The sequence below is a fragment of the Aplidium turbinatum genome, chromosome 7 (assembly GCF_918807975.1).
Source record: "Aplidium turbinatum chromosome 7, kaAplTurb1.1, whole genome shotgun sequence".
Lineage (NCBI taxonomy): Eukaryota > Metazoa > Chordata > Ascidiacea > Aplousobranchia > Polyclinidae > Aplidium > Aplidium turbinatum.
Window position 1 is genome coordinate 12,420,267 of NC_137478.1, and position 144,179 is coordinate 12,564,445.

General features: G+C 39.9%; 3 protein-coding genes across 4 annotated transcripts; all 3 read right to left on the reverse strand.

The window, feature by feature from the left end:
* Positions 1-9,667: 9,667 nt before the first annotated feature.
* On the reverse strand, positions 9,668-78,709 carry LOC145774400 (uncharacterized). Of its 2 annotated transcripts, XM_082585647.1 has the most exons (5): positions 77,692-78,709; positions 76,197-76,396; positions 56,022-56,187; positions 30,705-30,954; positions 9,668-15,898 (listed from the first exon to the last, which is right to left on the reverse strand). In XM_082585647.1, exons 1-5 carry the CDS (start codon positions 78,533-78,535, stop codon positions 15,736-15,738), a joined length of 1,623 nt encoding a protein of 540 aa, XP_082441773.1. In that variant the 5' UTR covers positions 78,536-78,709; the 3' UTR covers positions 9,668-15,735. The 2 variants fall into 2 exon arrangements, with proteins under 2 accessions (XP_082441773.1, XP_082441774.1); XM_082585648.1 differs by lacking the exons at positions 9,668-15,898; positions 30,705-30,954 and adding an exon at positions 52,424-52,681 and having other exon boundaries at positions 77,692-78,708.
* LOC145774413 (uncharacterized) lies at positions 50,680-51,225 on the reverse strand. Its single transcript, XM_082585666.1, has one exon. The coding sequence runs from the start codon at positions 51,223-51,225 to the stop codon at positions 50,680-50,682; it is 546 nt and encodes a 181-aa protein (XP_082441792.1).
* A 54,485-nt stretch (positions 78,710-133,194) lies between the features above and the next one.
* Positions 133,195-133,745, reverse strand: LOC145774021 (uncharacterized). The gene is made up of 2 exons (XM_082585155.1): positions 133,445-133,745; positions 133,195-133,364 (listed from the first exon to the last, which is right to left on the reverse strand). The coding sequence occupies exons 1-2, from the start codon at positions 133,743-133,745 to the stop codon at positions 133,195-133,197; spliced, it is 471 nt and encodes a 156-aa protein (XP_082441281.1).
* Between the last annotated feature and the right edge of the window lie 10,434 nt (positions 133,746-144,179).

Sequence of the window (144,179 nt, forward strand, 5' to 3'; positions counted from 1 at the left end):
TTATTGTCATTACACTGTTTTGTCGGCCATCTTGAAAATGACAACTTTCCGGTGCTCTGATTCTCCTAGATTTTTAATATATTATTCTTGATGATAGCCTAAATAGGCCTACTAGAAAAAACCTTTTGGAAAACCTTTTGTAGAAAATTTTTTTTGTTTTTAAATTTTTGTTTGAAAAGTTTGTTTATCGGCCAGTTTGAGAAAAAAATTGGCGGATTTTCAAAAAAAGCGGATAACTTTTTTTCACCAAAAGATTTTCACGGGGATTTTTTTTTGGTCAATGTACATAATCAACAGAAGCAATGTGCAAAGTTTCAGCTTTACACCAATTAAGTCAAGGTTCGACCCTTTTTTTCGCTTCAACGACTGGACTAGATTTTTCCTGAAACCAAATTGATTGTTACAGAAAAATTTATGTATAATTAAAAACGAGTATAATCTGTTGTACATGATTCTTTCTAATATCTTTGAAAAAACAGGTTGTAGGCTGACTGGTCTGTAGTTGTTTGAATCTTTGCAGCTACCCTTTTTAAAGATAGGTATCACCTTCCCCAATTTAAATGAATTTATGAATTTTCCACTCGTTAAAGATAAGCTGAATGTTACCTGCTTGTTACATGAGTAATAGATTAGTTTTTTTCCACTAATTGCTGAAAATATGAATCTTTTTCTCAACAGCCAAGTCCTGTTTGTCTTCTCTTGAGAATAATGAGAAGTAAAATGACAAGAAGCCACCAAAACAAATGATTTTCAGAATGAACTGTTCTTACATATGTTATACGTTATAATTGTGTATATACAACAAAAAGTATGAAAAAAACAAGTTTTAAAATTACAACATGACAATCGAAAAAAGTTCAAACCCTGTAGCCTACACAGGGATATCTAGAGAAGGGGATATGAAGGCTCGCAGCAATTGCCTTATTCTCATGACACTACCAGGGCGGTTGTTTGTAGTGCTTTAAACATGTGGTTCTTTTTAAAGTTGTAGAAAGTTTTGTAGTGCAGCTGGTACAATGAGCTACAGGAGACAGTTAGCAAATGTTACTTAGAGTATATTTAAAGAATACTTGTTTACAAAGACAGTTGTAAAGTTACCAGTAAGCTGTTTTTTATAACAAAGCCTTTGCAGGAGGCTGGATGTAAAGCAAGTATATGGGTGTGTTCACGAAATTATGGCCAAGTTATCTGTCTCCGTATTGTGACATGGATTGTCACGCAATTGTGACGTCATCATTGCGATGCACTGTCACGCTTGAGCGACAATCTCTCGTCATTCTTTTTCTAATTTTCTAACTTGTGTTTTCCAAACGTGCTTCGTCTTCCTTTTACGATGTGTGAACCTAACGGACGGACGTAATTAAGAGTGTGAAGTGACTATTCCACATCACAATTGAACCAGTCTCTTTTGACAATATACCATCTTAACTCAACACATGTAGAAGTAGTGGAACTTGAGTAAAAGGTTAGAAAGAAGACAGGTTGGGTAACAGTTAATGCATAGCTGTTACCAGAAAGAAAGAACATCTTCAATTGTGTGGCTCTGGTCATTTCAATCGTGAGTCTGTAGAAGCAGATCTTTAACACTTTGCTCCTCAAAGGGAGGCCGGATTTGGCCCCCCCCTCATATTTCCTTTAATTATTTGAAGCACAGTAACGCCATGCACTTGGTTTTTCTTGACTTTTCCTAAAATTGCCAGGCGGATCTGATGATATTAAATTTGATGCTAAAAGTTGTGTAGTTTTCTTGTAAATTCAAGATTTTGGTGAATTTTTGCTATTTCTAGCTAACTTCCAGCAAAGCGTGAAATGGATTACATTGCGATGACAAGCCATAAGCTCATAATTGCTTCGTGCATCGATATGCGCGAGCAGAGAGAAGCATTCTCTTGCTTTCTTTTGTTTGGTTTGACCTCAATAATACAAAGCGCGTTATTTCTTATGCTACAAAGAAAAGCCAGTGATCGCAAAGCTGTTAATTAGAAACAATAATAGCAAACGTTTTTTGCGTTATCAGCTCTACAAAGAAGAATAGCAATCCACGATCAAAATAGTAGACTATGGAGGCCACAAACTATTCAAAACAGTTGTTTCAAGCAGATAATATTCATTGACGAATAAAAAACGTTACAATAAGAAATCTTCTCTTGGATAAAGACACGAAAACTTGGTTTCGAAATAAACGTTCTATGGAAATGCTCTCATTGACAAAACTTGCAATTGAGGAAATGTATCACTGCAAATGCTTTTGGGAGAAGCCGGAGAAATAGCGTTTTTGCAAACAGTAATTGTGAGATACTCAAAATTATGAGATAGGCTTCATTTACACGTAGCAGCTAACTCGATGGCGTCCCTTCACTGATTTATGTCGCCTACTTGTTGTTATGTCCTGTATTTTTGTTTCACAGTGCACTGTGTTTTGTTCCAAAGAGCGCAAAATAAAGATGATAATGCTTCATCTACATTACAAAATATTTTGTAATGTAGGCCTACAAACAAAATGTACAATGTACACAATGTACATTACAAAATATTTTGTACTGTAGACGAGGCATAAAGTTAGGCGTCACATAAGACAAACAACAAATCAGCTTTCTTCATCATTGATTCAACATCTGAATACGTTGCGCCAATGTATAAGAGGCCGGCTATTGTGAAGACCCGCCATTTAGGCTATAAACGATCCGATTATACCAAAAGTGGGACAAACTAGTGGATCAAAGAATGAATAAACAATGCTGAGAAAACTAAATCTAAGTGACGAACAATACCGATGTCTTCATTTATCTTGGAAAAATGCTGCCCAAACTTATCAACAAAAAATACCGTAAATAACGGCAAGGATCCCGAAAGCAGAATTTGCTCAACTTTGGCATGAATTTAGTCAGACATCTACAGTAATAATTCCACACATACAATAACGGGCTCTCAACTGCTGTAAGATAACACGATGGTTCTGGTTCTGGGCGATTTGTGTAACAGTTTAGGGGAAGACACTACTTGAAATGATGCACCACACAAAAGATTTTCAATGAAGACTGAGTCTAAAAACCGATGTGGATTGTGCTGCACAATGACTTCAAGTTCAGGACAGACAAGGCACAAAAATATCACGATAAAAATAAAGACCTTGTGGGAGATTTTCGAGAATCATAACACGATGCAAATACCAAAAACGCATGGTTTGCATGCTGCTCTAAGCTGGCCGGCAACCACAAAGGTAGACAATACAGGCAGTTTATAATTCGATAACAGCGCAATAAACATTATAAATACGTAAACCGACAATTTTCTTTTACAAACGTTTTACGTCTAATAGTAAATTTTCCCTCAACAATTTTTTGTGAAGCACTTGCAAACCACGGTTTTATAAAATAATTCATCATTATTATTTTTTACTTCTCGGATATTGTAAAACGTCATCAGCAAAATCACAAAAAAAATTTCATTACTTCAATGTAGTAGGCCTAAGAATTTCTTATAGAATTGTAGCCACGTTGTTTCAACAAAGAAGCCATTTTTTAGCAATATAGAGTTATAGAAAATAATTTGCAATCATGCAAATGGTTGGAAAGAATCTAGGAAGTCTTCTCACAATCTGGCACAAAATGATTATGTTTATTGTATCTCTGTAAAATGTTTTACGACAAACTTTGAAGCTTCGTTATAATCATTTTTATCTTTGAAGTCAAAAGTTATTTTTTTTTTTTTGGCCAGAAACATAATCACTGCCTTGCTGATGTTGTCGATATTACGCGTATTTTTAGTGCTTCAAACAATAAGGACCCAGTCAGCAATCCAGTCCTTTTACATTGATTCAACATTTGTAAACGTTAAATTTATGTAGATTTGCTGACTGTGGGTTATTTCACATTTCCTTTGTTTACGCACGTTCCTCAATTCGCTGTTGCATTATTTCGACGCTGGCGGCAATTCGCTGTTGCATTATTTCGAATTGATTGACACAATCTTCAATAAAAAGTGAGCTTCGAACTTAGCTTTGTTGATATAAATGCTGTATTTTTTGTGGATGTAATTTATGAGTCATGTTTATAAACACCCGTAAGCGAAATGACTTATGATGTGGCCTGCATGATATTTGTGATGCGACTTGACACAAATCCACAATTTCAAAAGCACCTAATTTGAACTTAGAAATTTCAGATAATTTCAACAACTTGTTCAACTGTCTTCTCTCTACTAAAAATATTCATACTACAAACTCAATTGTAGACCTAAATACACAAACGAAGATGTAAACAGCTATTCAAGCAGGCTAAGGTGTTACTTATGAGAAATTTGGTTCCATAAAACTAGAAGCTAGCCATGAGTTTGGGAATGCATTAGTTTAGGATAAAAATGTAAGACAACAAACGCAGTTTTGTTTTTTTTTCAAATTCGTGTAACAATGTTACTTTGATTGTAACTATTTTAGAATCAGTGAGTAGCTTACAATAAGATTTGCTCGCAAGTCGTAAATTCTAATCAATGCAATGATTCGGCACACCGCACACACACTTCGTGCGTTCGATCGAGCTCTTTGTTATTCAGAAGTTTGCATGAAATCGGATTAGCACGGTAATTAAATAGCGGCAAGTTAAATCAAAATTGTCGTTTTTGGGTACCTTTGCAAAAATTGAAATATCAAGTTTAACATATAAAATTTTAAAATAATGACTTTTCAAACTTATATACAAATGATTTGCTTTCACACCAGTGCAACTTCTGTTCAAATAGCATCAGCGGATAACACGTAACAGCTGATTGAATTTGATCCAAAAACGGCCCCCCCTTGAGCAGTTAACTTCCAAAAAAACGTTGAAAAGCAAAGGGTTAATTGTGTTACGCTGGTCACTTCAATAGTGAAGCTACAAGAATTGTTTTTTGCTGGTGTTGTAAAATGCATATTGCTGGCCAACCGAAGCGGCCAAAGAACAGCAATCGAAAAGCGAAACCAGATCTCCAGCTAGAGAAGTCACTAATTCTGCTGTGGGGTAGTATAAGCACGGTTACTTTATACTGCCTGAAGCGGCTGGGGAACGGTCACCAGACCAACAATCCTTCAACGATCGAACTGTCCGAGGAGAGCAAGAAACTGTGATATTCCACCGACCACAAGACGAAGCGCGCGACGCCATTTTGAAACTGGACCACGTGGACAAAGGGTGCGACGCTTCTCGTAAGGGCAGTGGTGCGAGGACTATTTCCTGCCTCTGGTCAGTGTGCTACTTAATTTGATTGTGTATGTTATCAAGCTTTTATAGCAAATTTGTGTAGGCTACCGGTACTGATATTTAGTAGTGAGGGATTAATTTGTTGATTACCGTACATTAATCTATTTACTAATTACTGAAATAACTATGAGTGCCGCTTCCCTTGAGGACTGTCTGTGGGTCTCGGGCGGGCTGGGGAGTGTACAGGGGCCGGTCCGCCGCTCTTTGGTGGGGCGGGGTGGATCTGTCGCGGAGAGTGGGGCCACCGTAGCGCGGCCTCCGGTGAGTGGACCAGTAGTACAATCACAACTGCCCTCAGAGGTCGGTAGAGAGGAGGTTCACCAAGAAGTGTTAGGGCTACAAAATGACAGGGAAGCCCGTCAACGAAGGCGTCAGCTACTTAATGACATCAGTGCGGCCACGAGACAGCTTGGGGAACTAAGAAGCAGAGACGAAGTCATAGAATTTGAATCACAACATATCAAAGCTCTAAATTGGAGGGTTAGAGACTTTTGTGCCATGACGCAGAAGGAGGATTCCGAACCTCGAGTCGCCCCCGAGTTTGAGATGTTGGTGAGGAGATGTAAGAAACGATGGGAGGAGCTAACAGACTCGCTCCCAGTTAATTCAGCTTCCCTGCCAAACATAACCATTGGGGTTCCTCCCTCATCTGCAGGGAAAAGCAGAAGGTCTGCGCATATTCTAGCTCAGATTGATCTAGAAACTCAATTAGAACAGATTCAAATTGAGAACCGCTTAGATGAGGCGCGAGAGACAAGGAAATTGAAGGAGGCCCGAGAACAGGAAGCCCGAGAAGAGCGTAAGCTGGCCAGAGAGCTTAAGGAGGCCCGGGAACAGGAAGCCCGAGAAGAGCGTAAGCTGGCCAGAGAGCTTAGGGAGTTACAAGTACGTGCTAGCTTGCAGAAGCAGATGGCCATGTCGGAATGCTATACAGAGAAGACACATAGCTTGAGGAGTTATCGCACGCGGGATTCCAAGACGAGCGCCCAGGTGAAAGATGGTCCCCATCTCAAGGAAAGCGAGAAACCAAAAAAAGCCCCTCACTCAGTGTTGTCTAAATTCTGTGCCCATATGGAGGCTGCTAACGAAGCAGACGAGTTAATGGCCCCTAGCTTAAATGTACCTGTCTATGAGAGACCTATTAGACCTCCGCCAGGATTTACTGATACTACTAGGTATATCCCTAAGGGTAGTGTAGTCCATGATGGGTATCATGGCTTACCCCTGCATGAAAGTGACGTGATGGCAAGGAGAGAACAGAAACCGCCCCTAGCCTACGACGGAGCGTGCGAAAAGGCGTCAAGGAAGGACTATCTTGACATGGCCTCGCTTATAAAATATGACGGGTTTTCTATGCCCTTTATTGTTTTTAGAAACGAGATAAATGCTTTGTTAGAAAAATGCCCGTATGAGGATATGAAACTGAGCTTGATTAGAGCAGCGTGTATTAAAACTGCTGCGCAAGACATAAGCTTGGTGATCAGTAGCACCCCGGGTTACAACGAAGCAATGCGTGCTAATATGGCATTGGAGCGTCTGTCTTTAAGATTTTCTGTTCGCGGCGGTTTTAATTCTGAGGCTTGTGTTAAAAGTATCCGATTTGGACCGCGTGTGTCGGGGGCTGACATTACTGGTTGGCGCAAGTTTCGGGCAGAATTACTAGATTGCCAAATATATGCGGCAGCATACAAGCGGTTGGACTACCTTGAAGGGAAATTTGTCTGTGATCTAGCTAAACGTTTGCCCGTTTATGCGCGTCAACGCTTCATTGATTTCTTAGGTGATAAATTTGGTTGTACGGCGGACCCTTCCTTTGATAGTTTGTTGCAGTTTGTTATTGCGGAAGAAAATGCGAAATCAACCGACTTTGGCGTTTGGTTAATGAGTGAGGACCATAAGTCGAGCAATAACCATTCTTTTGGTAAGTCGGAGAGTAAAAGGGACGCGGGTGCATTGCAAGTGAAACATACGGCGGCCAAGGTTGACGGCTATGGTAATATAAATTCCGCAACGTCAAAAACGAGTGTCTCGTTGTGTGAGTGTTGCCTTTCGTTTGGTGTGAATGTGGATCATGGTTTGGAGGTATGTCATCGTTTGCAGGGTATGACTGTGGCAAAGCGTGAAGAGTTTTTCTACAAACATTGGCTCTGTTATAATTGTGGAGGAAAGCATCGGGCTAGAGATTGTCGCTGTGCCATGAACTGTGATCAGTGTCAGGACGCTAACTACAAAACGCCAAAGCATTTCGCTATGTTGCATGAATGGGTCGTTAATGATAGGCCAGCAAACAAACCAGTTCCAAAGAAGGTACGCGAGTCCGCTGTGGACAAAGTTGACAAGTCTGCGGTTAATAAAACTGGAGTTCAAGGTAGAGAAAAATCAGTCTCTTTGAGAAATGTGACAGTGACACCTTGTAAAGTTTTAAACCGAACAGTTGCTGTGAAGGTCATAAACCCGGCAACTGGCTTAGAAAAGTTGGTGTACTGTCAGCTTGATTATGGATCCCAGATAACGCTGGTATCAAAATCATTGTGTGCAGAGTTGGGTTTACAGCCCTATGAAAACATTTCCTTTACCATGAAAACATTAAACGGTGATGCGAAAGTTGATGCTGGTTTGGTCAAATTTGTGGTAAAATCGTTGTCGACTGGTGAGAGTTTTAATATAGATAATGTTGTTTGTTCGACGCCATGGAGCGATGACATTGAAACCTTGCCTCATAAGCAAGAATTGAGTGGTTACAGACATTTTGATGACATTAGTGTGTTTGAATTAGAAAATCGTCAGACTGTGGACATTTTGATAGGCGACGACTGTCCATTCTTGTTAACTGTGCTTGAAGAGCGAGTTGGTAAAACGTTGTATGAGCCGCACGCGATCAACACACCGTTGGGATGGCTAGCCGGTGGGGGGCGGTCTCCTCTTTGTTCGGACAGTCGTGCCACAGTCAGGAAAGTACAGGTTTGCAATGATCTTGAGAACGTGAACTGGTTGAAACGTGAAAATTTGACGCGCGACTGCATGGTAGATGAATTAAGGCAGGAGTTAAAAGAGGCCACGCTGGCAGATTCGCGGCAGAGCATGTCACTTGCTGATAAGTTTTGGGGTCACTGGACAGATTTCTGTCTACCTAAGTTGCGGGGTCGAAGAAAATGGAGAGACATCTGTCGCAATTTAGAACCCGGAGACTTGGTCCTGGTATGGGATATGAATGATCGGCCTAAACGAGGGGACTACCGAATCGGCAGAGTGGTTGAAATTTTACCGCAGCATCGAAAGAGAAAAGAGTTTGTGAGAAGGGTGAGGGTGGCTGTGGTAGCATGGGACACTAACACAAAGAAGTCGCACGTTGAAACCGTGCTTCGTGATATTTCTTGCGTTGCTCCGGTGGAGGGCGCGCGGGCACGCACTGCTGTGCTCGCTCCAGTTGGTTCGGGCCCCCCAGATGGACGTTAAGGGACGTCACTCATAGAAAATGTGTTCACTTTTTTTTATTAATGTGTAATTGCTTATGACTTGTGTGATGTATGATGCTTATGTTGGCTGTTTACAAATTAAATAGATACAGTCTGGCTGGAACCGTATGTATTTATCAAGTACATATTGTCACTTTGAGTTACGCCAATATCGCTTACAGCAAATTTGCTTGTGATACCTGTGACTAAGCGGAGCATCTTATTCATTCTTTCACATTTAATTTAGTATCTTCATATGACAACTTTGTTTTGTATAACTTTAGGTGTATGGTGTGTTAGTACTGTAATGTCGTGTGAGCATGGTCCGTTTTAAATACCTTCAGACAGCAGTATGGGACTACAGGTTCATCTACATGACTATGTATGTTATTTATACGACAATATTATGCGGTATTGCTATTATGTTTAATGCGTGTTAGGTATGGCCAATGATGAGTAATTTCGTTTAGGCAAAAATAATCTTCTGGAAGATGGATATTGTAATATTCATCTTGGAGGCTGCTATGTTCACGAAATTATGGCCAAGTTATCTGTCTCCGTATTGTGACATGGATTGTCACGCAATCGTGACGTCATCATTGCGATGCACTGTCACGCTTGAGCGACAATCTCTCGTCATTCTTTTTCTAATTTTCTAACTTGTGTTTTCCAAACGTGCTTCGTCTTCCTTTTACGATGTGTGAACCTAACGGACGGACGTAATTAAGAGTGTGAAGTGACTATTCCACATCACAATTGAACCAGTCTCTTTTGACAATATACCATCTTAACTCAACACATGTAGAAGTAGTGGAACTTGAGTAAAAGGTTAGAAAGAAGACAGGTTGGGTAACAGTTAATGCATAGCTGTTACCAGAAAGAAAGAACAGGGTGGTTGAATTAACAAGCAACCACGAGCATGCTGTGAATATCCAGGCCTGATGTTAATAGAGCAATGCAAGTGATCATAACAAGATTTATTAAACTGCTATCGGTGCCAATTGTCACTTTATGATAAACACAGATTATTTACGATAAACAATAGCCCTTCTATTGTCAGACGTAATAAAAGCCTTCGTATCCCCTTCTTTAGATATCCCTGCTTGTACAACTATCTTTTAAAACTATAGCAATCCATATGCACAGGCCTTGCCAAAATGCGAAGTGGAGACCGGACTGAAGGCCAATGTAATTTCGATTTTGAACTCTAAGCTAAATTCATTTTATATCCCTTTGAATAACAGTTTTGAGAATCCAAATAGCTAAAGTGTGATCATTGAATCTCAAATCACTGCAAAACTCCTAATATTACGTTAAAAAATGACAAATCCTTCCTTATTACCAGTGTTGCCAGACGTCTTTTCGACTTTCAGCGCAAGTGCCAAAATGGAGTCCATTATTTGTATGATAACCATAGCACAAGGTAGCAAGACTGTTGTTTTCCAAAAAATAAAAATAAATTGAATTGCAAGTAATAGCCAGTCTATATTGGACGCAAAAGCGTGTATTCAGATGGAAGGTGGTTTATCTGGTGCAATTGATATAAAACGTGGAGTTTACCAGGGATGTAAACTATCTCCATGTATTTTCAACCTGTATACAGATATGATTTCAGACAGGTTGATTGAATTAAGGGTATTTGTATAGGAGGTATGATTGTATCTAAATTGCGGTATGCAGATGATACTGCCTTGTTGGCTGAATCAGCAGAAGCTCTTCAAACAATTATAGAAAAAGTAAACAATACTGGAAAGGAATATAACAACAAAGTAACACAAAATGACAAAAACGATGATTCTTACAAGAAAACAAAATGCTCAAAGTTTAAATGTTACTATTGGCGGAATGCTGGTCGAAAAGGTCAAAACCTTTATTTATCTGGGACACACAATAACTGAAAATGGCAGATACAATACGGGAATATTGAATAGAAATAGCAAGAAACAATTTGTAAAAATGAAAAAGACATTGACAACACGCAAAATTAACATCCACACTCGAAAACGAATCATGAAATACATAAATACAGTATCTATAATACACAGTGGCGGCTCGTGGTCTCAAAACATGGGGGGGCTGCATCAACCAGTAGGCTAACCTAATATAAATAATTATAAACCTGTACCGGACTGAGTTATAAATGCACTGAGTTAGGGTTAGTAACACAGTAACATGTTCTTTTAATTGGCTGTCGTTTAATGTTTTTATCATTTAAAGTAAACTTTTGATAATGGCTTGAATTTGGTCAAGTTTAGATGGTCACCAGATGGAGCTAGTACTATTTTGGGACTTGGTATTAACTTAGTTGGTTAGATCTATGCTTGTGCTTTCCAACGATAGCAAATTTGTTGAAATTGAATAACAAATGAATAAATGGGAGAAAATTTCCTTCAGGTGTTTTTTAGTGTATTTCCACCCCGTACTTCTTTCTTTATAATAGTCCATTCCAACCTGTGTGACGTTTCATGACGCCATCATCCCAAAAGGACGAATTGTGAATTACAGTAAATAATTACAGTAATTGGCTTTACTTCACATCAAAACTAGTCTGTCTCAGTGACTTCTCAAAACACAGGTCAAGTAAAGTAACCTATGATCCCTTCACCTAATCACCGATAGCTTCCACACGCTTAGGCCTACCCTAAAGATTTACGAGAACCAAAGTTGGAATCCCTGACCAGTGACCAAGGATGCCAGCGACAAATTTCCAATAAACTTAGATTGTGTGCTAAAAAAAACCTAGATGAGGCAAAAAACCCAGGTCCAGAAAATATGTAGTAAAGCGGTTAAAAAAACCTGCGTGTGCTGTTAGCACCATTTTAAATCATTACACAGAAGCCTCAGAAAGCTGCAAATAGTAACACGTGTATATAATTATACAATATACATGTTTATCTTAATATGGTACGGTAGTTAATATATATATATGGAATATAACTATATACAAAAACAAGAGCTTGGTAGGCCTATAAGGGCTCACAGCAAAGATTTTTGATAAAGCGTCTGGCTAGCAAGGTTCAGTGTGTGTTTAACCAAAATTTCTAAAACTGACTAGATGTATGAGTGTATAGGCTAGCCATTAAAGCTAGTTTTGACTTTTGAACTAAACTTTTGCTGTGTGAGTTGTAGACTGTGGCTGAGGAGAATCATAATGCCTGCTTACAGTTTGGTGTACAACTAAATTGGTTCTTAGCAATTGACCCTGCTTAGCCTTTTTTATTTGAACATAACGTTGAAAAGAATAACTCAAATTCACAATAAATAAATGTTCAGTAACACAAACAGCTGTACTACTCCAATTTTTAGTCATCCACATTTTCATAAAGTTGGATCATTTCTTCAGCATCCTGTACCTCACTAACTGCAGTAGCTGATGCAAAAAACATTACCGGTACCTTATCATTTTTGTGTTGCAGTGTGGACCATTTATCGAGGATCGTGCAAGCTCTGTACTAAGTTAAAAACCTAGATTTACCTAAATTTGAAAAAAATTTTAAATTTTAAAACCCAGATGTGGTCAAAAAAACCCAGATCTAGGTGGAAAAACCAAGCTCTGGCATCCTTGCCAGTGACCAGGGTCTGCTCTATTTTCAGTCCCTACAGCGCTTGTTCATTGTCGCTAGAAAGCTTTTTCTGAAAAACCTACGTCATAAAAAAAAAGAACAAGCAACACCGGACCTGCAGAATTTGCAGACCCAGAGTTGCCAATTAATTTTTGTAACACAAATTTCTTTTTTATTACAAAAAAAAATTAATATTAAGAGTTTTTTTAATCCTTCAAGCGAAATAAATTAAAAAGACATGGCAAAACTATCTATATGTAATATAATTTACATATGCACAAAAATGTTGGGGGGGGGCTGCAGTCCCGCAGTCCCTTATGACGAGCCGCCACTGACAATACAGTATCTGGACTACATTACTTTACAACGCTGAAACATGACCACTGCCATCACAAATGGTAAAACGACTTGAGGCATTTGAAATGTGGATTTTAGAAAAATGCTTAAAATTTTATGGAATAAAAAAATCACAAACAAAGATGTACTGTTTATAATGAAAACCAACATGGAAATTCTACCAACTATTAAAACAAAAAAAGTGAAATATTTTGGCCTCATGATTCGCAATAATTCTATGTAAGACAAGACAACTTACTAGAAGGAAAAATGAATGGAAAACAAAATAGGCGCAGACAAGAACAGATAAGAACAACAATTTGGACTACTGATATTAAAGACTGGTCAGAACTTGATTACAAAACTGCAGTGGAAATATCTCACAGCAGAGAAACTTGGCACTTAATTGCCTCTAACCCTCGACGAAAGAAAGGAACTTACTGATGATGAACAATAGCACAAAAGTGGCTCAAACTTAACTTACATGTATAGCCTACTAGCCATTTTGATTACCAACAGATGCGCCTCTAGTCAAAACTTTAAACTGCATATTGACAATCTGTGCATAGCCTATAGGCAGTGATGGGCATTATCGGCGATAATTCATCGGCGATGATTATCGGCGATAAATTTTTATCGCTTGTCGTTATCGCTCAATTATTTTTTCAGTTATCGTTTATCGTTATCGCCAAAGGCAATATTTGTTTATCGCCGATAATTAATCGCCGATAAATTTTATTTCGGATCAATACAAGTGGAAAGACCATGAAAAGTAATATTTTTACTAGCCACCTAGTTAATAAAACTAAAATTAAAACCAGTTCTTCTTCAGTGCCTGAAGTGTGTGTCCACAGGTCGTTATCAGGGGAGGGGGCACGCCCCCCTGCAGCGACGGCCCTGACAACACAATAATTTTTAGAGTTGCAAATTGCAATGCAATGAAATGCATGCAACAAGTCACTTGTTGTTTTGCTGCAATGGGCAATCGCGAGTGAATTTTACAATTAAAATGTAAGCGCACAGGTGATTCCTTTGAAGCGAAAGAAACTGGCAAGTGGTTTGTGAAAGTGTCGCAATACGAGGCCGCTTTTACATCGGAAACATGGTCTTTCGCGCCACCTCACGATCAACAATTTTATTCTTGTGTTTTCTTTTTTCGTTGGAAGTGTTAGTTTTTAGTAATTGTCGTAAAAAAATAAAATCTCTTTTGTCAAAACATGAAACTTACTGTTTTTTTTTGGTTTTTTTATTATCTTTATTCTGCATTGCGGGAAAGCGGACTTGAGCGCTATGCATCGGTGTACGCCTTCCGACGTACACCTGACCCACGCTGCAGCCGACGGCAACGTCTGTTTCCGGTTGTCTACTCTACTTATGACTTAAATTTGGTACTACCCATTACTCGAAATCGATCACTGGGTAGAGGCAATTATCGTAAAGTTTCTTGCCCAGAGAAACAACAGCAAGTGCGGGTGGCTGGAGTCGAACATGCAGGCTCTCGACTGCGAGCCCAACGCGCAACTAAAATTGCAAGAACTTGCCTTGAGACGTGCGGTTACGTCACAAACTCAGATTAAAAGACAAAATTCACACACAATAACAACACAAGATCGGTTGTAGACTGTAAGATCGATTTTTTTCTAGCTTGGCGATATAACTTTAATCCAAAAATAATAACCAAATGCATAAGTGCCATTTAACTCAAAAAGTTAACTCATTTGTGCCGAAAGTGAAAGTACTTAAAAAAGTTTTCGGAAAATTTAAAATTGCATAATTATGACCTAAAAAACATATCACAATTATTTTTTTCCTAATTGTGTTTGTACTTTTTGAGAAAAAAGCCGTCCTATATATAAGACGCTAGGCAAATCAGTTATCAAATTTCACAAGTTTCTTGTGCGTAATGCTTAAGCGTTATTACATTTTACTTATCGCTCAAAGTGATAAACGGGAAATGTCTTGTTCATGTATTGTTATGTCATTATTGTCATCGAGCATTTTATTGAAATGAAAGTTCAAAAAATATGAAGATGAAAATTAGCAAAGTAACACAATATCACTGAAAAAAGTCATTGCGGAATATGATATTGCTTGAAGCATTTGACATGCAGACCGACATCACATGTTTTGCATCTTGTAGTAGCTTTTGCATGACAATAGGCGCATCGAGTTGCGTGGTAAAATTATGCTAAATACAGTAGGCTATAACCTTTCTCATTTACTGTACCTATGCGACATAGCCTACCTCAATCAAATATTTTTATTCCCACTAATACAGTGCCTACAATACATTGTAATTCTTATCTCAACAACTCAGCGTTCTGCCAATCCTTTAATGATGGTGTTCACAAAGAAAACAAAAAAAATTATCTGAAATTATCAGTAAATTACGATAATTATGTTATTGTTCTGAAGCAAACACGACTAATTTGACAAGCTTGATGGATTTCACAGTATGCACATTTTTACTACCAATAACGCTTAAGATTACTGATAAATTTTCAAGCATATTGCGTTTTTGGGAATTTTTTCAATTATTGCTGACTTTGTTGTAAACAGCCCTTTAAGCAGAGAGCAAAATACAAAGTTTGGAATTTTTTATGGTATTTTTATTTGATTTAATTATTTTGCCTACTGCACGTAAGCGGCAGTGTAACTCAATTGATAAAAGCATCCAACTGGTATTTGAAGGTATAATTATAAGCACGGCGGTTACCTCAGTGGTTTGATTCTGGATCAAGAGGTTGAAGATTCGATACCCGTTGCAGCTATTGCGATTCTATTTATGCATAACTTACAAAAAGTTTTGTCCCTTTACAGTATATTATGTTCGATTTTTCGTCATGTTAATGAAAACAGTTCGTGCTGTATGGGATGGGGCAGCGCTAATCAAGAAAAAAAATTTATCGTCATCGGACAATATCGGCGATAATTTATCGTTTATCGTTATCGCTTAACTTTTTTTGATTTATCGTTTATCGTTATCGCTTTAGGCATTTTTCGTTTATCGATTATCGTTATCGCTTAACTGAAAAATGAGTTATCGCGCCCAACACTGCCTATAGGTCACTGTGTTTCAGACCATTAAGATTTGCTTGATGGTTAAACTTAGGCAAATAACTATTAGATTAAAATGTATTTCTTGGCTTAATTTTCATGGTCCATCAAAAGAAGCTCAGCAGCTCTTTTTCTCTTGTCCTGGTCTCCATATCCGCTAATAGCGTTCTGAATTTCCAGCCTCACATCATTGCTCACATCAGCCTTTCTCGCGAGCAAACTTTCCAAATCGTCAGTTGAAGATATTTCATTTCTGCAAAAAAAAATTAGTTAACCACTTTACAAAGATATAATCAATCTTAGTTAGTCTGTTAGTGTAACGATATAGGCTACTACTTCTAGCTTTTGACAATGTACTGCAGGATTATATGTCTGCAATAGTAAACTCAAGTTCAGTGGCTATTGTGTATGAGTGCAATTTCAAGTACATAAGAACAGCAACACTTTAATATAATGTACAGTGTAGAGTTGAGTGGAAAAATATTGTCATTTATAAACAGCATACAATGAATCACCAACATACAAGAACTAACAGAATCCATAAAGTTTCCTCTCAAATTGACTTCAATCACCAAGTGGTTAAAAAATCTTAAATGCCAGCAGTTCAAGTCATTCAAATCATTTCGTCAAAATTTTTCTGTGTTGTGCCATTTTGCTGCTGAACAGGTAGTTTTACCTGGTTTAGCATCCTTGATGAAGTCAATCGTTCTGACTGACGAAATGTCGGAAATAAAGCTGGTTGTCATTCTCAACATCATGTGGTAGCCAATCTTGCGGTCACCAGGAGAACGAAAAATATTATTTTATGTCTGCCTGTGTTTATTTTTGCTAAGATCAACAAGTAAGGCATCTGCAGCTAATAAGGCCCGGCCAGTAATAAGGCCCACCCCCTGGATCTCCGTTGTTACAAATCTTTTAAACAAAATTGGAAGCTCTGATTGCTGCTATGGTGAATTGAGACTAACTGGTAAAGTTTCACAGCCCAAAGTTGAGAACTTTTTGAGTTACGGAAAGTTGAAGTTTGAGGGGACTGAAATTGAGTGGTTTTATTAATTTTCACATATTTTAGACTGTTCTGCAGTTAACAAACCGCTTTGACTTCCGTTTTCTTGCATTTTATGTGAAAGATATGTGCATGCTGATGCAGTAAAACCAATAAATTTGACCTTTTTTTCTAATTAAAGCAAGACTGATAATGATGATCAGACTAGGCTAATTTTAGTAATGAGGCCCATGGGCCCCTGAGATAACGTTGTGCACCCCTGGTTAAGAAAGTGAGGGTTAAAGACTTGAGTGACCTAAACAATTCTTGTTACACCATTAATCCAATTTGTTATTGCAATGGAAATATCATAATTTCAGAATCAAAATACTTTATCATCCCTACCATATCTAAAAACACCATGTCGCTTTTTAAAAAATGGAGCATGGAGCGGGGGAGGGAATAATTGTCTCTGTGTATTTAATTATTAGTTATGTGCCTGTGTTGTCGATTAGAATTTGTTTTGTGGTGTTGTTATAGTGAAAATACACCTTTTCCATCACTTTTGGTGCTAATTCAAACCGGACCTTATTCACAACACGTGCATCTAATAAGGCCCGCTTGAGATTTTTTTAATATTTTACAACCCCTTTTACTTAGAAACTTGTTTCATAGATATGTTGTTTAGATAGACCCAAAGTATCGTCATTCCAAGTTTCTTACTTCACAGTGTAGATTCAAACGATCTGTTATAGCCTGATGCTGCGGGTTCTTTTTGGCAATATCAAATTACACTAGCTTTCGGAACACAGTTCCCTAGTCATGTGCTATGACGAATGGTGTTAAAGTCATTCAACTACATTCCAAGTTTCGTTCAAAATTATGCAGTATTTAGAAAAATATTGAGGTTTGAAAATTAGCGGGCCTTATTAGCTGCAGGTGCCTTACTGGTCACAGCGGTAAACCATAATCTCTTCGTGGGAAAATTGTAACGTAAGATTCCCAAATCCGTTCGTCTGCATGCAATGACCCAAAAATAAACACACTTTCGAAACGTCTATTCAAAGTGTATTCCAGTAAAATTAGCCCGCGGCTATCGAAATGACTGGTGCAACGCCGTACACCTAAAACTGTCACTACAATACAGATTACTTGGATAAAAGACGGAGAATTTGTCCAGCTAGCAAGCACCAAATAAACCAGTTAAATGTGCGACCGACTTCCAACACACGACTTCAAGAATGAATCAGAAAAATTTGTGATAACTCAAAGGCACGCCAGCAGTTCGTGACGCAGCATTTCATGTCCAAACAGGCCTCAAACTGAAACAGGTTTAAACCAGTCTGACACGAGTCTTACGGACGATGGTGCAATTTTGGCTCATGTTTTAGGAATTTCCATGACGTAATATTCAGTAGACCCGAACGGTTTCTACATGACGTTTGACCAGGCGAACAACCGTCTGTAACATAGCGGCCCCTAGTTATGACAGTCTGACATGGCATAACTAAAAAAGAATTGACGACAATTGTGAGCCAATGAATAAAAACACATGATACACAAATTGTTTGAATCACTCACGTTTAAGTTAATACGCAAATACAAAGGGCATGCAAAGAATGAACAGCAATAAGAATAAACACGACGATACATGAAATTGGTACCATAGGTAGTAGGTACACGCAAAAAATGACGCTATATACCATGGTTGCGATAATAACCGACTGTTCTGGGCTCAGACAAGTGTCGGCCACCGCAGACAAAACCAGGCTCAAACCCTAACACTTAGGTGTTCTTTACGGGGGCGAGGCACGAAATATCCCTCAACACATAGTCTACTTTCACTTTCCCCGTACTCTCATCATAGTTGCAGACGGCAACTTTAGCTCTACGAACCACAGGCTTCCCTTTCCTAATTTGTGGAACTACCTCATGCACCCTCCCAAGTTGATACTTCCCACGTTTACCAATGTCCTGGAGAGAACCTACCACTACAAGTTGACCAGGCTCCAAATTCTCGGCCATTTTTAGCCATTTTTTCCGGCCCTGAAGACCTGGCAAGTAAAAATCGATCCATTTACTCCAAAACTGCTGAGAAAGTGACAAATTGAACCGATAATCCCTTCTTAATTGGTCATGATCATGTGGTTGCCCAACAGCACAGTATGGGTCTAAGTATGGGGTCAAAAGTGAGGCAGGGGTGATGACAGTAAAATCCCTAGGGTCGTCACTCAAAGGTACCAAAGGGCGTTCGTTCACGATCCGAACGGCACTACTGGTGTACGTAAGCAGTTCAATAAAACTGGGCTTACGAATTGAAGAGTCCAAAATGTGAAAAAATGCGATTTTAAATTGTTTAACCATTGCCTCCCAGGCGCCACCTTGCGCCGGAGCATACGGAGGTATAAATTCCCAGTTTATCTCTCTCTGTCTCAGGGCATTGTGAAATTCAGCTGATTCTATCAACTCGGGTAACTTTTTAGATGCTGCCTGAAAGGTGCTTCCATTGTCGGAATAGATAGCATTAACCTGCCCACGTAAATCTGTAAACCTTGTAAAGGCAAGTAAAAAATCACTCAGCGACAATGACGTAACCAGCTCAACATGAATAGCGCGAGATGCCATACATGTGAATAAGAGTCCCCAAGCTTTTTTGTGACTCCTACCTTCAACAAAGGTCAATGGTCCAAGATAGTCCAAGCCGCAATCAAAAAAGGGTTTCCTATGGGCAGTTGTGCGAGACAAAGGTAAATCAGACATGAGCTGCCTTATAGGCCGAGCTTTCTCAATCGCACATACACCACAATCATTAAGATACCTCTTCACGGAAGCATTACCATTAGCGATCCAAAACTTCTGTCGCGTAGACAACAAAGTGTGCTGTACTCCACAGTGCGCATTTCCATTATGATGCGACAGTACAACAAGCCTAGTGAAGGGGTGCTTCGAAGGCAAAACAATCGGATGCTTTGCTTCAAGAGAGATCTCGGGAGAATTACTTAAGCGCCCTTCAATGCGGATTACACCAGCGTCATCTACACAAGGTCTGTACTTTTTAAGTGAACGTAATTCTTTCAACCGTTCCTTCTCACGTTGCGAAGCGCCAACACTACCTCGCTTTATCACTTCCTCAAGGGCATCCGGCGATCGTTTGGTCATTAAATGTACCACATCGCCATACACGCTCTTCTGAACAAACTTCACAGCCAACTCTGAAGCACTGTTAAGATAAGATGCATCCAGTTTTGGCTTCACAAAGCTACGCTTTCTCGTTTTACAGCACAAAAATTCAACAAAAGCAACCAAATAAGCGATTCTCTTTTTCATAACATACAAAGAAGGTGCGGCCTCGATCAATCTGTGAAGACCACCCTGTCCAACGTCAAGCGACTCCTCTTCGTCACGAAGATATAGGCTATGGACAGGTACTGGAGTGGCATTTTCTACAGATGGAATTTCCTCACACTGGTAGAGAAGACTAGAACCATTTAACCACAACTCTCGAAATTCTTTCTTTGTAATAAGATTTGGCCTTGTGCCAACATCAGCTGGGTTCATATCGGTAGGGCAAAAACGCCAATCCTTGGCTCCAGACAACAATAAAATATGCTCAACTCGACGCGTAATAAACTTATTCAAACGTAAATCAGGGTTTTTAACCCACTGCAACACAGTACGAGAATCACACCAAAAATGCTTAAGGCAGTCGGGCATCTTCAATGCCTCGTAGGCCTGCTTCACGAGTCTTGCTGTATTCAAAGCGGCAACAAGCTCTTTCCTAGCTATCGGCCAAGAAAACTGATTTTTTACAACAATGGTAGATTTACCCAGAACGAAAGACACACTCGGAACTCCGTTAACCAGTCTACGTAAGTAAACAACAGAAGAGAAAGCTTGATTCGAAGCATCACTATGGACAGGTACTGGAGTACAGGTACAGGTACTGGAGTACAGGTACAGGTACTGGAGTACGAGGAGTACTGGAATACCACTGCAACACAGTACGAGAATCACACCAAAAATGCTTAAGGCAGTCGGGCATCTTCAATGCCTCGTAGGCCTGCTTCACGAGTCTTGCTGTATTCAAAGCGGCAACAAGCTCTTTCCTAGCTATCGGCCAAGAAAACTGATTTTTTACAACAATGGTAGATTTACCCAGAACGAAAGACACACTCGGAACTCCGTTAACCAGTCTACGTAAGTAAACAACAGAAGAGAAAGCTTGATTCGAAGCATCACTATGGACAGGTACTGGAGTACAGGTACAGGTACTGGAGTACAGGTACAGGTACTATAGGCTATGGACAGGTACTGGAGTGGCATTTTCTACAGATGGAATTTCCTCACACTGGTAGAGAAGACTAGAACCATTTAACCACAACTCTCGAAATTCTTTCTTTGTAATAAGATTTGGCCTTGTGCCAACATCAGCTGGGTTCATATCGGTAGGGCAAAAACGCCAATCCTTGGCTCCAGACAACAATAAAATATGCTCAACTCGACGCGTAATAAACTTATTCAAACGTAAATCAGGGTTTTTAACCCACTGCAACACAGTACGAGAATCACACCAAAAATGCTTAAGGCAGTCGGGCATCTTCAATGCCTCGTAGGCCTGCTTCACGAGTCTTGCTGTATTCAAAGCGGCAACAAGCTCTTTCCTAGCTATCGGCCAAGAAAACTGATTTTTTACAACAATGGTAGATTTACCCAGAACGAAAGACACACTCGGAACTCCGTTAACCAGTCTACGTAAGTAAACAACAGAAGAGAAAGCTTGATTCGAAGCATCACTAAACCCATGCAATTGATATGAAACAATATCATCCGGACTGCACACACCAGAGTTTGCAAAATACCATCTCGGTAACGAAAAATCCTTAAGCAGGTCCAAAGAGCGAAGCCACGACTCCCATTCTTTAACAAAGCTATCAGGGACCTCGGTGTCCCAATCAAACTTGTCTATCGCTAATTGCTGAAGTATAAGGCGTGCTTTTAGAAAAAATGGCGTTCCAAAGCCTAGCGGATCAAAATTTTGTCCAAGCTGACTGAGCATACTTCGGCGCGTGTGTTTAGCTAAGGGCTTTAAGGAACATGCGATACGCATCTCGTCAGACTCGGTTTGCCACACACAACCCAATGTCTTCGCTGATGGCAAAGTCATATTTTCAGTCTGAAAGTCAATGTCACGAATCAAAGGTGAAAGCATCTCATTATCCAAATTTGACAAGACAATCATAGCCTCCTTGTTAGCACTCCACTTACCAAGTTTAAACCCACGGCTATCAAACAAAGCAATTGATTCATGAGTGATTTGCTGAGCTTCCTCTAAGCTATCAGCCGAAAATATAAAATCATCCATGTACATATATATTATTTGCAATATTGCAGAGAGTCAATTCACCAGCACCGCTGGGATTCTGCTCGATCATTTTCTTTATAGCCAAGCAAGCGATATACGGGCTACTCTCTATTCCCCAAGGGTGTACACAAAAACGAAATGGTACCATCCTACCATTTTCAAGGTCATCATCTTCAAACCACAATATACGAAACAAATCCCTTTGCGACTCAGGTAACTTTATTTGAAAGAAGCATTTAGTCACATCAGCCATGAGACCAAATCTACCAAGCCGAAATCTAGCCAAGACATCTACCAGAGGGTTTAACAAGCCAGGACCCGAAAACATTACATCATTAACACAAGTTTCTCGAAATTCAGACTTGCCATCGTAAACAATGCGCTTTTTTAATTGTGACGTAACAAAGTATGGTAAATACCGTTCAAATCCCTTGACATTTCCTGCTTCACCAGTACGCTCAATATAGCCATTTGATTTAAGATCTTTCATGGTGTCAGTAAGGAAATCACGAAGTTCAGGTTGTTTTAAAGCTTTCTTTCTTAAAGCAGCAACTCTATCTGACGCCAACACAAAATTGTTAGGTAGATCAATATCTTCCTTCAACGGAACAAGTATCTCAAATCGACCATCTTTCAACTCAATATTCGGTTCGACAAGTTCTCTAGCCAAATTATCATTGCGAGACAATTCACAGGTTTCATTTTGCAACGTCAAATCCTGAATGACTTTATTCAGGTCTGCTATTTCCATATCACGAGACTCAATTTTACGCTGAAAGCCAGAGATGACATCCGACTCTGAAGACGTCTGCACTCTGCACACTTTAGCAACGCTTTCATCTAAGGGTGACTTACCACCACAAGCCAACCAACCGAGAGGAGTGAGCAAAGCATGTGGTTCACTACGATTTTCACCAACACGCTCTTTTTTTGCACACATCAAATAAGCGTTGTCGTTGCCAATCAGTACATCTACAGTACTACAATCATTCAAATGAAACATACTCACGTCATGAAAATGACGGAAACCATTTAAATCTTGTTTATGCGGTAAAGTTTTAACATCATCAGCCCAAGCTGGGTTAACCACCGAGGTTATATCACAAAACAGTTCATCTGTCTCTAACGACTGGATGTTGAGTTTGACAAGGTCAGCACAAGTAGCTTTCTGACCAGCCAGGGTATCCATTTTAAACGACGCTTTATCGTACGGTTTAAGATCAAGTTCACACACCAAATCACTCGAAACAAACGTCAACTGCGAACCAGGATCATGCTGACAATACACCAACTTCGATTTGCCAGTCATTGGATTCAAAACACGAGCAGCAGTAACGCGGTTAAAGGCTGCTTTAACATTTCCAATCTTAACATTACGCACAGGAACTCTGGCACCAGCATCATCTTTCCCAACCGAATCCAGAGAATCACGTGACGTCACATAAAAATCATGCAGAAGAAAATAGTGTTTCCTATCGTTGTTAGGCCCACACTTACGACAGTTATTTGCATGAACGCAATCCCTAACCATATGCTGGCGCAAACAATTCAAGCATTTGCCAGCTTTCACAATGACATCTCTCCGATCTTTAGGTGTCAAGCGCAAAAATTCTTTACAATTAGACAAAAAATGATATTCAACTTGACCACGTGACGAACAACAAATACATGCCGGTAGGTTTTTACGTCTGGCTTCACCACCGCGCGGTGCGCCAACAACAGTCGAGTACTGCGAACTCCCTGACATCACATCATCATGGGGTTTTACGGACGTCTGCCTAACCGGACATGAAGGCAATTTTCCTTTGCCAAACTTTTTAAATTGCTGCGACTCACCAGAATCGCCCATTAGCATAATGCTAAAATCAGTCGACTTACGCGTTTCCTCCCGTACTACAAATTCAAACAAACTCTGAAAAGTAGGCTCATCAGTGCCACCATACTGATCACCTAAAAAGTCAAGATAACGCTGCTTAGCGTCAAACGGGAGTCGCTTAGCCAAATCCAAAACAAAACGTCCTTCTAATTTATCACGCTGACCATAAGCTTGCGCGTAAAGCAAACACTGCGATAATTCATCTTTAAACTCTTTCAGATCACTGGAAGAGGTCGAAGTCAATTTGCTACCATAGCGATACTTTCTAATTTCCGGTTCTGCAAAAAGACCTCCACGAACCCCAAAACGCTGGGACAAGCGAGCTAACGACATTTCTATCCTGTCTTCCTCTGACAAGCCAGGGGTGTCAGAAACCAAATTAGCAATCGTTTGCGCAGCTGTCCTAACACAAGCTGCTTGTAACAAAGTCAAACAAGTCCCCTTAAAGGGCGAAGCTGCCATTAAGGCCGTAACACGATTTTTAAAGAAGATAAATGGCATATTATTACCATCGTAACCAATCAAGGCCGCCTTATCGAAAAACGTCCTACTATTTTGGTATTCAAAAAAGCAATCCTGCTGTTGAGAACTCGATTTAGCGGGAGAAGACAAGCTATATCCCTTAAGGGGCTGAGTGGGCTCAGTCACGTGCACAGCCCGATCACGATCCTCACACACGTTAAAATCAGGAGACGCGATACGCCTCTCACAACCACCCAAATTACGTGTAGCTGGGCGATCAAAACCTGGCGGCGCAGAAAACTGTGAAGGGGGCAAAGCATTACTACTAATGGCGGCCCCGTGACCTGTACGCTCTGGGGGAGGAGTTCGGTTGTAATTCGCAGACCTTGGCTCTACAGCATTCGGAAGACCCTTAGCCGCGGCCCCGAGACCTCCTGAAACAGCTGGAAAACGTGTGGATTGCCCTGGTCCACTCACAGGTTGAACGGGCGTTTGGAAAAGGTTATGTAAATTAAACTGCGATTGATGTTCATTTCTGGAATGCCTAGAAGAGCTCTTCTTAGAGCTACGCCGGGAGCCCGCCTCTGATCGATATTCAGCTAAAACTACCTCTTTACGTTGTTCAGCCCTCAACTGAGCGTCTTTGAGTGCGAACTCAGCAGCTCTCGCGGCTGCCTCAGCTCGAATGGCCTCAGCTCTCGCGGCAGCCTCAGTTCGGATGGCCTCAGCTCTCGCTTCGGCCTCAGCTCTCGCGGCAGCCTCAGTTCGTATGGCCTCAGCTCTCGCGGCAGCCTCAGCAGCTCTCGCTTCGGCCTCAGCTCACGCGGCAGCCTCAGCTCGAATGGCCTCAGCTTGTATCTGGAGCTCCTCTCGTCTTAGCTGCAGGTTAATTTGTGCAACTATCCGAGACAAACTCTTAGACATCCTAGTGCTTACATTTGAGGCGCTATCCTCAGGATGTATGTCAGCATCCAACATATCTGAGAACTCACTTTCTTTTTGTTCAAAGTTATTTTTTAACGAGTTAAATTCGGGATCTACCCTATCACGAAGTTCTGCCAAGATTGCAGAGTTAAAGATTGTAGTCAAAAGAGCATGGAAATGCCGTAATTCCTCTTTTAAAGTAGATAAGTTAGATCGAAAAATTAACAGTTCCTGCTTATCACTCAAAGAACCTAGAGCTACAGAAAGTTCCCTAATTTGAGTCAAAATATCCCGTCTAAGATGCCGGGCCTCTCGAACTGACTTAGCCTCATCGTTAATGGGTCCCTCCCCAGAATGGCCTGCCCGACCGCAAAGAACATCATCAGGCTTAAACTCAGTCGAGTCTACGGCGGTCGAGTCCTTGTCGCCACCGAGTGTAGACATATTAAAATGTTGGGGCTAAATTTAACAATTAAAAAAAAATTAAGTTACACAAACACACAAAATTATTAGGCTACAGTAGTTATAAAAAACTTAACTGCAAAGACCGTAAAAATACAAAAAAGAAGTTAAATGCACGATACCGTAGCTGTACGAGTATGAAGTCCTAAAGTCCACAAAACTTGCTTGGATTCTTCCACTTGAATCTACAAGCACAGATGGATTGTCTTTTAATCTTCTTTCTTGCCAATGAATGTCAAAGTTATTTTTCTTCTGTACCAAACTGAGAAGAAATGTTTTTACTTTTCTTTGCTTCTGTTAGAGTGTAGACTACCAACCAACAAATCTTCTTTTATTATTTCTCGTACTTCTAAGTAGTTCTTCTGCACTAGCTGACAACAAACACGTCGTTTATTTTTATGCCTTTAAGTGCTTCTTGGCCTACCAGCTAACAAATTCGTTTTTTATTTTTCTTGCTTTAATTTCTTCTTGACCTACCAACTGACAAGAACTCGTCTTTTATTTTTTATGGTCACAGCGGTAAACCATAATCTCTTCGTGGGAAAATTGTAACGTAAGATTCCCAAATCCGTTCGTCTGCATGCAATGACCCAAAAATAAACACACTTTCGAAACGTCTATTCAAAGTGTATTCCAGTAAAATTAGCCCGCGGCTATCGAAATGACTGGTGCAACGCCGTACACCTAAAACTGTCACTACAATACAGATTACTTGGATAAAAGACGGAGAATTTGTCCAGCTAGCAAGCACCAAATAAACCAGTTAAATGTGCGACCGACTTCCAACACACGACTTCAAGAATAAATCAGAAAAATTTGTGATAACTCAAAGGCACGCCAGCAGTTCGTGACGCAGCATTTCATGTCCAAACAGGCCTCAAACTGAAACAGGTTTAAACCAGTCTGACACGAGTCTTACGGACGATGGTGCAATTTTGGCTCATGTTTTAGGAATTTCCATGACGTAATATTCAGTAGACCCGAACGGTTTCTACATGACGTTTGACCAGGCGAACAACCGTCTGTAACACTTACAACTACTCTCCATTCTTACTATTCAGTCATCATTCTTACTATTAGAGGAGCATCAAACAAAAAGCTTTGATTATGACCAATTTAAAATAAAAGTTAACTCAAATGATATTTTTTATAGAACAACTTCTGCAAAGTACCTCAAATTAACATCAATTGACGAGAATTTAGATTGTAAAGTGCATATTGATGACATATGCCAAACACTTTCAAAAATTTCTGGCACCTTTTTCAAAATAAGAAAATACCTGAACAGAAAAGTGTTACTGAGCCTTTACACTGCAATGGCCCATACTATTATTAGCTATGGAATCGTCAGTAGGGGTTCAGCTTCAAAAAAAAAAAAACAGTTAAATGGAATGTTGGTCTTGCAAAACAAAATCATGCGAGCCATAACATTTAGCGAACGAACAACTACAGCAGCTCCGCTCTATCAGAAGTGTTGTGTATTACCTGTAAACCACATCTATAAACATGAAATTGCAAAAATTATGTTTAAGTACAAAAGTGAACATCTGCCAACGATCTTTACTGGATACTTCCAAACTCAAAGAGAAATACACTACCTAACACAAGATCTTCTTAACAGAATAGCTATTTTTTGCCAAGAGTTGAAACGAAGAAGTCAAGCTCTAGCCTCTAAGTGCAAGGTCCAAAAGTATGGTATGAAATCCCACACGAAATATGCACACTTTCCAACGTCAAAGCCTTCAGTCATAAACTAAAATTACATTATTTAATAAAGACGACAAGCCAGTTCCCTACATGAAAAGCAACTTAGCCTACTGTACCTTTACAAACAATTACGCTGTTTAAGTTGATTATATCAAACACTGACTTATTGCCGTTTATTGTTTAATGCCATTAGCCAATTCGAGTGCTTTCTTCAATTCATTAGTGTCTTCATTAATGACCAGCTGGGAGCAGCTGACTAGACGGCCAATTGGTCTTTCGCTGCTCCTGGTTAATCAGATTGAATTTGTTAACACTGAGTGTGCTTATGCGTTCCTCTATGTCAGGCATGCACAACATACGGCCCGCGAAACCTTTTGAGCGAGATATTCCGTGATTTCGCTCATTTTTGCTGAAAAATTTTACAACAATCCAACCTTTGTTGCTTGTTTCTGCACAAAGTGCGCGGACGAATATTTTCAAAACGTAGTGTCTGGTACCGTAGGTGTCAGTCAAGGATGCCAGAGCTTGGTTTTTCCACCTAGATCTGGGTTTTTTTGACCTCATCTGGGTTTTAAGTTTTTTTTATTTCAAATTTAGGTAAATCTAGGTTTTTTTGATTTTTAACTTTGTACAGAGCTTGCACGGTATTAAAGCACTGGGATCTTCAATAAATGGTCCACACTGCAACACAAAAATGATAAGGTACACCGGTAATGTTTTTTTGCATCAGCCACTGCAGTCAGTGAGGTACAGGATGCTGAAGAAATGATCCAACTTTATGAAAATGTGGATGACTAAAAATTGGAGTAGTATTTGTTTATTGTGAATTTGAGTTATTCTTTTCAACAGTATGTTCAAATGAAAAAGGCTAAGCAGGGTTTATTGCTAAGAACCAAGTTATCGTAGTTGTACACCAAACTGTAAGCAGTAAGCAGGCATGATGATTCTCCTCAGCCGCAGTCTACAACTCACACAGCAAAAGGTTTAGTTCAAAAGTCAAAACTAACCTTAATGGCTAGTCTATACACTCATACATCTAGTCAGTTTTAGAAATTTTGGTTAAACACACACTGAACCTTGCTAGCTAGACGCTTTACCATAAAGGTAATTTTGAACCAAAATCTTTGCTGTGAGCCCATATAGGCCTACCAAGCTCTTGTTTTTGTATATAGTTATATTACATATATATTAACTACCATACCAACATAAGCATGTATATATATTGTATAATTATATATACGTGTTACTATTTGTAGCTTTCTGAGGCTTCTGTGTAATGCTTTAAAATGGTGCTAAAAGCACACGTAGGTTTTTTTAACCGCTTTACTACATATTTTCTGGACCTGGGTTTTTTTTGCCTCATCTGTTTTTTTTTTTAGCACACAATCTAAGTTTATTGGAAATTTGTCGCTGGCATCCCTGGTGTCAATGTACATCAGAATTTTACTGTTGGTTGAGTTGTCAGCATTTTGTGAAATATACAGTACCCCGTAATCGCGTTATGATTGAAAACAAGAGAAGGAAGATTGAAAATGAGGGCAGAATCTTTAACCCAGAATGGACAAGTAAATACTTATTTACAGTAACAAACTCGAAAATACTGTGTCTTGTTTGCCGAAATGTGGTTGCAGTCCCAAACGAGTATAATCTGAGACGCCATTTTGAATCGAATCACCCGAACCTAGCTAAATTAGATGCTACTGAAAGGAACCTTAAAGCAGAGAGTTTACTTAAGAATCTTTGCTCGGAACAAAACTTTTTTAAGCGTCCGGTAAATGTTACCGCTACCAGAGTTAGCTTCAAAATATCAAGGGAAATTTTTTATTGTTTGTCACCGTCGAGGGGTTACTTTTGTTGTAAAACCGTCGAAACATAGTTACAAGCTCTTATGAGAGATAAATAGAACAAAACAGTGATAAACTTTTCTCCACGATTACAGTTACATAATCAACGAATCCGATGCTTTACCGCCGATAAGCGTTAAAACCAACTAGATACTGTAGTGCGAGAGGCAACCGTCTCTGGACAGTAACCATTTTCTCAACGATATCTCTTATTCGACGGTTAATCGGTCACATTATATAAAATAGGCTACACGCTAGTTACAACAACGTTAGCACGCGGCCCGCAAAAAATTTTTTTTTTCCTAAATTGGCCCGTGTACTGTTTTGAGTTGTGCATGCCTGCTCTATGTTCATGAACTGTTTGTTATTGTGATGTAAGCTTATTGTGTATCATACTATTATAGAATCTGATTGACAAATAAAGTTATTTCTCTCTCTAAAACATAGCCTACCATTTGCACATGGTTTTTATGTTGCCTTGTTTTTGCTATTTTACTGTTATGTATTATGTTAATTAACAATGGAATCACCGCTGTATGACAAGCGTCTATTACCGCTGGATGACAAGAAGTTTATCTAAGTCTATGATTCAGCGGTAATCAAAGAATGTAATATGCACATGGAGATTCAACTTGTGTAGCCTAATACAATGTTGCCTTTTTATCGTGTGAGTTTCCACATATGCAAGAAAAATGTAGCTCACCCCATAGAGCTTTCTATGACCAATGCGTGCATTCTATAGGACTGAAAATATTGCAAGCAAGAATGCATTCCTCAACAAGTCACACAAATTTCTTAATATTTTATCAAGCAACAATTACTTCTTCGTGGAAGTAGCCTACTTTCCTTCATTTCTGAGTCAAATATGCAACGAAAAGTGGTTCCAAACTAGTAGACCACTAGCAGATGACATCCATTGGAAATTAGAATCATCATATTGAAAATGATGTATTTTTTGTTGACAGGTAAAATATTTCTGTTTTTTTTCAAGGGTATATCCGCATAACCGTTGCAAGCACAATCTTGTATTGTGCTTAGTAAAGCAAAATTTGCTTTGCAAAGTCATACCAAATATAAGCATACACTTTAAGGCCTAGTATAAAAGTATCTAAACAAAACTTTTTTAAATTCACCATAATTTTTTAAATTCTGTTCTTCATAATGTTGCTTGTAAACAACATTTCGTAAATACAATTACAACATGACGTCGTCATGACGTAAGCTTAATGACGAAATATTATTTATTAAGCGGTTAGTCATACATTTCGGGAAGAAAAATATATATCTTTTGTTTAAAAAAAGTTTTGCAAAATAATGAAGCCCGAAATTAATTTCTGTGTTAATTACAGAGGGTGTTAAATATATTTCATGTTTAAATGCCTTCTATGTGTAATAACAATTTAATGCTGCATGAAGATTTATTTTTAAAAAGAATCAAACCTTTCTGTTTTTTCTGGCGCTTTAATGGAGACATGGTTGATAGATTTTAAAAGCTTTGAATTTCGTATTTCCATCAAAAGAGATGTATCAGAGCTTCTGCTTGTTTTAGAATCGCGATGTTGACTATTGAAAGTTGATTCACTATTTCCTGCACGGTATTTTCTCAGCTGAATGTTTGAATTTTCTTTCCCAAGAAGTTTTTTGTGCACTTCATAAGGTTCATTCGCCTCGTCGTGTTGGTCTGCAAATGCTGCAAAAACGCAAGGCACGCTATTAAATAAATTTTTTAAATTAGTGCATGGAACTGATATGTTCCTTCAATCTTGAATAATGTATGTGAATGAGGTAAAAAGGTTAACAACCGTGTCTGCCTGTCCACCTTAATATTCCCACTTCCACACAAAACAACACCCACATATCTAGGAGTAAAGCCAGATCGATCACTCACATACTAAAAACATATTGAAGCTTTCCGTGCCAAACTGTCAATACGAAATAAACTGCTGAGGTACCTGGCTGGATTGTCATGGGGTGCTTGCACTGCAACACTTCGTAAAGTGTTCTTGCACTTGTCTATAGCACAGCAGAATATCGCAGTGCACATGCTACCAGGTTGAATATGTTTCAGTGGGGTCTTGTCGAATCGTCATCTTTTGTATGTGGATCAGCATCCCAAACCGCACAACATATCACTCATCACTGCCCGAGTTACGGACCACAAATGGAAATACCAATCGTACAGCGTTTGATAGCACACGGTCCAATGGATGCAATGCCTGGATGAAATGACGTGACTGCTACCACCTCATACGCAAGAAGAAGAAGAAGTGATGATTGCAACTATTGCTAGAAAAGTCAGTGATGAGTGATGACACAATCGCTTACTAGTAATTACAAAACAAGTCAAATGTGCACTTGTGGATGTAAGGTCAAGGTAGTCAGTATTCATAGATAGCTGGGCTATAGATGTAGGGTCAAGCCGGCTAGTCTTCCACAGGTGTACAGGTGAACCAAATTCTGTGGAGCCAAAGCTCTTCATATTTGGCTTGTGGGTCAAAAACCAATCGGGGGAATACCGTAGGTTTCAAAAAATAACAAACAGTTCATTCATGAACGTTGCCTGGAGTGCATTGTGAGCAGACTTAAGAAAAGACCTTCTGAAAGTTTACTTCACAGTATTGACGCATTGTTCTGTGTCCTTTTGATAGAGCTTTTTCAACAACCACCTCTCATCGACCACCATCCATTAAGCCTACAACAACTTTAGGCCTACAATCAATATTGCCGTTGAAGCATCTTGAGCAGCAGGTGTCAGCATGAAGTTTTCAATTGTTACAGCAGAAGCATAGTAACCAAAGACAAGTCGATGTCTGTGATTAAACTGAAACCACAAGATCAAATAGACAGCAAGATGAAAAGGAGTTGATACGATAATCTCAGAATGGAGACTTTAATCGAAAATGCAAAGTAACTTTTTGCAGTTAGAAGTCAAACCGTTTTATCAGTTAAATCAGTTATCATTACAAAACAAGCTAAATGCGCCTTTAATTTTTGAAAAATAGATTTTGGAGATAGGTGTTTAGTCAATTTACGGCTTCTCAAATATAACCAGTTTCACACAAACTGTTTGCATGTACGTCACGCTTGTATGCATGCGCGCAGTCATGCGCACAAAGCGAAATGATCACTTTACCTTATTTTACGATAAAGCAAAAATCAGAAAATTTGATTGCAGCTATCTTGCAACCTTTTTACAGTGTTGTAGTACAGTAGCATACAATCTTTGAATTCTAAATGCCACAATCAAAAATTGACGTCCATACAATGCAACTGGGGTTACCTTAGAGTGATTCTAAGGTTACTAGCCTACTACTGCCTACTGCTACTGCCTAGTTACTAGTAGGCAGTCTGAAAGAGGCAAAAACCAACGCGCTCATAAACAGTGATGTCAGAGGCAAGGGGCTTCCCCTATGCGCTATCAAGGAAGTACAGTACAGTAGAATTCGCCTATAACGGCTTCGTTTATAACGTCAATTCGCCTATTACGTCACATTTTGCTCGGTCCCGGCAGAAATCCTATCTTTTACGTACATTGTAGTTCGGCTACAACAGCATCCCCTATAACGTCAATTCGCATGTAACAGCACCCTTTATTGGTGCTCAGACGTCTTTTGTTCGTTTATAACGTCACTTTAAGCCTTCACCTTCACCAGGAACGGTCAGTCTTTTAATCCAGTTAGCGCTGCTGCTTGTAAAATGTCTTCCCTTTATTTTGCTACGTCGTTCGCAGCAGGGACTTTAATTAACTGAATTAACTTTTTTCTCGCGTGAAAAATTATCACGTGCAAAAAGCAGCTCTACAGCTGACCTTAAAACAACTCAAAGCAACAGTTGTACGTGCAGTACTGTATAAACTAATTAACTGAATTAATTTTTTTTCCCGCGTGAAAAAATCCGAAGTCACGACGATAGCGAGCAAATCCTACATTATTTAGCAAAAGCTGAACGCTATGTAGTAGAGAAATCCGTGTCAAAACCGAAACAGCTGAAGATCAATGCCTTTTTTGCTAATAAACAATGAACTTCTCTACTATTATAGGCTACTGTATGTAACGAGCTGTATTGTGCAAATTTCCTGTACCTTTCGCTGTAGGTTATTTTTTAAAAACAATTTCTTTGTTTACTGTATTTTCTGCGTGACTTTTGTCAGTTTGGTGGTACACAGTAAACCTGACTGGATTATGCACTCTTTCTTTCTTTCTTCTTTCTTTCTTTCACTCACTCTTTCTTTAATCAAAAGACAGTTTTGGAATAGTTTGCGGTAGTTCGTCTATGATAGTGGGGTTCCCAGGCACTCAGTCATTTCAACTTGATGCAAAAGTTTCGTTTTCAGTACCAATTTGAAAGTAAGGACCTATAAAACAATTTTGGTCCGAGTGTCAAGCTGTCAGATGAAAAAAAAAAAAAGGCCGCCAAAATCCAAGATGGCGGCCAATCTCCATATTTTTTCACATTATGCCTCGTAACTTTTGTACTATTGAACCTAGAGTGGTGATTGTGGTCTCTAAACTTAAGTTTGTATGTATGAGTAATTCGATAAAAATAAAATAAACATGATTGGAGCACAGAGTGGTGATTTTGGTGTCTATATCAATGCTGCGTTCACTGTTCGCACCCTTATTACATCATTGTTTTTTAGTTTCGAAATTGGAAGTCGATGTCCAACTAACTTCGAGTCATAGTAAGGAAAACAAATTATTTCCTTTGTTTCTAGCATTTAAAGAGAATGTCCCCACTGATTGATAACCCCTGCTAATAATTTGTGCCATAAACAGAGTTTTTTAGGCAACTGACCTCAACGAATGAAGTATTTTTTCCGTCAACTCCTCGAAGGACCCAATTCATTACCAGTACAAGAGACTTCCAGGAAGATTCTCTCTGTGAGTCAGTTGGCCATGTTAAATATGACTTCTCTTTTTGCAAACTTGAATTGTGAGCCTCCACTTGCAGTGTTTCTGGCCCTGAAATTGCATTCCCAAACAAGAAGCAGGAAGATGGTACAACTGCTAGCCTACACAGCTATGCTCTGAGCTTATCATATAAAAAAGTCCTCAGCATTGAGTCTAGATTTGCACAGGCGATTGCAGATATGCAAGGAACAACGCTGATATAGTTTGTCCTACAAACTTACGTCAGGGCATTTTCACGGTGGCGGCTCTGGATAACTTGGATCACAATCCCTCATCACGCACTGCAAGCTCATTATTTCATGGAACTGGTATTTCAATATTTCAATTTCCTTCGTCACAGACGCCTGAGTTGAACCAAGAATGTCTACAAATCAATTCACAGAAAACAGGAACCCGCAACAGTGAACCCATCCTGCCTCGTTTGTATAAGTTTGTACCACCAGTGGGCCGAACTCTTGTCAACCAACCTCGGGAAAAAGATTCGCAACTAGTGATAACGAGTTCATTCGATGAGGAGAAACATCACGAACAGGCATGGATGGCTGCAGTAAATAACATCCTATTGATGAATTGCAATGCAGAAATGCACACTACAGCGATGTGGTCTTCCTACCACGCTGCTCCATCATATTCTGTTGGACAGCCGGAAAAATGCATTGAAGCCCTCTTGCTACTTTTCCACGAAAAAGCCGCCACTCCAGAAATGATTTGACATGGAATGGAACTGGTGAAAAAGACAACAGAGCACCTCAACCCACACCAAGTCCCTGTATTGGTAGTGGATCAACCACTCTATGACATCGCCAAAAAAATGCAGTGGACCTTCCCTGACATTTTTGAGGAAGACAAGATTGTGGTCATGCTAGGTGGGCTCCACATTGAGATGGCTTTGTGGAGCACCATGGAAGATCTTCTTCGTGGGTCTGGATGGCCTGAAACCCTGAAAAAATCTGGGCTAGTAAATACAGAAGCAGCAGCCACAGCTTTTCTGAAAGCATCCAATGTAATGAGAACAAGATATGCCCACCAAGTTACTGTAGTGGTACTTAACAGCCTTCTAAAACAAGCATACGAAGACAGTGGAACCGAGATGGCTCTTGAGGATTGGGTCATTGTAGCTTCCCAACAGAGTCCAACGTTCAAATTCTGGCTACTCATGCACAAGTACCAACAGATCATATTCATGTTCATCTGGGCACATCGGGAGAGGAAGTTAGAACTTATGGTTAATACCTTGCAGAAGCTTGCGCCTCTGTTCTTTGCTCTAGACCACCACAATTACGCAAGGTGGATCCAATCTTTATCCGGGATCTGGAAGGTCTTCCACTTAGCATCCAGGAAGAATTTAATATGGGACACTGGACAATAAATCAAAGCAATCACCGTTTCTCATCCTTACCTATCGATCAAGCACACGAGCAAGCCAACAAAAGGATGAAAGTAGTTGGTGGCATTATTGGTCTCACTGAGAATCGTGACATGTTAGAACGCTGGATATTGACTGGCCCAGAAATCAACCGTGTCGTTGAGGAGTTCAGTGGTGAATATGCTCACGACGATGATGAAGAAGAAATCCCTCATCATGAAGAAGGATGTGCATCTCAGCACCGATTTCTGCGCCATGTTAAAAACCTGATGGAGGTGTTGCTGAGCAGTGGAAATCCTTTTGAGGAGTTCAGTGGAGACATGGTTACATTAGATGACAAGATGTGTGAGTCGGCGGTTGCTGCTGTATCTGTCCATACAGTCGAGTCTTTGGGACAAGAGCAGTGCAATAACTTTAGACAGAATGTGCTTGACTCCAATGACACACCTTTTACAGCGCCGATCAAGTGCAACAAGTTAGTGTTCTTCCATGAGAAGAAAACACAAAAAAAGTCAGCAATTAAGCTGAAAATGCAGCACTTCAAACGTCACGCAGAGCTTTTTGGGCAAGCTTTTCTTGTATTAGACAACCGTGAGGGAAACTTGGAGAAGTTTTTTCAGCACGAATCTTCCCTATACCCACCTGCGTTGTCTTCTAAAGGGTCCCTCAACTCTTGCACAAGTCAGATTTACTGGTATATATCACGGAAGCCAGTGCAAGTAGCACAATTTCTGTCGACGAGAAGTTACTTGCACCAGATGTTTACAACTTCATTATTATTGACGGTGGAGTACTGATACACTCACTTTCTGGTACAACTGTCCAAGGCAAGACCTTTGATTCATTCTTCGAAAAGGTATTTTGCCCAAGAGTTAGCCATGACTTGAACCGATCGACAAGAGTAGACATTGTCTGGGACCAGTATCGCGCACTGACGATCAAAGGAGGCACAAGGGAAAAACGAGGAACAGGCATCCGACAGCGCGTATCTGGTACTGCCAAAATCCCAGGAAATTGGCAAAAGTTTCTAGCGAATGTTGACAACAAGAAGGAACTGTTCACATTCCTGTCGAAGAAAACGGAAGAAGAGTTCCCAAATGACAAGAATGTCTACATCACTGCAGGTGATCAAGTCCACCATGTTGGGAACGGTCCACCACTGAATCAATGCAACCATGAGGAAGCTGACATGCGTATTTTAGTACATCTCCTCCACGCACTCCAATCTTCGTCAATTGGGATGGTGTATACTGGAGACACAGATGTTGTCGTAATCCTTCTGAGTAACTTTCATTGCATAAAGGCTCTGAACCCGGCAGCAGAAATTTTGGATCTCATTCAAAGCGGGAAAGAGAACCAAAATGATCTCCCTGAATACTATTGCCATAAACCTAGGAACGACAATATGCAAAGCCATGGCCATAGGCGCCTAACTGTTTTTTTGGCCGTGGGGGCGAAAGCGTGTTTCATAAGCAGCAACGTAAATTCAGGGAAATGTCACGCAGATGGATGACGTAATTATGTCGTCACACTAGGATTGCTTTTATTGCCACACTCGGAGTTATCGCTACGTTCGACCTACCGTTAATTATAATAAACAAAACTCGACCAAAACACATGCGTCTGCGTTGGCCAGCGGTTGATGGACTGCGACTGTTTAAGCTAAGCACAACATAAAGTTTAGCAACGAACTAGATTTATTAGCATGAAACAAGAGACGAAAAGGTTTACTAAAAGTAAAAGGTATACTGTAAATGGAATGAAAATACTAACTTGATCATACGCCTGAAAATATACCTGTTGAAAGCAAAATCATTCATGTTTACATCAATTCAACAGCACGTCAACTTGAATAAATTTAAAAGTTGCTGACACCCGTAAACAGCCCTTGAAAAATAGTTACGGAGAGACGTTTGATTAAGTTTTCAACTTGACATTGCTCCCTTTTCACTACAATATCGCAACTTATCGCTGTCCAGCTGACCTGCTTTCAAGTTTCAATTCGCTGATGAAACAAATGACGCGCAGATTCCTCGCCTTTGATCGGGTTTCTATGGCAACGGTCGTGCGTGCGCCATGCAGTTTGCGCGAGTCCGTTGTTGTGTTGATTATGCTGCCGTGTGTGCGCAATGCGGTTTGTACCAGCCCTTGTTACGTTGGTTAGTGGTTACCTCGGGCCGAGACTTCAAGTTCATTTTCATAGCGAGTGATTCACTGCCGCGACAATTCTCTGCAGAGGTTTCGACTTTCGAAAGCGACATCGAGTCTGTTTGCAAGCGCATTAAGCTAAACGCACGCTGCGTCAACGTAGCAAATTATGTTGTTTTTGGATGCATTCAACATCTGATGACATAGAATCGACGCAAAATAGTAGATTTTTGCTATGTCTCAAGCAGCAAAATCCATAGGCGCCTAACCCGTGGGGGCCAGGCCCCCACGCATATTTCTGCGTGGGGGCAACTTTTTATGCTGCATTGATACATAAAACAATAAATGAACTAGCGATCGGCAGCAGGAAAACATTTTTAAATGCAAACCGCAACAGCTTCGCGATAAATAACACAAGGGAACACAATTTTTGTTGACTTCGATCTAACAATTGTTTTTGACTAACTTTTGGGCGCTGAATCCAAAAATGACATCAGTTTTTTTCTATCACGTCAAGTTTTTAAGCTAAGCACCCACTACTTTGTCTCATAACCCACAAAAAGTACAACATTTAAGACATCTGCGTTTATTGTATAAAACGTTTTAAGAACTACAAGCAACCGAAAGCAACTCCATGGTTTTCAAATAAACATTTGTACAGCTATATTCTATTTCTTAAAACGGATATTGCTTCTGCAGGACAAATAAAGAGCGAGTTTTAGGGCAAAATTTACGCTTGTAGCTTTTCCTGGCATGTTCAAGCTATGGGCAGTCTCGCTTAATACTCCAGCAATAGTCAGCCAGCATATGCAAGTTTCATCTTCCCTGATATCTTTCCTCCATCACCTTCAGATCTTGGTGAAATCTTTCTCCTTGCCCATCGCTGACCGCACCAAGGTTTTCTGGGAAATTAGCAAGATGGCTATGCAAAAAATGCATCTTGATGCTCATGTTGTAGCCGAGTTCTTTGTAGCTTTCTAATAGCTTCTTAATAATTTGTGTGTTTGTGTATTCCCAAGAAATCCCTTGGCAAAGTTTTTAAATGATAACCACGCATTTTCTTCCAATTCTGACATTGAACCACTGAAACGTTCATCTTTGATCAGTTGCCGAATTTGTGGACCATCAAATACACCAGTCTTAATTTTTTGTGTTGACAGGCCAGGAAAAGCCAAAACGAGGTAATTGAAACAGTTGCTTTCACTTTCAGTTGGCAATGCTTTAACGAATCGCTTCATTAGGCCGAGCTTTACATGGAAAGGTGGGAAAATAATTTTCTCTCTGTCAACAAGTGGCTCATGTACAATATTGAGATCACCAGGTTTAAGGTCAGATCTCGGTAACAAAGCTGCTGTCACTTTGAAAGTACGGTAAAAACGCACTTTCTTTCGATCGAAAGTATAATACCTTCGCTCTTTTTCAAAGTAAATTTTTCTCATTTAACTTAATCTGGATGCTAAGAGTTCCAAAGCTTTTTTCCTAGTTCTAAATCTCGTGCCAAATCATTCAACTCATGTTGATGGAATACACCACGTTCTGAATCGTCTTCAGTTTCAAAATCTTCATCATTAGGCCTGCCATCACTAAAACAATACATATATTCATTTCCATTTAGGATAGGCTAGGGCAGCGTTTCTTAACCTTTTCTGACTCTAGCACCCCTGTAAACAGGCCTGAACAGTCTAGCACCCCCTAACCATCGTTGACATACGACTACTACTGTGTCGACCAAAAGTTTAGTAGAGGCCGAAATTTTAACATGCCTTCATATCGCTGGCGATATATTTTGTAATGAAGTCTCTTGTTGTTTCACAAACTGTGCAGTTGTTTTAACGAAGTTGATTCAGGATTTGGTATTTGGCTTTCATTCCACCAACAGAAATTCAATTATAACCATAATTATGTAAGTGAATCAACTCTCTTAAAATAACAGCACCGTTTGTTGGGCGACAAAAATATACAAAATATACCGCCAGTGATCAAATAGCATGTCAAAATTTCGGCGCCGCCATTAAACTTTGGCCTGCACTATTGAAAGGAAAGCGAAGTACAAATTGATCATTTTGTTTATTCTTCAAAACTACTGTCGTCATTGGTGATAAAAGAAATAGGAAAACCCGAGAATAGTGAAAGAACATGGATAAACTTAAGTTACCCAGCTAGGTAACTAGTTACACATGTATCAATGTGTGTTCTATTGTTCATGCTCATGTGTGACCAATTTCTCTATTTGAGGCTTCGTGTTGGTCAAAGCCACTCTCACACCGTGGAGCAACCCATGTTGAAGGCGTTTCCGGCCAATTGTTTTTATTTGGAGCATTGTGGAGAACGCCTTTTCACACATTAGTCGGAAATGGAACCATCAATTCCAATGCTGCTCGTGCTAATGCAGGATATGCTGTCAACTGATCACACCAGAAATCAGCAAGTGGAAGGACGAAATTTTCTCCGACAACTCTGATTCACCTGCAATCCTGCGTGTCAATCATAGCTCCTCCTTCAGTCTGTCTATTAGCCTGTGATCACTCATGTCTGCCAAGAAGGGCTGCTTTATCCACTCTGGATATGAGTGATTTGTGGGAAAGCATTTTGCCATGGTGGTTTCTAGAAGCGAGAGGTGAGCAACAATATTACAACAAAGCACCCACCAGGTAAGTTCGCACAATCTACTCAGGATCAATTTGCGTACTTGACTGGGAGATGACTACAATAACAGCAAATCATGTAGGCTACTTCGAAACAGCAATCATTAATATGACAACTGCTGATACCGACAGAAAGACGAAAAAATGCAGAAAAGTAAAATGGCATTTTTTGATATTATGCTACATGCATTTAGCACCCCCTACAGTCTATTCCAGCACCCCCAAGGGGTGCTAGCACCCCTGGTTAAGAAACGCTGGGCTAGGGGATCTCCTGACTAAGAAGCAGCAGGCCAGCGATTCTCTATCATGTATCAATTAATCATTCTTTATTACAAAAATACATGGAAAATCAGCAGAGCCCTATTGGCATATGCATTTCGCTCTAACTGTAGAACATCATTAGTGCCTTATTCAAATAGATTCTATTTGAATAAGGCACTAATGATGCTCTACAGTTAGAGTTTAGTTTAGTTTCTATTACATATTATTATTATGAAATTATTTATTGTTTATATTGTATTAGTTACAGTTACAGTTTAGTTTCTATTTGAATAAGGCACTAATGAATAATGATGCTCTACAGTTAGAGCGAAATGCATATGCCAATTGGGCTCTGCTGATTTTCCATATATTTTTGTAATAAAGAATGATTGATTCATCAGTAAAACATTCATCATGATCCGAATCTTCGAGCGTAGGTGTTTGAACGAAAACTGAAACTAGGATTTCAGCTGAATGAGGCACTGGACATATAGCTGATGGAAGACTTGAATACTCCATTTTACGTTTTTCTTTTTATACCCTGAAGTTTGCACCAAGCAAAAGTAACTGTGTAGCCTAATGATCTTTGGGCTCTTGCCACAAACCATGGGTCTACCGAATGCCAATTTGTCACGTGTTCCCTTGGTCTACATCCGCAAGCTCTCGATACACTGCTTGCATACCTTGTGGGGGTGACGTGCCCAAGACTTATTTTGATCACCAAGTTTTATTTTAAAATATGCAAAGTAGGCTTGTTTGACAAATGCACTGACGTATTTTCTTTGGCTAGGAATAGTAAAACTGCCGCAAATATAGCAAAAGGAATCCGGATTATTTGGACACTGACGACGAGAAACAGCAGACGCAGACAAGATAGTATTCTAACAAACAAACATGTAGATTGTAAGTACATACATGGTTGAAAGTGGAAAGCAACTAACTTCAATTTTACCATGGTAATCTAGTTTCGTTGAATGATTGCATCCTCCTACCAAAAATGGGGGAAATAGCCTAGCATCCACCTAAATCGATGCATGTGCCTTTTTTACTTAATAATTCAGTTGACCCTACTTGTATATAACTTACTATACTATATGATTAGCTTGTGCATTCCTTTTACGTATGGAAAAGCAACACGGCTAAACTCGTGAAAAGTTGCATATTTTGGATGTATACTGTAGAGCAAAAACTTGACGTGATAGAAGAAAACTGGTGGCATTTTTGAAATCAGCACGCCGGAATTAGCCTAAATCAAGTGCAAAATCAAAGTCAACAAAAAAAAAATTCAAAATTGTTCCCCAGTGTAATCACTAGAACGAGTAGCGATGCTACAATCCCACCCGCAGACAAAAAAAAATCTGTCATTTTTACATTGATTTACTGTCTGCAGACGTTGAAGACTTTGGTCGTGGGGGCGAAAGCGTGTTTTATCAGCAGCAACGTAAATTCAGGGAAATGTCACGCAGATGGATGACGTAATTATGTCGTCACACTAAGATTGCTTTTATTGCTACACTCGGAGTAATCGCTACGTTCGACCTACCGTTAATTATTATAAACAAAACTCCACCACTTCGGTTAACAAACACATGCCATGCGTCTGCGTTGGCTACCTGTTGATGGACTGCTACTCTTTAAGACTTTAATCTAAGCACAGCATAAAGTTTAGCAACGAACTAGATTTATTAGCATGAAACAAGAGACGAAAAGGTTTACTAAAAGGTATACTGTAAATGGAATGAAAATGCTAACTTGATCACATGCTTGAAAATATATCTGTTGAAAGCAAAATCATTCATGTTTACATCAATTCTACAGCACGTCACCTTGAATAAATTTAAAAGTTGCTGACATCCGTAAACAGCCCTTGAAAAATAGTTACGGAGAGACGTTTGATTAAGTTTTCAACTTGACATTGCTCCATTTTCACTATAAAATCGCAACTTATGACTGACCCGCTGGCCGCTTTCAATTCGCTGTAAAACGCCCGTTTCGTGTTGCAGATGAAACAAAAGATTTGCATATTCCCGCCTCTGATCGGGTTTCTATGGCAACGGTCGTGTGTGCGCCATGCAGTTTGCGCGAGTCCGCTACTGCGTTGAATACGCAGCGTGTGCAGTGCGGTTTGTACTAGCCCTTGTTGCGTAAGTTAGTGTTAGTAGTTACCTCGGGCCGAGACTTCAAGTTCATTTTCACAGCGAGCGATTCACTGCCGCGCAATTCACTGCAGAGGTTTCGACTTCCGAAAGCGACATCGAGTCTGTTTGCAAGCGCATAAAGCTTAGCGCATGCTCCGTCTACTTAGCAAATTATGTTGCTTTTGGGTGCATTCAACATCTGATGACATTGAATCAACACAAAATGGTAGATTTTTGCTATCCCAGGCAGCAAAATCAGTCATTTTTACATTAATTTAACGTCTGCAGACGTTAAATGAAGATAAAAATGACAGATTTTATTGTCTGGTGTGAGGGATAACGACGCTGTTGCGGTTTGCATTCAAAAAATGTTTTTCTACTGCCGATCGCTAGTTCATCTATTGTTTTATGTATCAATACACCATAAAAAGTTGCCCCCACGGAGAAATATGCGTGGGGGCCTGGCCCCCACGGCTTAGGCGCCTATGAGTATCAGTGTATATATTTCATCATTTTTTAATATGTGCCTTGTTCATGGGTATGTGCCAAATGCTTGTCTTAAAACTGAATTAGTTCCCATTGTTAAAAACAAATCTGGTGACGTAAGAGACATCGCAAACTACAGACCTATTGCTCTTGCTACTGTCATTTCTAAACTATTTGAGCATGTTGTACTTTTTTTTATTAATGATTATCTCACAACAAATGATAATCAATTCGGCTTTAAACCTAAGAATAGCACAGATATGTGCATTTTTGTACTTAAGCAAGCTGTGTCTTACTACAGAAAATGTGGAAGTCCTATTTTCTCTGTATTTTTAGATGCTTCGAAAGCATTTGATAGGGTAAACCACAACCTCCTATTCAAGAAACTAATTCAACGAGGAGTGCCGATATGCCTTGTTCGTCTAATTGTTTATTGGTATACCCATCAGCGGATGTACATACGCTGGGGTTGTCATTACTCACAGTCTTTTTCTGTCAGCAATGGTGTCAAACACGTCCTCAGTCCTTACTTGTTTGCCGTGTATATGGATGATTTATCGACTGTGTTAAGCAAAACCAAGACAGGCTGTTACATAGGTAATACACTTGTCAATCATCTCATGTTTGCTGGTGATATTTGTTGTATCTCTCCAAGTGTTCATGGTCTGCAGAGTATCTTGAATGTGTGTGAAGATTATGCGCTTTCTAACGATGTCATTTTTAACTACAAAAAGTAATTTGCTATGTACTTCCAAACCAACCACTTAAAGTTAAATTTTAATCCAATTGTACGGCTCAATGGAAGAGAGATCAAATTCGTAGACAGTGTCAAACATTTGGGTGTTTGTCTTGACACGGCAATGTGTGACGACAAGGATATAAATCGACAAGTGCGATCAATCTACTGTTCTGCCAACAAATTAAAATCAAAATTTTACAAGTGCTCCAGTGATATTAAAAATGTTCTATTCCGTTCATATTGTACTCCAATGTATGCATGATATCTGTGGGAAAATTATCATCAATGTGACATTAATCGCTGGCGTATTGCCTTCCATAATGCATTTAGAATTATACACAATTTGCCTTAGAAACACTATAGCGTACGTGACTTTAGGGACGGTACATTACGGGACGCGCAACTCCGTTGTTCCTTCAACATTAGAAGGGTCAATTGCCAATTTGACATTATTTTTACGCTTTACTGCAGGCTTGCTTTCAACTAAAAACCTTAAATCACTTTAAAACCAACTTAACTCTTCTTATATAACCCATAAAAAGTAAGATATTTTGTAAATTAGAAAAAAATGTAACCCTTCTAGTGTTGCGGATAAGCCAAAAGCGTATGAAGTTTCGCATCCCTATGATCTACAATCCCTAGTGAACATCAAGTCTTGTGCAACATCATAACATTTGATGCATTACTTCGGAAATATGTTTTTTCTTTTGTTGGAAGATGTAAAGTATCGTCTAACTCTATAGTTGCCTCCCTGAGGTCTGATTGCCGTCGTATATCAAATTACCGTCTTCATTATAGTAATTCTATGTATGCTGTTATCTAGTTTTGATGGCTACATGTCATCTGATTGTTTTTATCGTTCTGAATACTTTCAGTTCTTCTAACTTGTAACACTACCGTACCATTGTCTGTAAACTTGTAAAAGTAGATATGGTAGCCTATTTAGTGAGATTTTGTGCATTTGCAGTTTGTGTATTATTTCGTTGTTTTTCATTGTTATTTCGTTGTTGTTGTTCGTTATTTGTGCATTTGCAGTTTGTGTATTATTTCGTTGTTTTGGATATGGACATTGGACAGCTTTGTCTGATGCAAATAAATGTTATATATAATACAAAACATTTCAAACGAACCTATCGAACCTACAGTGCTATACTTACAGCAACCAAAAGCTCTATTCCTATTTAATCTTACAATAAAACAGTTTTTTGAAACAAATTGAATTGACATACAATCAAATGAAGAAAAAGAATAAAACGCTTTTGAACTGAACTAAATACCCCTACTAATCGTGTTTTAATTTTGTGTCTTAGCAAAGTTATCACTTTTTTTCTACAAACAAAATATGACAAACTTAAATTTATGTCATTTCAACAAAATCTTCAAAGTTAAAGTTATATGATGTCAACAAAATCAATTTCATGTTTGTTCCAAGCTTAAAGATTTGTAGGCTACTATTTTTATGGGTTCCAGTCTTCTTGTTGTGAAAATATGTGTTGCGAACATTTATGATGCAGGCGTTGATTTGAGTGTATCGTTGCAGAAAACAAGTTGCAAAATATGAACAAGTTGCAAAATATGTAAGGCTACGTTTATTATGCATGTGAGCCATGCATAATAAACGTAGCCTAACGGCTTACACTACGACGGTGAAGTCTCGAATTACGCAGTGTTACCGAACTACTAAATTCCTTTTACCAGAACCTTAGCGATCCGAAGCAGAACATTCAGATGCCTATTTAACCACAAAACATTCATCATATTACCTTTAAAGTCAAGTAGCAAATTTGTGAAGTCACAGGTTTGTAAGATTTATATATTTACTGTTTGTTGTCCTGATTATCACGAAGCGGAAACTTGGCAAAAGAAGGTTTAAACCGAAACGGAGCTCAACCAAATCGAATGCCCACCGAAACGAAGATAAAAGAATGCAGCACTCGTTAAGCACAAACCAAAAACCTATAAAATCAAGACATATAGCGTTTCATCCAACAACAAACTAATATACAACTAAGAAACTCTTTAATCTATTGATTACAATGAACTAATATCCACTCATCCACTAAAAAGATTTATTCCTAACAAAACCTTCTAGTTTATACGATACGAACAATACTGAAAATCCATTGAGTTGCAAATAAAAACCACCAATACAACTGAAAGGCGACTGATCCACTGCTCTAAATCAATGAATAGACAATAAAAAACCACATATCTAGCTAGAATTAGAACGATATTTATAACCAGTATTTGAAATGATGGGGAATTGAACCGGTACCTATCATGAAAAACACAAAACCACATCTAACACTCATCTAAATAAGAAATATTACTGGGCTTTTTTAAGCAGAGCCACGTTATTTCTAACAAAAATGATGACGAATTCCCATAATTAGCACTATCATGCAGGTTCAGTCCTTACCTGCTGTCACGGTTTGTCTGATTTACAAACGCGCGCGGACTGATATGCAAGAAGCACTTTTTGTGTAGCCTTAGTCACTTTATTAAATACAGTTTACAACATTAATCAAGTCTTGTATTCAAATAGAATTCGAGCATGAAAAACAAAAAGAATGGCAGTTAGAAATACATAGCACACCCCAGTTCTGTAAATGGATAAAAATTAGTAGTTACTTACAGTCTCATTATAACTGCAGAGCTGGGCTAACTGGTCAGGCGAATACTTAATTAAGATAAAGTAATAACTATCTAGTTATTACAGACGACACCGGATAAACGACACTTTTACTCAACTACAACAGAATAATTGACCCTTTTACTCAACTATGATACATAAAAGTCAAAAACAGATAAAGTAAGCTTTCTTTTGTCTAGCAACAAGCCATGCCTCAGCTGAAAATGAACTTTGACCAGAGTTGCCAAAATAAAATCACACAATGACATAATAAAGCAAAAGGGACCATGATAGGTCACAATGACTGGGCTTGACTGAAAGCATAAGCAGCAGAACAATTGAATTTGTGACATCGCCCCCTGTCAAGAACAAAATTCTCAATTTTTGTCAACAACACAAACACAAATTCTATGAGCAAAGTGCGAAATCGTACAGGGTACATACACAATAAACCATGCAATTAGTTAATTCTACTCATGCAGTCAGCACCAATATTATCGCTTCCCTTTATACATTGATACCTTATACGATAATTCTGCAAAAACATTGCCCAACGCATGACTCTATCGTTGATGAATTTAGCTTGGTCAATATACTGCAACGGCTGATGATCGGTTTGCAAAATAAACTCAATACCATACAAATACATCATAAATTTCTTAACAGCCCAAACAACTGCCAAACATTCACGTTCAATAGTGGAATAACCCTTTTCAGCATTGCTCAGCTTTCTGCTAGCATAACTAACAGGAAACAACACATCATCATGCTTCTGTAGTAAAACAGCACCCAATCCAATTTTCGAAGCATCAGTACGCAGCACAAAATCTCTGCCCATATCAGGTAATTTTAAAATAGGTTCACAAGATAAACAATACTTCAAAGCATTGAAAGCATTCTCTTGGGGTTTACCCCACTCAACCAGATTAGGGTTTCCCTTTCTAGTTAAATCAGTAAGTGGCGCTGCCACCGCTGCATAATGCGGAATAAAATCACGATAGTAACCGGTGAGCCCTAAAAATGACCTCACTTCCTTTTTAGTTTCAGGCCTTTGTGAATCTTTAATTTTTGATACATTGTCGCAATGTAAACCAAGGATGCTGGTCTGAATATTATGCCCCAAAAAATCAACAGTATTGGAACCAATAAGACACTTCGACGGGCGAACAGTAACACCAGCATCTTGGAATCGCTGAAATAATAAACGCAAATTGCACACATGCTCTTCCCAGGATTTCGTGTGTACGATTACGTCATCAATGTAATGTTCAACATTGTCTAACCCATGTAGCAGTAATCGCATAGCTCTCACAAAAGTAGCGGAAGAGTTCACCATGCCAAATGGCATCTTGAGAAACTCATAAGTCCCATCATTAGTAACAAAAGCTGTTTTGTGCACATCACCCGGTGCAACTGGGATCTGCCAATAACCCTTGGTGAGATCCAATGTTGTAAAAAACTGATCATCACAAAGCTTTTCGAAAATTTCACTTGTTGTTGTCATCGGCTCTGGATCAAACACAGTTATCTTATTTAATTTTCTGTAATTAATGCAGACACGGTTCGAGCCATCTTTTTTCGGTACAACCACCACAGGTGAGGCATAAGCTGAGTCCGACGGACGTATGACACCACTCTCAAGCATCTCATCAATGTCTTGCTTGAGTTGAGCTCGTACACTGAACGGAATTCTGTAAGGCTTAGATCTAACAGGCTTTTCAGACGTCAAATCAATCCTATGTTCAACAAGATTAGTGTTGCCAGGTAAACCACTAAAAACATCACCAAATTCTTCTATCAGTTCAACAGCTTGATTTCTTTCATTCTTTGACAGCTGTTGACCATAGTTAACTTCTTCAGTTGACTCTTTGGATTTCATTGGTATAAACTCCAGCAAATTTTCATCAGCTTCTTGTTCTGGCATAATCTCAAGTTCTGCAGCACCAACATCAATTTCACTCTCGTCCTCTCGCACATAATACTTCTTCAACAAATTTACATGGAACACTTTCAACTTTCCACCAAGATCAAGTTTGTAGTCGTTCTGGCCAATTTGACTGAATACCTTGAAAGGGCCTTTCCACTGCATCAGTAGCTTGTTGTTATCAGTAGGTAGTAAGATGAGAACAAGGTCATCACTTTTAAATGTTCTCTGCCTTGTCTTGCGATCAAAATTTCGTTTGTAACGAGTCTGGGCCTTTTCAATTTCGTTGCTCACAACCTTGAAGGCTTCCTCCATTCTCTCTCGAAGGTCAAATACATACCGATAGCTGCTCAAAACTTCGGGCTTGGTGCTCGAGTTGGACCACATCTCCTTTAAAATGTGCATCGGGCCTCGCACAGATCTGCCATACAGCAACTCGAATGGTGCAAATCCAGTTGTTTCTTGCGGCACTTCTCTGTATGCAAAAAGTAAAGCATTGATGAACCTGTGCCACTGTGTAGGTTGATCGCTACACAACCGCTTCAACATCATTTTCAACGTGCCATTGAACTTCTCTGAAAGACCATTGCACTGCGGATGGTAAGGTGTCGTTGAAATATGCTTAACTTTTAACAGTCGTTCTACTTCTTGCATGCACTCGGAGACAAATTGCGTCCCCATATCACTCAAAATTTCCTCCGGAATCCCAAGTCGACTGTAAATATCGACTAGTGCTTCAGCGACAACTTCTGTGGTAATGTTTTTTAAAGCGACAGCTTCTGGGTAACGCGTGGCATAATCCACTAAAGTCAAAATATACCGATGACCTTCAGCACTGGGAGGTTGAATCGGTCCAACTAAGTCCACTGCAATTCTTTTCAATGGAATGTCAATAATAGGCATCTTCTGTAACGGAGCGTGTGGTACCCGACCTTTGGATATGGTCCTCTGGCATATGTCACATGAACGACAGAACCGCTTCACATCATCTTTAATGCCAGGCCAATGGAAGTTTGTCAAGATTCTGTCCATTGTTTTCTTGACTCCCAAATGACCACCCATCAAAGCATCATGAGCCGCTTCCATGGTCTTTAATTGCAATAACTTTGGTACCACTAATTGCTGGATCCACTTCCCACCATTAACTTTTGGGTGCTGATACCAACGATACAGCAAACCTCCGTCCTCTTTAAAGTAAGACCTTCCCTGTCCTTTGATTCTTTCTTCAGTCATGGATCGAAGGCAAATGAGTGAATTATCTGCCTGTTGAGCTTCTTTAAACTCTTCTCTGTTGACTGCATGCCAAGGGCTACCTTCATCAATCTTCAGAGGTTTGAGGTCTTTTTTTTTCTTTCGAGCTTGTATTCTGGTTGTCACAGCAGATGCTTCCTTCCACACTGAGTCCGGATCATCTGGTTGTCTAGCTCCATTGATATTACCAACCACCAGGTCATAAAGAGACTCTTCTAGACAAAGAGCATCCACTTCACCTTTGTAATACGGAGTGTCAATTAGAATTCTTGCAATTGGAGCATCAATTTCTGCTTTGTTCAAAAGCTTCAAATGACCAGTTGCTCCTGTCAGTTGAGAGTTTTTCACTAACTCTCGTTTAAAAATTACTCCATTGCAGCCAGTGTCTCTAAGCACAGTGACCATTGTTTCCCCAACTAAACCTTTATTAATAGGAAACTTTTCGGATACAGTACACGTTGCCAGACATGCACAGCCATTAGAAGCATAAACATCTTGGGAATCTCTCTTCTCGATTTGTCCTGCAGCTGCAAATTTCCTAGCAGGAACGCGTACTCGGCAGTCTTTTGCCAAGTGCCCAATCTTGTTACAAATGTAGCACTTTCTAGCATTTGGCGTGTCTGATTTGAGTTTCGGACAATCTTTGACTATATGTCCAGGACTCTTACAGTTAAAACAGTGTGGGTTTGCTTTCTTGCCCTCATTTTCTGCATTTGTCTTTCTTGTAACTTCTGATAGGTCGAGATTGTGTGCTCTTAGGAATTGATCAGCAATAGTAGCTAGTGTAGATAGATCTTTCGGCGCTTGCTCCCTCAGATATACGGCAAGACTCTTTGGACATGACTTGACAAACTGCTCTTTTACAAGCAAGTCTCTAACACCTTTCCACTCTGTGCCACATCCAGCCATTTCAACTCACTTCTCAATATAATTTTGAATCCGAACTAAAAATTGTTCTGAAGTCTCTTCCAGTTGAGGTTTCGCATCTCTAAATTTCGATCGATACCCCTCTTCAGTTAGCTCATACCGGTTGAGCAACGCTTGCTTCAACTGGTCGTAATTTACCGCAGCCTCATCGGATAAACGCGAATAAACATCCAAAGCTTTTCCCGTCAACAAAGCACTGAGCGACGTTGCCCATTCTTCTTTGTCCCACCGACTAGCTGCAGCGAACCTTTCAAACCTTAACAGGTAGCTATCAAGCTCATCTTTCCCATCTACAAATGTTGGCAATTTAGGGGTTTTCCCTTTGTGGGAAAGCACCGAGGCAGTGTCTCCATTCACTTTCGCAAGCTCTAGTTCCAATTCCTTCATTTTTTGTTGAGCTTCTGTCGCTGCTCTCCTCTCATCAGCCAATCGAAGCCTCTCTTCTCTTTCAAAAGCTTGCTGATCTGCCACAAACTTTCTCAACTCTTCACCTTCGTATCCCAGTTGTTTTCCTGCATCAATAAGCTTATCCATTGCAAGCAACTTCTTTTTAAGGCAAAGTACAACAGGTTTGCATATACAGTCACTATTTGTTGGAATAAAAATATCCCGGACGAGCCACCAGATGTCACGGTTTGTCTGATTTACAAACGCGCGCGGACTGATATGCAAGAAGCACTTTTTGTGTAGCCTTAGTCACTTTATTAAATACAGTTTACAACATTAATCAAGTCTTGTATTCAAATAGAATTCGAGCATGAAAAACAAAAAGAATGGCAGTTAGAAATACATAGCACACCCCAGTTCTGTAAATGGATAAAAATTAGTAGTTACTTACAGTCTCATTATAACTGCAGAGCTGGGCTAACTGATCAGGCGAATACTTAATTAAGATAAAGTAATAACTATCTAGTTATTACAGACGACACCGGATAAACGACACTTTTACTCAACTATAACAGAATAATTGACCCTTTTACTCAACTATGATACATAAAAGTCAAAAACAGATAAAGTAAGCTTTCCTTTGTCTAGCAACAAGCCATGCCTCAGCTGAAAATGAACTTTGACCAGAGTTGCCAAAATAAAATCACACAATGACATAATAAAGCAAAAAGGACCATGATAGGTCACAATGACTGGGCTTGACTGAAAGCATAAGCAGCAGAACAATTGAATTTGTGACACCTGCGCATGTCTTACAAAACAATGAACAGGTTGGAATAGTCTTTCCTAGCAAAAACAACATGTGATGCATCATGGCCACCTAAAGATACGGCCTGATTTGTCACATTTTGCAGAAATTTCCAGGTTTTTCTAACTTTGGGCAAACGTTTAAATAAATTTTTCTAAAAATTAAATTTTTATGCTTTCTTTACTCTTTTCCCCAGATGACACAATAGGTTTTAACATCCTCACATGTAGAAAAACAAAGAAAATTTGATTGCGAAGATTTTAGTCAGACTGTTAATTTTTCAATAACAGTCTGATTCAGCGTTTTTCAACTTATATTTTCTCATTTGCTACTGCTTCCCCAAGGCAACAAAAAAGTTTTATGTCATTAGGAAACCGCAAAAGTAAAAACATCTCAAAAAATGTTAGTCAAGCACTAGCAGTAGCTGTAATCAAAATCTGCTAAATGTGACAAATCAGGCCGCATCTCCAGGTGGCCATGGATGCACTAAACAGGCATCCGTCATGGGATTTGTTTTGATCTACCAGCATAGTTTTTTTTAGATCTATCACAGAGGGGAATTAAATTTTGCCACCCATTCAAGTCCACTTACATAGCAATAGCCTACACAGAATTAAATTGCTAAACCTGATTGAATTACTTCCTTGACAGCGCGTAGGGGAAGTCCATTTCCTCTGACGTCATTGTTTATGAGCGCGCTAGTTTGTGCCTCCTTCAGACTGTCTAGTTGTTGCCTCTGCGGTTCTTGGATCCTTGGTTGGAGGATAGGAGAAGGAATATTGCCTCTCTTGTAATCTGGTATGCACATTAGGGTGATTCATAAGTTGAATTTTTTTTTTAATTCAATGAGGCACCCTCTTGTATCGTGTCAATACCTGAAAAAGTAATCCTGTCAAATTTTTAGAGCAATCGAAAGCATTTTTAAGGTTGCTACCGACTTTGAAAGCTGCACATAATACACACATGGGTCAATTGGGTCATTCCCTGTCAACTCAACAGGGTGTGCAACTCGACCCTCTTAGATTTTCTTGAAATTCACACTAAAGTTTCATATTGACGTATAATGAACACAAAAAAAATTTCAGCTCATTATCTCAAGACGTTTTGAAATTACAGCCCTTCAAGGTCACCATGGTCCCTCAAAATGCGTTCGCATGTACATTTTCCTCCATATTTGGGTCTTCATAACTTTTAATCTAAAGCATTTACAAAGCTGAAATTTGGTATTTTGATTACGAAGCAGCCATAGTTTTCATATCTACCACCAAAATTGCTAATTTCAAATTAGTTTTAGATATAGAACCTTTCAAAAATTGAAATTTTTTATGTTTGAAAAAAAAATTATCAATTTTTGATGTCCGCTATCTCCCAAACCAATAGTCACAAAACTACCATTTTGCATTTCATTAATCTATACTAGTTGATAATTAACCCCCATGAGACGACACCAAACAAATGTAAAATTATTGAAGTTTGGAGGGTGCAAAGATGAAGCCCGAACCATCTTTACACCCTCCAAACTTCAATAATTTCACATTTGTTTGGTGTCAGTCTCATGGGCGTTAATTATCAACTAGTATAGATTAATGATATGCAAAATGGTAGTTCTATGACTATTGGTTTGGGAGATAGCGGACATCAAAAATTGATAAAAAATTTTCAATTGTAAAAAATTTTTTGAAAGGTTGTATATCTAAAAACTAATTTGAAATTAGCAATTTTGGTGGTAGATATGAAAACTAGGGCTGCTTCTCAGAATACCAAATTTTAGCTTTGTAAATGCTTTGGATTAAAAGTTATGAAGACCCAAACATGGAAGAAAATTTAGGCTACATGCGAACGCATTTTGAGGGACCTTGGTGACTTTGAAGGGCTGTAATTTCAAAACGTCTTGAGATAATGAGCTGAAATTTTTTTTGTGTTCATTATACATCAATATGAAACTTTAGTGTAAATTTCAAGAAAATCTAAGAGGGTCGAGCTTGCACACCCTGTTGAGTTGACATGGAATTGACCCATTTGTGTATTATGTGCAGCTTTCAAAGTCGGTAGCAACCTTAAAAATGCTTTCGATTGCTCTAAAAATTTGACAGGATTATTTTTTCAGGTATTGACACGATACAAGAGGGTGCCCTATTGAATTAAAAAAAAAATCAATTTATGAATCACCCTAATGCACATACTACAAATGCCATCAACAGCATCCTGCCCGCAGTGTTCGGATGCATGGCTTTCTACACCATTGGGCAGTCTCCCCATTTTTGCTGGCATCTAACCTGCTGAGCTTCATCGCAAAAAATATGCTGTCTCTCAGTCGACGGGCATTGGAGCCAAACCACCCTTTCCACTCTAAGGTCTCTACTTTTTATGCGAGGACCCACGTCGACTGAAATCAACACCCAGTCATGTCAGCCGCTCAACAAGCTGACAAACGAAACATCGTCTTTGCAGCTAATTGGACGGACCCAGAATGAAAATCTGAATGGAAGTTAAATACCACCAGACAGTCCAGACACCTTTCGTTCATCTCTGACGCAAACAGCTGTCCTATCGGCTTGACCCTACCTAGACCGGCTTGCTCGCGCCTCAACGGTCTTCGTAAGGCCAGGTAGGTATTTCGCTCAACTATACATCAATGTGGAATGGTATCTTACAAACAGACCCTAAACTACATCACTAACGATTGTACTTTCTTCAATTTGCCCAAACAAGCGGAAAATATGCTTGTCTTGGATAATATAATCAAAACAAAGACTGGCTGCACTCTCATAGTTTTTCATGAATGTAGCCCGGGAACATTGTGAAGCTGGAGTGGTAAAATCATAGACTCTTTGCCCCAGCAGCTCAAACGAAAAAGAAGGTTGGATAAATTTCATGTCATCTACAACGCTGCTAGTCGTCGTGTGAGCCTCTGGGGCTGAGTGTCTATCCTTTTATCAAAGGTGCTGAATTTGAAACAGTTGAATGCTCTAATTATCTTGGAATAGGCTATAGCTGACAATCACTTCTCGATTAAAACTCACTTTAATGCTGCTCTTTGATAAAAATTGGCTAGATCTGTTAAGGTCTTGTCAACATTGAAACACGTTCTTCCTTTTGAAGGTTGACTATAATCTGTATCTCCAGAATTCATAAGGATCAAATTCATCTGCATTCTTTTAGGGCTTGTTAAATTTAAACTCATATAAATAAAAGATTTAGGGGTTCACATGACTTTGCGAACAGATCAACCTCATCATTTTTAACTAGACCAACTCTAGATGCCACTTGGTTGATAAACGCGCAAAAGTTCTATGTACATAGGCTTTGCCAAAATGCAAGCCTATGGTACGACTGAGGGCCAATCTAATTCTCATTACATTACCTAGGTGTTAAACTGTTTTATTCGCATCAACAGCGCACGGGTACAAATTACTAGCCTGATGATTTTTGATCTTAACTATCTTTTTATGTTTATCGGCAGCCGATTGTAGCATGAATTAACAGCGATAGACTCCGTGTTTTGCCCATGAGGCTGTTTTTTTTTAATTTTACTTTACCAGTCCGTTTAACTCTTACATGTGTGGAAAGAAAAGAGCCAACAAAACCAGCAAGCGCCAGGGAAAGACATTGTGAAGGAGATTCTTCGCAATATCCTTTTTATATTGTAAATTATTACTTAAAACAAAAAGCAGAACAAAATGAGAGCTCATAAAAGCCTATATATACATGCCATAAACAAGTGACTGACAATAATTTAATAGGATTGAATAGCATTATTCAAAAAATATACAATGCACTAACAAAATAACAACATACCGTAATATATTGAAACGATTTCGGCAAAAACTCTTAGGTTACTTCACAGTGTAGATTCTAACGATCTGTTTTAGCCTGATGCTGCGAGTTCGCTGTGGCAATATCGAATTACACTAGCTTTCGGAACACTGCTATGACGAATAGCACGTGACTAGGGAACTGTGTTCCGAAAGCTAGTGTAATTCGATATTGCCACAACGAACTCGCAGCATCAAGCTAAAACAGATTGTTAAAATCTACGCTGTGAAGTAAGCAACGATCATGCTGCTAAAAGTGAAACTCAATCAATTGCACTCTTAGGCTATTTTAATGAATTACATTTTGAAGATTTGGTTACCTCGAGGTGTTACACTAGATTGTGAATTTGCTTGTTTGGTTGCATTTTTTCTCTTTTTTTTAACTCCGGTTTCACACGTGCAGATGTACCAACAAATTCGATACTTGGAGAAAATTCCGCAACATTTTGCTTTTGTTTCTTCTTTCATTCTTTTCTCGTGGGCAATCTTAAATGCAGCAAAGTCATGTCTAAGGTATGCTGCTTTCAATGCTTACCACTTTCTGCCAATCATACGCTGTAGCATAGTTAATAAATATACCTAGTTCGCCAACTGAATACGAATCTTGCTGTTTAAATTCGGCACGTACGCCCTCTGTCGGTGGTTAATACGTTTTGCTGACTCAGCAAAACTACTAGATATAAACCTGTAGAAAAATAGCAAATTGAATGGTTGCAGTGTTTGTTAGGTGAGTTTGGGCTGCTGAATGGGGGGGAATAACGCTAGAAAGAAGAAACTGTGTTACAGAAGTGATAAACGTTCCTTTTAGGCCTTCACTGTGTAATTTTAATTAAAATGTAATACTCCATGTGCTCGTTTTCCTCAGAACATACTGTAGCTCAGAATGCTTGCTGCACCGAGTTGAGCCATATAGACAGAAAGCATGCAGAAAGGCACTGGTATCATGACTAGGCCAACAAGTAGTTAAAAAATGATGTGAGTTTTCAAATTACTAAGGAATTAAATTTTGGTTTCTTCAGCAGAAGATCAAAACATACGGTATAGGTTCTTAAAAGGCTGGTCAGTTCCTAACTTTTCTGCCAGGAATATTAGGCCCTTGTTGCCCATGGAAATTGACCTAGACTCAAGATTAAACAGTACTTTTGTCTATTCAAAGTTTATAAATATATATGTAGTGTACAGGTATTTATTCTGAAGAATTTTTGATTAGATTATTTATTAGACTACGGTATGTAAATCTAGATACCTAAGGCTACATCAGACATGTGCAATCAATCAATCATTTTATTCTGTATTTTTTACTAATCACTTGTGATCTGCTTGACATAGGGCATGTTAACAAGGGGTGCAACCTAGTTCGTACCCTGAACACTTCGGACCCTCAGTTCGTACCCTGAAAACATCGAGAGAAAAAGTTAAAAAAAGCCGAAGTCGCTGATCGCAGTTTAATAGCACAAAGCCGAAGTCGCTGATCGGAGTTTCCACAAACAAACTCGAGGGTTAGGGTTAACGGAAAACGCGGTTAGCGGAAACTGCGGAAAAAATATTTGCAGAAACTGCGATCAGCGAGAGTTAGAGAGCATAGATTACTCGATGGTTAGAATTAGGGTTAGGGTAAGCCGAAACTGCAGTTAGCAAAAACTGCGTAAAAATGTTTGCGGAAACTGCGATCAGCGAGGGTTAGGGTTAGAGCATAGATTGCTCTATAGTTAGGGTAAAGGTTAGCGGAAACTGCGGAAAAATGTTTGGCGGAAACTTCGATCAGCGAGGGTTACAGTTAGAGCATAGATTACTTTATGGTTAGAGTTAGGGTAAAGGTTAGCGCAAACTGCGGTTAGCGGAAACTACGGATAAATGTTTGCAGAAACTGCGATCAGCGTGGGTTAGGGTTAGAGCATAGATTAGTCTATGGTTAGAGTTAGGGTTAGCGGAAACTGCGATCAGCGACTTCCGCTTTTTTTAATTTTTTCTCTCGATCTTTTCAGGGATCTTTTCACGAACTGAGGGTCCGAACTGTTCAGGGTACGAACTAGGTTGCATCCGTTAACAAGTATACTTGTCAAAATCAACAATTTTGCTGTTCATTAAGAATATGTGAATTACAGTCAAAAAATTGCGCATTCTTGTGGCTAGTTTTCTAGGTTAGGCCCAATAAGTTTATTCTAACTTGCCATTGAATATTTATTGTTTGTCAGTGTAGCCTACACTACAGACTGCAGATGTACTTGCAAAAAGCTTGTTTGTTTATTAACTGCTAAAAATACGCCAATTGAGCACTTTACTGGAGGCACCTTGCTATGCATTGCGCAAAGCTCACTGCTTGCAGTTTGAGCACTTTGGCAAGGTTGGCAGTAGTACCATTTTTGGTTACTGATTAGGTACCACAATGGGGAAAATGTCACATGGAGATATATATATCTCCATGTGACATAGATAGATATATATATCTCCATGTCAGTGTTAAACTGTTTTATTTGCATCGACAGCGCACGGGTACAAATAATTGACACGGCGAGAGAGCACAAACAAACATAGCCAGGTCGAAGACTTTCAGAAACCGGCCTGCCACACCCCGCGGCGGCGGGGAGCGGCGTGATTTATGGGGTGACGATGCACCCGGAGGGTTAAGTCCACCAGCTTAGGTCGCGAGGGCCAGGCTGGGGAGTCGAGGTACCTGTGGAGGGAGAGTGTGGATCGAAAAACTATATGGCCCGTCCGCAAATTTAGAATGGCGGAGCGGGCCAGGGAGACAGGCTCTTTCTGGCTTACACAGAATAAATCTTTCACCTTTTACACAGCATAAATCGCGATACTGATACTTGCAAATCAATGACAAAACTGAGGAGACTAAAGAAAGAATTTAAAGAAAAAGTGAAGAGATTAGTAAGTGAGCCAGATGATTTAGTTGTTATTGCGAAAGTGCTGAAATAAATAAAGAAAAGGCTACAAAGAAAGCTTAAAGTTAGATTCAGATCACCGTTCTGTCGTGCGGATGCTTAGTTCCAAATCTCAGTCAAGAAAATAAAGAATTTAAAGAAAAAGTGAGTTGTTCTGAAAACCCCCCCTTTTTTTTATCCCCACCCCCATCCTAGTTAACTATTTCCACCCCAATCAAACCCTGGGATCTGCAATTCCAGCCCGGGCTTGGTATCCCTATCTTTTCCCCCGAAGAACAAGGTTTAAGAAGAAAAGGAAAAACATTTCACAAGAAAGGAATCATATAAAACTGTAATTATTTATGTCGTGTTAATTGTATACTACAGTAATTGCTATATGTTCATTATTTAACCTAAATTTAGCTTTATCGAGTTTTAAATTAATTCCTAGCCTATTTTTCCATTTCACTTTGTTGTTTCATTTTTAACCTTAATTCTAATCAGTTAGTATCTTACTACTTAAATTAATTAATTCGTAGACTTGTGCCTCTATTGCAATAATAAATCCATCCGAAAATCCTTTTTTTTACCCAATTTAAACACCCTTGTTCAGTTAATTTTCGAAATCTCGGCATTCAAACTCCTGCATTGGTAATCTAGTGTTGCCAGTTGTCTGCCAAATCTTCCTTTTCTTGCATCTGAAACACGCATCTTCCATAACTTCCTTTCTCCTTGAAGTGTTCACTTGAATCATAACCTTATCTTGTTAATATTCTATACCGTATAAATAATTTGAACAATAATCCTCTCTTTATCTTTAAAGTCTTTTGAACAATTATTTATATCGATCCTAACTAATCGTACTTCAAATCAAAGGGTCACCCTATTTGTTGGTTTAAGTTTTCAGTAGTGACGTCACAATTGACTTTTTGGTCATTTGTTCTCAAAGCATTTTTTAACCTCCTAGCTCATCAAACTTATTTGCAGTACCGTAATTAACTGATATTCGAAGCCTAATTCTAATTGCATTTAGTAACGTTGAGTCTATGTAAAAAAAAATAATTATCAAATTTTAAGTAGTAACCTCTGATTCAACCCTCTTGTAATTCGCCAGTAGTTCTTTGTTTTTGTAATCCGTTACTTTCAATTTCTAAACTTTGAGCTGTCGCTGTAAACTCCGAAACATCTTAAACTTAACCAACTTTTTATATATTATATTTATACATTTTCTACTGAATATGTCACGCCATTTAAGTCGCACAGGTTCAAAGACTTTTCAAGATAACCTGGCCGGTGTTGATTTTACCTCCCCGTCTGCTGAGTCCACTAGTTTAGGCTGGCCGACGAGGAAGCAGGTTCCTGTGAGTGGGCACTCAGTCCCACTCAACCCAGATGGTGAAGCCTCACCGGTAGACTCTATTGCTTTCACGAACTCGTTGCTTCGTCGTGGCGACGAGTGTCCGATCCGTGATCCCACACCACACAGTGGCTTACCTGTCGCATGCCACGAGTCAGCTCCACTATATCTGAGGTCGAATAGACTGCAGTCCGTCTGCCCTATTCGCCTCACCCTCCCCAATCTATTCCCCCTTCTCTGTCCTTTCTCCACTTGCAGGAGGGCATCTCGACCTTACCGAGATGTGCAGGCGTATCAGGACCATATGCGAGCATTCCATGGTTCGCGCGCCGAGTTCCTGATCACCTGTAGCAGGTGCTGCCGTGTTCTTCCTCGAGCTTACAAGCTGGATGGGGCCTTAGAGCACTGGCGATCCTGCCCCAAGGGCCTTCAATTGCCAACCTGCCTTCCCTGGCCGAGCAATGACCCGACGCCGTCGGAGAGCCAAACCAGGCCCCCTATGATGACCAAGCCTGGGCCTTCCTACGCCTCTGTTGTTAGGCATGGAAGGCGCCGGCCCTCGACTGCAGGCGCATCGGTCGAGGGGTCATCCCTTCCTTCCTCTTCCTCTGTCATCCGCTCTCAAGTTTTCTGGCGCCAAGACCTGGAAAGCACTTCCACTTTGCCCCCCCCACCTGACTTTATACCAGAACTTTTCCGTACTGTTCTATCCCATTCAGGCAAGACTTCGCTCAGCCCAGATGATGCTGACAGCTTGCCTGATCTAGATGTGCTGTTTCTTCCTCGCCTGTCTTCGGCCGGACCTGGGTCGGAAAGTGGGGACTCTTCCGACTCGTCGAACAGCAAATCTCTTTCCTCTTCCTCCACTTCCTCGCCTGATAGCCCAACCACGGACGGTTACGGCCCTACTGTCAGTGCGAATCCTTTTCTATATGCACCTCTACGCAAGCCGACCTCCACCGGAGCCGTGGCAGTGGACTCGCTCGGTTTATCCAAGCCGGCTTCGCGCCCATCTTCTCTGCCTCGGACGGCTACCACCGGAGCTGAAGCTGGGGACTCAATCAGCTCTTCCAAGCCGCCCATGCAGACCTCTTCTTCCAAGTCTCTCCAACACTACCCATCTCACTCCTCCTTATCTTTTAATCCTGTTTCCATCTGTCCTATACAATCTTGTACCTCGACGCTGTCTGCCGAAGCCCGACCCTTTACCCCACCTACCCAAACCACCCACAATGAATTCCATTCCACTATCTCTTCCCAAACCTTGACTCGACCCCGAAGCGACACCATGGCATGCAACCAAGCCATGCATGACCCCGGACTCCCACAGACTACCCCAGGGATGTCCATCACACCCAACACTCAACGATCCATCCAAGACCCTGTTGAACCGGTCAGGGAAAGTAAGACGAAGAGCTCCAGGCGGGCTCTTTGCAGTTTAGTGAACCTTACTTTAGCGGGTGGCATAAATTTCGACCAGTTCTGCATTGAATTGGAAGAGTGGACCGCTGGCACTTCGCCGCCCAAGAGGACACGTCCTCGCAAACCACGCTTCAATCGTGGCGCCCGGGCTCGCGCGGCTCGCCGTCGTTCGAACGGGGGTTCTCCTCGGTCGGACGGCGGGGGTTCGCGCGGGAACGGAGCCCGATATCGTAGGGGAGTGGAGTTGCGAGCCGCCTTCTCGCGGGACGCGAAGGGAACGGTCCGTCGGATCGTTGAAGGAAAAAACTGCGACCTTCACTGCGAAATTCCCCCTCAAGAAATTGAGGAGAGATTTCGACGTGACATGGCCGCTCCTAAAGCTGGGAGTTGCTCGCAGATGCCTGAGTGGATGAACGCCCACCGTTACGAGTATGGCAATGTAAACCTCTCCCTCATCGATGACGGTGAAGGTCCCATTACGGCCCGGGAGGTGGAGGCGGTCCTCCAGTCGCTTGATGTCGGTTCCGCCCCTGGTTCTGATGGATTGTCCTACGGTTTCTGGAAGACCCTGGACCCAAGAGGGGGACTCTTGGCCAGCCTTTTCGAGACCTGCCGGATCAACCGTCGTGTACCGGACCAGTGGAGAACCAGCAGGATCACACTCATATGCAAAGACCCTGAGGGTGATCTGCACGACGTCAGCAACTGGCGGCCCATCTCCATCTGCCGAAACATATATAAGATTTACGCCGCCGTATTGGCCCGACGCCTGCAGCGATGGGCGGTGGAGGGGAATGTTATCAGCCGAGAGCAAAAGGGATTCATGCCCACGGAGGGCGTCTACGAGCATGTGTTCATGCTCGACACCATCCTCTCGGATGCACAGTCACGCAAAAGGCCTGTGTCGGTTGCGTTTCTGGACATTCGAAACGCCTTTGGCAGTGTCCGGCACGAATGCATAGCCGAGGTCCTGCGTCATTTCGACGCCCCCACAGACCTTATTGAGTGCATCTCCGACATATACGTCGCTAACACCTGCACCGTCCGCTGTGGCAATGGTGAAACCGACCGTATCCCTGTGGGGCGGGGAGTCCGTCAGGGCTGCCCGTTGTCTGGGCTGCTATTCAATTTGGTCATCGAGGTGCTCCTCAGGGGCGTCCGTGACAAAACGGATTGCGGCTACAACCTTCCTGCTAAAGAAGACATTAAAGTACGTTGTATGGCATATGCGGACGACATCTGTCTCGTTTCTTCCGATCGCGAGCAGATGATCTCCCTCTTATCTACTACTGATCCCTTCTCTTCCTGGTCCGGGCTACGGTTCAACCCACGCAAGTGTGGCACCTTATCCTATAGGAAAGCGTCGGCGTCCCGTCTGCGGGTCGACCCGGAACCTTTCTCCCTAGCCGGGGAGGAAATCCGAGTCATCCCCAAAGGCGAAACGTACAAATATCTTGGCGCTCGAACCGGTTACGCCTCGGATGCGTCCCTAACCCAACCTTTCATCTCCACCCTGGAGAAACACATTTCCTCTTTAATGAAATCTTTCCTTACTCCAAGCCAGAAACTTCTGGCACTTAATTCTATCATTGTTCCGTCCGCGTCATACCATCTGCGAGTGCGGCGCTTCAGACAGTATGAGCTTCTGAAGCTCGATCGACTGGTATTGCAGTGTTTGAAGGTGGCGTGGCGTCTTCCCAGGTGGGCGTGCAGCGCTTTCTTTTACTGTAAGCCTGCATTGGGGGGCTTTGGTGTGTTGAATCTGTGTCGCGAAAGCGACACGCTTTTGATAGCCCAGGCCTTCAAGATGCTGACGTCTCCTGACGACCGTGTCTCTGCCATCGCTTTCGGGCAGCTTAGGCGTTGTGCCAGTCTGAGGTTCGGCACTCCAGATCCTACCCCGTGCCAGCTAGCCAGTTACTTGAATAAGGACCCCCCACCTGAAGGTGCCCGTTCTCGACCGTGCCCAACAGGCGAAAGCTTGTGGGGCCGCGTCCCGGCGGCTACCCGTCGTCTAAATGTACGTTGGTCTGCACGCCCGGATGGCGGTCTCGAGTTGACCGCAGGGAGCTCCAAAATCACCCCTCCCCTAAGAAAAAAAGTGGTTCCGACCCTCCACCAACACAATGACTTGTGGTGGAGGAGACAGTGGGAATCCAAACCTGACCAAGGCAAGACGGTCAGTGCCCACTGTCTGTCCGGATTTTCGAATTCTTGGACTCGGCGACCGGAGCTCCTGGATCACGCGAACCGTGCATTTGCTTATAAAGCCCGCCTAAACCTACTTCCCTTGAAATCAAAACCAAGCCATGGCCACCCATATAAACCTGCCATATGTCGCGCGTGTGGGAAAGCGGAAGAGACTCTCCCTCATATATTGAATCACTGCCCTACCGTGATGCCTGTTGTCACGGAACGACACAATTCGGTATTGTGGGAGATCGTGAAGCATGTACCTGCCGAATGGCAACCCTTGCTTACCATAGATAGTACGGTTCCACAACACGTGGAAGCGGGCGGTGCTGATCTGCGCCCTGACATTGTCCTGCAACGCCCTGACGGTGTCACGGTTGTATGTGACGTCACTTGCCCGTTCGACTACGGCGCGGATTCCCTTCGAAAAGCCGCCGACAGGAAACACGACAAGTACGGCGAGTTATGTGTAAACATATTGGAAGACAGGAAGCGCCCTTGCAGGGACGTCCTGTCACTTCCGTTCGTCGTAGGCTCCCTCGGGAGCTATGCTCCGTTGAGCTCTTGGGCTTTGGCGGCCTTGGGTGTTCCTGCTCGTGGGGTAGCAGAGGTGGCTAGAAAAGTGGCCTCCCTCTCAATCGAAGGTTCCCTCCGTGTCTGGAAAGCTTGGAACGCCGGGCTCACTCGTGGAGGGGCTACGTCATAGAAAAGACGATTCCAGCGATCAGAAGCTCAATTCCCCAACAGCAGAAGCTCTGCAGTAAGCATCCGAGCGCGCAAGACAGCAAACCTCAAAACCCGCCAGTAGTTGTGTGACGTCATAGTATGTTAAATCCATTGTTTCATTATCAATTTACCTGTAAACAATTGTCGTTTCATCAGCATGCTGCAGCTCAATGAAGAATACAATCATCATCAATAAAATAAAATAGCAATATATGAATTAAGTATATATTGCATATCGTGAATGGACTCGTATCATCATCAATGACGTAATATCATTAACAACACTGGATCTGTATTTTCATATTTCAATATTTTAGATTATCACACACTACCTTCTCCCGATATGCTGCTCTTTCCCGCTCAGATCAACCTCGCGTTGCTTTTAACTCATCGATAATCATGATTTCCCGATCAACTCGATGCAACCTCCAAAGTTTCATCCCACTATTCTATATTTTTCCTGGTAACGTAGCCTAGTCATATCTACGCTTCGATCGCTAGTCCCCCCGACCCATCTGGGCGAACCTGCCTCAACGTCTGGCCAGTGCACATCCGTGCTCGTTGGTTCAACGTCAACACTTTTTCGGTAGGTAAAACATACAATATATTCCCACTTACCATCTTTTTTTTTACACCAATTAATTGAGCCTTTGCTCCAGATTTTATATAATTTTCGTCTCCCACGAGTATTCAAATCGTCCTTGTAGCTAAGCTTCTCTTCCTCGTGGGAGACCCCAAAGTTTATCCGCTCTGCCTACGGGCAGACCGGGTATAGGAGTCAAACGTACCTGTGTTACGGTCACGTGATGGAGACGTGGGCGCTGCCTGGCTTTATAAAACTTCTGTCGCCCGGCCCGTCGTGAGCTGACCTTTTTGCGTTTGCAGAAAGCAAATCCCGTCTCCCTGGCCCGTTCCGCCATTCTAACTTTTGCGGACGAGTCGCACAAAAATCTCGATCCACACTTTCCTTCCACAGGTACCTAGACTCCCCAGCCTGGCCCCCGCGACCTAAGCTGGTGGACTTCCCTTCCGGGTGCATCGCCACCCCATAATCACGCCGCTCCCCGCCTCCACGGGGCGTGGCAGGCCGGTTCTTTAAAGTCTCTGACCTGGCTATGTTTATTGTGTTCTTCTCGCCGTGTCAATTATTTTGTACTCGTGCGTCGTTGACCAAAATAAAACAGTTCATCATCAAAGACAACAGAAAAAAAAAGAAATAATTAAAAAAAAATAAAAGGAAGACAGGAAGCGCCCTTGCAGGGACGTCCTGTCACTTCCGTTCGTCGTAGGCTCCCTCGGGAGCTATGCCCCGATGAGCTCTGACGGCCTTGGGCGTTCCTACTCGTGGGGTAGCAGAGGTGGCTAGAAAAGTGGCTTCCCTCTCAATCAAAGGATCCTTCCGCGTCTGGAAAGCTTGGAACGCCGGGCTCACTTGTGGAGGGGCTACGTCATAGAAAAGACGACATCAGCGATCAGAAACTTATTCCCCAATAACGTTGCAGTAAGTATCCGGGCGCGCAAGACAGCAAACCGTTTAGACGTTATAACCTTATAACAATATTGGCTTAAAATTGATCACCTTATGTCATCACCTTATTTCTATAAACCTGCGCCATTTCTTTTATATGATACTCCAGTCTCTTCAAAAACAACCATTCTAAAGTAAAAAGGAAGGAAATAAAATACCTCATGTACATTGTGACTTGAGACTGGTTTAATAGCAATTAAGCAATTTCAATCCTCACTAGATTCTCTATGTACTAATCAATCAATTGTTTCGAACTGTCATACGCTGCTTTCGCCTTGTAACGCTGTTCTTGCCCGCTCAGATCAACATCGCTCCGCTTTCAATGCATTGATCAACACGATCCCCTGATCAACTCGATGCAGCCTCAAAACTTCTACCCCAATTTTCTATTTTTACCGGTAATGCAGCCTATCACGATCAGTGCCTCTGGTTTTGATCGCTAGCCTCCCCGACCCAGCTGGGCGAACCTGCCTCAACGTCTGGCCAGTGCACATCCGTGCTCGCCGAATGAAAGCTTACTCTTCTCCAGTGAGTATTAATTACACTCCCACCTATATACATATATATATTTTTTTTTTTGATTACAGTATATTGATTCATCGAGCCTCTGCTCCACATTTTTATTGAATATTCGTCTGCCACGAGAGCCAAATTATCCTTAAATGGTTCGACTCTCTTCCTCGTGGGAGACCCCAATTTTATCCGCTCTGCCTACTGGCAGACCGGGTATAAGAGTCAAAGTACCTGCGCGAGGACGCGTGAAGGAGCCGTGGGCGCTGCCCGGCGGTCAATTACTGCCGGTTCCAGCGTCCACACACGACGGGTCGCCCGGTTCGTCGCAGGGCTTCTTTCTGGGCTATGCAGAAAGAGCCTGTCTCCCTGGCACGCTCCGCCATTCTAAATTTGCGGACGGGCCATATAGTTTTTCGATCCACACTCTCCCTCCACAGGTACCTCGACTCCCCAGCCTGGCCCTCGCGACCTAAGCTGGTGGACTTAACCCTCCGGGTGCATCGTCACCCCATAAATCACGCCGCTCCCCGCCGCCGCGGGGTGTGGCAGGCCGGTTTCTGAAAGTCTTCGACCTGGCTATGTTTGTTTGTGCTCTCTCGCCGTGTCAATTATTTGTACCCGTGCGCTGTTGATGCAAATAAAACAGTTTAACAACTAACTACTGCACTGATGAGACCGGGAGGTCGAAACGGTGTGGCATAAATTTCGACCAGTTCTGCATTGAATTGGAAGAGTGGACCGCTGGCACTTCGCCGCCCAAGAGGACACGTCCTCGCAAACCACGCTTCAATCGTGGCGCCCGGGCTCGCGCGGCTCGCCGTCGTTCGAACGTGGGTTCTCCTCGGTCGGACGGCGGGGGTTTGCGCGGGAACGGAGCCCGATATCGTAGGGGAGTGGAGTTGCGAGCCGCCTTCTCGCGGGACGCGAAGGGAACGGTCCGTCGGATCGTTGAAGGAAAAAACTGCGACCTTCACTGCGAAATTCCCCCTCAAGAAATTAAGGAGAGATTTCGACGTGACATGGCCGCTCCTAAAGCTGGGAGTTGCTCGCAGATGCCTGAGTGGATGAACGCCCACCGTTACGAGTATGGCAATGTAAACCTCTCCCTCATCGATGACGGTGAAGGTCCCATTACGGCCCGGGAGGTGGAGGCGGTCCTCCAGTCGCTTGATGTCGGTTCCGCCCCTGGTTCTGACGGATTGTCCTACGGTTTCTGGAAGACCCTGGACCCAAGAGGGAGACTCTTGGCCAGCCTTTTCGAGACCTGCCGGATCAACCGTCGTGTACCGGACCAGTGGAGAACCAGCAGGATCACACTCATATGCAAAGACCCTGAGGGTGATCTGCACGACGTCAGCAACTGGCGGCCCATCTCCATCTGCCGAAACATATATAAGATTTACGCCGCCGTATTGGCCCGACGCCTGCAGCGATGGGCGGTGGAGGGGAATGTTATCAGCCGAGAGCAAAAGGGATTCATGCCCACGGAGGGCGTCTACGAGCATGTGTTCATGCTCGACACCATCCTCTCGGATGCACAGTCACGCAAAAGGCCTGTGTCGGTTGCGTTTCTGGACATTCGAAACGCCTTTGGCAGTGTCCGGCACGAATGCATAGCCGAGGTCCTGCGTCATTTCGACGCCCCCACAGACCTTATTGAGTGCATCTCCGACATATACGTCGCTAACACCTGCACCGTCCGCTGTGGCAATGGTGAAACCGACCGTATCCCTGTGGGGCGGGGAGTCCGTCAGGGCTGCTATTCAATTTGGTCATCGAGGTGCTCCTCAGGGGCGTCCGTGACAAAACGGATTGCGGCTACAACCTTCCTGCTAAAGAAGACATTAAAGTACGTTGTATGGCATATGCGGACGACATCTGTCTCGTTTCTTCCGATCGCGAGCAGATGATCTCCCTCTTATCTACTACTGATCCCTTCTCTTCCTGGTCCGGGCTACGGTTCAACCCACGCAAGTGTGGCACCTTATCCTATAGGAAAGCGTCGGCGTCCCGTCTGCGGGTCGACCCGAAACCTTTCTCCCTAGCCGGGGAGGAAATTCGAGTCATCCCCAAAGGCGAAACGTACAAATATCTAGGCGCTCGAACCGGTTACGCCTCGGATGCGTCCCTTACCCAACCTTTCATCTCCACCCTGGAGAAACACATTTCCTCTTTAATGAAATCTTTCCTTACTCCAAGCCAGAAACTTCTGGCACTTAATTCTATCATTCTTCCGTCCGCGTCATACCATCTGCGAGTGCGGCGCTTCAGACAGTATGAGCTTCTGAAGCTCGATCGACTGGTATTGCAGTGTTTGAAGGTGGCGTAGCGTCTTCCCAGGTGGGCGTGCAGCGCTTTCTTTTACTGTAAGCCTGCATTGGGGGGCTTTGGTGTGTTGAATCTGTGTCGCGAAAGCGACACGCTTTTGATAGCCCAGGCCTTCAAGATGCTGACGTCTCCTGACGACCGTGTCTCTGCCATCGCTTTCGGGCAGCTTAGGCGTTGTGCCAGTCTGAGGTTCGGCACTCCAGATCCTACCCCGTGCCAGCTAGCCAGTTACTTGAATAAGGACCCCCCACCTGAAGGTGCCCGTTCTCGACCGTGCCCAACAGGCGAAACTTGTGGGGCCGCGTCCCGGCGGCTACCCGTCGTCTAAATGTACGTTGGTCCGCACGCCCGGATGGCGGTCTCGAGTTGACCGCAGGGAGCTCCAAAATCACCCCTCCCCTAAGAAAAAAAGTGGTTCCGACCCTCCACCAACACAATGACTTGTGGTGGAGGAGACAGTGGGAATCCAAACCTGACCAAGGCAAGACGGTCAGTGCCCACTGTCTGTCCGGATTTTCGAATTCTTGGACTCGGCGACCGGAGCTCCTGGATCACGCGAACCGTGCATTTGCTTATAAAGCCCGCCTAAACCTACTTCCCTTGAAATCAAAACCAAGCCATGGCCACCCATATAAACCTTCCATATGTCGCGCGTGTGGAAAAGCGGAAGAGACTCTCCCTCATATATTGAATCACTGCCCTACCGTGATGCCTGTTGTCACGGAACGACACAATTCGGTATTGTGGGAGATCGTGAAGCATGTACCTGCCGAATGGCAACCCTTGCTTACCATAGATAGTACGGTTCCACAACACGTGGAAGCGGGCGGTGCTGATCTGCGCCCTGACATTGTCCTGCAACGCCCTGACGGTGTCACGGTTGTATGTGACGTCACTTGCCCGTTCGACTACGGCGCGGATTCCCTTCGAAAAGCCGCCGACAGGAAACACGACAAGTACGGCGAGTTATGTGTAAACATATTGGAAGACAGGAAGCGCCCTTGCAGGGACGTCCGGTCACTTCCGTTCGTCGTAGGCTCCCTCGGGAGCTATGCTCCGTTGAGCTCTCGGGCTTTGGCGGCCTTGGGTGTTCCTGCTCGTGGGGTAGCAGAGGTGGCTAGAAAAGTGGCCTCCCTCTCAATCGAAGGTTCCCTCCGTGTCTGGAAAGCTTGGAACGCCGGGCTCACTCGTGGAGGGGCTACGTCATAGAAAAGACGATTCCAGCGATCAGAAGCTCAATTCCCCAACAGCAGAAGCTCTGCAGTAAGCATCCGAGCGCGCAAGACAGCAAACCTCAAAACCCGCCAGTAATGGTGTGACGTCATAGTATGTTAAATCCATTGTTTCATTATCAATTTACCTGTAAACAAACATCGGTGATGCATTTGTGACCAAGGGAAGTAGAAGCAATAGTGAGGTCTAGAGTGTTCCATCGGATTTCCGGCTTATTTAAAGACATGTGGGTGGGAACAGTGGTGTTGAGGATTACTGCGTCATGATTTTCAACTACTTCAAGTAGAGCATACCCTCTATTATTATTGTTGTTGCACCCCCACATGACATGGTGGGCATTGAAATCACCGCAAATTAATAATTTATCATGGTTAGAGAAGATACGGTTTATTTGGTCACCTTCAAATGAGTTTGTGGGTGGGTTTTATATACTGCATACCGTCAGGTGTTCGATTTTAATTCCAATAATTTCCAGCCTTTGGCCTGCATCCGGGATGAGTAGCTCTGTGAAGGAGATATTTTTTTTAATGCAGATTCCGACACCACCTCATTTTCCTAAGTAAGCAGGATATCCAGTAATATTCGGGGAGTATTTAGGAGTTAGGTGTGTTTCTTGTAAGAAAATAATATCCGGTGGGGTTTGTGAGCTTGCTATTAGTTGATTCAATTCCGGGCTTTTTCTAAAAATTTACCGAGAGTTCTACTGCCACACTGTGAGGAACATTATATTATTAATGATTTTAACATATCCGAGTTTGTTAGGAATCCCCTTCTGGAACCTGCTGCATCGGCAATAATTTGAAAAATATCAATTTCTTTGTTTTGGCTTTGAGCAAACGTTGTTTTGGTGATTACTTCTGCTAAGAAGGCAAGAAATAGCATCGGGTTTTTTATAAAGTGGCCGCCCTCGTCTCTTACATTGGCTGGTTTAGAGGGTCCGGGTGTTTTCATTGTAACTGGAGTTATATTTATATTGTCGTTAGAGGATAAATTATTATTCAATTGGCTTGTTTGGGTTGTGTTTGCTATAAGAGGAGGGAAATCCTGATCATAAGTTGGTATTTCTGTATTTACAGCTCTTTGCTGCTTGCAGGCTTGAGCATATGTTAAGTTCTTGGTAGTTTTCATTTTCTGAATGGTTTTTTCGTTCAAGTACTTGGGGCAGTTTTTGGAAATAGCGACGTGATTTCCACCACAATTTGAGCACTTTACTGTTTCACTTGGGCATTCATCATGCTTATGTTGCTCACCACATCGAAGACATTTGGTTTTAGATCTGCAGAATTTTGCTACATGTCCAAAGCGATTGCAGTTGTAACATCTTAAGGGTTTTGGAATGTACTGCGACACACTAAATCGTTGATAACCTATTTTTATTGAGTCTGGTAGTGATTTGCTATTGAAGATCAATAATACAGTACTAGATTCATTCATTCATTTATTCATAGCTTGTCACGCCAGTGTCGGAGCCAAGTAAGAGCATTGTTTGTGATGTTTTTCAGGTCGTTGTCATCACATGAAGGGCTAAGGGGGCAGTTGGTGAGGATGTGCTTCATCGTCTGATTGTCTAGGCCGCAGTCACACGTAGGGTCAGGAGTCATCTTTCATCGGAAAAGGTTGCTTTTATTTCTCTACTAGATGCAATTAGTTGCTTACTAGTTGCTAGTTGCTTACTTGATGCAATTAGTTCAGACGAGTCAGAAATTATTTTTTAAACCTTTTAATCGACCTTATGTTTGCATCCTCCAGCGCCACAAGAATATCTCCATCTTCCATGCCGAAAGGAACATTATAAATTACTCCACTTGCTGCAGGTGGTCTTTTAGCATAGGCGGTGATCGGAATGTTGATGGTGTTTCCATCCGTCAGTGACTTTGTTTTGAGGATAACCTCTACCTGGCTTGGGTTTGCATTTATTTGAAGTCCTCCATCTTGTCTTGCTGAGCAGGATTTGCATTCGCCTATTAGATATTGCAGACATCGGTCGATCAGTATCGGCGAATACATTTTTAATGTTTTTTTGCTCTCCCGGTTGGTTCGATTTCAGTATGACTGTAGTGTAGTAGTATTGTTGCCATTTTCGTCTGGGTTGTTTTCCGTTAAATAATCTTCTTCGGAATGCATTCGTTTTCTTTTTTTTCTGGGTCGTCTGTCTTCAGTTTGGTTGAGTTGATTTAAAAATTGAGAGCACAAATTCGTATTTCAAACTGCACCTTTCTTATTGTTCTGCACCGCGCAAAACACTTTCTTTTCTGGACAACTCGCAAGCAAAAAATCGGCTATGCTTAGTAGAAAAATGATGACCGCAAAACCTCACAACACAACTCGAGAATCAACCTTCTAACTGTTGCAAGTCAACGCCATGTGCAATGGTTTTGGAATCCTAAGGAGGAACCTAATAAAACAACGACACGCTGACTCTGTTTCAGAGGCTCATTTGCTTAATTGTTTATGCGCACACGTCACATAATTGGTTAGCGCTATACCTGCCGGAAGGCGCTTTCTCAAAGGTAGAGCCAGTATCGTTGCACTGTTTTATTTCAATCACTTCAGTTTTTTGTTAATGCCGTTCGGATGGCTGAAATCTTTTGGTGTTACTGCTTGGTGTTTGTAAAGAACTATTTTTTAATCCTTTAAAAAGAAAATCAAATAAGCTTCAAAAAGTTGTGTGTTGAAAGTGCCCCTGACAGGTTGGATCCAAGTATAGTAACTTTTTTAAGCATTTCCTATAGCGCAGAATTATGCATAGCGAACTTTTTAATCTTAACCTCGTAGCTCGACTGGTCAGGGCGTAATTTATATCAAACGACAGCTCCGCAGCGCCACCACAGGCGAAACTCCATATTTCACTGCACTGGGACGACTTTGGTGGTGTGACGTCATCCTAAGTGGGCGTCGTTAGCGACGGATGAAACAAACGTTTTTTAGATGTAATTGATGGATCACAGTTGGGTCGGAATTGATACAAGCGGTTGCTTTTTTCAAAGATTTATTGTTTTTGCAGTTTAATAAAACTGTGCTGAATACGTTCCTACAAAACCTAAAATATATTTGAAGTGAAAAATGAAGAAATTGTACGAATCATCATTCATATTCTCTATTCATAAATAAATAAAGGTTCTCTCTCTCTCTCTCTCTCTCATAATGTGCCTTCAGTTAGCCATTGAAATCCGGTGTAACGGCCATCTGGACTTGGAAAATTGTGCCAAACAATGCATGACGACAGCACAATCCGATTGTTGCTTGCGAGAGCATCACCTTGTAGTATCCACTCCAATACGCTACATGCCTGCAGGCAACTAACCAATACTGCCTGCAAGGAAATAAAATCACTTCTTTTAGTGTGCATTCTTTAGCGTTTAGGGTATTTTTAGCCTAATGTAGCATCCTTACTCGTTTGATAGGTCTCTGTTTTCTACTTTCGTTTTATTGTTTTTTTTCTCCAGTTCTTCCTGCTCCTCATAAAAAAGTCCTCAGAACTGCAGGATGTAAGTGTGCCTCAAAATCAGTCAAATTTGTAACACAACTAGATGCGTCTTTCTTCAAAAGTTCTTTCGTTTGTGGCACTTCATGACAACATACACATTCATAGGGCTGGAGCCATGGGGGCATAGACTCGCACTTGTGGCAAACGCACCACCTGGAGTGCTAGTTGTGGCCAGCGCACCACCATAACAAAATCATCTTCAGTGAAGTGAACATATACGACTAGTTTTGTATGGCCCATCCCACTTTCGAACACTTGAAAAAAACTTTGACCATTTTCTTCTCAGCACCTTGTTTTGTGGGAAAACATGAGAAGATAGCACACGGTCTTTGTCACTGACAGTGACACTGTCACATAAACAGCAATTTGTAGGCATTGCCACAACCATAAATTAAGGGTGACTTACTGTTTGTGAGATACTGTTGTTACACTGCAAATGGCTGTCACAATCAATGTGCAAAGCCTCGCGTCGGGCTGCTTTGCGTCTTGACAGAATGTGCTGTTTTCATTATGGAATTCTTGAGCGGTATGTTATTATCGGGTATTGACCTAAAGTAACCTCTGATGACGAAATCTGTATTATGTAACGTGTTTTCTACAACCTTCGGCCCTACGTGACATTCTAGAGACTTCTGTTGTTTACATTTAAATGCTACGTGACCGACGATGAGTTCGTGTGATGCAACACTACGTGGCCTTCTCGAAGTTACTGGACTGAACAACCAACTATATAAATAGTGGTGTAGTTTGTGTAATTTTTATTCTGAGATTATTATTATGATGATTATTATTGAGTTGGTTATGAGAGTTGTGCTATGAGTTGTGGATTGGTAGTTGATGCAGAAATTATAGTTATTTGAGAAGCCGTTCGTTAAAGTTCTTCAAGAAGTCAGATTATCATTTCGCTAGTAGAATTATTCGACATTTAATTGACTGCTTTTCGGTTGACCCATTAAACTACGTCATTGAATCTTTCCAAGTCTTTTTCCTAGTAAGAGATAGAAAGAAATCGTGACAATGGCTATAGCCAGATTAGGGCAAATGAAAAATTATCAAAATTGTAGCCCTACGAAACTTCAATTTCAATTAAATTGAGATGCCGTTTGATAAAAATAAACTCAACCTATTTGATTTAAACCTGATAGTAATAATAAGTTCACTTTTTCATTTCGTTAATTCTTATTTTGCACATGCTTTAGACCAGGGCTTCCCAAACTTTTTTGCTCGCGACCCCTTTTAATCTCCTAAAATGTTTCGCGGCCTCTTACGATTAAAACAACGAACAGTGCGAAATATACATTTGTGATATTTATTGAAAAGCTTAAAATTAAATCTAACGAAAACCAAAAACACTTTAGGCTACCGTTCTTAGTTTAGTTTGTTTTAATTTATTTCTGACCATAACAACGAAGCCTATGGGCGGCCTACTGGAAACAAAACAAAAAAGCAAACACATTTATTCAGTGTGATGGGTGTGACTTCTTTCTGCCACAAAGCAAGTCCAGCCGTTGCTCAATATTAGTTAAAGCTGGTCTCAAGACGGTTTCAATGTTGCTTAGGCTAAGGAACGGTAGGCGAAGTGAGAACATTTTAGATAAATCGTTTTGAAATTTTGGTTTCCAGATGTTCAATATTTTGAGGAATTCATCAAGTTTAGATTTTAATGCAAAATATTAATGTTTTCTCCTAAGAGGAGGCAAATTAAATTCGTTTAGTTTTTCAAGCAAATCTGACATTTGACATAATTTCAAAAGCTAGATGTTATTGTGAAAATGGTGGACTAAGACTGAATTTTATTCTGTAGGAAAAAAATCACGATTTCGTGTTTCAACGTTAGTTGGCTAGCCTTTTTAAAGCTTTGACTTTTGAAAGCTACCTCACTTCACGATACAGAAAAAGAGTTTTTAAATCCGATTCCATTTCGCCTCATAAATTTTCAAAAATACGGGCAGCCTATTGAGTGCGCGACTTTTAATAAAGTTAATAACTGTCACAGCATCTTGCACAGAAGTGTCAATTTGCAGTACCTTGTGCAAATTGGTATAATTTCTGCGACTCCTGAGGTTCGTTACGCAATCCCTCAAGGGGTCGCGACCCCCAGTTTGGGAAGCCCTGCTTTAGACCAACAGAGCTCCACACATTCACGTTTTGCAGTAGTCGACTAGTCGTACTATATACCTTACCCAGTCACTACAGAAAAAAATGCATCCTTCCCACTTATGGTGACGTCACAGCGGTGTCTGCTATGATGAAGCTGCTATGAAGAAGAGAAGAAGAAGCGGTGTTGCCGTTTTTATTTTCGCAATTGAATGATTACCAGATTTGCCGAAAGTCAACGAAAGTTTGCAAGCGTGTAGCTTAGTAACCTGTTGGTATTTTTTACGATTTGCTGGTCAGGGAAGTTTGTTAGTGTCATCTTTTTGGTATCTTAGGTAAATTTAGCGAATTTATTTACCTGTCAGAGGCACTTGAACGAAGTCTTAGAAAAGGATAGGAAGACTTATGATACAAGCTTCCTAAATTTGAAAGTCTCTTTAAGTAACCTTGAGGGACGATCCAGACTCTAAAACCATTTGTCATTGCACATGACTCGGGAACTGTATTCTGAAAGCTAGTGCAAACCGTTACTGCCATAGCGAACCCGCACCATCAAGCTCCTGTAGATCATTGTTTCAAATATCTATTTTAAACTATTTTTCACAAATCTTATTTTAAATTCAAGTTGTACGCCTAAGTAAATACGATAATAGTTGCAAGTTAAAAAAACCATATAGTAAAACAAGAGTTCTTACAAAGTAATCAAAGTTGTGCTTTATGATTTAAGTATTTTACCATAGCAAAGCTTTGTGCAAAACTTTCCAATTGATCAGTACTCTCCACAAGTTGGCTCAAATTGCTGCGTCGCTTGTCTAAGTTTTCCATGATTTTATCAGCAATGATATTTTTAACTTCTGCAGCATTTTCTTGTAAATTTGCTACTTCTTCAATGCTTGATCGCTTTTCCGGTTTTGAATTTAAAAGCTTCAAGTCATCTACAGTACAACAATTCAAGTTTGTATTTTTACAGTACCTGTATCACAACGATAGTTTACATTATTAAAAGTATTGCATTTGGTTTACCGTGAGTATGTAGGCTATTGAAGCTAATGGTTTGCATAGAAAAGTATTCATTTTTTAAATATTTTGGAATAAAACAAATTTTAAATCCACTTCAAAAACAACAACTAGAACTTGTAGTAGTGGCTTTAGGCGTAATATGTTCTCATCGCTGTTCCATCGTTCCACTAAATCACATAGGCCTATGTGCTAGTATCACAAACTTCGCTTAAACTCAACAAGTGAACGACACTGTTGTCGTTGCTCCAGCTCGTGTCTGAGCATGGATTTTGTCTTCAAGTTGTCGGATGTGCTTTGGAGGCCTAAATTGTGATAGACGTGGGAAAAAGTTACATTGTATGGAAGGTAGAGATTGTGGTTTATTTACATTTTCTTATCTAATGTTTCTTTTCTCCTGAGCTTTTGTTTCTTTAAAATTCTATTTCATTTCTTGTTTTCTTCCTCCAAATTGACTTGTCACTGGCAAGTTGTTTTCACTATTCTAAATCAATGTTAACTTGGTTTAAAAAGACTTTTAGCTGATCTTAATATCGCATTTTTGGTCTTCCATGAGGTCCTTAACCCGTCTCCAATTCTCCGTATAGAGCATTATTCGAGGAGTCCTCGTTTGGTCCATCGTACGACATGTCCTATCTAGCGGAAGCCATGTTGTAATAGGATGGCTCCAAGAGTGGGCAACCTTTCACGATCGAGGATGGCATCGTTGGTGAGATGATCTTCACAACGAGTGCCTAGTATTTGCCTGAATTACCTCTGTTGGAAGTTTTCAAGAAATTTGATGTCATAACCGTATGATATCCAGGTTTCATAAGCAGAGAGAAGGGTGAAGAGAACGACTCCTGGGAAGACCATAAATTTGTTCGCATAAATATAGCATGGTTGTTGAAAACGCGATTGTTAAGCTTTCCATAAGCACAATGTGCTGCTTTAATGTGGGTTCAATGTTTTGTTGATGGTATGCTCATTGCTCATATGCTGCCAAGGTAAAAGTAATTAACTTTACCTGGAGATCTATTGTTGATTTTGATCTCCAAGAAAGTGTAGGCAAGTGGTGAGTGGTTGAGTAATGAGTATCCTAGTTTTATCAGCGTAGCTAACAGTCTTATCAACTCTTGCCATACAGGCAACATACAAAATGATTGGTAAAAATTTGGCTCTACTTTTTTATTTGTTTGCCGGCATTCAAAATATTAATCTAATAATATCTTACCGTTATGTGCCACAAGATGGGCAGTTTTACTTTTATCCTTTCGTTTCAATCGCTTAGCAATGCGGATTCTCTTTTTCTTCTTTCTTTTCTTTGACGAAACAACAATAGAAGATGTCCTTCGTCTCCTCGATAATGCCCTGTTGTGACTTAACACCAAAACTTCAGTATTTGATGACTTTTCGTAATTTTGTTGAGATGGCTTGGTTTCTTCTTCGAAATCAACATCTAAAGGATTTTTAACTATTGCAGTGTCCTTGTCGTTACGATTTATTTTTAAAGATTTTATATCTCCTTCACTTGGTCGCTTCAACTTTTGAAGTTTATCCGTTGTGTGATGATGTGTGTTTCCATATATGTTTGGTGGTTTAACAGAAGAATTGGTTTGAACTACTTTTTCAAAGAATTTATTTTCTGACGTCGTTTTCAATTTTTTTTGATAAAAATTGACATTCTGCAGTTGATTTTCTACATTTTGATGTAGACCAGTATCATTTCTACAAATTTTACCTTTCTTCTGTTGGACATTTGTGTTGTTCTTCGTTTCAATAATTTTTTGTTTTTCATCATTGGATTGATATAAAAGTGCATTGGAAATAGCACGTTCTCGTTTCCTGTCTATGTTTTTAATCTTTGGTAGCATTTTCTTTTCTTTTTTTTCCTTCTTGGAAGTTTTCTTTTGATATTGCTTTACAAAAATTGTTTTCTTACTGATAGACCTATCATGGTTTCCATTTGTCATTGTAAAGTTTTTATCTGCTTTTTCAAATGGATTCTTTTCATCAGGATAAACTCGATCAACCTGACTATTAGCCTTGTTTTCTTTTGGTCCTTTCTTTAGTTTCATTTCACTTTACCGTTGTAACTTATCAATAAGTGCAAGGAAGACTTGAGAACACGCACAGCTTACACCCAGTTAACTTACATTCGTATCAAGAAGTGTTCTGTTTTAGGCTACCTACAAAATCAGCAAGTTGTGGACCTATAAAAAAAATAGTTGTTAAAACAAACGTTGCAAGAAAAAGTAAATTGACAGTAAACAGCCTTGGGAAAACTTTTCACATGATTTGTTTTTGTAAATTCTACCTTGATTTGTCGCCTTTCGAGGATTTCAAGCTTACACAATGACTGAAATGTTTTAGAAAATGTTGTTATTTTCTGCTATCTGGGCAGCATCATAGCAGACACTTACGACAAAATCACAAAAATTGTACTGTAACATGTCTTGCTAATGGTTGAAACTATCACTTACGACTGTGATGAAGAGAAGTATCGTTTGATTTTGGATCTTTATTCACGGACTAACAAAGCCTTTGATAGGTTATTCTTGGCAGTTTCGCATAGCCTACTTGTAGACGCTTTGAACCACTGACGCAGAGCCGGTTACTGAAATTGTCATGGTAAAGTTTCCATAGTTGTTAAAGTGTTGTAGTTGTGTGTGAGTTACTCCATGCACTAGATGCGGCTGAATGGAGGGAAGTCCAGAAATACTTTGCTCAAGTTGCTAACTGCTCTTGGCTGATGCTGAGCTTCGTCGGAGTCTGCCTCGCTTTCTGACCTAGTCTTATTCTGAAACGATCCCTGTTCCATATCTAGAAAGCTAAAACCTCAATTGCTAAGGTAACAGGGATCAGTTGTCAGTAGATGTTACAGAAAATATATTTCGCACTTATTCAGTGCATCGTCAGTTCTGATAAAGGGCAGTTAAAACCTACAAGTAATGTTCTAAACAACATTACAGTGACGCAATAATGCCAAAACATGAGCGTAAAAAATTGAAAAAGCAAAAGCGTAAATATTGAAAAAATGCTGAATGAAAACTAAACCAAGCCTGCAGTAAAGTAAATTACGTATCAAATATAAATTATAAACTAGGATTGATGAAAGAGCGATGAGCAAATCCTGCAAATGTAGCGTTGTGACAAATTACGGCAAAGAAAATAAATTATATGCGGAACACGGCAGTCAAAGGCAGTGATAAACAAACTAAGTACAGCGATAAATAATTAAATGGAGCGTCTTGGAAAACACAAAATGTAGCGTTGTGGAAAAAAGAGTAGGCAAAGACGGCAGTGAATAATAAGGCAATAAAATATTGAAAAAATACCAAAAATGTAGTGGAGCGTCAAAAAATTAAACTTGTGGCAGAATTAACTTTTGGATATTTATTTTGGCATGTATCCTATGTATCCATTTATCTTCACAAGCATCTAGATTATCAATATTGGGTTGTTCAACAAATGTGACATTGTAGCATTGGGAAAGTTGTGGTTCAGTACTCAGATCATGAAATACAGCAAAATGTTTTAATAACGCAGCCCTGTCATTATTAGAGGAAAAATCGAAAGTGTTCCAAGTTGCACGATGGCCTGACCAGCGAACCGAAAATTTATTAACCGTCTGTCCAACATATTGTTCATGGCAAAGTAAACATGTTGCTACATAAATCCCATAATTGCTGCAATTGAGTTCCTGTTTTAACTTAAAAAGTCTTTGCGGAGTGCTCAATGTCGTTGTACGTGAAACCATTGACAAACGATGATGACCATGGTTACCACACAACGCACAGCGACCACAAGGGGCAGAATAACCTCTTTGTAGAACAGAAGATTGGATTTTTTTTGATAGATCTTTGTAGTTTGTAACATAATTTCCAATTGTTTTTGGCCTTGTGTATGTGATCATGACATCAGGTTTAAGTTCCTTTTCTTTTTCACTCATTTTTAATAAAGCTGGGAAAGCAGTAGCCCACACAGTCTTGCTGTTTTTCTTTTGAGGTTTTGGTGGCCTAAGTCTGTCAGTCCAAGTTGAAGCAATTCCAATCATGTCATTTGTCATCGCGATAGGGAAATCTGACCTAATCTTTTTTCCACAACGCTACATTTTGTGTTTTCCAAGACGCTCCATTTAATTATTTATCGCTGTACTTAGTTTGTTTATCACTGCCTTTGACTGCCGTGTTCCGCATATAATTTATTTTCTTTGCCGTAATTTGTCACAACGCTACATTTGCAGGATTTGCTCATCGCTCTTTCATCAATCCTAGTTTATAATTTATATTTGATACGTAATTTACTTTACTGCAGGCTTGGTTTAGTTTTCATTCAGCATTTTTTCAATATTTACGCTTTTGCTTTTTCAATTTTTTACGCTCATGTTTTGGCATTATTGCGTCACTGTAATGTTGTTTAGAACATTACTTGTAGGTTTTAACTGCCCTTTATCAGAACTGACGATGCACTGAATAAGTGCGAAATATATTTTCTGTAACATCTACTGACAACTGATCCCTGTTACCTTAGCAATTGAGGTTTTAGCTTACTTTGCTCAAGCGTAATTTAAAAAGACACAAAAGTAAGAGTACTCCAAACTCTCGTATTCCTCGCCACATGTGGATGAGAAATTTGAACATACATAAATAAGACATTAAAAAGTTTCATGGAAGGCTATATATATGTAGGTCGACCGTTATTTGGGTAATCCGCCAGCCGCGGCAAGCTGGCCAGATGAGATTTGCGGTGTCCGATGTTTACCCCACCTTTTCTAGGGGCTTCCCCATGTGGAGTGGGCTGCGGGAAATCCTAGATAGGCCAGCCCAGACACGGGTCTTGCTACCGGAACCCAATATCACCGCAGTTCATTGGGAGACGATCATCATAGATCCGCCACCAATGTGTGAGACCGGGCTGGAGGCTTCCAGCTCTACCAAGCCTGCCCCCGTTACCCGTATTATCATCGCCATTGGGCTTTGTTTGGTCCTGGTCCAAATTGAGACAAAGGCCATTCGCTTGTGTGGTTGTTTAAGGTGGTCGTGACTACGCGAGGGCTACGCACACACTCTTGGCCAGCTCCATGTCCACTGCGGTCCAATAAAATCGGAACGTGCAGATTCAGGGGAACCGGTTGCAACGGGCTGTCGGGTGCTCTGTTCATTGAGGCCCACCTTACAGGATGCCTGCCCGTCAGACACTGCTCTCTTCCGCCAAAAAGATATTGCCGTTGGGGACTTTCACGTGTGTCTATTAGCCTGTCTATTAGACTACATGTCTATTACCTCTACGAAATCGAAGTGTCTAGGGAGCTGACTTTGTTCAGCCCCCATCTCATGGAAATGCCTCAACGTGGTGTAGAGGTAAACCCAGGTTAAAAACTAGGCTCGTTCCTAGCAACTCCTGGGGCTAATAGACAGTTAGACACACGTGGAGGCTATACACAGTAGCTAAAGCGAAAGAAAAACTAATAAATTTGTTTTTTGATGCATAATTACTCATGGCTGCCAAGAGATATGGCATGATTTGTCACAATCATCGGAATATTCCAGATTTTCCAGCTTTTGATAACTGTCTAAGTGATTTTTTTAAAGTTATGTTTTAACGTCTTCTTTAATGTTTTTCCCAGGTGACAGTGGGTTTTAACATCATCAGGCTAAAAAACAAGGACAATTTAATTAAGTAGAAATTTATAAATTTGCTTCACATTCTTGCATAGTTGCATTAGCTACTGACCTTCAACATTTAATTGTTTTTTTTTTTTAATTTCTTTTTTGTTTTTCTTAAATAGATGTATTTCCATTCAGAAACCTGGTAAGTCTGAGTTAAAGGGAAGTTCGTTGTTTTTGTTCACTGTGCCCTGCGACGTATAAAAGGTAAGCAAAGTCACTGACGTTTATTGTGTTGCCTTGCCAATGATATAAGTTTAAATGCTTATATTTTATAATATAACAAAGTTGCAAAAAAAATCAGCTATCACACCAACAACCAACAAAATACATAAACGAAAACCGACCGAAACAAGAGAGGTTTGTCATTGATTGCCTTCAATTTTTATCTTTGTGGAGTGCATCTGCACATAAGGGTGAAGTAGCACAGCACAAAGGTTGCACATAGGTTATTCTTTCTTCATTGCTTAGATCGACATTATTTTCTGGCTGGTACGCAGATGTGCAATGTGCCTGACAACTGTACTCTGTCAACAGACGTTCTACTTGGCCTAGCTGAAAGATATTTACCCTAAATTTTGACTAACAATGTTGGTACGACATCTCTTTTGAATTGCAAGTGGGTCATATTCGCACCAATCACCTTGTGCAAACGCCAAGCTGCAACTACATCAGACATGTTTAAAAAATCCGAGAGGAGACACAACCACCACTTCTAACTTCGCAGTCGAGGGCGGCAGTTACCGAGAAATCGGTCAAGGGGATCGACTCTCTATATGCATTTATTGTAACGTTCCACCATCATAGGTTTCCTGTAACGGTTGAGGTTTGCTTTCAAATATTGTTTGTGAGAATTGTCTATTTTTTAAATATATGTTGGCACCTTTCTTTCGTTTCTGTTTTCCTGTGCTGCTTGGCTCGAAGCGATCTTGCTCGTCTTCCAGGCTCGGATGGAACACTTCCTCCTGCAATTTCTTGTATTAGGCCTACAAAAGTTTCCAGCATATCTTCGTCGTCATTTTCTTCATCTGCAATATAACGTTACCCTTTCCGGAGATAAAACCATAAATTTGCAATCCCCTGCATCACTCATGTTATCAAGATATACTAGCTGCTTCTACTGTAGAACTGTCAGAAATTAATTTGAGATATTCAGTATAGTAGCTAAAAGTTGTTTATTTCTTAGATTTGAAATAATGTTTCGCCTTTGAATATTAACAACAAAATTCCGCAAAAACAACCACTGCCTACAGACACAACATACAACCGAATGACCTGCATCCGTAGCAAATTCCACTGCTACGACACAAACCTATTTGTAAAAGGCATTTGTTGCTTTAAGAATTTTAGTTTTGTATGCGCAGTGCGCTGTAAGTTATATGAAGTCGCGATATGGCATAATCACGAGTTACCAATGTTCCCGGATAAGAACGTCATAAAAGAATGTAAAAATACCATATTTTACAAAATTTGCGCTAACATGAAAGTAGGTATGCAACTATGCTTGTACCCAGAAGGGCAAAAAATAAGTTTATAACTCAAACTTATTTCCACTTCCGGTCTTTCAAAGAACAGACTAGACGTAAAATAAACCCAAAAAGTAAAATTTCCCTGTACTTCTACCTTTACACTGGATTGAATAAACAACTCAGAACAAATTAACTGCAGTTATGGTATAGTTCCAATTTTACTCTGCAGACATGCATCAAAAGATATTTAAATATAGGCTACTTTTTTTCCTGCAAAAAGTTTTGTCACAATCTTGTTCACATACGGAAACAATTCAGTGTTGTATGCGTTAATGAAATAAATTGATGGCGTCAGCGCGAATTGCCTAAAAACTTCACGGCGTAAAGTAGCCTACTGCGTCAGCTCTTAAAGAAATTGACGGCGTCAGCGCTAATTTTTAGCGCTATTTTAGCCAGGGTCTCAGAAAACAGAAGTATTTCAACCAAGTTTAGGCCAACAATAGCTATAAATGAAGAACAGGTATTATGTTTTGAGACTGTATTGTAATTGGCTGCTTAGCTTATTAGTTATTGGCTTGTAGAAACACAAGCATTTCAAAATGTTTGTCCGACAATCTGCTGCGTTTGGGACGCATAATGTCCTTTCCAACTGAAAACATGCGTTCCACAGCAGCGCTGGATGGTATTGGTGTGTTGTATTTCAAAAACAAGCCTTGAAAACGTTTACTCGGTAGGGTATCATTGTTCCAAGCGTGCTGCGATGTAGCATATATATCTTCTAACGAGGTCCACTGCACCAACATCGCTCTTTTCAGGGGCATAGAGCTCTTGAAATAAAGTATCTTCAACCTCCGACATTCATTAATTTTTCTCTATCTCTCTCTTATCCCTCGTTCTCGAGACTGTTCACGATATGAGTGATCACCATTTGGCGAACTTCTTCCGCTTGTATTCCAGGTAGCTATTCCAACCAACGCGAAAGCCGGTAATTCAGATAAGTCGCGCTGGCCAGAATACATTGTGAGACTCTCATTGTGAAACGAAATTTTCCATGAAAACAAAAAATGACGCACAGCGCTTGACGCTTAAAATCAGCAAAATAGTTGACGGCGCTATCACTTCCGTCAACTAAAAAATAAATTGACGGCGCTAGCCTCCACGTACAACACTGCCTCGTCAACCGCTAGCCTCGTCAACGTATAACACTGGGAAACATTGGGCATAAATAGGTTAGCCAATTTAATTCAATTTTATTTTTGTGCTGCTGGCGCAAACACGTAAAAAATGGAAAAGTAAACACACGAACTTGACATAAAAAAAAAGGGAAACATGGCAAAACCCAAAGGTTTAAATATACATCGACAAACAGTGTCATAAACACTATCTTAAAATTGCACAGCCACCAAACCTAGAAGAAAAACAAAACAACAAAACTTTTTTTTAAAACAGTCTTACAATTACAATTAACACTTGCAAGTGCAACAAGGGCGATTTAAACTTCAGTAGAAACAAAAGAAATTCAAAGGGTTACAAGTTTTTTAAACTTTTTACTTCGAGAGTCTACAAAGGCATTGTAAAAAAAATAACCCGTAGCAGTCTGATAGGACGTTTTATGACTTCCTTTTCTCTTCTTTGTTCTGCTTTTCCAAGGCAATAAAAAGCTTTTATATTATTACGAGTCAGAAAACTTTTTTTTTATAATACTTCAATTAAACAGTAGCAGTAGTGGTAATCAAAATCTCCAAAATGTGACTAATCAGACTGCATCTGTGGGTAGCCATAGTTAAACCTTTTGTTTTGCAGAATAGGTGATAAACCTGTCTACTACACAAAACTCCTCTAGAAATGTTCTTATTGGCCTACTTGTTCCTTCCACAACGTCATATTGCATCTCGTCCCAGGCAATGAATTTAATTACATAAATTTTGTATTTCAGTTATTTTGTTTAACATGACTCGACATGTCATGGTAATTCCCATCTAAATGAAATGCCGTTTGTTTGGCGTACCATTTACTGTACTAGAAGGCATAAGCTTCAATTGTTATGAGTTTATTTTTAACGCTTTTCCGCATTTAATCATAGGCTCGATTCTAAAATGTTATGCCTGTATTTTAATATCTCGGTGAAACCGCGGGCCGCACGTTTATTTAACATATGTTTTCTGGTAGTTGCAGGCACAAAAAAGTAGTCTTTTTGTTATTCATGTTATTCCTATGGCATTATTAGGGGACTTTATCTCTTTGCAGAAATAATAAGTTAAGACGCATAAATTTCTAAAGAAAACTGCTATTCAAATTTATTGTCACACTGACTTTAAACGAGTTCAGTGAGAAATTTGCAGCTGCCTTCTTTTCCGGACGACCTTTTCCATTTAGAAAAAAATTGTTCGCACAAATACGTTGTGCAAAAAAGAACCAATTTTGAAGCCATGAATGTTTTCAAATGTGGAAAGTCACCTTGGTTGAGAAGTTTTCGGTAAGAATCGCCAAGATTCATTTTTAAATACTTTGCTTTCAAATCCGTTTTCTCTTGAAGATCAATCAGTTCGTTGGATATCAGCTGGTGCTTTGTCAATGTCTGTGTTGAATGGCGAAGAATAATTTTTTCAAATTGGTCTGCAAGTTCAGTTTTCTCCTCAGGATGCATTCCATACGCCTCGCTATCGTCCACCGAGACAGACTTATTTTCTCGAACTCACTCTTTCTTTTAGGGCACATTTCTTCTGCGACATCGATAAGACACTGCTTCACAAAATTACCGTCAGAATACGGTTTCATAGTTGAGCTATTCCCTGTGCAATTCTGTGCCTCTGATCTACTGACGTTCCAAATAATTAAATACAATCGGATTAGCGGTGGATGGTGGGAGATTTCTAAAATTGTTAACAGAAGGTGCGAAATGTACAATAATCCACTCTAATGAATTGTTCGCACGTAGACTACTTGACTAAACTAAATTATAAACACGTTTCGCGGGCCGCACACAATCCAAAATTGGCATATCTTCGCGGGCCGCACAATTTTCCTTCGCGGGCCGCATTTGGCCCGCGGGCTGCACGTTGCACACCCCTGGTTTAATGGCTTGGTTGCTGTTGGAATGCTTGTAGCCTAAGCCTAGACCATGGGTTTAGCTTATTATAATCATTAAACAACTTATATTTGTAGGATTTGATTTTGATCTATTCTAACAAATTTCTTGGTTTTGAGCCCTCAATATTCAAAAATTTAAACCTCAGGGAAAAAAAAGAAACTGTCCCTCTTTGCCCCGGATGGGGGGGCAAAGAGGGACAATTTTCAAAAAATAAAAAAATTGCTATAACTCAGCCATTGCTCAGAATTTTTTGATAAAGTTTGATTTGGAACATCTATGAGTTGTTGCTGGCCTGTGTATAAAAAACAATCGAGATCCATTGAGAATTATCTAAAATATGGCTATTTAAATATTTTTGTCCCTGCTTGCTCCACTTTCCCCTATGCTATTTTTGATAAGGAAGTCGTTTTTAGGGAGCTTTGGATTAGTATTGTTGGCTATATCAGTGATCTTGTAAGTACAGTTTTTATTAAAGTCGCTTAATGTGATCACTGTTGTAGGTCTACCTGTCGTCAAGTTTTTTGTGATTTGTGTTAATGCCTCTCCTGCTAATTTGTGATTTACAATACAGTATGTATACAGTACAGAACAAATGTGGTATTTTACTTTATGACATCATTACCAAAATGCATTTTCCTCTAAATTATTATTTTTGTTGCTAAGCTAAAGCTAGTAGCCAAAAGTTAAATGTAAACAGGCTCAAAGCCAAAAGGTTTACAGTTTGAAGTCAGCTTTAAGCCTTTAGATCAGTGGTTCCCAACCTTTTGGTTGTCACGGACCCCTTTAGACAAATTATTAATTCTGCGGACCCCTACCTCAATTTTGCCTCAACTACTGTACTGTGTCATATTGTATTGCCGCTATGACTCCTGCGGCAAATATCAGGTTAAACAGTTGCTCAAATAAGAAAATGAATGAATTGTTCAAGAAATGTCAGCAGTATTTGAATATTAAGTGACCCAAAGTGCCATGTCGAAACTTTTTCAACGTAAGCAAATTTAATGAGACGGCTGTTGTTGCCTTTCCTGAACTAAACGACTGAACTGTGGTTGAGTTTTTGACAATGCAACACGCATGTCATCTTCAACGTCCAGGCGATTTCGATGTTTAGTTTTTATTGCAACAAGAGCTGAGAATCTTCCCTCGCAAAGGTTAAGTGGTTATGAATGGTAACAAAACAATAATCGCTTGTTTTGCCAAGAATGGTTAGGTTTGCAGTTGTGAGCATCAAAATTCTTCCACAGTTCTTAAATGAAATTCAATGCGTAATAACTCTTTTAATCTCAAATCAATTAGGTCATCTTTACTGAGATCGTCATCGCTGATGTTGTTCAAGTCAAAAAGAAAAGGATTTCGAATCCATGTTTCAACTTCGTTCGGCAGGTGTTCTAAATTAAAATAACGTCGAAATGAGATTTGCAGGGTTTCCAAGTGTGCGCAAAACTTTTTTCTCGTAGAGATCAAAAGAGTACATTCTCTTTGAGTTTCATCCATCAAAATAAGATCTTCTAACATTGGAAAGTTAGCGTAATTACCTGCTACCAATCTGTGTTTTCAAACCGGCAACTTGGCTAAAACGCCTTCAGTTTTTCAGGTGCCTCAATTATTGTCACACCTGGTCCTTGATTATGCCATGCAATGCCATGATTAACATTTTTAATATGACCCAAAATATCGGCTAAGTAGGCCATGCCGTATAGAAAACTTTTACTCTCAAATAATTTTAAGAGGGGACTTCCTTTCGCTTTCAAAAGAGTTGATACCTCATTTTTTAGCTGCTGCAGTCGTTTTAAAACTTCTCTAGATAACAAACGTACCTCAAAATGATACAAAAGTACTTCGTAATCTGACCCTACTTCTTGACAGAGCGCTTTAAAAGTACGGTGTACTTGACACATCTGCATTTAAACAGAAAAATGAAAGTAAAAAGATCGCTTTTTTTTCCAAAATTCATCAAGATAATCACGGACCCCCAAATGCTTTCTCACGGACCCCCAAGGGGTCCGCGAACCCCAGGTTGGGAACCACTGCTTTAGATAGTTGAACTGATTAAGTTTTTTTTGTAGCTTACGTATATCATGATCAATAGTTGTTACAGACGGTTGTTCGCCTGGTCAAACGTCATGTAGAAACCGTTCGGGTCTACTGAATATTATGTCATGGAAATTCCTAAAACATGAGCCAAAATTGCACCATCGTCCGTAAGACTCGTGTCAGACCGGTTTAAACCTGTTTCAGTTTGAGACCTGTTTGGACATGAAATATTGCGTCACGAACTGCCGGCGTGCCTTTGAGTTATCACAAATTTTTCTGATTCATTCTTGAAGTTGTTTGTTGGAAGTCGGTCGCACATTTAACTGGTTTATTTGGTGCTTGCTAGCTGGACAAACTCTCCGTCTTTTATCCAAGTAATCTGTATCGTAGTGACAGTTTTAGAGGTGTAGGCATTGCACCAGTCATTTCGATAGCCACGGGCTAATTTTACTGGAATACACTTTGAATAGACGTTTCGAAGGTGTGTTTATTTTTCGGTCATTACGTACAGACAAACGGATCCGGGAACTTTATGTTACAATTTTCCCACGAAGAATTATGGTTTACCGCTGTGACCATAAAAAATAAAAGACGAGTTCTTGTCAGTTGGTAGGTCAAGAAGAAATTAAAGCAAGAAAAATAAACGACGAATTTGTTAGCTGGTAGGCCAAGAAGCACTTGAAGGCATAAAATTAAACGACGTGTTTGTTGTCAGCTAGTGCAGAAGAACTAATTAGAAGTACAAGAAATAATAAAAGAAGATTTGTTGGTTGGTAGTCTACACTCTTACAGAAGCAAAGAAAAGTAAAGACATTTCTTCTCAGTTTGGTACTGAAGAAAAATAACTTTGACAATCATTGGCAAGAAAGAAGATTAAAAGACAATCCATCTGTGCTTGTAGATTCAAGTGGAAGAATCCAAGCAAGTTTGTGGACTTTAGGACTTCATACTCGTACAGCTACGGTATCGTGCATTTAAATTCTTTTTTGTATTTTTACGGTCTTTGCAGTTAAGTTTTTTATAACTACTGTAGCCTAATAATTTGTGTGTTTGTGTAACTTAATTTTAATTTTTTAATTGTTAAATTTAGCCCCAACATTTAATATGTCTACACTCGGTGGCGACAAGGACTCGACCGCCGTAGACTCGACTGAGTTTAAGCCTGATGATGTTCTTTGCGGTCGGGCAGGCCATTCTGGGGAGGGACCCATTAACGATGAGGCTAAGTCAGTTCGAGAGGCCCGGCATCTTAGACGTAATATTTTGACTCAAATTGGGAAATTTCTGTAGCCCTAGGTTCTTTGAGTGATAAGCAGGAACTGTTAATTTTTAGATCTAAGTTATCTACTTTAGAAGAGGAATTACGGCATTTCCATGCTCTTTTGACTAAAATCTTTAACTCTGCAATCTTGGCAGAACTTCGTGATAGGGTAGATCCCGAATTTAACTCGTTAAAAAATAACTTTGAACAAAAAGAAAGTGAGTTCTCAGATATGTTGGATGCTGACATACATCCTGAGGATAGCGCCTCAAATGTAAGCACTAGGATGTCTAGGACTTCGTCTCGGATAGTGGCACAAATTAACCTGCAGCTAAGACGAGAGGAGCTCCAGATACAAGCTGAGGCCGAAGCGAGAGCTGCTGAGGCTGCCGCGAGAGCTGAGGCCATTCGAGCTGAGGCTGCCGCGAGAGCTGAGGCCGAAGCGAGGGCTGCTGAGGCTGCCGAGAGAGCTGAGGCCATTCGAGCTGAGGCTGCCGCGAGAGCTGAGGCCATTCGAGCTGAGGCTGCCGCGAGAGCTGAGGCCGAAGCGAGAGCAGCTGAGGCCGCCGCGAGAGCCGAAGCGAGAGCTGCTGAGTTCGCACTCAAAGACGCTCAGTTGAGGGCTGAACAACGTAAAGAGGTAGTTTTAGCTGAATATCGATCAGAGGCGGGCTCCCGGCGTAGCTCTAAGAAGAGCTCTTCTAGGCATTCCAGAAATGAACATCAATCGCAGTTTAATTTACATAACCTTTTCCAAACGCCCGTTCAACCTGTGAGTAGACCAGGGCAATCCACACGTTTTCCAGCTGTTTCAGGAGGTCTCGGGGCCGCGGCTAAGGGTCTTCCGAATGCTGTAGAGCCAAGGTCTGCGAATTACAACCGAACTCCTCCCCCAGAGCGTACAGGTCACGGGGCCGCCATTAGTAGTAATGCTTTGCCCCCTTCACAGTTTTCTGCGCCGCTAGGTTTTGATCGCCCAGCTACACGTAATTTGGGTGGTTGTGAGAGGCGTATTGCGTCTCCTGATTTTAACGTGTGTGAGGATCGTGGTCGGGCTGTGCATGTGACTGAGCCCACTCAGCCCCTTAAGGGATATAGCTTGTCTTCTCCCGCTAAATCGAGTTCTCAACAGCAGGATTGCTTTTTTGAATACCAAAATAGTAGGACGTTTTTCGATAAGGCGGCCTTGATTGGTTACGATGGTAATAATATGCCATTTATCTTCTTTAAAAATCGTGTTACGGCCTTAATGGCAGCTTCGCCCTTTAAGGGGACTTGTTTGACTTTGTTACAAGCAGCTTGTGTTAGAACAGCTGCGCAAACGATTGCTAATTTGGTTTCTGACACCCCTGGCTTGTCAGAGGAAGACAGGATAGAAATGTCGTTAGCTCGCTTGTCCCAGCGTTTTGGGGTTCGTGGAGGTCTTTTCGCAGAACCAGAAATTAGAAAGTATCGCTATAGTAGCAAATTGACTTCGACCTCTTCCAGTGATCTGAAAGAGTTTAAAGATGAATTGTCGCAGTGTTTGCTTTACGCGCAAGCTTATGGTCAGCGTGACAAATTGGAAGGACGTTTTGTTTTGGATTTGGCTAAGCGACTCCCGTTTGACGCTAAGCAGCGTTATCTTGACTTTTTAGGTGATCAGTATGGTGGCACTGATGAGCCTACTTTTCAGAGTTTGTTCGATTTTGTTGTGCGAGAGGAAACGCGTAAGTCGACTGATTTTAGCATTATGCTAATGGGCGATTCTGGTGAGTCGCAGCAATTTAAAAAGTTTGGCAAAGGAAAATTGCCTTCATGTCCGGTTAGGCAGACGTCCGTAAAACCCCACGATGATGTGATGTCAGGGAGTTCGCAGTACTCGACTGTTGTTGGCGCACCGCGCGGTGGTGAAGCCAGACGTAAAAACCTACCGGCATGCATTTGTTGTTCGTCACGTGGTCAAGTTGAATATCATTTTTTGTCTAATTGTAAAGAATTTTTGCGCTTGACACCTAAAGATCGGAGAGATGTCATTGTGAAAGCTGGCAAATGCTTGAATTGTTTGCGCCAGCATATGGTTAGGGATTGCGTTCATGCAAATAACTGTCGTAAGTGTGGGCCTAACAACGATAGGAAACACTATTTTCTTCTGCATGATTTTTATGTGACGTCACGTGATTCTCTGGATTCGGTTGGGAAAGATGATGCTCGTGCCAGAGTTCCTGTGCGTAATGTTAAGATTGGAAATGTTAAAGCAGCCTTTAACCGCGTTACTGCTGCTCGTGTTTTGAATCCAATGACTGGCAAATCGAAGTTGGTGTATTGTCAGCATGATCCTGGTTCGCAGTTGACGTTTGTTTCGAGTGACTTGGTGTGTGAACTTGATCTTAAACCGTACGATAAAGCGTCGTTTAAAATGGATACCCTGGCTGGTCAGAAAGCTACTTGTGCTGACCTTGTCAAACTCAACATCCAGTCGTTAGAGACAGATGAACTGTTTTGTGATATAACTTCGGTGGTTAACCCAGCTTGGGCTGATGAGGTTAAAACTTTACCGCATAAACAAGATTTAAATGGTTTCCGTCATTTTCATGACGTGAATATGTTTCATTTGAATGATTGTAGTACTGTAGATGTACTGATTGGCAACGACAACGCTTATTTGATGTGGGCGAAAGAAGAACGTGTTGGTGAAAATCGTAGTGAACCGCATGCTTTACTCACTCCTCTCGGTTGGTTGGCTTGTGGTGGTAACTCACCCTTAGAGGAAAGCGTTGCTAAAGTGTGCAGAGTGCAGACGTCTTCAGAGTCGGATGTCATCTCTGGCTTTCAGCGTAAAATTGAGTCTCGTGATATGGAAATAGCAGACCTGAATAAAGTCATTCAGGATTTGACGTTGCAAAATGAAACCTGTGAATTGTCTCGCAATGATAAGTTGGCTAGAGAACTTGTTGAACCGAATATTGAGTTGAAAGATGGTCGATTTGAGATACCTGTTCCGTTGAAGGAAGATATTGATCTACCTAACAATTTTGTGTTGGCGTCAGATAGAGTTGCTGCTTTAAGAAAGAAAGCTTTAAAACAACCTGAACTTCGTGATTTCCTTACTGACACCATGAAAGATCTTAAATCAAATGGCTATATTGAGCGTACTGGTGAAGCAGGAAATGTCAAGGGATTTGAACGGTATTTACCATACTTTGTTACGTCACAATTAAAAAAGCGCATTGTTTACGATGGCAAGTCTGAATTTCGAGAAACTTGTGTTAATGATGTAATGTTTTCGGGTCCTGACTTGTTAAACCCTCTGGTAGATGTCTTGGCTAGATTTCGGCTTGGTAGTTTTGGTCTCATGGCTGATGTGACTAAATGCTTCTTTCAAATAAAGTTACCTGAGTCGCAAAGGGATTTGTTTCGTATATTGTGGTTTGAAGATGATGACCTTGAAAATGGTAGGATGGTACCATTTCGTTTTTGTGTACACCCTTGGGGAATAAAGAGTAGCCCGTATATCGCTTGCTTGGCTATAAAGAAAATGATCGAGCAGAATCCCAGCAATGCTGGTGAATTGACTCTCTGCAATATTGCAAATAATATGTACATGGATGATTTTATATTTTCGGCTGATAGCTTAGAGGAAGCTCAGCAAATCACTCATGAATCAATTGCTTTGTTTGATAGCCGTGGGTTTAAACTTGTTAAGTGGAGTGCTAACAAGGAGGCTATGATTGTCTTGTCAAATTTGGATAATGAGATGCTTTCACCTTTGATTCGTGACATTGACTTTCAGACTGAAAATATGACTTTGCCATCAGCGAAGACATTGGGTTGTGTGTGGCAAACCGAGTCTGACGAGATGCGTATCGCATGTTCCTTAAAGCCCTTAGCTAAACACACGCGCCGAAGTATGCTCAGTCAGCTTGGACAAAATTTTGATCCGCTAGGCTTTGGAGCGCCATTTTTTCTAAAAGCACGCCTTATACTTCAGCAATTGGCGATAGACAAGTTTGATTGGGACACCGAGGTCCCTGATAGCTTTGTTAAAGAGTGGGAGTCGTGGCTTCGCTCTTTGGACCTGCTTAAGGATTTTTCGTTACCGAGATGGTATTTTGCAAACTCTGGTGTGTGCAGTCCGGATGATATTGTTTCATATCAATTGCATGGGTTTAGTGATGCTTCGAATCAAGCTTTCTCTTCTGTTGTTTACTTACGTAGGCTGGTTAACGGAGTTCCGAGTGTGTCTTTCGTTCTGGGTAAATCTACCATTGTTGTAAAAAATCAGTTTTCTTGGCCGATAGCTAGGAAAGAGCTTGTTGCCGCTTTGAATACAGCAAAACTCGTGAAGCAGGCCTACGAGGCATTGAAGATGCCCGACTGCCTTAAGTATTTTTGGTGTGATTCTCGTACTGTGTTGCAGTGGGTTAAAAACCCTGATTTACGTTTGAATAAGTTTATTACGCGTCGAGTTGAGCATATTTTATTGTTGTCTGGAGCCCAGGATTGGCGTTTTTGCCCTACCGATATGAACCCAGCTGATGTTGGCACAAGGCCAAATCTTATTACAAAGAAAGAATTTCGAGAGTTGTGGTTAAATGGTTCTAGTCTTCTCTACCAGTGTGAGGAAATTCCATCTGTAGAAAATGCCACTCCAGTACCTGTCCATAGCCTATATCTTCGTGACGAAGAGGAGTCGCTTGACGTTGGACAGGGTGGTCTTCACAGATTGATCGAGGCCGCACCTTCTTTGTATGTTATGAAAAAGAGAATCGCTTATTTGGTTGCTTTTGTTGAATTTTTGTGCTGTAAAACGAGAAAGCGTAGCTTTGTGAAGCCAAAACTGGATGCATCTTATCTTAACAGTGCTTCAGAGTTGGCTGTGAAGTTTGTTCAGAAGAGCGTGTATGGCGATGTGGTACATTTAATGACCAAACGATCGCCGGATGCCCTTGAGGAAGTGATAAAGCGAGGTAGTGTTGGCGCTTCGCAACGTGAGAAGGAACGGTTGAAAGAATTACGTTCACTTAAAAAGTACAGACCTTGTGTAGATGACGCTGGTGTAATCCGCATTGAAGGGCGCTTAAGTAATTCTCCCGAGATCTCTCTTGAAGCAAAGCATCCGATTGTTTTGCCTTCGAAGCACCCCTTTACTAGGCTTGTTGTACTGTCGCATCATAATGGAAATGCGCACTGTGGAGTACAGCACACTTTGTTGTCTACAGTCCTCGAAATTAGCGGCGGCACTCGGCAATTGCCGTGGTAAATGCCGCCGTAAACGTCATACTGGCCATTCTGCTACGGCAATAAAAATGCCGCCGCAAAATGAGCACTTAATTAGGACAAAAATTGTTCAAAATTTCTTCCTGTATTATTTACTCGCAGCGGGAGTTTAATCAGCAGAAACATCGTGCCAATACCTCACCTCGGACCACTTTACTTGCTGTGAACACTCACGCAGTCTTCGAAAATATTATATTTTATAGCATATTTTTACTAGGCAAAAACTTTGCCGAGGCCAAACGGCCAAAGTTGAAATTGCGTCGGCAATTGCTGTGAACGTTTATTACGACAAAATTGTACCAAAGCATGTAAAACGAGAAGAGAAAAATATACTAGAGTAGTCTATCACGACCGCATCGTTTGATTTGTTGTGATGTAATAATACTAAAAGCAGCGATAAAGCGAGCAACGCAATACGCACGCTGTTACGTTAATTCATGTCAAATAACTCAGGGGGAAAGTAAGTTAATTTTGGGTTGATTCAACGTTCGAGTCAGCACTAATCGATTTAATTTTCCCGGCGGGTTATATTGCGCACCCAGACAGCAAAACCATCATTTCTACATCGATTCAACGTGTACAGATGCAAAATCAATGCAAAAATAACGAATTTTGCTGCCTGGGTAACAACAATGCCCAAGAAGAAATTTACGTTTGTTTTTCGACATCTAGCGACGTTGAACCATCATAAAATAACGTTAATTGCTCAAACAGGTACCGGTAACAAATTAATAGCTCCCTGCGAGAAGATTGGCTCGATTTACGTTTATACTAACATAATTTTGGCACAATTGGGATACTGCGTGCGAGCAACACAAAGTCTGTTGGATAAAGAACTAGTCAGAATCGGAATCATCAAATGCTATATCGGAAGATGAGGTTGTCGCCTCGTCACTGGAATAATTGAAGACGCAAAACTGCCCGTTCGTGAACGCGCGATGCCATATGATCGGAAGCATTATTTTACTGCCGAAAAACCATTTATCCAATTTTGTTCTACTTTTTTAACTTGACCCCGTAGCTTTTCTAATTCCGATTTGTTTCCGTCATAAAATTCTTTATAAATTTTGCAAAATACCACGCTAACTTTTCCTTCTGTTTCCTTTGTTTGATAACCTATAGCAGGTAAATTCCACTTTTTAACTGTATCCTTCACCATGATTTATATTCGCAACGACACCGGTAAACAATAAGCATTCTATGAAAGAATAACTTTTTCGTAACAATTAAGCCAGTATTTACAACGTTGCAAACTTTTTACAGTTCAAAAGAGCATTGTCAGCGCATAAAATAGCTTTCGTGATGCTCTCCGCTACCGCCGTATGAAACACGAAGAATAAGCGCATACAATTTCGTTTGTTTAAACTTTAAAGCATACGGCAATTGCCGCCGCAATCCAAGGTTTGCTGATTTGGCGGCGGCAATGTTTTTGCCGTCGTAGATGGAAGCTAATTTCGAGGGCTGTGTCTACGCGACAGAAGTTTTGGATCGCTAATGGTAATGCCTCCGTGAAGAGGTATCTTAATGACTGTGGTGTATGCGCGATTGAGAAAGCTCGACCTATAAGGCAGCTCATGTCTGATTTACCTTTGTCTCGCACAACTGCGCATAGGAAACCCTTTTTTGATTGCGGCTTAGACTATCTTGGACCTTTAACTTTCGTTGAAGGTAGAAGTCACAAAAAAGCTTGGGGACTCTTGTTCACATGTATGGCATCTCGCGCTATTCATGTTGAGCTGGTTACGTCATTGTCGCTGAGTGATTTTTTACTTGCCTTTACAAGGTTTACAGATTTACGTGGGCAGGTTAATGCTATCTATTCCGACAATGGAAGTACCTTTCAGGCAGCATCTAAGAAGTTACCCGAGTTGATAGGATCAGCTGAATTTCACAACGCCCTGAGACAGAGAGAGATAAACTGGGAATTTATACCTCCGTATGCTCCGGCGCAAGGTGGCGCCTGGGAGGCAATGGTTAAACAATTTAAAATCGCATTTTTTCACATTTTGGACTCTTCAATTCGTAAGCCCAATTTTATTGAACTGCTTACGTACACAGGCAGTGCCGTTCGGATCGTGAACGAACGCCCTTTGGTACCTTTGAGTGACGACCCTAGGGATTTTACTGTCATCACCCCTGCCTCACTTTTGACCCCATACTTAGACCCATACTGTGCTGTTGGGCAACCACATGATCGTGACCAATTAAGAAGGGATTATCGGTTCAATTTGTCACTTTCTCATCAGTTTTGGAGTAAATGGATCGATTTTTACTTGCCAGGTCTTCAGGGCCGGAAAAAATGGCTAAAAATGGCCGAGAATTTGGAGCCTGGTCAACTTGTAGTGGTAGGTTCTCTCCAGGACATTGGTAAACGTGGGAAGTATCAACTTGGGAGGGTGCATGAGGTGGTTCCACAAATTAGGAAAGGGAAGCCTGTGGTTCGTAGAGCTAAAGTTGCCGTCTGCAACTATGATGAGAGTACGGGGAAAGTGAAAGTAGACTATGTGTTGAGGGATATTTCGTGCCTCGCCCCCGTAAAGAACACCTAAGTGTTAGGGTTTGAGCCTGGTTTTGTCTGCGGTGGCCGACACTTGTCTGAGCCCAGAACAGTCGGTTATTATCGCAACCATGGTATATAGCGTCATTTTTTGCGTGTACCTACTACCTATGGTACCAATTTCATGTATCGTCGTGTTTATTCTTATTGCTGTTCATTCTTTGCATGCCCTTTGTATTTGCGTATTAACTTAAACGTGAGTGATTCAAACAATTTGTGTATCATGTGTTTTTATTCATTGGCTCACAATTGTCGTCAATTCTTTTTTAGTTATGCCATGTCAGACTGTCATAACTAGGGGCCGCTATGTTACAGACGGTTGTTCGCCTGGTCAAACGTCATGTAGAAACCGTTCGGGTCTACTGAATATTATGTCATGGAAATTCCTAAAACATGAGCCAAAATTGCACCATCGTCCGTAAGACTCGTGTCAGACCGGTTTAAACCTGTTTCAGTTTGAGACCTGTTTGGACATGAAATATTGCGTCACGAACTGCCGGCGTGCCTTTGAGTTATCACAAATTTTTCTGATTCATTCTTGAAGTTGTTTGTTGGAAGTCGGTCGCACATTTAACTGGTTTATTTGGTGCTTGCTAGCTGGACAAACTCTCCGTCTTTATCCAAGTAATCTGTATCGTAGTGACAGTTTTAGAGGTGTAGGCATTGCACCAGTCATTTCGATAGCCACGGGCTAATTTTACTGGAATACACTTTGAATAGACGTTTCGAAGGTGTGTTTATTTTTCGGTCATTACGTACAGACAAACGGATCCGGGAACTTTATGTTACAATTTTCCCACGAAGAATTATGGTTTACCGCTGTGACCAATAGTCTTACAACCTTATTTATTTACAACTTGCATTCCTAATACTAGAGTTCGGACCCCGGGAAATCCCGATCACGGAATCCCGGGATTTTAACCCACTTTTCTGATCCGGATCCGGGATTAACTTTATTAAAATTTGCAGATTTCCAGAAAAAATCTACAAAAGCTGATATAGCGCCATATCGCTTATATTATTTTGATTTTAAAGCAGCTTTACATTGTCAGCTGGTTGTCTTGAACACTCCACATTAGTGTGATAATAATACCAACTATGGCAAAACAATGAACTACGCAATCGCTTCAATCGTAGCGTTAGTGCTACTGAGTATCTCAGCGTTAAAAAGACGGTTGTGCCATTGTGCTGTCAGCAGTGGCTCCGAGATGGGGGGAAGTCGGGCTACTTTTCCCCCTAGCATAACATTGTAAAAGAAAAACGAAAAGTTTTTCGTAGTGTTACTTTTGAGGGGGGCCCATTTTTACTACAGTACTAAAATAATCATTTAGGCTATCAACTTAAAAATAAACAAAATTTTGAATGAAATGCGTAGTTACAAGTATTTTTCGATCATTGTAGATGCTACTATGAATGTTTCAGATTAAGAACAAACCATTCTCGTATCGACTTCGGCTATGTTAAACTGCTTCAATACGTGAAATCTTGTTGTTAAGCCTACTGATTTCAATAGCCTATCACTGAACGTTTTATCTTGTTCTAACTTGAAAACTAGTGCTGCTTTGGCTAAGCGTGTATGATGTTTGCTTGACCAACTGTACTTTGACATGAAAAACTGCGTTTGCCAGGCATATGATAATGGATCCAACAGCCTATCTGGAAAAGTGTCCAAGCAAGATTGAAGGACGTAAAACCTTCTTGCCTATTTTCTGCTTATGGATGTCATTACTTAAATACAATAGAGTTGGATCTACTCAAGAAAATCATTCATTGCAACTTTCGAAACACTTTTCCAAATATTTTTGTTGCTTTGAAAATTTGTTACGTAAACCAGTACCTCCAACGGTTGCGAGTTGAAAACGTGGTTTTAGCACATTAAAATTTGTAAGAATTGTTTACGCTCCACCACGACTCAAAACCGAGCGAACAGTTTATGCATGTTGTGCATCAAACTAGACCTTGCAAAATCTTTATTATTTGATGCTGTGATTTGTAACTTTGCATTGCAAAAGGTTCGGAATGGATTGAATGCTTTGTTGAGCTATTTTCATTGCCCGCATTGTGTGTTTACAATATTTCCTCTATCTACTGTAGGTTATACTAAAATTACCACCTATAACAATTTCGATTCACAGCATGACTGGAACCAACGCAGACGCAGTGATGCAGACTTGTCAAAGAAGGAGATGTTATCACCGACCCAAAAGCGGCTCTTCCAGAATTCCACACAACCTACAGACAAGAACTCATCAGCAAACACGCCCACACAGCCTAAATACCAGAGAGTTTTCACAAACTACTGCATTCTTTGGATATGATGCATTTTTCTTGGAAGTGTCTTTATTTGGGGCCAGAGAATCGTTTTGGTACGGGACCTAAATTCTCCTCCCAACGGCCGTGGCCAAAGGCATCATGTATGAGATGTGCAATTTGTGCATGTGCACATCATAAAACTTCACTGCAATTCTTTCAAGAAAAAATTCTTCCCAACAATGGCAATTTTGCTGCAAGTGTAGTCGAGTGATTTTTGTTGATTTTTATATTGAAAGAATTTTTTTCATATAACTTAGATATCAAACAATGAAAACTATTAATACTACAAAAATTGCTCAATGCTAAGCAAAAAAGCAAAGCAGAGCGAATTAAATCAACTACAGTTATTACTATTTGAATCCTTAACAGCCTGTTTCACCTACACGGATCATTAAAAGGTTCTTATTCATTCAAATAGAATTTAACTAATTGTTGTAATACTAATAGATATATATGTTGTTTAAAATCGAAACTTTAAAAGAATTCAATTTCACGATGAGGAAAGTAGCCAAGTTCGGCTTAAGACACTGTAGACCAGGGGTTCCCAACCTGGGGGGTGGGCCATGGGGGGTGGCCCACCCCTAGTGGGCCATGAGCCTTTTTTAAGGGGGCCATGAAAAAATTTAAAAAATAATCATTTTTTTATATATTATCTCTAAGTCCACTCCAACACTATATAACAAAAGAAATAAATTAAAATTTAATAAAAATACTAGTAAATTTTGTCCAAATCTTGGTGCTCAAAGCAAGCTCTTGAAGTTGCAAGAAGAGACGGAAACCCGATTGAGCTTTGAGAAAGATAATTTGACCACATTTTGGGCAAAACTAAGCAAATTGTGCCCAAAGCTTAATGAAATTGTCATGCCATTGCTGTTGCCTCCCATCAACATATCTTTGTGAATGTGGGTTTTCAACAATATTACTTCTGAAGACAAAGCAGCGCAGTGTCTTGGATATTCAACATGACATGCGGCTTGCTCTTTCCACCACCAAACTAGCAATTAAGACATTGTCAGAGTAAAAACAAGCTCAACCATTGCATTAACTGCATATGCAATAATAATAACTAATTAATGTACTATCATGTTTATTGCGTGTTGTATTTATATCATTTTATCATTCTAACTACCGGTTACTGTAAAAACAAGTTTTTTAATTAAAATGACGTTTCTTAATTTTTTCAAAAGGTTGAAAAAAATAGGGGGCCATTGATTTTTCAAATTTTCAAAAGGGGCCACGGTGTAAAAAAGGTTGGGAACCCCTGCTGTAGACACATGATGCTACGCATGATACAAATTCGTAACTAGTACTTTTGCTGAAAAATGTTTTTTGAGGCCCACTCTTCATATTGTTTTCCGACCAGTCATGATTTTTCTCGGAGGCCCTGGCTGTCAGTACAGTTTCTGCTAATTCTGCACTAGCGTTTTGCAAAGGAGAAATTAAAATTTAGCTCAGAATGGCGAATTTTGAAGACATAGCCGTACGAGACCAAACCATTTTGGGGGGGCAGAACGTAAATTTGCCCAAATGTGCGCGCTTTTATAGAAATTGCCCAAATATATTGTAGGCTATGCGGTGTATGATAACAGTGAAAAACTAACATAACAAGATCTCCAGCAGTAGCGTAGCCAGGAATTTTGAAAGGGTGGGGGTTTTGACGGCGTGTTTCGCTTATGGCGACACCCAGCGGCTGGGGGACATCCCCCAGAGAAATTACTTTGAATTTGGTGCATTCTGAGAGTACTTTCAACAAAAATGTGGATATGAATATTCCTGTAAAATGGTGCTGTCCGGTGGCATAGAAAAAGGATAAGATCATGTTTTCTTCGGCATTTTTTGGAAATAAAGCTACAAGTCTCTATGTTTTCTTGTTGCTAATTCCTGGCTGAGATATTTGAATGCTTGGTAATGGCAAAACTCACTCTTTGCATGTTTCATTTAAGATTAGGCAAACTTTGTTTTAGAGGCATAGAATGAAAGCATCATTCTCAATATCGTGAAGTCACATGCGTGCCAAAGGGTGGGTTGCAATTGCAACACCCAACCCCCTTTGCTATCCACCCAACCCCCTTTGCTATCAATCGCACATAGCCTAAATCGACAAAAGTGCTTTTTTTTCTTGTTTTTATTTGAATGCGAAGTGTTTGATTTTTTTTTTAATTGATTTTAAATTTTGTTGCTTTATGTCAGTGGAAAAGTGACAAAAATTGTTATAAATTGTTATTTTGGGCTCAAACTTTGTAATGATACGTCGCCTGGATTTGATTTGTTAAATTTCGTCTGAAGAAAACATTATTGACCTATTGTGTTGTTCGGTTACACTCAAATATTTCTCATTTACTAGTTTCAGGATTGTTCGCTAGTTTTATGCAGCCTAACAGGTCACACTGAGAGTCACTCAGCCATTTCTTTTATGACAGAACAATAGGCCTATACCTTTTTTTTAAATTTTGATTATTTTTGTATTGTAATACTGTTACTAAAAATGTTTTTACTCGTATAGTCTTGTACTATTTATTGGCTTGAACTTTTCTCTGTTGCACTGAAGTTTAAACGCCCTTGCTACAAGAGTTTATTGATTTTAAAAGTTTTTCCTATTTTTAATCACCCGGAATAAAGTTTATATTTGAATAAAAAACCACAGGACTTCACTTGAGGATCGCAGCAGCACATGATTTTTTTTTCTTTCATTAATATTACTCAACATCAGCCTATCTTGTTTCAACGTAATTTGCCGATGCTTGACATTTGTCACATTAAGAACTGGGAAGCAGCTGACTCGATGACTGATATAGTCTTTTGCTGCTTCCTGTCTGTTGTGGTATTTAGATAGCTATTTTATTCGTATTGTCGCAATTGTCGCAACAGACAAAAGAAAAGGTTTCTCTCTCTCTTTTGTAAGCTTAGTTTAAATGGCAAAATCGTCATTTCCGTAGGGTGGCAATTGACTTGTAGACCGTATGGTTGTTTCGTTGTCTCCCAGTCGGTATGGGAACTTGTGTAACTTTGCATTGTGTACATTAATTGCATATTTCAAACATCTACCTATGTTCCTGTTACTGACAAATAAAACATTGATTGATTGATTGATTGCTACGCCACTGATCACCAGCCAGCTAGAATTTCTTACCAAAATAATCAAGATAGAACAACTGAATTTATCTTTGAAGATACCTTGCTTGTGCATTGCTAGATACTTCTGCACTTTGGTATGGTAGGTAGGAGTAACAAATTTAATACTGTATATATAGTTTTACACACCACAAATAAAAAACAACCCCACTTAAATATTCAGCTGTGATGTCATAAAAGACTCAGAAAAATAAACATTGCAGGAAACCGGCTCAGGGTGACTATGCGGATTCAGAAAAAAGTACATAACAATAGAGAAATTATAATTAAAGGTAATAAAACACAGACATACTACTTCTGTTCAAATAAACTTTGTTCAATCAATTAAAGTAGTTTTGATGATGCGAATTTTAGTACAAAAAATAAAAAGGTCTGGCAGCACTACTTCTAAAAATATAGTTAGGCTAGGTAATTTGATGACAAAAATAACTAATATATTCTAAGTTTGCATAAACCTACAGACGGTGACTTAGGATTCAAAGAACCCAATTAGCCTAACAGTTCGTATTTACATTGATTCAATGTCTGAATATTGAATAATATTCAATCGTTGGATTTTCAAAAATCGCCGAATAGGGAGCTCGCCGAAAAAGGCTCTCGCCGAATAGAGAACTCGCCGAATAGTACATACAGACCCTTATATAAAAGTAACCTAACAAAGCTAAGCAACACCTTAACATTACTTTTAACAGGTATATAACATTTTTTTGTTAAATGTTGTGGTGTTGCTTAGCTATGTCTGTTTATGGTTGAAAACGTACTGTAACCTCTCCACCTGAATTGTTTTTTATAAAAGTATTCACCAACAGATTTATATAAATTCATATTTTGTAGTTGCCCAAATCAAGATGATGCATTTATGGATATTATGAAAAAAATTAAAGACTTTGTAAATTTGATGCCGAGGCAACCGCATCATGCCAATTTGGGCAGTTTTATAAATAGGCTAGAGCTAGACTATGATCAGATAATTTCATATTTTTTGTTGCTCAAATCTAAACGATACAGTTATGTAAATGGAAAAAATTAATGAATTTGTTAATTTTGGGGAAACTGCCTCACATTAATTTGGGCTGTTGCATAAACAGACTAATTAGTTTCATCAAATAATTTCATGTTTTCAGCTGCCCAAATCAACACGATGCATTTGTGAAAATTAATAAAATTAGCTATAGGCTATAGCAAAGTTTGCGTTTTGATTTGGGCAGTTTCACAAAAGTATTAGAGACATATTTTGGTGGCTGCCCAAATTGGCATGATGCAGTTGGTTAAATGCATTTCGTACTACAGTTTGATCACCATGCAATACAATACATCAATACGGGTGTGCTAAATGAAAATTTTACGGCACATTTCTTGTGCAAATAAGACGCTGTACTTAGTTTGATAGGTAAAAGATATTAATTTCTAGTTTTTCTTAATTCATGCAATTTTGTAGCTTTTCATATAGCAATTTTTGCCCTAATAATTGCAAGATTTTGCCCGAATTCGCGGCGTTTTGAAACAACAGGGGGGGCGGCTGCCCCCCTGCCCCCTGTCTCGTACGGCTATGTTTGAAGATGTAGGCTAAGTTTAAAGAGAAAATCCGAGGTGTGGCAAAAACTTTTTGTAATGTAAATCTACGCAAAAAGCAAAATTTAATTTGCGTCAAGCCGTTTTGAAAGGTTTAGGGTCCATTACAAAGGGTTCAATAACTAAATTCCGAAATCAGCAAGGACTTGAAAAAAGCTTTAGGTTCCGAACTGACGAGCGTCGGAATGTTGAATTGGTTCATCTTTTTGGGTACCTCAAGAAACCTTCCTACATTGATCAACCGCAGGATGAGATTGGTCTAGAAATAAAACGTCAGAAAATCGCTGCCCTGGCCACGAACGTTCTTCAAAGATTGTTCCCAAGCCCAATTGTTGAATTAGATCGAGGTTCTATTACCATGAAGATGCCATTACAGATGATAGTAGCCATGAAACTGAAATAGCTTTAGCTAAAGAGCTGCATGCTTTCGTAGCAGAAGATAAAAGTGAAGAAGCACAAAACGGTGATGTCGGCGCTCGAATAATGCAAAAAGAAATGCTGCTATATGAAGCAAGAAAAAAACAAGGCCAGAAAACCTGAACAATAGTTTATATACAGCATTGAAAAGCCAACATCTGTTGAGGTTGAACGTGCATTTTAAACGCTTGGAAATTTTGCCAGCAAAATTAAAAAATCGATTAGAGGCTACTCTCGATGCTCATGTTTTTGCGTCAGTATTACAATAAATAAATGTGGATTGTGTAACTTGCATGTGTATTTTCTTACTTTGCTAATCCCGACAAATCCCAGGATTAAGGAGTAAAAATCCTGGGAAATTCCGATCCTGGGATTTCAAATTTGATCTCGAAATCCCAACCCTACCTAATACTATGTCTACATGCAAGTTAATATGTTTTTCATCAATGATCTAATTTAGATGCGTCAAAGTCTTTTACTTTTGGACATAAATCTACATACTAAACTTTTGTATTCATGAATAAGTTAATTTTAATTTTACCAATAATCCCATAAGAGTACTTTATTATTTGATTTATTTTTTACAGTTATGCACGGATGAAGCCACACTGGTGTGACGAAAGCTCTCTTATAAAATTACTTTCCTTTATAAACATGAAATTGCAAAAAAATATGTTTCAATACATAAGTAAACATCTACCATCAATCTTTACTGGATTCTTTCAAACACAAAGTGAAACACTGCCTACACTGCCATAACACAAGATCTTGACAACAGAACAGCTATCTTTTGCCAAGAGTTGAAACAAAGAAATCACGCTCTAGTCTGACGACAAATTAATTCCCTACAGGAAAAACAACTTAGCTTATCTCTACAAAAATTTACGCTATTAAAGATGATTAAATCACGCACTGATACATCATAATTACCTTGTTGCCATTAGCCAATTCGAGTCCTTTCTTCAATTCATTTTTTTTTTTTTTAATATGATAAAGCTTTGGTAGAGAGTTTGCTTTGTTCAACCATAGAGAAATAAAACATAGTAACGTTAGCGGGTTTAACATACTTTATTACACACAAAAAATATACAATACACAAAAATATACAAAAAATAAAAATATACAAAAAATACACGTAGCCTACGTGTCGAAAACGTTGGAGTTTATTTTAATTATGTTATATTTTTTGTGTGTAATAAAGTATGTTAAACCCGCTAAGGTTACTTGTATGTTATTGTGACGTAAGCCTATTGTGTACCGAACTATTAGTATAAAATCTGGTTGGTAAATAAAGTTAGCCTATTTATCTCATCAATTTAGTCTTATAGTCTCTGTTTTTCTTTTGTGTTCAACATTTGTATTTCTCTTTGCAGTTGTTACAACCACTCACTCTAGATTTAGTGTTTTAATGGGTTGCATATTGTTACTTTCTTGTTGAAATGACCGCTCTGGTCCACTGCATTTCAATATTTTATTCATAACATGTAGGCTTGGTGGCTGTGAGAATTAAACGTATTGATTTTAAAACACTGTTTTATCGATGAATATACCTTTTGTATTTACCATGTTTCCTTTTGTTGGTGTTTACTTGGTCGTTCTTTACAACTTATATAATCACGCCAGCAACAAAGAATAAAATTGAGTTATCCAAAAAGTAGATGATAACTGGAATCTAATGAACAATTCAACCCAGAAAAGCTACTACACTTCGGACATCGGAAGTAAAGCTTATCATAGATTTCGACATCTCTTGGAAGCCTGTATAATTACCAGTAAAACGCAAGAAGTTTCTGCACTTGGCTTAGGCCTACTACATGTTTTTGATGAGTGCAGAATGTAAAAAAATAATGCTTATTGGTTATGGTTAAAACTTACAGACGTTTTTGTCTTGAATTTTTACTAATTCTTAATTAATCTTAATCGATTATTATTATTAAATTGAATTCTGAATTCCTGACTTGATTTGAATTAATGAATTTTAAATTATTCTTACTAAAGAATTTAATTCGTCATGACTTAACCCCATTAAATATCCATTTCATAGAAACAATGTACTTCTGTTACAGTACCTTACAGGAAGTGTCAAAAAACTCGTTGGCTAGTCACTGCAAAATAGTGGAAATTCTATCTTTTGGCAAATTAAACTAATGGTACTGCACTAAGAACCATAGATAAAATCTGTTAAAACTGCCATCTGAAACAGCGGTTGATAAGACAAAAACCAACTAGGCTACCCAAAAGCAAAATTGTGATTTTAACTACAATTGCCTGATTGAACCAGAATAAAGCTTCATAACTTGTACTTTCAATCGCTTCCACTTCGTGACAATGCACAGCCAGCAAGAAACTTGTCTTACGCGGTGTTTATTTTTTTGTATTAGTCTCTATTCTGTGTCTGCCTATCTGGTCATGAGAGCAGTCAAGTGACTCTTTCACAGTTGGTCACGCTTCTTTGCCCTTAGGCTCACATTGCTAACAGTACATATTAGAAGGTAAAGCAGGTTCATTGTATTGAACTTTTGTGACTTTAATTTTTAACGACATTTTTACTTGAGCAAACGTAGAATTCTGCAAAAGTTTCAAGGTGCAATTTTATTAATGTAGGCCTACCTCTTCTCAAAGATATCAATTGCCTACCCTACTTTTACCAATTGTAATTTAAAACTATTTCCTTAATAAAGCTTGATTTTAAAGATGTTTTTCTTATTTAGCTTGTTGTTGTAAAACGTTTAATATTAATACTATCAATTAGTCAGGCTATATAGCATTCCAACAGCTCTGCAATTTCCTTGCTATGGGGTTCTCTTCTCACGATTGATTGTTATTGTAACATCTGGCTTTTTGATTTATGCACAATGTGCAGTTTTTAATTGTTTGTAAAATACTCACATTTAGTATTAATTTGGTGTAACTGCAAATTGATCAAATTAAAAAAGCAAACGGCAACACTATTTTTTGGTATAACATGCTACATTAACATGCCAATCTGTAACGTGCTATAGTTGTGCTTCACAAAGCTTTGATGCGTTTCTAGCACTAGTTGCTACGTTCATATGATGAAATTGAAAGTAAAATTAACAACAAACAAGATGGTTTATTGCTTCACTGACGTTTCGCGCACCATGACAATGCGCATCCTCAGAGCGAATAACATACAAAATAAAATTTCACCAGGTTATATACTGCAGCGCGATTGAAGGCAATAAAAAATAAAACACGCAATATTTTAAAAATTGGCCAATGATGTGTGAGCGGTTACTTTCCACGTTAAATTACGTAAAAACTTCCAACAATAGACATAAAAATTCGAAGCGGTGACGACCAACAGAAAAAGGGCGATTGAAGGCAAGAGAAATAGAACATAATGTTTTAAAGATTGGCTAATGATGTGCAGTTACTTTCGACGTTAAATTACGTAAAAACTTCCAACAATAAACATAACTTCGAAGCACTGAAAACCACTTGAAATTCGAGACAAAATTAGATTGCAATAACGTTTCCAACTGTGTTTAAGTAGGCTTGAAGCCTGCACGTCGAGACAATAATGATTTATAAGGTTTTGGTAAAAGGTTTCCGTCGTTCCGGTTGAGTGCGTTGCAATGTTTAGATGTGATGTTGATGAAGCAACTTTCTGCGGTGGTGCGTTGATAATAATTACTTTCATTTTTCAAAATTTTTGTTTCTGACCAGTTAATTTTGTGATCCACTTCTAACATATGTGAACAAAAGGTCAAAAGGTTCATGTTCCATATTTTTGACCGCTCTGCGGTGTTCTTTGACCCGGGAATTTATACTACGTTCAGTTTGGCCAATATAAACTGCGTCACAATCATTACAAGGAATTTCATAAACAACACCACATTTATTGTCAAAAGGGGTGGGGTTTTTTGGTAGTGATAAAATATTGCCGATGGTTCGAAATGGTTTCAAAACACTTTACAACCGCGCCAACAACTTGGTCACCTCTGCAAAGAACAAGAAAAACGAAAATAAACAAATTTATAACACTTTAAAACTTAATGGATTTCCCAAGAAAATGGCAGAACGGCACACTCATTTCTCGACCAAACGTCAGGTAAAACAAAGCAACAGCAAAACTTATAACAGTTTCACCACCATTCCATACATACAGGGAGTTTCTGAGTCGATAAGACGAGCATTGAATCGCGCCGGAGTTAAAGTCGCTATGAAACCATTTCGAACCATCGGCATTATTTTATCACTACCAAAAGACCCCACCCCTTTTGACAATAAATGTGGTGTTGTTTATGAAATTCCTTGTAATGATTGTGACGCAGTTTATATTGGCCAAACTGAACGTAGTATAAATTCCCGGGTCAAAGAACATCGCAGAGCGTTCAAAAATATGGAACATGAAAAGTCAGCCCTTTGTTCACCTATGTTAGAAGTGGATCACAAAATTAACTGGTCAGAAACAAAAATTTTGAAAAATGAAAGTAATTATTATCAACGCACCAGTGCAGAAAGTTGCTTCATCAACATCACATCTAAACATTGCAATGTACTCAACCGGAACGACGGAAACCTTTTACCAAAACCTTATAAATCATTATTGTCTCGACGTGCAGGCTTCAAGCCTACTTAAACACAGTTGGAAACGTTATTGCAGTCTAATTTTGTCTCGAATTTCAAGTGGTTTTCAGTGCTTCGAATTTATGTTTATTGTTGGAAGTTTTTACGTAATTTAACGTGGAAAGTAACCGCTCACACATCATTGGCCAATTTTTAAAATATTGCGTGTTTTATTTTTTATTGCCTTCAATCGCACTGCAGTATATAACCTGGTGAAATTTTATTTTGTATGTTATTCGCTCTGAGGATGCGCATTGTCATGGTGCGCGAAACGTCAGTGAAGCAATAAACCATCTTGTTTGTTGTTAATTTTACTTTCAATTTCATCAGATGAACGTAGCAACTAGTGCTAGAAACGATAATTGTCCTGATGAACACCCAAACTTTTCAGTATAAAGCTTTGATGACTGCTCTCCATTAAAATATGATAGAGTAAGAAGAATAGAAGATATCAGTTAAATAAATTAAAGCAAAAAATGAAGTGTAAGGGGTCTTCAAGTAGCTTAAAATATTTGCACATCTGTAGTTACCTCATCAATGGGCACCACATCCACATGAAAGGTGAGCGCAAAAAAATTGAAACATTGACCTAAAATGGGACACCCTAGTATATATACTGTATATAAAAGGAATTTATCCATAAAAATTGAAATTATTGCAAGGGAAAGTATCAGACAAAAATAATTGATAAAAACATCATGGTAGATAAACCAAACACTGAGGAATATGTAGAAGAGCTGCCGGCTGGCAGCCTCAAGCTAAATCAAAGAGCCACATGAAAGAACCACTCACTGAATTCAACACCATTCGGCATAGCACATGACTAAGGAACTGTGCTCCGAAAGCTCGTGTAATTCGATATTGCCATAACTAACTCGCAGCATCAGGCTTAAACAGATCGTTATATTGTTATGGTTTACGTGGAAAAATGTGGAACTTGATGAAGTCCTATTTAACCAACAGACAACAATGCACCAAACAACTCCATATCATCAAACTTTTCGACTGTCAAATGCGGCATCCCCCTAGGGTCAGTCCTTGGTCCTTTGCTATTTTTATTCTATGTGAACAATCTACCTACTGCGTCCTCTTTCATGACCACTTTTTTTGCGGATGACACTATCCTAAACATGACACACCATAATTTGACTTGTCTAGAACAACAAGTCAATGAAGAAATAAAAAAGATTGATGTATGGATGAGAACCAATAAATTATCGATTAATTACACTAAAACTAATTTTACTTGTAGAAATCCTCCTGTTGCAAAATCGTTTTCTCCCTCTCTCCTTAAACGGCCAAAACATTCACAAAACTGATCAAGTAAAATATCTTGGAGCAACGATGGACCACAGATTGAACTAGAACTCCCGTATCTCTGACCTTTGCACAAAATTGAGTAAAGTATGTGGCATTGCTTGCAAAATCAGATACTATCTCCCATTATCTGCATTACGGTTAAAATATACTTTTCATTATTTCAATCACATCTTCAATATTCGATAATGGGGTAGGGCAAACAAAACGTTAGTAGCCTACACAAGGTGGAAGTAATTCAGAACAAATTTATTAGAGCATGCTTTTTCGGTGACAGGAAAACCTCGACGACCTACGTCCTACATGTACAGCAAATTTTAAGTAGGCTACTAAAAGTGAGTGATTTTGCAAAGCTGGCATATGCACAGTTTATGTTCAAACACGAAAATAATTTTTTGCCAGCATGTTTTTCTGGCTACTTTGTTAAACTAGACAACATACATCAATATGGTAGCCTACAAGACATAAGGCTAAAACCAAATTTTTTCTTCCCAGGTTTGAAACAAACTATGGCAAAACAAAATCCATTTCTTGTGTGTGCAAGTGTGGAGTGACATTTCACACCACATAAAAGATTTATCGTTCCATCGCTTTAAAAAAATGTCAAAAACCAACTGTCACATGAATATAGGCTACATGCGTACCTTAAGTGCTCAATACAAAGGAAAACTTACCTTTAGGCTTTACACAGTATATCATCGTATCGCGTATCGTAGGCTACTTCTTAATCTTTGTTCTCTACTCTACTTCTTAATCTTTGTTCTAGTATTAAATTGTCCTGTTTTTTTGTATGTTTTACATAATAATGTGGTGGTATTCACGTTTTCCCGGTTATTTCAGGAAAACTTTCGCAAGTGCTGTAGCCTATTCTAGCACACAATCACATATTGGTCGTTGATTAATTCTTGGTCGCTGGTTTGAGTCTTCATCCTCGGCTTACTCAGTCTGAGAATGGAAATTCAAACCAACAGCAGTTGTTTCTTAATCTCAGTGGCGAACCCTTTTTATTCATTAAAGTAATGTGCCTGCCTCTGCACACTAGTGTGTATGAATGTGTAGTTAGATCAGGGGTTCTTAACCGGGGGTAAACTTACCCCCTGGGGGTAAATTTCACTTACTGAGGGGGTAAATTTACTGAATCCTAAATTAAAGCAGACTTCATCATCGTCTTTTCAAAGTGGTTTGTGATCAGATGGGATCAGAACACACTCTGTTCTTTATCACACCGAAGTTCGGTTGCTCTCTAGGGTCTTGTTTTGTCTCGCGTTTTCGAACTAACTTAGGCTACATGGTGAAATCGAGATTTTTCTTCGAGAACGCAAATCCCCGTTGAGTAAGCACTTTGGCGACAACAAATTTATTGGTGCATTGGCTTACTTGACAGACATTTCTTCAAGTTTGAACCAGTTTAATACGCAAAGGCAAGGAAAAAGTGTTACCATCATATATTATGTACATGATAAAATTCATGGCTTTCAGACAAAATTAGATCTGTGGAGTAGAAGAGTTCAAAAAGGACTCAAATTTTTCAACATTTGATGATTGGAAAGTGAATATTAGTCGCAACGAGATTTCTGACCTCGAAATCGAAATATGCCAGCACCTTGCCGCCTTAAAAAACAACTTTGACGGTTACTTCGAAGGTGAAAGTTTTAACAGTAGGCTACTGGTCTTTGGATAACTCATCCCTTCGATGCCAAGTTGGAAAGTATTGCTGACGATGATCTTTGCAAAGATGAATTGATTGATCTTCATTGTTCAACAACGCTTTGTTCCAAATTCTTATCGTGCAATGCTGACTTTTTGGTGTGGATTAGTCGAAGAGTTTCCTACGCTAAGCGTGCATTTCAAGTTATTATACCTTTTCCAACTAGGCCTACTCATTTGTGTGAAGCAGGGTTCTCTTTGTTGTTGACTATTAAAACAAAACATCGATCTCGCATAGTTCCCAAAGACGAGTAGCTCTTTCAACGACTGTTTTATGAATCTCCAAAATTGTTCGTGGAAAGCAAGCACAAAAGTCTCACTGATTGGCTTTTGAAATTGCGTGTCAGTTATTAATAAAAAAAACAAACATTCTTGTGTGCTTTTATCATAGTTATTTAGGACATTTGAGTAGACATCATTTTTCACAGGACCCCGTCAAGAACAATCGTGTCTTCGGCAAATAAACAGTTTGTTTTTGATAATAGCCAAGGTAAATCCAGACAAAAAAGGATGTTTTGCATTTTTTTGCATGGTTGACTGGACACGATGACATCACAAGGGGCCATCAAAACGGCGGGGGTAAATTTTACTTTTTTCCTTCGGCAAGGGGTAAACGAGACAAAAAGGTTAAGAACCCCTGAGTTAGATTTACTGTGATGGGGTGACAGCTGACTAGATGACTGCTAATGGTCTTTCGCTACCATCCTGATTGCGCCATAATCTAACCAACAGTTGTACAATGCATTGTTTTGACAATTACATTTACTCTGCTTATTTTTTAATATATGGCGCTGTTAAAACAAAATAAATTGACTTGACAAGCCATCATTTCCTAAAATAATAAGAACTGACTTAGCAGTGAGTTTCATGAGAACAGCAAAGTATAGCACAAGGAAAGCCTGCAAAGTCTGCAAAGTGCAAAACTTTGTGAGAAAATTGTATTTTTACACCCCAACTCAAAGTGGTATCTAAAAAAGAATTATTAAAAACGAATTTTATAGAAAACTTTAAAAATTAGTAGCCTATTGGTGTTTGCACTTTGATGAAAAAAAACATACCGTACCGTACAGAAAAAAGAATATCAGGTTGTAGTCTTAAAGATGAAAATAGAGAAGTTCGACTTGCTGTTGTTGAACTGGTAAATGGAAGCTATGAGATAATATTGAATGGTATTGAAAGACTGTGCTGGATCAATATGAACTCTGTCCACCAATAAAAACAATTGTCTATGACACGACTGCATGTCCTTATAGTAAGCTACAGTGGCGGCTCGTGGTCTCAAAACAAGGGGGAGGGGGGGTGCATCAACCAGTAGGCTAACCTAATATACTTATCAGCCTGTACCGGACTGAGTTATAAATGCACTGAGTTAGGGTAAGGGGTTAGGGTTAGGAACACAGTAACATGTTCTTTTAATTGGCTGTCGTTTAATGTTTTTGTCATTTAAAGTAAACTTTTGATAATGGCTTGAATTTGGACAAGTTTAGGTGGCCACCAGATAGAGCTAGTACTATTATGGGACTTGGTATTAACTTAGTTAGTTAGATCTACGCTTGTGCTTTCCAACGATAGCAAATTTGTTGAAATTGAACAAGAAATGAATAAATGGGAGAAAATTTCCTTCAGGTGTTTTTCAGTGAATATCCACCCCGTATTTATTCCTTTATAATAGTCCATTCCAACCTGTGTGACGTTTCATGACGTTTTCATCCAGTTGAGTTGACCAACAGGACGAATTGTGAAAGAGCACCAATAATTACAGTAATTGGATTTACTTCACATCAAAACTAGTCTGTCTCAGTGACTTCTCAAAACACAGGTCAAGTAAAGTAACCTATGATCCCTTCACCTAATCACCGATAGCTACCACACGCTTATCCTAAAGATTTACGAACCAAAGTTGGAATCCCTGACCAGGGTCTGTTCTATTTGCAGTCCCTACAGCGCTTGTTCAGTGATGCTAGAAAACTTTTTCTGAAAAACCTACGTCATAAAAAAAGAACAAGCAACACCGGACCTGCAAAATTTGCAGTTCCAGAGTTGCCAATTAATTTTTGTAATACAATTTTTTTTTTATTACAAAAAAAAATTAAAATTAAGAGTTTTTTAATTTTTCAAGCCAAATAAATTTAAAAAAAACATGGCAAAAGTATCTATATGTAATATAATTCACATATGCACAAAATGTTGGGGGGGCTGCAGTCCCGCAGTCCCTTATGACGAGCCGCCATTGGTAGGCTATACCTACAGAATGATATGTAGCCTACCGACAAAGCTCCAGTATACTTGTGTGGTAAAAGCTGTACAATACTGTACCTCTGAACAGAGGCGCCGGAACGATTTTTGACTGGGGGGGCAAGATTACGAAAAAAGGGCACTTTTGTTTACTAAAAGGCCAATTGTTTTCAAGTTTTAAGATAAGATATAGCGACAATGCTAATCTATCAGCTCACTATGTATTGAGTAATGATAGCCTACAAGTGTCCGGTATACAAAGAAGGGCATCATGCTATGTTATAATGATGTAACCTACTATCAAGCCTCAAAGCAGCCTTCGGCCATGGCCGCTAAGTAGTGCTTGAATGACCGCCGGTGCTACCTCCTCAATCGGCCAAGTTTGGCCGCCGGTCTCTTCTGGCCAATTATTTAATTTCGCAATAGAATGATCGTGGGTTAACTGTCGAAAATATATAGTATCAAAGAGTGACGCAAAATTAGATCAGCGCGTCATAATCGCCACTGTTGCATTGTGCGAGAATATTTGTTATTGATGGAATATATCCAGCTGGGATCACCAGCGCTGTAAGTCTTGTTTGTAATTTCCGACGTTTATTTTAACAAAGTGTTAATCTGAAGTGCAAATTTACATCGGCTGGCAATATTGTCGTTTTTATGTCGATTCGATGTTGTCGGACATTGAATCGTTGTTAAAAAGAAGAACTAGGTTAGTTGACATCCGAGGGGAAAACATTTTTTATCATATTTTGCAAAAATTTTGCTTCTTTTAGTAATGTCCTTCACATCATTGAAATACTTATTTTATTACCTTGCCGTCATCGCCAACACATGTCGAACGCTGTTTTTCGTTGCTAAACAGAATTCTAGGGGAGTGGCGAACTTCTTTAAAATCAGTCACATTGGAGACACTTGTGCGAGTGTCGTTACATGGTCCCTCACTACTGGATTACAATCCCGATAAAGCAGTTACTGCGCGGTGCAACGATTCTATTGTAGGACGTCGCCCAGGCCCAGACTTCAACAACGCTAAGTGATCATTTTAGCATTGTTGCAAGTTTAATTTTATTCACTTGTGCTATCGTTATTTTTATTTTGTATTTTGACCTCCAAGCACGCAGATTTGGCCGCCGAGAAGGAGCTCCCGGTAGGCCACGATGGCTGCGGAAAAAAAACAAGTTTTAAGGCCTGTACTGTGTTGCAAAATTTTGTGCCGTATATAGCCTACTGTATTATTTTGAGGCAAAAATGAAAGATTATAATTAGGCTAAAAGCGAATATCAGAAATTGTTATATTGCAAAATGTGCAGTAGCTTACATGACTTTAAAAGGGCACCATTGCCCCCCTGCCCCTCCATCTGCATAAAAATTGAGGGCAGGGGGGTCATCCACCCCTCCTGCCCCCCCGCTTCCGGCGCCCCTGCCTTTGAAGTAATTTAACGTTGTGGTCTACTCTCTATTTCTTCAATACAGAATCTTTGCACTTAGAGTAGCTACGCTTTTGTGTATGCGCGTAGTCATGCGCACAAATCGAAATGACCACTTTACCGTTTTTTACGATGAAACCAAGACTAGAAAATCTGTTTGCGCCTGTCTTGCAACACTTTTAAAATATTTTAGTACAGTAGCAAATAATGTTTGAACTTTAATTGCCATAAACAAAAAGTGACGTCAATATAATATAAGGCAACTTTACCACAATATAGGGAGGGGTTTTAGATAAAAATTTCAAAAAAATTACATCAGAAGTCTTAGATTATAATATTGTATCCTAAAAGCAAGGCTAAAATTGTAATTAAAATTAACCTTCGTCCTAACTTACTCAATTCTCTTTGCCATTGCCTCATCTTACAGCAGCAAAACCACAAGCTTTCTAACATTGTCTCGTGGTGTTGGACACAGAGCAGTTCATACTCTATTCAACTATAACAAGTAGGCTACATTTTTGAGATCATGTATTGTTTTTAAGAAAGTTACGCATTAGAACGAAACTCATAACTGACACTGACTTATAACTGGTAGCCTACGCTGATCAAAATTTATTCACACAGTGCAGATACATCACGTGAGTAGGCTACGCCAACAAAGCGTGAATTGCATTCAACCGTATTGAAGAAAATATTTTCACATGAAAATGCTCAATAAACCAATGTTTGTAAGCCTAAAATAAATAACAAAAGCACAAATTTAATTTTGTGCTTTTATTACCACACAAATCTATACTTCAAATTTGAAGCAAGTCTGATTGTGAAGCATGGATTGAACTAAACTGCTCGAAAAGTCTTTTGAGTGATTTTAGACTGCACCCTTCTACAGTATTCAGTCAACCGAAACACCCTTATTGTCTTCATGTGCTTGAGACATTTCGTTTTATTCACAAAGCAGATTGGTTACATTGAAACGTCGTATAAACAATGGAATGATGAGCATTTTAGTATGAACGCAAAAACTGATAATTACTCACAGAAACCCTCAAAATCAGCAATTTACTGTGCAACCATATCAATTAAATTCAAAATAATAATTAAGTTTAATAGTTATCGAGACGTTTGTTGGTATGCTGGCGCTGTAATTTCTGACAACTTTCTTCATAATTCATACATGTTCCACTGATGTTCCAACGCAAGTCTAAAACAATTTCATTTCGAGTAACTTATTCCTTACAAAGTCACAAGCAGATTGAAGTCACAAGGAAATCAATAGCCAACGCAATAACTAAGCATTATCTGAAAATTGAAATATTACTTGTAAATGCAGCGTAGTGATTAATGTTTTATACTAAACGACAAATGTTTTTCGAAGCATAATGTTGGTTGGTGAGAAGTTTTGCGCTGGTTATCTGGAAAACGTTATCTTCTTGTACAAGCAAGTTAGCATACATTTGTATTGTTTTGTGCGTTCCAAGATTTACTGCGTGACCTACATTACCTGACCATTCCGGATTACATGCATGGCTGGACCGTGCGTGCCTTCAACGAAGAGATTGGCGATTTCAAGGAGATTATGGCGGAGACATCAGACAAATTTTAAAAAAATTGACTTTTTTTAGCAAAAAAACAATAGCAAAAAACTGGTAGAGTATGTGTGTTCACTTAAAATTTTAACCAGTTTGTCAATAATTTTGCTCTAACTTTGCGAAAAAAGCAACCTCGTAACGTTTTATATCAAAAGTTATTAGAAAATGAAAGTGTGGATGGAAGAAGTCCACACGTCAGGCCATTACCTCACAAAAATCGCCTAGTCCGAATGGGGTTAAATAAGCGCACTTGTGCCTGAAATGTTATCAGACAAATTTGTAACCAAGTGTGGGCAAGAGCTCTGTTCATTTGTGAATTGGGTTTTGTGACAGCGATTTTGTCAACCAGTTCGGACTTATTTAATAAGTCGAGATTTGTAGAATTCGGACAAGCAGCTTTAGCTCGATTGCTTCATCTGAATTGTAACCGCATTGGAATCCTGTGTAAAGAATTTCAGACTGTAGCCGTTGCCGAAATTCCCGGCTTCCTTGGCAAAAATTGAAAACGATTTCTCTTGTCACTGTCCCTGTTCTGTTCACTCGGAATTGTGGTTTTGAGAGACTGTTGACAAAAACGTCAAGTATCATTGTAATTTTGCTCCAATTTAATAAACCATTTCCATCTATATTCGACAACAGTCGGATTGCCTTTGCGGTCGAGCCTAGTGATATAGGAGAATATCACAGCAGCAGCAGTGGCCGAGTGGTTAGCGCGTTGGGCTCGCAGTCGAGAGCCTGCATGTTCGACTCCAGCCACCCGCACTTGCTGTTGTTTCTCTCGGCAAGAAACTTTACGATAATTGCCTCTACCCAGTGATCGATTTCGAGTAATGGGTAGTAGCAAATTTAAGTCATAAGTAGAGTAGACAACCGGAAACAGACATTGCCGTCGGCTGCAGCGTGGGTCAGGTGTACGTCGGAAGGCGTACACCGATGCATAGCGCTCAAGTCCGCTTTCCCGCAATGCAGGATAAAGATAAACCAAACAAACAAACAAACAAACAGTCAAGCATCGGTAAATTACGTTTTAGTTAGTTTTCCAGCTTTCTTTTTGTTAGTTTGCCGTTCGCTACGTGTTTGCGCCAGCAATTAAACAAAATTACAAGTTTCCTGAACTTTTTACTTTGAGAGTCTTCATAGGCAAGTTAAAAAATGAGTTGTGATGTCACAGAAGACCACCCCAAGATAAAAAATTAAGGAAACCGGTTCAGTGTGACCGCACGACTTGTAGAAAAAAAAAGCAGAGATACAATTGAGCGCAACAACGTATAAGGTGATTAGTGAAGTTTAGCCTAGGGTTGCCATACCGTCCGGAAAATTCCGGACATGTCCGGAATTTAGTGTTAAATTTTGCGTCCGGAAGGAATTTTAAAAAATGCTCAAATGTCCGGAATTTTATGATGGGCGTTTTGGGAGAATTAGAAATTTTTTTTCTAGAAAATTTGCTCAGCCAGCTCATTTTACTGCATCTGCGATCGTACTGTGCAACACTGCCATTTTTTTTAATACGAGGTTGTACGAAATTATGATGTAACAGAGCGTTTGATTTATCAATGATGTTTACCACTTAGAACTTTATGGAGCTTTGGAACTTTCTTGAACTTATTGACCGTTTGTGCTGAATCAGAATTGGTTAGATATAGATCACATGCTGCGAAAATTACTAGAACATTCCAACACAGGCGCGGATTTAGGAGTTTTTTTTGGGGGGGGCCAGAAAATTTGAAAATGAATTAAAAAGTAAGAAAAAGAAAAAACAGATATGAACAACCAGTGGCGTAGCCAGGAATTTGGGGGGTTTGACGGCCGGCGGGCGAAGCCCGACGGCGTGTTTGCCAAAGGCGACACCCAGCGGCGGGGGGTCTGGGGGGCCTCCCCCAGAAAATTTTGAAAAATTACTTTGAATTTGGTGCATTCTGAGAGCATTTTCAACAAAAATATGGGTATAAATATTCCTGTGAAATAGTGCTGTCCGGTGGCATAGCAAAAGGATAAGATCATGTTTTCTTCGGCATTTTTTCGGTATTAAAGCTAAGTCTCTATGTTTTCTTGTTGCTAATTCCTGGCTGAGATGTTTGAATGTGGTTTGGTATTGGCAAAACTCGCTCTTTTAATGCAGTTTCGCTTAAAATTAGGCAAGCAATTTGTTTTAGAGACATGGAGACTGAAAGCATCATTCTCAATATCGTGACGTCACACGTGTGCCAAAGGGGGGTTGTAAGTCCGCTGTGGGACTAATATCAGCTGTTTAGAAGCATATCAAACCATTCAACAATTTCTCACAAAATTTCGGGGGGGGCCCGGGCCCCTTGGGCCCCCCCCATAAATCCGCGCCTGTTCCAACAGACTATAAAAGCAGGCGATTTCGCACATATAATCAGAGATTTACTTGAAATGTCATAGAGGAAGCCTAGTGAAATTTTGATATAGAATCCTTGACTAATTTTAATGGCTAATAGTTCGGTAGCGCATATATGGTCTCATGAAATAGTCATGCACTGTCCGGAATTTTGCTTTTTCAAATATGGTAACCCTAGTTTAGCCTATCTGTAATTGATGCAGGCCTACTTTTTATTTAGACAAACTTTAATTATTCAATTTCGGTTTAAAACAGTGGTATTAAAACAAGTGAATTAGGTTAAAATGCTACGCAATTAAACATAAAATGCAGCTTTGAAAAGAAAATGTGGTCTGTTGCAATTAATGGATCAAGTAGCCCAATTAAGACTTCAATTGCTGTAACATGGGGAAACAAAAATAGAAAGAAAAAAACAAGAGAATGAACAGCTCGAAAGGTCAAATTTTCAAAAATATTATTGTTGCGTCATAAAATATGAAAGTTAGGCAAAAATCATAAAATCAGTCAGACCGAGCTAATTACATTTCTATAAATTCAAAATTGTGCAGAACTACAAACTATTGGCCAACAAAAGAAAAGTTAAACAAAAACGGAGTTGTAAAATACAGTACAATGAGCAGTGCAGATTCAATTCTTTAGAAATTTGATGTGGTAATCATAAACAACATTCTTTTGAGTCGATGATTGCAGCACCAAGGCTGGGTAGGGTTTGAACTTGGTTGAGTGAGAATAAAGGTTGACTACGGTTAGGTGGAATATAAAAAAAGGCTCCGAATTCACTGGTAGGCCTAGCTACTGGCTAGGCTAAATCAAGGTTTCTTTGAATTGTCCCTTCTCTGCGAGTTCTTCATCAATTTTGAAAATTTTGCAACTAAACTGACCACAATTAAATTCCTTTCTCAATTTGTCCAAATTTAGCTACTCTCCAGGCCTAAATTTTTCTTGATTCCAATTTATACATTTAGACCTGGAGAGCAAAAGGTTTGCTGTTCACTTTAAAAAAGCGCGGGAAAACTGGTCAACATTTAATTGTAGTGGCAATTTAACGACTAAATAACTATTTAATACAACTTAAAGTTGCATTTCAATAATAATTATACAGCTTCGGTAGAGAGTTTGTCTTGTTGAACCATAGGCATACCAAGCCGAGCAACGTTATCAAGTTTAACATGTTAAAGATTATTATATTTACAAAAAACACAAAACTACGCAACAATTAAATATCGAACATTTTCGACATCACACGATGTCCTCTTCAGGAATAACATATATACAATTTTTACTACATCTGAATAAAATACAATGGTTATTATAACTATAAGCAGGAAAAAAACAAAAACTGCACAGTACTTCTGACTAGTTCAAACTCACCGATATAGGCTCTGCGAAAATCAAAGGTAACTGCATCAAAAGGTGTTGAACTCGGCATAACCCTGGACAGGTCAATCACGTACCGCCGGCACTTGAAGTCACTGCGCAAAAAACTATCTACACGCGTCGCACTTTTGAGGCGATTGGCGGGTTCCGGCTGGGGAGCTGGTGCTAAAACTCTTCGTACAGCTACCCTAGCCCCTTGTTCGTTCCACCGCTGAGTACTGCGCGCCGGTCTGGTGTCGTAGTTCTCACACCCACCAGATTGATACCGCCATCAACGACGCACTGCGTACTGTGACTGGATGCCTGCGTCCCACTCCAACGGACTGTCTACCCATCCTAGCAGGCATCCAACCCGCTGAGCTACGCTGAAAAGGAGCCACGATTTCTCTGGCTCGCCGCGCTTTGGACCCCGACCATTTCCTCCATGCAACATTCAAGAGACCACCACCTATAGAGCAGCGGCTGAAATCAAGACGCCCCTTTGTGCCTGCGCACAACAACTCCTTAAGAACGCAGAAGAACTTGGTTTAAGTGCGGCACACTGGACGAACCACATGTGGAACACGGAGTGGCAAAATCACACCTTCACGCTCCGTGACTTCATACCCGACGCCGATCCCCGTCTACCAAGGATGTCCCTCGCAAGGCTTGCGTGGGTCAGGCTAAACCGCCTGCGAATTGGCGTCGGCCGCTTTCGTTCGGACATGCACAAGTGGGGCCTGGCTCCTTCATCAGAATGCGAGTGTGGTGCCACGGAACAGATTGCAGACCATGTCATCCACCACTGACTAATCCACCGGCCTCCTCACGGTGCGCATGGTCTGAGGGTCCTGGACGACGAGACTGCTGAGTGGCTGAAGATTTCCTGCCCTCCAATCTACCCTGGAAAGATTGCTCATACGCCATCAAGGTGTTGAACAGATCACATGATGTGGTAGAAAGGCAAGGTGCGAAAAAACTAGTTTTAAAATACAGAGAGCAAGAAAGATGAGCTGCAAGCATACAATTGTCTGTTCAAAGGTGGATTGTTACGTTTTATGCAGTAGCGTACCTAGGGTGTGGCAGGCATGGCTCGAGCCATGGGCGCCACATTGAAAGGGGCGCAAAAATCGGTTGGTAAAAGCAAAATTTGTGACTTACACTTTCTTCAAAATCCAATTTGCGCCCAATACAATGATCAAAAAGGAGTCTCTCTTTTAATGTAAAAAGGTGAGTCCCACACTTGAATCCAAGCATCGGGGGATGAGAAGATAAGGTTCTCATTATTGCCTTCGGCACTAACGAGAGTAGGGTGGCCAGTTCCTTTTTTTTGGCCGCCTTTCCTTCAGCAACTACGCCCACCCAATTTATTACACCCTGGGTAAAGGTGAGCGGTGTTTTTCAACTACCAGCTTAAGCTGGGAGTCGAACCAGGATTGCATGATTGGAAATGTTTGGAAAGCGAGCGCCTTATCCGCTGCACCATCCCAGTCAACAACAATTGGAAGTTTAGTAAAGTCGCTAAGCAGCGATTAGTTGAAGCTTAGAAGTAGCAACAGAACTTACTTATTAATTTTTATAAGAATTTTTAAATCTAATCTGTTTGACTTCAATTTGGCCTGACCAGAGCACTCAGTGCAGATGCAGTGTACTGTAGATGCAGTGCAGTGTACGTGCAGTGCAGTGTACGTGCAGTGCAGTGTACATTTGTTATTTTTCTTTGTTTCAATTGTGTTCGTTAAGCGTGCTGCATCATTTAATGCTTTTGCTGTTATAATATTGCACAACAAAATAAACCAATCAATCAATCAGTCTGTTCTAGGAAGAAATTAGCGGTAAAGTATTATTGAGCCTATAAGCATGATTATATGAAATTCTGAAGCCAAGAATTAGGCTAAGTATGACTTATTTTTACTTTCTATGCTGGCGCTGCCTAGCACTTATAAGTCTGAAGTTTTGAGGTTCATTCACAACTTCACAAGCTGTGCTTTATGAATATACGTCGGTACCGTACTTTTATCTAACTTCCTTTCAATGGAATAGTGTCTTTCGAGCGCCAGTTACTATCGTAATATACCACATGCAACAAATAACTTAATGTAACATACCTTCCAAACTAAATGTGTTTCATTTACAAAGAAATTGCAGTTTCAATATGTTGTATATAATTTTTGTAAGATTGTCAATTTGGTTTGCCAATACTACCTTATGATAATGTGCCTATTTGAAGATGCTATGGTCCATATGAATATTTCATACAATGATTTTATTTGCTGGGAAGTTTTGCTTATTTTGTTGTTTAAGCGGAATAGCCTACATTTTATTGCGGCCACGGTCAATCGAGGGTTAAACCACAATAGGCTTCTTACCTTCGTTTGGGGACAAGTAGATTGACGCGCTTTAGTTAGTTTGTAGCGGTAGGGCCTAATCTGTATTTAAAAGAAGACCAGTATGACGCACTAGCAAACAATTGACATTAACGATGCATACGACAAACCAACGATAATAGCAAACAGGGGTAACTCGAAGGTCATAACAAACTTATGTCCAATAATTCACTTGGTAGTAGGCTACACTACAGTATAAACAGCGTCAGATGAAAAAAAAGGGGAAGCCGCGTTAGCTAGTTTTTATGTGGGAAATAGTTTGGAAAGAAGGCTCAAAGCGCACCATTCTATCAAACTGATTGGCTCCGCAGAGGGAACAAAACTTGCACGACGAAACAATCTCACGTGACTGCCTTTGAACATTATAAAACGGCAATAATACATTTATTTTCTTTGTGATTTGTTCATAAAAGATAAAGCTTTGGTAGAGAGTTTGCTTTGTTGAACCATAGAGAAATAAAACAAAGTAACTTCAGCAGGTTTAACATGCTGTATTACATACACAAATATAACATAATTAAAACAAACTCTAACGTTTACGACACGTGGCCTACGTGTGTCCTCATCAATTTTCATTTTATATATATATTGCAGTTATCAGTGGCGGCTCGTGTGATGGTGCTGTGGCGCTGCAGCACCACCAAATTTTTCCCTCGTTCTTCACGTAATAAGAAATGTAGCAAACGTTGTGATTTTTCATTATTTTTATTAATCCGTTTAGATTTGTAGACCTTTCCAACTTTTTGCTACTGTTAACTGGAAACGCTTTCTGAGATAGGGAAAGTACCTCATTGTCACATGACTGCTTTTTGATGACGCTTTGGCTGGCGCAAAGACTAAAACAGCTCCAGGGCCCCGACGTCATCAAAGCAAACAAACCAAATGAAAGTCATGTGACAATGACGTAGTTTGGCTGCCTTAGAATGATAAGATGGGATGATCTTGGAGCTGTGTTAGGACAGCTCCAGGAGTTGCCAGTTTTGAGATTTTTCCGCGGAATTGGATTATATTTGTTTTAGAGTCGCGGGAAAATTTTAGCAGTTGTGTTTTTTTTTGTTTGGTTTCGTTATATTTTTACCAATGTTTTTTTGATTTTAACTACATTTTGCGCGAATTTGTCATAGTTAGGGCTACTTTTGGGCTTGTTTCATCTCCTGTGAGGGCTACTTTTCAGTAGCAACTGGACTGGGAATTTTAAAAACATCTGGCAACCTTGATTCAGCACCAAACCAAACCAAGTAACCAACACTTCGAAGTAGAGAGATTTACCTGTTGTTGGCTGCAGTGGGCTACTGGGCTACAGCTTTTTGGAAAAAAGTATAAAATTAAAAGTAAGAATTATGTATGGCCTACTGTGGATAGTCTGGCAATGGGCATAAGCGCATATCCCAAACTGCTAAGGCGAGTGAGCCGGTTGGGCAATTATTTAGAGACAGGGCACACTTGAACTTTGTGGCCAAACTGTTCAGCTCTGACTGAGCTGCCTTTTATATAAAATTTAATGAAAACCTGAAAAAAATAAATTCTGTGATGATGCATTGATCTACAAATCGGTACAGATATTGCGTATGTATCTGAAAATGAGCCTCTCGCCAAACATTATGTAATAACAGCAGGTAGACACGTGTTTTGCCCATGAGGCTGGGCTCATCAGTATCGCACCGTATTCTGCCACAAATTTATTCGACCACCGCCATTCTTGCTACAAATCGGCTGCCGAGAAACATATTGTTGATTGGATGGTCTGAATGGCTAGCGTGGAAGCTACACCGTTATGGTTGGCGAATCGCAGCTGCTCGCTGTACTAGTGAGTGCTCAGCCTTGTGCTGATAGCCGGGAAGAATGCCCCCTTTCTTCACAACAGCAGGTACTGTTAGGCAGGCGCGAATCTAAGAGTTTTTTTCGGGGGGGGCCAGAAAATTTGAAAATCAATTATAAAGAAAGAAAAGGCTAAACAGATATGAACAATGATACTACGACATATACGATATGCTATAAAATAGACATTAAAAGAACCATTTTCATCAATTGTGATGCCGAGGGACTAATATCAGCTGTTTAGAAGCTTATCAAACCATTTGATGCGGAAACATACAATTTCTACAATTTTTCACAAAATTTCGGGGGGGGCCCGGGCCCCCCCCATAAATCCGCGCCTGCTGTTAGGCCTACTGGTACAGCGAAGGACAGTTTCACTTGTATGTGTTGTAAACCTACTTGAATTTGAACATGTGTTTTTTTTTGAGATGGCAGAATACAATACTGTAGCATTTTAATATTTACCTGTATCTGCATTCAGCAGTAACAATTTAGCTTAATAAAAAACATTAGGCTGCTAAACCATTGTTGATTAACTGTAAATTTTAAGGTTGATCAACCTAATTAGCTAGAGTTAATACGAAAGCTGAGCAGCAGATTAAGTTATTATTGTCATACAGTTTTTTGTACAGTATAATATATATATGTGGCAAGTAAATTTCTTATTGTTTGTTAAATTATTGTATGCAGGTCACAAAGCTGTTCAACTGTTTATAAATTGTAAGCTAGGCAATAGGGGCTGCTCTAATAAACGAAACGTACAGGACTTACAAAAGAAGCAATTTTTTTGTGCAGTGAATTTTGATAAAACTCTGGTTCGTTTTTGATCTGCTGTACAATTTCAATATGCATTAACATTTTCTCTATTTTGTCATAGATGTAGTAGGCCTACATGCTAATAACTTGACACGCATGCCATCATACTAATTTTTCTGGATTTGGAGTGAATTCAAGAACTTTGGAAGTTGGATGGATATCGGAATCATGAGTACAGTATCCGAATACCACTGTGATACTTAAACCTAACAAAGGAGGAATTAAAAAAGTTTATTGGAGGAATTTATATTTCCACAGTTCTGGATTAGAAAGATTCTTTTCAGCAACAACAGAAAAGCTCTTCGCATTCTTATTTCTTTTCGCGTCTGAGTGAGTTTGCGTATCAAGATTTCCTTCCCTATTACAAACTGAAAGCAAGAACAGATATCGACTTGATGTTGAGGACGTAGTGCGTGAATGTACCTGTACCTACGCAATGCACTCACCGTCACAAACCATACCTTGTATATACTGTACACTGTACAGTAGAACTTGCATGTAAGTTACTGGTTCCACAACCAGCACATGCGAATACAACATTGGGGATCTACCTGCCCTGATTCATGTACACTGTACAGTGTTACTCACGGCGTCAGACAGGGTGAAATCCTAAGCCCTTATCTTTTTGCTGTTTATGTAGATGACTTGACAAAGCGACTAAATGCATTATCAATAGGCTGCTATATCGGTCATGCATGTTTAAACAATCTTAAAACAATGAAAACTATTAATACTACAAAAAGGGCTCAATGCTAAACAAAAAAGCAAAGCGAATTAAATCAAATATATATATATAATTATTACTATCTGAATCCTTAACAGCCTGTTTCACCTCAAACGGATCATCAGAAGAGTCCTATTCAAATAGAATCTATTATAGAAAGATTGACAAAGATTGCTGCGCCCGTCCGCAGCACCACCACTTTCACAGCTCACCAGCCGCCACTGGCACATATGTATTTCCTGATGAGGACACACGTACGTGTCGAAAACGTTTGAGTTTATTTTTTAATTATGTTATATTTGTGTATGTAAAATATCATGTTAAACCTGCTGAAGTTACTTTGTTTTATTTCTCTATGGTTCATAAAAGACTTACATTTAATATTTAACTTAAATTGTTAAAAAACCCAAACCTAACAACCAAAAGTGCAATTAAAGAGCACATCGCCTCTTGTGAAACTTGCACTGACAATGCCTCGATCGACCAATTTAAAGTCATTTCTCGAGGCAGATCTGATTTTCAGACTAAGATCATGGAAGCCTTCAGAATCAAACGTAACAATCCAACCGGCAGTTATTCGCCTGTGGCTAATCATCGTTCCTTTTGTGTGTGTTCTGATTGTTTGTCCAATGCCTGTAGTTTACACCTCATGTGATCTGTTGACTGTTTCCCACCGTATAATTTATTCGTAATCATTTTTGTATCATTTGTTCAGTTTGTGCTTTTCAGTCGAGAGTGTCGTTACAGTCATAGTGCAAAGTCAAATTTATCTTACAATTTTTTATTTTATGTATAGGCCTATTGCAGATTTAATTCCTGATGAGGACACACATAGGCTACGTGTAGAAAACGTTAGAATCATTATGTTATATATTTTGTTTTGTGTGTAATACATTATGTTAAACCCGCTAAGGTTATTTTGTTTTGCTTGTCAATTGTTAAAAAGGGCGTAAATTTAAACTTTGCCATGGGCGCCATTTTGCATAGGTACGCCACTGGTTTTATGTGCAGGGCTTCTAAGATTTTAGTTTGATACTCAGACCTGCCTCTGGACATAATCTCGAATTGTTTTATAGAAACGTTGTTTTTGCATACTGTACACGAGAAAATGTGATCTTTAATGGCACTTTTCTGTATGGAATTCAAATTCAAGTGTTCCTCAGCTCTAGTCCTGAAGAGGACATTGTGTGATGTCGAAAACGTTCGATATTTAATTGTTGCGTAGTTTTGTGTTTTGTAAATATAATAATCTTTTATTATGTTAAACTTGATAACGTTGCTCGGCTTCATATGCCTATGGTTCAATAATAATTGTATCTCATTCCAGGCCAGTCTACTTTTTATATGATGCAATTTCCGCTCTTGCATGCCTACTTCTAAGATTGCGTTTTTTTCGAGCGTTTCACTGATTCCCTTCATCTTGGTATCAAAATGACCACAAACAATTTTTAGATTACGTTCTTCCGTAACAAGGATAAAATTTTACGCAGTTGCTTTGCTGAAGAACATAACTTTGTATTTTACTCTGCAACAATTGCTTGAGGAACTGAATCGAAAAGGGAAACGAGATGGAATGAAGATGAACAAGAAAAAGACAAAAATAATGTATAAAGAGTTAGCAGGAAAACAACTAACAACGGGTATTTTGATAGATGGAGAAAAGATAGAGCAGGTTGATCAATACAAATATCTAGGGAAAATTATAACACCAAGAAACACCATCGAAACTGAGATCACCCAAAGGATAACATCAGGCTGGAGAAGATTTGGTCAATATAGCACTTTTTTAAGAACAAGAACATTCCAATTAGCCTAAAACGAAAAATCATGGACACAGTAATATTGCCAACATTAACATACGGAGCAGAAACATGGTCACTCACAAAACAACAAACAAGAAAACTGGCAGCAGAGCAAAGGAACATGGAAAGAATAATAATAAATAGAAAAGACAAGATTAGAAATGAAGTCATCAGAAACAAAACTTGTATCAAAGATGTCATAGAAACAGCAACAGACCTAAAGTGGCAATGGGCGTGACACGTAGCAAGAATGACAGACAACAGATGGGCCAAGATAACCACAGAATGGACACCAAGATATGCAAGAAGAACTAGAGAGAGACCAAGAAGAAGATGGCGAGATGACATAGAAGAAAAGATTGGCACCACCTGGATGAGAACAGCAAAAGACAGAATGGTGTGGAAACATATGTGGAGGCCATCTGCCAGAAGTGGCATGACCGGCTGATGATGATAATGATGATGATAATTAAGTCTTAACATCAGCAGTATGTTTGTTGCAAGTTTGATAAAATATGTAATCAAGCCAACCTTCATTGGTTTGGAATTTAATTGTCCAGAAAAATACAAGGTGTAACCACAAAGAGGCGGAGATGTATCAGCCACACCTGGATCAATACTAATCGGCACGTCACTTATTCAACACAGCTCCATTATATTGCAATATATTCAGGTGAAGTCATTCTGTTCTTTGCGTCAGGTTTTGATATGACATAGTGTTAGTGTTACGCTTGTCAGAATTTTGTTACTTTAAGCTGTTCTTGTTCGAAACTTGTAGAATATTTTATACCTTTTTGTTTGTGTCGTAATTTGTATACGACGCCATCACGCTGGTCAGTTAAATGAAGCGTAAATTGGATTGTTTTCGCTTCGGCGACGGAAGAAACGATGACCTCATTTTACTGTTATCTCTGGGCAGTCAAGTGTAGCGAAGATTGGAAAATGGACAACACCAACGAAAGCGTCGTTTGTATGATGTAAACTCCTTTCGCTGACCAAGTTTTATGTACAGTATTTGATTTGTTGAGTATAGTTGCAATGTCAGAGCTAGAGACCTAGCCATAACGCAGAGAAAAGCAATAGTTGTAATGTAGGGGGAGGCTGGGGTGCATTGGAACACTAAAAACGTTTTTGTTTCTAGCTCTATCAGGTTTTGTTTAAACATACTGACGTCTCGCTAGTTGATAGTATAAGTGTAGTTCTATATTTTAACGTTATTCCACTTTTATTCCACTATTATTCCACTTTCACCAAACTTTTATACTTGCCGAGTATTTCGAGCTCAAAATTTGGTGTTCGAATGCGCCCCGTGAATTTTTTCCGGGGTCAAATGGAACACAAGACTGGGTGGTTTGGAACATCGATTGGGGTACAATGGAACACAAGTAAAACATCACAAAAACGTGTTTATTAAAAAGAAAAATTGACGAAAAAACTTCCTTTTCAACGAAGAAAAACAACAAAAAGAAATAGGCTGTGCTTCGTTATACAAACGTTGTGTAGGAATAGTATCCAGCCAGTGCCGGTCTTAGGGTATTGCGGGCCCTGTGCGAAATATGTTTTGCGGGCCCCAAGGACAATGATCCAATTCAGTAACGTATTTAGAAACGGGAGGGGGTGTTGACGGCCGGCAGGCGAAGCCTGACGGTGTGCACGCTGAAGGCGACACCCAGCGGCGGGAGTCTGGGGGGGCCTCCCCCAGAAAATTTTAAAAAACTACTTTGAATTTGGTGCATTCTGAGAGCATGTTCAACAAAAATTTGGGTATGAATATTACTGTAAAATGGTGCTGTCCGGTGGCATAGCAAAAGGATAAGATCATGTTTTCTTGGGCATTTTTCAGAAATAAAGCTAAGTCTCTATGTTTTCTTGTTGCTAATTCCTGGCTGAGATATTTGAATGTTTGGTAACTAGCTCTTTTAATGTAGTTTCATTTAAAATTAGGCAAACTTTGTTTTAGAGACATAGGTTGATCGCTTTTTTGCCAGATTATTACAGTTTTATTATTGATTAATCTTGTCCTTGGTTGATCAAAAAACGATCTTATTCCGGTAAGCCACTAACGTTTATGCTTTAAAGTTAACCCAAAGTTTAGAAAATGTAAACAGACGTCATACATCTCGATGAGTATCAGACAAAAAGCTTTAAGACAGTGAACTTACTTCATTTCTGATATATTCAAGTTTTGTATAACGAACCACTGTAATCAGCTATATATAAAAGATCAGTGCAATTTTTCACAGCTGTGGATATTGCAATGTTTCCATGGACTGTACGAGTTAGCTGCAGACTACAATGGATACCAAACAGCTGTAGACCATTATAGATCCTATACCATACTAATTTAGTGTTGATTAGAAAGCACAAAACACTGAAAGCATAATTTTCAATATCGTGACATCACACGCGTTCCAAGGGGGGGTGTAACTCCCAAACTCTCACTTGGCTATGCTACTGATCCAATTTGATTTAAGAAAATCGGTTTACTTTTACTTGGTTGCATAAATATGCATACAAAGCATGAATGAAAATACATCAAAAACACAATGCTCAACTTTCATGAAATGTGTACATATTGTTTTATGGGAATATTTAAGCATGAAATATAACAATGCAAAAGAAACAAACCCAACCAAATGTACCTGTGCAGCAACCAGCAAGGACTCCTTATTATGCTTAAATTGGTCGGAATCCATCTGAACTCAGAAGTAGGTACCTAGATTGAAGTTGTTTGAAATGCTTGCAAAATGTCCAGCAGGTTCACTTCAGAAAAAGTTTTTACTAAAACTGCTGGCTGCCAAACTCAAAGTAACCATGCAACTGAAGATGGGCAATATTCTCTGTCAGAGTCAGTGTCTATACAGTGGCAGAGCAGCATTTAATTAAATTGTTTGCCTCATTCCTGCAAATGCAAGTTAAAACATAACACTGTGCTGCGTTTGAAAATTTTTTCGCAAAGGTCAAAGATGTTTTAAGTGTTTCTGAATCAATTTTTTGCGCTGAACTCAAAAATGTAACCAGTTTTTTTCAATCAGGTCAAGTTTTTTTTTTATCACATATTTAATTATGCTAGCTTTGGTCATTATTGTGCACAAAGAAACTAATTTCTGTGGTAGCTTAATTGGTCATGCATGTTGTCAATTTTAGCAAGATGGCATTTTTATTTGAATGCAAGGTTTTTTCAATGACAGCCATTTTAAATACTACAAAAATATAATGACACAGTTGAAATAAAGGCACTTACAACTAACCAAGAAAGCTTCCTAACACATAATTTTGTTCAACGGCGATCAACCTAACAGTAGAAGTTAATATGTACACTATAAATACGTAAACACTTAACATCACAAATGTGTTTTAAATGCGAAATACCTACTTGCCAACATCAATGTGTGAAATAAAAACGAAGTGTTCAAAATAGCTTAACACAGAAAGCGTTGTTCGGCGCATGATGATATTCCGACGATAAATACAATAACAATATAAATACAAATGATTTATGCTGACAAAAATTGTCGCTTCAAAGATTTTCTTCTTTGTGTGGAATTGGGAAGATCTCTTTTTAAGCACCAACAGTAATCTGCAAGCATGTTTACGTCCCAGTATCCTTGGTACCTTTCTTCCATCTGGCGAAGGTCTTCGTGCATTTTCACAGACATCCGGGCTCCAAGGGTTGAAAGCTTTCAAGCAGCTCTTTAACCTGTGCTGCTTCGTAATCAGGGCTTCTATGCTTTCTTATCAGGGCTTCTATGCTTCTATTCTTTGGTGAGATTAAAATCTCGTGTTAGGTCATTCAGCTCAAGCTGTGTAAGAGGCTTGGGTTGGCTTGTACTTTACTCTGCATCCCATGTGTCTTGTTCACTCTCTGCAGATGAAGAACACTCCATTTCACTTATTTTTCCAGGTGGTGCTGGAACAGGGATACCAGGGCTATGTGATACTGGTTTCATGGCTGAAGGAACATCAGGGTACTTCACATATTGTTTGTTCTTCCAGTTTATTCCTGAAATGAAAAATAACACTGTTACTCTTAAATCAAACAATAAATGAAAATGCCTCCATACAGTACAAGTATCAGCATACCTTGTAAGTTGGTCATGCGAAAATAACAATCAGTGACATGGTCTTTTCCTTCTCTCCATACCATGGGAATACCAAAAGGAAAGCTCTTTATTTTCTTTAGGCTCCATAATCTCAAGCTTTCAACGCATGCTCTACAACATATGTGCGGAGCAAATGCCTCGTCCTGATCGCCTAGTTTTACTCCAAAATACTCATAATATTCTTTCTTAACAAACTGCATAATTTTTGCTTGGCGACTATGCAGGGTGACCTTGCCACATATATAACAGAACCTGTCTGCATCATTTTTGCACTTTCTCATTGTACTGTAAAAACAAAACTTATCATTATTACACAAACGTGTCAAATATACTGACGTGGTAGAGTATTGAGTGCACATAAGTCTTTACATAGCTAATTTCCAAATAAAATACAATAACTATCATCTTAACTGCACACTAACGCAGCCTGTAAAAACCAGTTTAGATGTTTAACTTTTCAAGCATCAGGTGCATTCGTCATGTTCTTCTCATTGTGATGTCACTGAAGTTTCATCAAAACTTGATTCATTTGCTAAATCATTTTTATGACATCACAAATCTCAATCGCAAGACGCTGAAAGCAGCAGTTGTCGAAAATTTCAAATGCAATTTGCCAAAAAATTAGACCTGATGGAAGAATGCGGATAACAGTTTTGGATTCAGCATCAAAAAGTACACTAAGAACCGTCAATACTTTAGTAACCTTAAAATTAACGCAGCACAGTGTAATCAAGCAGGCTAGAAATGGATTCGTACATGAAACTAAGCCACAACAGGCAAGACAACAAGGGGAAATTTTGAAGACGAGTGAAGGGGTTATTATTGAAGACATCATGCATCAAGTACGTAAACCATGCAATCATGCATCTTAATACTTTGCGGTGAAATACCTCATGTTATACAAACATATTGAAAAATAAATACAGCTACTCAATCCAAGGAAAAAAGCACATTGAGGTGTATATCTCAATAAGTTAAATATGAAGTATCATATATAACATAATAATAAAATGAAAACCACTGCACTTGCTATTTGCATGCCACATCTAGTAGCTCAGAGTAAAGATATGTTGTAAAACAATTTTAAGGTTATGGTATAGCGCACACTAAGCATGCCATGTAGTTCATTAGGGCTATATAGTGAATGATGTAAAATACATGCAAAAATGCTATGGCCAAGGCCGTTTGAAAAAATATTTATCCGGGATTTCTTATCATCAACACCAAATTTAACTGAATACACATTTTGTACGCACACTAGCTCTTCGAGCAAAGACTTGGCGTTTAGGTCATTTGGGTAAAAATTAGCCAGCACATCACATTTAGAGGAAATCGAGCATTTCTGCTATTGATCTAACATCATTGCAAGCAGCTGGAGTTTGAATAAAGCAAAGCTGACTTCAGAATTTAGTGGAATTAATCTGTTACCACCAGTAGTGACATCATTTAAGATGTTGTCAAAGAAGTAGATTCACTGGTGTCATTACTGCATTTACTGCAACTAGTATATTTTAAAAACTTAGAAATTGAAGAATGCTTTGTATATTATAATTGAAATTGGACAAATGAAATTGTTCCATCTGATTTCAAAGATGCTAATATCATCACCATATACAAGCGCAAAGGTAATCGATCAGAGTGTGGAAATTACCGTGGGATCTCTCTCTTAGCAACTGCTGGCAAGATTTTAGCACGTATTTTAAACAATCGCCTCAAACTGATATCCGAGAAGATCCTTCCTGAATCTCAGGCTGGCTTCAGGCCATCGCGTAGCACCACAGACATGATATTTTCCCTCAGACAATTGCAAGAAAAGTGTCGTGAACAACATCAACCACTGTACATGGCGTTTATTGACCTATCTAAGGCCTTCGACCGCGTCTCCAGAGATCTCCTGTGGGATGTACTCTCGAAATACGGTTGTCCAGACAAATTTCTTCGTATTCTGCGTCTTCTTCACGATGGTATGTTTGCCAGAGTACAGACCAGCAACAACAGTTCTGAACCTTTCCTGGTTAACTCTGGAGTGAAACAGGGCTGCGTAATTGCACCAACTCTTTTGTAATTTTTATTGCATCTGTCTTGGAAATAGTCCACCATGACCTTCCACCTGGCATTGACATATCTTACCGCATGGATGGAAAGCTCTTTAACCTCGCCCGCCTTAAAAGTAAATCAAAGACTACAACACGGAGTATCATGGAATTTCAATATGCCGATGATAACTGTGTAGCAGCACTGAGTGAAAACCACCTACAGCAGATTCTGAATGCTTTCCATCAAGCATACAAGAGGCTTGGACTTAGCGTCAATATCAACAAGACTCAGGTCCTCTTTCAACCACTTCTTAATGATCGTACCAGTGCTCTGCCAGAAATCCTTCTCGATGGTACACCTCTAAAAAATGTGAAACACTTCTGCTACCTTGGAAGTGAAATTTCAGACAACGCTGACCTTCAGGATGAAATACAACATCGTTTAAATTGTGCTAGCACTGCTTTTGGAAAACTTCGCTCACGAATATTTGACAACCATAACATACGAAAAAGTACAAAGCTCGCCGTCTACAATGCAGTAGTTATCACAACACTACTATATGCTTCCGAGACCTGGACCACCTACCGAAACCATATTAAAACTCTTGAAAGATTCCAACAACGCTGCCTGCGCAAAATTCTGAATATCAGCTGGGAAGAGAAAAGAACAAATTTGAGCGTGCTAGAAGAGGCTGAAACAACAAGCATTGAGTCCCGCATTATTCGAAATCAACTTAGATGGTGCGGGCATGTAGTGCGAATGCCAGATCAGCGTCTCCCTAAACAAATGTTCTACTCGGAATTGGCTAAAGGTAAGCGTTCGGTAGGTGGACAAAAGAAGCGGTATAAAGACTCACTGAAGAGTAATCTTAAAGTGTGTAACATCAATTATACAAACTGGGAGGAAACCGCAGAGGACAGGCTGCTCTGGAGATCTGCCACTCAGAAAGGTGTCGCCACGTTTGAGAAGAGCAGATCTAAAAGGTTAAAAGAAAAAAGAATGCAAAGAAAAGAACGACAATCACACCCACAACCAACTCTCCCAAACGATCTTAAATGTACCAAATGTAACCGAACTTTTAAAGCCAAGATTGGACTAATTAGCCATTTAAGAACTCACCGTTAGCTTTTATTTTATTGCGAAGGCCATCATCCTCGAAGACGAGGGATAGCCATCATCATCATTCATAATTGCTCAACAACTTTTTTTTAAATCCTTTTTTTCTTTGCTCCACTTTTACAATGATTAGGTATAGCTAATGGATAAATCACTAATGGTACTCTATTATTGAGTTCAACAACCTTTGCTGGTACAAAAATGACATTGGTATATCATCAATCTTCTTCTTCTTGCTTATGAGGCAGCAATTCGGGTAACATCTCCCAAAATTGTTGCAACCAGAGCAGTGTCTTCATATATCATCAATCAATCACAGGATTATATTACTATTCAGTGAATTAAATCCAAGCAATGAATAAGTGTACAATGTAGCCTACTGCACAAACTGTATTATACATATTTAAATACCATAACAAGTAGCCTATATTAAGATTTAAAAATTGTTTAGGTTGGGTACTACAAAGTAATCAACTTGAAACAATTTGAAAAGATCCGGGCCCCTTAAATGTTATTTTTCAACCCATGGCATAACAATGACATTTTAGTACCGTACTGTACTGGAAGTAACATGTATCTAAACACAGTTGCCACAAGATTGAAAATTTTGGTTTCTGTTGTCACTGAGCAATGTTAAACATTTGGTAGCCTACATGGCGTTTTAAAAAAACCTGGGCCCTTCAATATTAGATTTTAAAAATTACATGCATAGGGCATAATAATGATAGTTTAATACTGGAAGTAACATGCATTTAAATTTTCACAAGAGTGAAGTTTCCTGAATTCATAGAATATTAAGTGATTTGATACATGGTGTTTTAAAAATCCGGGCCCTTTAAATGATTAGTTTTAAAACTACATATCATATATATGGCATAATAACAATGGTTTTGTATAGAAACTAACATGTATTCTATTTAAATGCAATTGTCACAAAACGAAATTCTGTTGTCACACTGCCATGTTAACTATTTGGCAGATGGTGAAATGTTGTGGGGGGGCCTAAAAGCATGCAAAGGTGGCCCGACGCGACAATTTCAGCACTTGCCTCACCCTAAAGCCGCAACTGACTTCAAGGATACCGGGTACTTGCTTGGGAATCGAATTGAATTTTTTCCATTGGACATGACAAATATTACCGCATTTTCTGAGTAAATTGCGGGCCCCCTAATTTGCGGGCCCTGTGCGATCGCACGGTTCGCACACCCCAAAGACCGGCACTGATCCAGCCATGCATAGCTTACATTCAGTTTTAGGCTAACTCTATCTCACACATTACAACAAGAACAATCACTGCCCAAGCAATTTATCAGGGTACTGTAGCCTACTAGACACACACACCTGCAGCATATCAAAACAAAAAGGATGCGTTTTTTAAAGCATCCATTTGTTCATGAAAATATTATGTAGGCCTACCTTACAAATTAATAGTCTCCAGTGGCTATTCAGTCACTTTGAATGCTATCACCACCCTTCAACATAAATGGTCACTACGAAAGAAATACAACAAGGTAGGTTACAGCACTTCAGCAAATCAAGCGTTTTTGACAACAAATATAATAGCCAAAGAAAATAATAATAGGCGTTCAGAACAACTGCATTTTACATGTTAAGTAGGGAGAAGTCGAATTTACATGACTTCTGCTGCCTCCCAGTTGAACCGCATGGGCGAGGTGTTGGCAAGACTACTTTTACACCGTCTTTGCTGTGCGAAGCAATATCATCAATATCCGGGAAAAAGAATTCTTCCACATGACGCTTGCGACGAATAAATTTCACTTCAATGTCACCATCACTGTCTTCAGGTTTAGTGACCAGACCAACTTAATATTTGTTTGGATGTGCATCAAATTCAACCAAAACATAATCTCCTGCTTCTGGTTCTTTGGATAATGCAGGGAAATCTTCAGTTGTACCAGTATCTTCAACCTCTTCATCTGGTAAAGCATCTGATGAATGATCAGAGAGATGTGGAAACTCACCATCAGAACTTTCACTCTCTGACCAAGACAAATTTCTTCGAACTCTGTCGTTAGTTTTGCAAGAGTTGGCTATGTGTGAATATGTTACAGCAACACCTAACACCATTACTGTCTGTGGAAAATGCAATGACAAGTTAGGCACTAGTTTTAGTGTGCACTGTGCAGTAGCTTACTGGAAATGAAGTCAAACCAAAAGTCAGCAAGTTATTGGTTGATACTTTTACATGAAGACAAATCATGTAGTGTGTAACTTTAGCCCCCAGTATAGGCTACTTATAGGCATAAAAAATTAACTTACACTTTCTAGTGTAAGGGTAACCATTGTTAGGTAAACTCTTTAACCAACGAGTAAGCTACGAGAGATTAGGTGCGAGTTCAAGTCTAAAAAGTCTACCTAAAACTGTAGCCAACTTGAGATGGAATCAAGTCCGTAGGCTACTCGTAGCCTACTTGAATGTAGGCCTAACCTATGACAACAATATGAACCTGGCTTAATATCTTTATGCTTCCTGCAAGCAGACTGTTTTATTTATAACTAACAGATACAATATGTTGGGGAGCATTGGAACGTGTTCCAATGCAGACAAACATTTTTGTTCCAATCCACCCCAAGGCAAATTTTTTAACAAAAATGGCGGTAGCTCACTTGTTTTCTAACCTGTTGAGAAAACTGTTTCACACAAGCTTGCTAGTATCCCTACGTTCTTAGTTTCATAGGTAGGACACTTTTTCCTTCGCTGAATATTCTGTAACTAAGTTTAATTTGAATAAACTGCAATTTACTTGAACTAGTCAGAAACACATTTTGATCAACAGCACCCTACCTCAGCGCATGTCAGCTACGAAAACAGAACATGTGGTGAGCAACTTAGCAATGAAGCCACTGTCATGCTTGAATGGTTTTAAAAGTTAAAGAAAGAAAGGGGAATTCGACTGTTCCATACGTTCCTGTGTTCCAATGCACCCCAGCCTCCCCCTAGTTATGTTATTTGTTTTATTTCACAGCAAAACTTTGTATTAGACCCTTTGCAGTGGTATTGTTTTGTTTGTCGCTGTTTCTTGGAATCAACTACTTAATTGCGTCACTTTGGATGATCTGCACCTGGGACACAGAATAGTTTGGTAAATAACATTGTAACTTTATTCTAGTAATCTACCATAATTGTCAAACTAACTAGGCCTACACCAAAATTATTAACTTTAGTATTCTGTGCCAATAGCCTATTTATATGTGTTTCGTTCTTTAATAGAAAACCGCTAAAACTCCGAACAATTGGTCTGCTGCTGTTGGACAGTGAGGAGAAAGACGCGCGTTAACACACAAGTGGAGGTTGCAGATATTGTCGGACGCAGCTAGGTGTATCCTGACGTAATAAGGAGAACTCTTAGCCAAGCCAAGCTGTACTCAGCTGTAGCCTACATGGCTTGTAAAATATTACGTACATCAGTTTTCAAACTAGTGTAATTGTGCCTTTTCTTACTTTATAGTGTTGTAAGATTCTGTGGCTACTGTTTGGTCTATTATTGTTCTGTAGACTAATTTGATTTAATTGATATTTGCTACTACATACTGATTGTGAATATTGTTGACTAGTTTGATTTAAATTGCATGTGTTTTGTTATTCACTTTATCTCAAGTTGTTTATCAGACCTAAATTTAAAATGTCAGTTAAAGGTTTTCTCCCTTTGCCCGAAAGTTCAGTTTCGGCTTTTTATAGTGCTTCAAATGTTTCTTCGCGAGGCAGCCGCAGCTCCGCAGCGTCGTCGGCACGCTTCAAGCAACGAGAGAGTAGAGTGAAAGTGAAATTGGCCAAACTCGCAAAGGCACAGACGGCAGAGCGATTCTTGGAAGCTGAAAGACAAGAAGCTGCCAAATCTTGCTTCACTGCCGGTCGAAATATCTCCAACAATCGGATGGTAATTGGGACGGTAATGTCGATTTAAACATTGGACAGTCCGTTTATGTTCCCGCCGCTGATGACACAAAGGAAAGTGAAAAGCCAACTGTGGTAAGGTTTTCGCAATCGCAGCAACCAGTTGATGAAAAGAGAGCTAGTCGTCATAGTGGAGGCCCAATAGAAGATTCCTTTTTGCCAAGGCCAATTATCCAGAAATTTGATGGTGACCCGTTACAGTATTCAACGTTTGTTCATAACTTTGAATTCTGCGTTGTCCTGGACAAGTCTCTGACAACGCTCAGAGACATTGGAGAGTATGCGAGCCTCAACTCATTGGGGACCATGCTACATTTAGTGGACAAGTTGCCCCATGATTTGGCTGTGGAATGGGTAAAGACCTCTGTCCAAATCCAAAGAAAAACGGGTCATCAAGCAAAGTTTTGTGACTTCGCGGCTTTTGTACGTGAGCAGTCTGAAATTGCAGACTCGCTATTTGGTCGTCACGTGTTCGGTCCCGGAAGGAAGTCTAAGGAGTCTAAGCCACAACCGCCTGCCCGACGTCACAAAGTTGGGGTTTTCAACACTGGATCAGAAAGTCTTTCCCCCTCTCCTAGTGTTAATAGATTTGGACAATGCTGTCTGTGCAAGGGCCAGCACAGATTGGACAAGTGCAGCAAGTTTCTAGACTTGAATCGCTTTCAGCGCTTTGCCATGTTGAAAAGGGAAGGCTTGTGTTTTAGATTTCTTTCAAAATTGCACGTAGCCGCCGATTGCAAGTCGAAGGAAAGCTGTACAGTGGAAGGATGCACGGGACTCCATCACATGTTGCTGCACAAACATGACGGCGGTCAAGATGCCACAGTATGCGCAAACGCGTGCCATAGCGTAAACGGTGAAAGGTCTTTTGGGAAGCCTTTCCTCCTCACTGTTCCAGTGAGGGTTAGCTGCAATGGCAGGGAAGTCACTACTTACGCGTTTCTTGACACAGGTTCGGAAATGTCGCTTTGTGGCGTCAGCGTTTCCAAAAGATTAAACGCTACTGGGGAAGAAAGGGAAGTACCCATTCAGACTATGGCAACAAAACGTGAGACAATGAAGGGCATGATGTTGTCTCTGATTGTGAAACCACTTAATGGTGAAACAGAGGAATGTTTGTCTCAAGTCTTGACTGTTGACAAGGTACCAGTCAGAGCGAAACCTGTCCCGGACTTTGAAGCAATTGAGGAGCTTAGCCACCTCAAGGGAATAAAGTTTCCCGAATTGGAAGACAAGTCGGTTGGCCTTCTAATCGGCGCCGATGCGCCATTTTTACTGTCTGTGTTGGATGGTCGCTACGGCAAAAGAGGGTCTCCTGCTGCTATGAAGACTCCACTCGACTGGGTGTTGTATGGCCCATCCATTTGTAAAGAATCAGGCGCATTAGAGAAAACGTGCGACTATTCCTGCATGTTCTTGTCGGCTTCTCGTGATGATGAGATCTTGTTGCCACCTCATGAACATGTTTACCCTGGAAAGTTGGACTGTCCTAACTCTAGAGAGGATAGAGTGTCTTTGGGTATGATGGAAACGTCTGTTGAGTTAATCGACGGACATTTTCAACTTCCTTTACTGTGGAGAAATAAAGATATTCAGTTACCAAACAATCGCTGCATGGCAGAAGGCAGGTTGAAAACATTGAAAAAACGTTTAATAAACGATGACACTTATCATAAGAAGTACGTTTCTGTGATGCAAGGTTACGTCGAGCGAGGCTATGCAGAAAGAGTTCCTGAACACGAAATATTGAACGATTTGTCTTGGTACCTTCCCCACCATGGCGTTGTTAATCCGAAAAAGCCTAAAAAATTGAGAAACGTTTTTGATTGCGCGGCAAAGTACAGAGGAGATTCGCTTAATCAAAACCTTATGCAGGGACCTGACTTAATCAATAGCTTGGTTGGTGTTCTGAATAGATTCAGAAAGGAGCCCATAGCCATTACTGCTGATATTGAAGCGATGTTCCATCAGGTCAAGGTCAAGCCTGATGACAGAGACGCACTTCGTTTTCTATGGTGGCCTGACGGTGATGTCGCGAAGCCTGCTGTCTCGTACAGAATGACTGTCCATTTATTTGGTGCAACGTCATCGCCTAGCTGTTGCTCCTTTTGTCTGAAGCATGCCGCGCATCTGTTCGGCAATGAGTTTTCTGCAAAAACTTCAGAGGTTGTGAACAATAATTTCTATGTTGATGACTGTCTGTTGCCAGTGCAACCTTAGATGAGGCTAAGTGTTTAATAAAGGAACTTCGATCGATTGTAAGCATGGCCGGTTTCAATTTGACCAAGTGGCTGTCTAACAATGAAGAGGTGCTTGACGAGGTTCCCAACGACCAACATTCTCAGTTTCACAAAAGTTTAGCTATGGACAGTTGCGCTAACGAGCGTGTCCTTGGGGACCACTGGGACGTTCGAAGAGACGAGTTTTTAGTGAAAGTGGAAATTCCTGAAAAACCATGTACGAGGAGAGGAATTTTGTCTATGTCTCACTCCTTGTTTGATTCACTTGGATTCGTAGCCCCGGTGTCGCTTGAAGCTTAAGTGATCTTGAGAAATTTGAATGAATACGACTGGGATGAGCCAATTGCTGAAGAGCATGCTAACCGCTGGAGGGCGTGGCTCGCCAGTCTTCCTTTGTTAGAGAACATGCGTGTACAAAGATGTCTGAAACCCCCCGGCGACCGAGTCATCACAAAATATGAGCTACACCATTTTGCTGATGCTTCTAGTGTAGCATATGGTGCCGTATCATATCTTTGGATGGTCGATCAAAACTCCAATGTGTACTGTACATTTTTAATGTCTAAATGTCATCTTTCTCCTTCCAACGCCACTACAATTCCAAGATTGGAACTGCTTGCCGCAGTTGCCGCTGTGAGGTTGGATGTGCTGCTTCGGGAGGAGCTGAGGTTGAAAGATTGCGAATCAGTGTTCTGGTCTAATTCTACCGCGGCGTTACAGAGTATTTATAACAGCCGCAAGAGATTTCCTGTGTTTGTAGCAAATCGACTGGCGGAAATTGAGCGACACAGTCAGATTGCGAACTGGAGGTATGTGCCTACAAAGCTCAACCCGGCAGACGATGTGTCTCGTGGTGTGTTTTGCTTGTGTAGTACAGTGGCGTACCGTGACCACTTTGACAGGGTGTTCAGTGACGGCAAAGCAACAGCGGGGGGGTCTGGGGGGCCTCTCCCAGAAAATTTTTAAAATTAACATTGAATTTGGTGCATTCTGAGAGCATTTTCAGCACAAATTCTGAACATGAACAGAACTGACAAAAATAATGTTGTAGGAATGGAGAAGAATACAAAATAGATATTTATTTGACAGCGCCTATTGAATGTTTGAACGCCTATTGAATACATACAGCTACCGCAAAATGACTTGAGACCTACCTTATTTTTCAAGAAAAACACAGGTTTATTTGTTATAAACGCTTTTATTAAAAATAGTCACTTTTGTTAATATTTTGTCATATTGCCCTTGTTTTTGATAACCATTTGCAAGCGTTTGGGCATAGAGTCGCTTAAATTTCTAAAATAATCCGGTGTCAATTCCAGGCACCACACTTTTTTCAGCTCTTCTTTAAGAGTATCCAGGTTAGGAGTTTTTTTTTCGGCCATTGTTCTCTTCATTTTGTGCCAGCA

Bases quoted from the DNA above. Each gene is read 5' to 3' on its own strand.
- LOC145774413 (XM_082585666.1), bottom strand. From the start codon at position 51,225: ATGGATAAGCTTATTGATGCAGGAAAACAACTGGGATACGAAGGTGAA.
- LOC145774400 (XM_082585647.1), bottom strand. From the start codon at position 78,535: ATGAAACTAAAGAAAGGACCAAAAGAAAACAAGGCTAATAGTCAGGTT. The intron at 76,397-77,691 runs GTAAGATATTAT...GTTGTACTGTAG, and splicing joins CCATCTTGTGGCACATAACG to ATGACTTGAAGCTTTTAAAT. The intron at 30,955-56,021 runs GTAACCAAATCT...GCGTTTTTGCAG, and splicing joins ATCTAGTGTAACACCTCGAG to CATTTGCAGACCAACACGAC.
- LOC145774021 (XM_082585155.1), bottom strand. From the start codon at position 133,745: ATGAGAAAGTGCAAAAATGATGCAGACAGGTTCTGTTATATATGTGGC. The intron at 133,365-133,444 runs GTATGCTGATAC...TTTTCATTTCAG, and splicing joins TCGCATGACCAACTTACAAG to GAATAAACTGGAAGAACAAA.